Genomic DNA, 144,179 nt, shown 5'->3' with positions numbered 1-144,179 from the left:
AACCCAGATCTCTTATGTCTGCTCCATTGGCAAGTGGTTCTTCACCGCTGGTGCCACCTGGGAAGCCCCCACTAACTTACTACTTTAAAATAAATGCAATGCTAGAACTGTCTGTTCAAATTTCTAAACTTCTAGATTCACTGTTTTCTTTGCAAAATAAAAAAAGTGACTGTTTCAATGCTTAATTAAAATTAAAACAACTTGTCAAGATGGTCAAATTGGTCAATTCAGCAAAAGAAATTAACTTGGGTAAAGATAAAAGGCAGTCTTATTTCAAGGTAAAAGTGAAACTGAAAGTCGCTAAGTCATATTGACTTTGCGACCCCATACACAGTCTATGGAATTCTCCAAGCCAGAATACTGGAGTGGGAGCCTTTCCTTCTCCAAGGGATCTTCCCAACCCAGGGAAGGAACCCAGGTCTCCCACATTGCAGGCGGGTTCTTTACCAGCTAAGCCACAAGGAAAGCCAAAGAATACTCGAGTGGGTTAGCCTATCTCTTCTCCAGCAGATGTTCCCGACCCAAGAATCAAACCGGGGTCTCCTGCTTTGCAGGCGGATTCTTTACCAACTGAGCTATCACTTGAAACAAGGAGGAAGTCTTGGTACTGGCTGAGAATATAAAAGGTTCAAGTATATTCAAGGATGACAAATCTTAAAAGGTTAACTAGGAATCTAAGCTATATGAACAATAATTTTAATATCTGAGGTTGATGTGAAGATGTCCAACTAGAAATTTTCCCTCAGTATCACTATCCATAATAAAATCCTAGCTTTGGATAGTAGTTCTTACCCTATTTAAAAAAAAAATTCAGTTAAACTTATCTGGTAGAAATAGGTATAAAGGGACAAAATAAGTCAGTTGTTTGACTAAATGTTCCATCTCCTACCCACTGATGTAATAAGCATGGCCTTAGCTGACTGACATTATCATCTGCCTCAGTCTGGTTTCAACCCAAGGAGGAGGGTGAAAACATTTAAGAGATTTCATACGAAAATCAGCTTAGCGTGTCGAATATTTACTTGAATTTTTATCAGGAAGCCGGTCTATCTTCCATACCACAGCCCGGTAGGCACTCTCATATTTTGCGGACCCCACCGTGACCTGTATGACAGGTTCAGATTCAAGTTCATGTAAACTCCCCAGACAGGCCCGGCGGTTCATTTTGGCTTTCAGGGACTTCTGCCTCTGGAGGTTCATGGTCCAGAGGGCCTTGATCCACTGAGACGGGACAGGAAAGTGTATCATTATGTTGTCACAGGACCTCAAGGAACCGGCCTGGGATGGTCTCTGGACCAACGGGGCCATGTTGACGAAGGCCTGAAGCTCCACATACGCCCCCTGGACAACCACTACCGACTTCAGGGAAAAGGGAAGATCTTCCCCGCTGTGTGAAGTTTTGAAACGCATCAGCTCAAACCTGCAGGCATCCAGAGGTACAAACTTAATGATTCTTGATTGCTCAAATTCTTGTGCATTCACACACTTATGAAAATGACAGTCAAGAATATCAATCCCCTTCTTTTCTGGATCTTTCTCAAAATAGCGTTCATTTCGCTTCTGTAGCTCATGGTCATTCAAGGTTAAAAAGCATTCAGTGTTGCCATTCACAAAGCAGAGGCAAGAGATTTGAGTTATCACAGCACTTTCAACCAACTTTCCTTCTTCTTTAGTGATTTTACCCCAGAAGTTGTCCACAATTTCCAGGAAAATTTCTTGCTCCTCATAGTTCTTCTTTGGTTTTGAAACAGCTGGCAGCTTTATCAGCTCCTCCTCCACAGTGGTCAGAAAGTCGAGGAAGTCATGGTACTCTGTGGACCCCAACTTCAGCATTTGTTCTACGTCTGGTTCGTGAACTACTTCTGTCTTAGAATGGTATTTCCTTTTTTCTGTGTAAGACACATGTTCAATCTTCACAGTATGGATTTTTCCTGCCACACTAAAGTTCTCAACTTTGGGTTCAGAAAGCCTGCAGTATGGATCGAGCTGTAACTCTTTAAATGGTTTTTCTAACCCCTTCTCATAATACATTTGCAAAATTCCTCCAGGTAAGACTTTTAGAAACATTGGCCCCCACTGACGAGAAGACATCATGTTCTTCTTCTCCGGAATTCTCATCATGAAAGGCCATCCAGCTTTCGGCTGACTCCTGAAGAGCATGTGGGGGACAAAGGAAGAGGCAGCGTCTTCCGCATACAGACGCTGCACAGAGAGATTTGCAAATGAGTCTTGGTTCTCAGCTGACTGGAGATATTCAAGCTTCTCACAGATATAGCTGAGTGAACACTGATTTAAGCCTTTCTGATCCACAGGCACCTCTTTGTCTCTTGATGGGAAGATCTTTCTGCTTCCTGGAGGGTCAAAGGTGAGCTGGGAAGCACTGCCTTCATCTTTCCAAAACGGACTTGAAAAGGCACAGTCTTCCCGAAAATACTGAAATTGGGGAGTATCACTTTGGAACCCTTCAGCCTGGTGAGGGCTCATTTCATCTGCAAGACCCACTTTGGAGGCTGGATGTATACATGAGTGGTCGCTGGGTAAGGAAGCTTGGGAGAAACAGGTTGGCTTAGTAGCCAGTGAGGAAGAACCTGTCGCTGTTATAAATGGACTGCTTGAAGATGATTCTGGAATAGGATAAAGCACATGAGTCCCTGCTTTGGGGATGCCAGGAAAACCTGGGAAGTCTTTGGTAGGTGTAGAAAGAGGAGAGTTACTTGGAGGTCCTGGACTGAAGTAAAAGTCTACGATGGGAGAGGAGAGAGGGGTGCTGCTGGTAGAGGAAGATCCACTGGGAAACTCCTTAGGGCCAGAAAGGTTCAGTTTAAGTCCATTTGGCCGACAAATGCCTTGATTCTCCAGAGGGAAATTCTTTGACTTTTGAGAAGACTGAAAAGTGGGGTCATCATCAAATGTGACCCAGTTGCCTGGGTTCGTGGAACACATCTTTGGGCTCAGACTGTGGTCTTGCCAATGAATCAGATATGTTGTCTCTGTTAAAGGAGAAAGAGAAAATAATATAAAATGAGGGGGAAAAAATTCAAGTTACTAGAGGTCTTCATTCTGAGAAATACTTGGATTTTAAAATATCCAGATTTATAGATTAACTGAGTTTAAAGAAATGCCTGAAACAGTAACAGTTTGATGGCTGAATGGATTAAAAAGAAACAAGATCTAAATGTACATTGTTTATAAGAGACCCACTTTAGATTTAAAAAATACACAGGCTGAAAGTGAAAAGACAGAAAAAGATATTCTATGGAAATAGGAACCAAAAGAGAGCAGAGGTGGCCGTACTAATAGGACAGAATAGACTTTAGGTCAAAAACTGTCACAAAAGCCAAAAAAGGGCATTATATAATGAAAAAAAGGTCAGCTCACCAGGAAGATCTTACACGTACATATAAACCCAACATCAAAGCACCCAAATATATGAAGCAAACATTAAAAAACTGACAGGAGAAAAAGACAGCAACACAATAATAGTAACAGATTTCAATACTTCCATTTCAATAATGGACAGAACAACCAGACAGAAGATCAATAAAGAAATAGAGGACCTGAACAACACTGTAAACCAAATGTACCTGTCAGATACATACAAAATATTCCACATAATAGCATCAGAATACACATTCTTCTCAGGCACACACATAACATTCTTCAGAAGAGATCAGTTAGTGTACAAAAGAAGTCTCAACAAATTTAAAAAGATTGAAACCATATCAAGTATCTTTTCCAATCACAACAGAATGAAACTGGAAAAAAAAAACTGGAAAATTCACAAGCAAGTAGAAATTAAGCAATACACTTTGAACCATCAAGGAGTCAAAGAAGAAACTGAAAAGGAAATTAGAAAATATCATAAGACAAACAAAAATGAAAATACAACATACCAAAACTTATGGGATGCACCAAAACCAGTACTAAGAGGGGAGTTTACTCTGCTACCAGTGCAAGAGATGCAAGAGACCCAGCTTCAGCCCCTGGGTCAGGAAGACCTCCTGGAGTAGGAAGTGCGAGAGTGTTTAATGATAAACACTTACATTTAAAAAGAAAAGTGAAAGTAATAGTGGCTGAGTTTTGTCTGACTCTCTGTGACCCCATGAACTGTACTCCGCCAGGGTCCTCTGTTCACGGAATTCTCCAGGCAAGAATACTGGAGTGGGTAGCCATTCCCTTCTCCAAGGATTAAAAAGAAGAAAAATCTCAAATAAATAACATGTTCTATCTCAAGAAACTGGAAAAGAAAACAAACTAAGCCCAAAGTTAGCGGAAGAAAGGAAAGAATAAATGTTAGAGCAGAAATAAATGAAACCAGGAACGAAAGATTTTTAAAAATCAATGAACCAATTTTTTTGAAAAGATCAACACTGACAAACGTTTAATTAGACTGAGAAAAAAAGATAAAATAATCAAATTAGAAATCAAAGAGGAAAAAAAATAGATATATGTATAACTGAATTACTTTGCTGTACATCTGAAACTAACATTGTTAATCAACTATACTCCAAAAATAATTTTTTTTAAATAGTTAATCAATCAAAGAGGAGACATCACAGAAATAAAAACTTATTATAAGGGACTGTGTGTGTGTGTGCTCAGTCGTGTCCCACTCTGCAATCCCATGGACTGTAGCCCACCAGACTCCCCTGTCCACGTAATTCTCCAGGCAAGAATACTGGAGTGGGTTGCCATTTCCTTCTCCAGGAGTCTTCCTGACCCAGGGACTGAACCTGGGTCTCCTGCACTGGTAGGCAGTCTTTACCACTGAGCCACCTGGGAAGTCCCCATAAGGGGCTACTACTATGAACAACTACATGCCAACAAATTGGATAACCTAGAAGAAATGGTAAATTCCCAGAAACACTCATCTACTAAAACTGAATCATAAAGAAATAGAAAATATGAACAGCCTATAATTAGTACAGAATTGAAACAGCAGTCAAAACCTCCCCCTAAAAGTAAAGCTCAGACACAGATGGCTTCACTTAAGAATTCTACCATTTAAAGAATTAGCAGCAATCCTTCTCAAACTCTTCCAAAAACTGAAGATGAGGGAAGACTTCCAAAATCACTTTATGAGGCCAGCATTACTCTTATACCAAAGCCAAAGATACTACAAGAAAACTAGAAGCCAAAAAAATCCTCAACAAAATACTAGCAAACCAAATTAAATAGCAGGTTAAAAGGATCATACACCATTATCAAGTGGGATTTATCCCTGGGAAGCAAGAATAGTTCAACAAATGAAAATCAATCAATATGATATACCATATTAACAGGACAAAGAATGAATATCATATGATCATCTCAGTAGATGCAGAAAAAGCATTTTACAAAACTCAATATCTTTTCATAGTAAGAAATCACTTAATAAACTAGGAGTTGAAGGAAATTACCTCAGCATAATAAAGGCCACAAATGAAAAGCCCATGACTAATATATTCAATGGGAAAAAAACTAAGTTTTTCCTCTAATGTTAGAAACAAAGCAAGAATGTCCACTCTTAACACTTCTATTCAGCACAGTACTAGAACTCCTAACCAGAGCAATCAGGCAAGAAAAAGAAATAAAAGGCATCCAAATCAGAAAGCAAAGAGATACACTGTGTCTGTTTGTAGATGTTATGACCTTACATGTAGAAAACTCTAAACATTACATTCACACACATACACACACAAACTTAGAATAAATGAATTCAGCAAAGTTGCAGGATACAAAAGCAACATACAAAATCAGCTGCATTTCCATATACAATTAACAACCCAAAAATAAAACTGATAAAAAATAATTTCATTTACAACATCATAAAAAAACTTTAGGAATAAATTTAACTAAGAGGCAAAAGACTTGTACACTGAAATCTACAAAGCATTATTGCAGGAAGAAACTAAAGAGACTCAAATAAATAGAAACACACCCCATGTTCATAGAGTAGAAGGTTTAATATTGTTAAGATGCCCATACCGTCCAAGTGACCTACGGATTTAATGCAAAATCCCAATGACCTTTTTTGCAGAAATTTTTTTTAAAAAGCAGTCATAAAGTTTGTATGGACTCTCAAAGGCCTTTGAATAGCCAAAACAATCTTGAGAAAGAAAAACAAAGTTGAAGGCTCCATACCTCTTGACATCAAAACATATAAAAAGCTTTGGTAATCAAAACAGTATGGTACTGGTATAAAACCCAACAGACCAACAGAACAAAATATAAAGCTCCCAACTAAACTGATACATATATGGTCAAATGATCCTCTTTAAGGGTGCCAAGATAATACAATGGGAAAAGAATTGTCTCTTTAACAAATTGTGTGGAGAAAACTGGATATCCATAGGAAAGGAATTGATCCTTGTCCAAGCAAAAAGAAAGCTCCTTGTTGGATCCTTATCCTACACCATATAGGAAATCAACTAAAAACGAATGAAAGACCTAAACACAAGACCCTGAAACTATAAAACTCCTGGAAGAAAATATAGGGGAAAAGCTTCATGACATTGGTCTCGGTAATAATTTCTTGCGTGTGACACCAAAAAGACAGAAAATAAAAGTGAAAACAGACAAGTGAGACCACATCACACTAAAAAGCTTCTGTACAACAAAACAAACAATCACCAGAGTGAAAAGGTTAATATATGGAACGGGAGAAAATATTTGCAATCTTACATGTGATGAGGAGTTTTATATCCAAAACATGTAAGGAACTCCTCCAACTTGATAGCAAAAAACAAACTAGTAATCAAATTTAAAAACGGGCAACATACTTCAATAGATACTTCTTCAAACAAGATATATAAATGGACAACAGGTATATAAAAGGGACCCAACATCATTAAATAACCAGGGAGAGCCAAATCAAAGCCACAATAAGATCACTTTACACTTGTTAGGATGGCCATTACCAAAACAAAAAAAATAGCAGATGACAAAAACCCACACACAAAACACACGAAAAACAACAAATGTGGAGAAGTTAGAACCCCTGTGCATTGTTGGTGGATTGTAAAATACAAAACAGAAGTTCTCAAAATTAAAAAAAAAAACAAAAAACAAAACTACCATATGATCCAGCAATCTTACTTTGTGTATTTATTGAAAACAATTGAAAATGGGGCCTCAGGTCTATGCACTCCCACATCCATTACAGCATATTCACAATAGAGGTGATCACAACCTAAATGTCCATCATCTGATGAACGGATTTTAAAAGCGTGGCATATACTTACAATGGAATATTATTCAGCCTTAAGAAGAAAGGAAATTCAGACACATGCTATGACACGGATGAGCCTTAAGGACATAATGTTGAGTGAACCAGGCCAATCACAAAAATACAAACACCGTATGATTCCACTTATGTGAGGCATCTCAGTTAGTAATAGGAAGGAGAATGGTGGTTACCAGGGGCACCAGGGAGAGGAAAACAGGGTGTTTCTGCTCAATGGTTACAGAATTTTAGTCATTCAAGATGAACACGTTCTAGAGACCTGTTGTACAACAACGTGCAATAGTTAACAATACTGCACACTTCGATTTTTGATAAAAGATTTTAAATGTTAAGTTTTTAACTGTGATTTTAAAAACTGCAACACCTTTGAATTCAGAAAGTCTTTATCTGAATGACTCCTATGTAGTTAGACCTTGTCAGTGCTGTAGAAAATACAGGAGAATATAAAAACCCAATTTATAATGAACTATAACCCACTGACAGCTCCAAAGGTTTATAGTTTACAGCACTTTCAAATTCACAGTCTCATTTATCAAAACAACCTTTGGGAGATATATATCATTATTCCCATTTCATAGTTGAGATTACTTGGATTTAGAGTCATTGCCTGAAGTCACCCAACTGGTAAGAGACAGAAGTAGGATTTTTTTTTTTTAATAATAGACTTATTGACATATAATTCACACACATAAAATGACAATTCACTGATGTTTCATTCAGCGATATCCAGAATTGTGCAACTATCTAATTCCAGAGCATTCTTATCAATTCAAAAAAAACTATGAGCAATCACTCCCTTTTCTCCTCCTCCCCCAGGCCCTGGCATCTACTTTCTTTTCCTCTGAATTTGCCTAGTCTGGACATTTCATCTAAATAGAATCTACAGCATGTGGCCTTTTGTGTCTGGCTTCTTTCACTCCGCATAATGTTTTCATTCAAAGTTCATCCATGTCATGGCATGCATCAGAACTTCATTCCTTTTGGCAGCTGAATAACAAATATCCCACATTTTGTTTATCCACTTATCGGTTGAGGGACATTTGGTTTGCTTCTATTTTTTGGCTATTATAAATAATCCTGCTATGAACATTTGTGTAGAAGCTTTAGCGTGATCATTTCTCTCGAGTATATACCTAAACTTGGAAAGAATCAGAATTTGAACACGGGTCACCTCGTCCTGATCTAGTACAGCAAAAATTATTTAAAGTATTCTAATGGTATCAGAGGAGAGAGGCATCGAGGCCCCAGCATGGAACTAGGGACTGGGTACCCAAATGCTGGTCACTGCTCTGCCACTCACAAACTGTGTGTTAAGCCACTCCAGACATTCAGCGATTAGAGAAGAATAATCTATGCGGTCATTTCCAACTCTATAATTCTATGGTGGTTGACATCCAACTAAATTTTTTTTTAAGCAGAAGTTGTGTTACCACTGGGATTTTTGACCAAACTTCCAAACTGACGGAAAATAAAACTCCACAAGATCTACTGATATGAAAATTCAAAATCTGTTGGAATAAAGCCCATGAGAAAGGCACATTTTTCTCCTTCCAGTCTGCTTCCTCATCTCTCCTTGTGGATAATGAAGGCTCAACCAATGCAATCATTCAAGCTTGGAAAAGAGCCAACACAAAGAGAGGAAGGGCCTGGGGCTCCAGTGGGGACAGGCCCGCTCAGTGTTGTCATTTGCTAAACCTACACATTCTCGAGGACACAGAAACACCCAGTGAGCAGCAGCCCAGGCCAGCTGGCTCTCTCTGGAGAGCATTCACTGTCACTGGCCTTGGGCTAAAGTTGCCGTAAAGCACTTTTCCTCGGAAGCACTGGTGTTTCCATGGGATGCAGCCAGGAGGCTCAGACGGAGGAAATCGGCAACAATATTTCTCGATTCATCCCATCCCATGTTCTTCAGAAGGAATCCAGCCAAAATAATTCTTCATATAGAGTGAGAGATTGGGTAAATATTTGCTTTAGTTGGGTTTATTAGAAATAAAAAGAACACCAAGAGAAAAAATAGCTCAGCTTCAGACTGAATCCTATTTCTAACCTACACCAAACATTTCACTTCATCCATTTTCCATTGGGAGCTTCCACAAATTGAAAGTGATACTGGTTTCATCAAGTTTTTGCTTATTATGGTGGGTGGGTGGGGGTGGGGGTGGGAAGTGACTTCCATAAGCTAAATAAAGAAATCAGTCTCATTACTTTTTAAGTGACCCTTGAACTTCTTATAAGCATACCTTGCCAAAAAATCTACCTTGAAGGCAAAATCTACTCAAAGTGCTCTCTTTGCCCTATGTAGGATTCTTCCACAAGGAGGAACTCAGCAAATATAATGTAAGTTTAATTCAACCAAACAGAATCATGCCCAACAGGAACCCAAACTTTCGTCCCTGTTGAAAAGACAGCACTCAGATGGGCTCTGAGGTAACAGTCTGGCTCCCTGTGGTCCAGGACAGGTTCGCTTCCCACCTGCTCCTCTCTCCTCTTCAGTATGCCTCCACACCCTTCCTTATCAGTCCTTTCTACCTGAATCGATTTTGCCCATTTCCTCTCTATATGACCTCATCTTTCTATTTTAGTCTCAAAAGTTCTAGTTCTCCACCCAGGCAGTTTTTCTAAAGTCAACAACTAGCCCGAATTCCATCCAGCACTTACCTTCTCTCCTGACCCCTCCCCATTCCCAGAAGGGAAAGGGGGCCACATCTTGTCCACGGCGCTGTCCAAGGCCCAGGGAGGGATGAGAAAGCTCAGAGTCGAGAGATCTAGAACGTGTCTTCTTTTAATCATCTGCTACTTCTCCCCATCTACTTCAAGGCATTGGAATCCAAAAGTATTCAAGTAATAACACCTATTTAATCTCAGTATTTTTTTCCCTGACTTGCAAATGGAATAGGATCTAAATCCACGTCTCCAAGAGGGTCCAACTTGTACCACTCCAGAGCCCTTTTAAGGGCAACATCTCAGCACCTCAGTGAAGGAGAGAGAAGCCTGGTATGCTGCAGTCCGTGGGGTCGCAGAGTCGGACATGACTGAGCAACTGAACAACAAAAAGTAATCGCTTTACAAAGTTGTGTTAGTTCTGCTGTACAACAAAGTGTACGGCTACACGTAAATATGTGACTCAGCTATACATATGCTCCGTCCCTCCTGAATCCCCCTCCTATCCCTCCCCTCTGCCCTCTAGGTCATCACAGAGCACCATGCTGGGCTCCCTGTGCTATTAGCTTCCCACTAGCTATCCATTTCACACATGGTAGTGTATATATGTCAACCCTACTCTCCCGATTCATCCCACTCTCCCCCACTTCCCACCATGCCCACATATCTACTCTCTATTCCTGTCCTAGTAGAAAAATGATACAACATCTCATTTAAACTTTACAACAATCCCAAAATGACCAAAGCACTGGACAGCCTTCTCCAAAGTCAAGATCTGGTTAGTGGAGAGCTGGGAATCCCGGACTCTGTGAACCAAGTCCCAGCTGCCTTCCTCTGAAGCAAAGATTCCCCTGGTTTGACTGCCTGGCTTTCTCCTCAGCATTCCATCCCACCCCACATGCCCTAATCCTTTCAGAGATCTGTTTTTCAGTCAATCTGGATTATCCTGAAACTCCTAGAAGACAATTTCAACCAAACTTCAGCAAACAGGGTAAGACACCAAGACTCCATACGAGGCACAGATAGAAAAGGAAAATGTATCATGGTGAAAATTTCTAGAAGTCAGTCTCTGAGGTTTAAAGGTTTCCAGGGGAGCATGTTTGCTTCCTGCCTCTTAAGACTATTAGGGAACTATTAAGACTATTCTTTTCAGTTGCTTATTTTCAAAGCAGCATCAGAGTCCAGTGAACTTAAGAACAAATTAAAAGCCAATGCACATGCTTACTCACACTGGGAACAACAAGGCTGTAGGTAGGACAGTGGTTTTCAACCTCTTACCTCAACACATGGGGCAGCTGGCACTCAGAAGCCCAGCACATTCCCTTGGCTGTACCAAGCATTTAACCACTTCTCAAAATGTCTAGGGAGGCCCTAAAATTATTAATTATCAGCACCATTATAAGTGTTAGGTCAGCAAAGGAGGGCCTCAGGCCACAACAAACATGAAAAAAGCTGTATTTACATACAGTTCTTGTACCCAACCCCCTTCTTCCACTGAAGAAAGTACACCAGGAGAAAGACAAATGTTATATGCTATCACATACCTTAAAAAGTAATACAAATGAACTCATTTACAAAACAGAAACAGACTCACAGACACAGAAAACAAACTTAGAGTTACGAAAGGGTGAGGGAGGGATAAATTGGGAGTATGGGATTAACCGATGCACACCAACATATTAAAATATAATAAATAGTCAAAAAGAATATACTGTATAGCACAGGAACTATATTCAGTATCTTGTAAAAAAACTATAATAGAAAAGAATCAAAAATATATAGAAATATATACACATATATGTGTAACTGCATTAATTTGCTATATTCCTGAAGCTAACACAATATTGTAAATCAACAATACTTCAATTAAAAAAAATAAAAATAAAGAAATCATACTGGAATTCTTATAAAAGTATTATGGAGATCAATAAAGTAAATCTCTATACTGCCCTCCCCAGTTCAAAGACACACTGAATTTAGAGTTAGGCAGAAATGGGAGGTATTCTGTTCAATTAACCGCACCAAAAACACTTATCAAGTACCTAGTAAGCCTCCTTGGTCTCATGGTCTCCTAAGGACTGTATGTAAATAATCTCATTTAATCCTCGCAACACCATGAGGAGTTGATATAATAATATAATACAAATGTATATGGGCTTCCCTGGTGGCTCAGCAGTGAAGAATCTGCTTGCAGTGCAGGAGACACAGGTTCAATCCCTGAGTCAGGAAGATCCCCTGGAGAAGAAAATGGTAACCCACTGCAGTATTCTTGCCTGGAGAATTCCATGGACAGAGGAGCCTGGTGGGCCAGAGTCCAAGTGGTCACAAAGAGTCACGCATGACTTAGCGACTGCTGCTGCTGCTGCTGCTAAGTCGCTTCAGTCGTGTCCGACTCTGTGCGACCCCATAGACAGCAGCCCACCAGGCTCCCCCGTCCCTGGGATTCTCCAGGCAAGAACACTGGAGTGGGTTGCCATTTCCTTCTCCAATGCATGAAAGTGAAAAGTGAAAGTGAAGTTGCTCAGTCGTGTCCGGCTCTTAGCAACCCCATGGACTGCAGCCCACCAGGCTCCTCCGTCCATGGGATTTTCCAGGCAAGAGTACTGGAGTGGGGTGCCACTGCCTTCTCCAGAGTTAGCGACTAAACCACCACGAAATTACACATGTATATATATAATATTACCATTTTTTTAGAAAAGGAAAACAAGGCTCAGAGAGGTTAAGCTACTTGCCTGAAGTCACCCAGCCAGGAAAAGGCAGACCTGAACTGTGACCTGGGCTGTCTGATTCCAAAGTCCATGCCGGATAGCTTCTACCAGCCTAGAGATCAAGGGCTTGCCAGTGTCACCCTTCACGAAGGAGACAGTTCCAGGTCAGGAGCTACCACTTCCTGGAGCCTGGAACTCTCTGAACTGAAGGATGCTGTTCTTACCTGAGAAGAGCCTGTTTCTCCACAAAGTGCATCCCAAGCGACTGCCCGGGGACATCGGGCTGTGGGAAAGACAAACTCTGAGACAGCTGTTCTAAACAAAAACAGCTGAGGAGCAATTTGGGTCAAATCTGAGAGCAGCTTTCACAACTCACTCTGCTCTACTTCCGGTCCCTTTTTGACTGCCTCAATTGAATATCCCACTCTTGGTGATAAAAACTGTTCAGACTTGCTGCCCAACACATACACTGAGGTCCACCCTCTCCTCTGGTGACCATCATGGTACACTAAGTCCCCGCATTCATCCCTCCTCTCATGCCAGCCCCAACCCCTCTAGTCTCAAGGGTCTACTTCTATGTTCTTGCCTGTTTTCTGTTGCTTTTCTTCAGAAACTGCTGAAGTCAAGTGTAAACACAAACTTCTACCTTTCACCGCAGATGGTCAAACAAAAATCAGATTAGCGGCACTTGGTTACTGAATCAGCATTCCAGGGGGTATGCAGCTGTACCCTCTGTCGCCATGTCAGTGGGTCACCTGTGAAGACCACCACCCTCTAGGACTCTCTCTAGGGTCTGGCTTCTCTGTCTCTGCCAGGTGCTGAAGAGGTATCCAGCAGAGCTCAGGGAAGCGACGCTAGCACCTAGCAGCAGCCTCCTGCGCTCAACCCCCCCTAAGCTGTCCTAGTCAGGCTGACTCCTACTCAAGCCCCACGAACACATCAGGACCCTAAGCAATGCCCTCGCCTCTGCAGGGGGTTGAATCCAGTCCTCTATGCCAGTGACTTCTTTGCTCTACAGCAATGCTGCATAATCAAGAGAAAGAATGTCTTCATGTCAATTTCTGTGTGGTTTCATTGGCTGCCTCCCAAATAAGGAATTCTTCCATTTTCCACAATGCCTGACTCCCCAGCTGCAATAATGGAACCAGGCTGGAGCTGTGTTTGAAATAAAACAATCTCCCTCTTGTTTTGTGTGGCTGGAGGTCTGCAATCTAGTTACCCTCTTTGCACTGGGGATTTACATCCCAGAAACAAAGCCAAAATCAGGGACAACCCAGGGTGCAAAATGCATCTATGAAGAATCTCTTTAAAAGTGTTTAAGAAAGAATTTAACAGAATTAAATTCTGTCCTTAGAAGAATTTTCTATGAAAGTGTTTACACTCTCAGCTTAAGTCACAGGAAAGGTGTCCACTGCATGTACTGAATATATTACTAGTAAGTATGTTCTACAGCCCATAATATTTAATCATAAACACATGCAGCATTTAGTTCAGCTATTTGACAGGAAATACCATTTGTAAAATATTAAACTGCAGCAATATGTATCTGTGTCTTTCAATATTATCCATGCTGGTTCCCTTTCTACATGTGGATGGTGGTTGTACGGTTAAAACCTAAAAACCTGGGACCCACAACCCAAGACTCAGTCACTCTGTACAAGCAGTTCTCAACTAGAGGGATTTAGTTTTCCAAGGCACATGTGGCATTCTCTGAAGACATCTTTGGTCTTTACAACTAGGGAATGGGCAGGGGCTGCTGTCATTTAGTGAGGAGACACTAAGTAAAGAATTATCCAGTCCAACGTATCAATAGCACCAAGGATGAGAAATCCTGCCCTGTACTGAGGTCAGTGAGCTGAGTGTGGTGAGCAGGGTATCTACTCTCCCACATATGTCTACCTTATGGACAGTCAATCGGGGGCTTCAGTTCGAGGATCTGCCTGAGGAGGCACAACTAGAAAACAGTGCTGTCAGAATTGAACCCTGTATTGGGCTCTAAATCTCCTGCTCTTTTGCTACATCACACTGTCTACCAGAGCAGGAATCAGGATGAGAGAGAGGGATTTACAACAGCCAAGACACTGAAGCAACCTAAGTATCTACTGGCAGATAAATAGATAAAGATACGGTACATACACACGATGCAGTATTACTCAGCCTAAAAAAAGAAACGCCATGCCATTTGCAGCAACATGGATGGACCTGCTGCTGCTGCTGCTAAGTCACTTCAGTCGTGTCCGACTCTGTGCGACCCCAGAGACGGCAGCCCATTAGGCTCCCCCATGCCTGGGATTCTCCAGGCAAGAACACTGCAGCGGGTTGCCATTTCCTTCTCCAATGCTTGAAAGTGAAAAGTGAAAGTGAAGTCGCTCAGTCATGTCCGACTCTTAGTGACCCCATGGACTGCAGCCTACCAGGCTCCTCCGTCCATGGGATTTTCCAGGCAAGAGTACTGGAGTGGGGTGCCATTGCCTTCTCCGATCATATGACATCACTTATATGTATAATCTAAAAAATGACACAAATGAATTTATTTACAAAACAGAAATAGACTTACAGACATAGAAAACAAACTTACAGTTATCAAAGGGAGAATGGGGGAGAAAAGGACAAATTAGGAGTTTGAGAGTAGAAGATACAAACTACTATATATAAAATAAACAACAAGGCTCTACTTTATAGCACAGGGAACTATATTCAATATCTTTCAATAAACTATAACAACAAAGAAAAATAAATAACAGTGATATACACTCATTTCAAAAAATAAAACAATACAAAAATGCATAAAGAAAAGTTAACCCTTTTCCATTTATTTCCACTCCACTATTGTAATTCAGTGAAAAGCATAATACGTATTTTTCCACACTGTTTCCATGTTCATACAAATATAAACACACATATATATACACATATGGAAGTTTCATTTAAAAACCATACTATACATGCTTGCTTTTTAAAATATCTGCTTAGTAGCATATTGTGGGAAATTCCCTAGCAGTCGGTTAGGACTCTATGCTTTTACTGTCCAAGGCCCAGGTTTGATCCCTGGTTTGAGAACCAAGATCCCACAAGATGTGCAGTACAGTAAAAACAAAACAAAACATATTCCTCTAGTTCAATAAATATAGATCTAACTTAAAAAAAAGAAAACAGGAGAGAGGGCGATAAAGGGATATTTTCAAAGAAGTCTTGACAGGACTTGGACAGCAAATGTGACCTAGAGAACAGGGGAATGGGGAAGTCTGACACTGAGAAGTAGACACAGGAAAGGCCAGAAGAGGAGCCGAGCTGCACACATTGGTGAGGCCTGAGGCAGATCCAAAAGGAAACACCAAGCAAGGAGCTAGAAACCCGGACAGTTCCTGGAGAGAAAACAGGCGCCAGACGTGTAGAATTGAGGGTCTTTCTTGGATAGACGAGAGCTGAACGCAGGAGAGAAAAGGAGAGGCCACGGGGTGCCCGAGGCTGAGGACTGGGTCACCTTATTGGAAGAAGAAAATAAAAGGAAAAAGGAAGATACACCCAAAAGGCAAAAAAGCAGGAGGTGCAGGGACCCTGAAGGCAGAAAGTGTGTGCTCATGGGTCCCTTGAAAAGCTGCAGGAGGCAGGACAATAGAGACAGACAATCTCTGCGTTTGGTGACTAGATCAAGGGTGACGGGGTGGGCTGAGGCCAGGCTGCCAGTTCGGAAGCAAAGGGAGCATGAATGCTGGGGGCCATGGGCAGAGGCTGGGCTCTCTCTTGGCCACCTTCCCCATCTCAGTTCCTGGGTTTCTGCGAGCTGTGTTGTTTCCCTGGTGGACTGATTCCTGGCAGCCTGCCTCTTCATACCCTACCTACCTCCTGGGCTCAGGAGCACAAAAAGGCCCAGGGCCTCCCACTCTCGGAAAAATCCAGCCCACCCCTGGCCATGGGGAGGCGGCAGACAAGTGAGTCTTCGAGCCTCTGAGAGCCTGCAAACAAGGCCTGCTTTCAGGGCTGCCTTCTGGTATTTATATGGCCGTGGGTTCCCCAGTGGGGAGAGCCAGGCTTATGAGCAAGGGTATTATCTCCATAGGGGCCACCAGGGCACGGCTGGGTGTGGGACCCCATGGTTATTAGATGGCCCCTCCTGGGTTTGGATTCTGAGTTCTGAAAAAGACGTGGGCTAAAGTTAGCTGCAGGGGGCCTGGCTCAGATCACACATCTTAAACATGCAAATCTCCTCCTTCCCCTCTTCCCTGCAGGCTCAGTGGACCTCCTGAATATAAGCAGAAAGTCCTGGAAGTTTAAAGAGCTACAAAGAGGATCTCTCTCTGGAATTCAGTATTTAGTGGTGGAAAAACCAAAGTCAACCACTTTGCTATGACACTAGGTCAAGTAATTTATCTTAATTACCATGTAATTGCTTTTTTAGTGTTTTGAAAGGAGGCAGGAGCTAAATTGCCCAGAAAGGCTATTTAATAGTTTTAAATGTGATTCCTCCCCACACTCATCTCACTGCATTCAGACTGGAATCATCTTTATGAGAAGTAAAGAACCATCATCTACCAAAACCGATGCAGGACCTTGATCCTTGGATGCTGGGCTTTGAGGAGCATCTGCCAAATGTTCTGGTACAAATTCTCATCCCACACATCCCCTGCTCATTCATTCAGCTAAGAGGTTAATGCGCCTTCTGAGTGCTGGATCTTGGGAGAAGCACCCTGCATACCACAGGTTAAGACCTGAGTCCCTGGTCATCTGATTGGGAAAGAAAGATTTAGTAGTTAAGAGAGACTGTAAATCCCAGTCCTGCCACTGACTTCTGTGTGACCTTGAGCCTCAGTGACATTGATCATCAGCTCCCCTAGGTCTAAAATAGGGATAATAACAGTTAACTTTTAGGGTTTGTTAGGGGTTAAACTGTATTCACCCCAAATTCATTCCTAAACCCCAGGACCTCCAAATGTGACTGTATTTGGAGACAGGGCCTTTACAAAAGTGACTAAGTTAAAGTTAGGGTTAAACCCTGGGGCGATCTGAATAGTGTCCTTTAAAGGAAAAATTAGGACTTGGACTACCCAGGTGATCCAGTGGTTGGGAAACTGCCTGCTAATGCAGGGGACATGGTTCGATCACTGGTCCAGGAAGATTCCGCATGCCTTGGGGCAATTAAGCCTGTGAGCCACAGCTACTGAGCCCACATGGCCTAGTGCCCCTGTTCTGAAATCAAAGAGGCCACTGCAACAAGAAGCCCACGTACCGCAACTGCAGAGTAGCCCCTGATCCAGCACAGCTAAAAGTAAACAAGCAAAATTTTTTAAAGATTTTTTTGAAGGAAAGATTAGGATACATGACACCAGAAATTCAAACACACAAAGAAAAAGTCACGTGAGGACACAGAGAGACAGTAACCATCCACAAGCCAAGGAGAGGAGCCTCAGACGAAACCCAACCTGCAGAGCCCTTGACCTTTGACTTCCAACCTCTGGAACTATGGGAAATACCTTTCTGTTGTTGGTGCCACCCAATTGTATAGTATTCTGTTATGGCAGGTGGAACAAACCAAGACAGGGTTCTTGCACATGCTAAATAAAGTAACATCTCTAAAATGGTAGGTGCATGGGGGAAAAAATGTAAGTAGAGGCTGTTATTACTACAGATTCCTGCTTCTAATGTAACCTGTGGTGACTCCTCACAACAGACCACCCCGCCATGTTCTCTGTCTCTTGTCTGTACAAAGGCTATACTCTCCCAGGCCTCCCCAGAGTCACAAAAGACTGGTTCAAGATTAATGACTGAGAAAATGTGAATATGTACTGATGAATATAGCAGTTGGGCCAGGAGAACTGGTAACATTTTAAACAGTAAAGCAGTCACATGGCAGTCACAGAATCTCTAGTTCCTCCCTGAAGTACCTAGATAACTGTACCTGAGGCACACTTCCTGAGTTGTTTTACAGATGCTAAAACTCCTACCAAATGGAAGAAGTAACTACTTGATGACCATGAGTACATGGTCCCCAGAGAGCCCCTACTAGAGCCTGAGGATTGATAATGGGAACCCCTGTGAACTGTCCTAATACTTCACCCCACCCACCAAAGAGAGAACTGTACAAGAGCTGATCACACATCTTATGACTTCCTCCCCTCACCCTGCAATTTAAAAATGCTTCCCTGAAACCCACCAGGGCGTTCAGGCCTTTAGCGCATGAGCCACCCTGTTCTCGCTGTATGGCCCTTTCAATTAACCTTTCTCCACTCCAGATTCTAATGTTTCGGTTTATTTGGCTTCACCGTGCATTCGGCACATAAACTTGGGTTCAACAACACTAAGGCGCTTATAACCTGGAAGGAAAGACCAGAGAAAGCCACTTCAAGTAACAGGCAGCATCTGTTCATCCTCCTGCACTAACGTGGACCAGGAGGTTCGGAGAAGTCTTAGCTCAGGGGCAAGAGGCTTCCCTCGGAGGGGGCATCTGCTTAGGCAGAGATGTGGGGTGGCAGATCAGACAGCGGTGATCATACCCTCTGCCCACGTGTCTGTGTATTTGAGTCCCATGCCAGCTGACACCAGCAAAAGAGAATTTCTCCCGCCTGACTGCATTCACTCCACCAGGCAGACAGAAAATCCAGTTACACACACCCCTGATCATCACTATGGCAGGTCTCCTCTCTGGCCACCCAAACTGGGCCACAAGCCATTGAGATGACCTCAGAGGTGATCAGGGCTGTGTGTGTTCTCCAAATCAAACGCATTTTGGTTTATCCATGGCTAGTCTGCGGCTGTTACTGACCACGAAGCTCACCTGGCAAAGCCCACATCAGTGGGAATACAGAGGCAGGAAGAACTGACTGACAGAGGGCAAAGTATGATTGCTTCAACTCTCGCAACTGCTGGGAATTCCTTAAATGTACATGTGTATAAATATACAAAACTTAAGCAATTCTAAGAATAGGAGAAGATTTTTAAAAATCATTTAGTAAGGTCCTGTTTACAAACCAAACATAGAAGATCACCAATTACCTTGGCTCTTAGTCTCAAACGCAGATATCACACACAAAAATAGTATTTGTGTCTCTAAGTCCACAGGGAGTACATGCAAAATATTCGTGAATCTTAGCACATTATAAAGACCATTAAATGCTTAATGAAGAATTTTGCACCTTGAGCAAAGCATGATCAGAAATGTGTAAGTGGCTGTGAACAAATGGATTTACCAACTGACACTTTAAGCAATGGGAGTTGGCTTATATCTAAACCTAAGGATCTCTAACCTAAGGCAGTTGAGCTTCTAGCAGAAGCTTCATTCTGACTTTGAGTCTTCATTTAAATAAGTAACTTATTTAACTTATATGCAGAGTACATCATGTGAAATGCTGGACTGGATGAAGCACAAGCTGGAATCAAGATTGCTGGGAGAAATATCAATAACCTCAGATATGCAGATGATATCATCTTTATGGCAGAAACTGGAGAAGAACTAAAGAGCCTCTTGATGAAAGTGAAACAGGAGAGTGAAAAAGTTGGCTTAATACTCAACATTCAGAAATCTAAGATCACGGCATCTGGTCCCATTACTTTATGGCAAATAGATGGGAAAACAATGAAAACAGTGACAGACTTTATTTGGGTGGGGGCTCCAAAATCACTGCAGATAGTGACTGCAGCCATGAAATTAAAAGACACTTGCTCTTTGGAAGAAAAGTTATGACCAACCTAGATAGCATGTTAGAAAGCAGAGATATTACTTTGTCAACAATGGTCCATCTAGTCAAAGCTATGGTTTTTCCAGTAGTTATGTATGGATGTGAGAGTTGGACAATAAAGAAAGCTGAGTGCTGAAGAACTGATGCTTTTGAACTGTGGTGCTGAAGAACACCCTTGAGAGTCCCTTGGACAGCAAGGAGACCCAACCAGTCCATTCTAAAGGAAATTAGTCTTGAACATTCACTGGAAGCACTGATGCTGAAGCTGAAACTCCAATACTTTAGCCATCTGATGTGAAGAATTGACTCATTAGAAAAGACCCTGATGCTGGGAAAGATTAAAGGTGGGAAGAGAAGGAGACGACAGAGGATGAGATGGTTGGATGGCATCGCCAACTCAAAGGACATGAGTTTGTGTAAACTCCGGGAGTTGGTGATGGACAGGGAGGCCTGGCATGCTGCAGTCCATGGGGTTGCAAAGAGTTGAACATGACTAAGTGACTGAACTGAACTTCCAGCCTCCTCACAAAGTGTCCCAGGTGTCCCTGCATAGACCTGCCCGGTGAAGTCCACATGCTCCAGTCAGAACCAGCCAGCAAGGGGCTCACCCAGCCTCTATGATGCTGGTTCTCCAATGGATATCACCACCTCTGTTCTCCTGCTATACCCACCTCTCCACCAGACCTTTGTACTACTGCTCACAGTCCCCACAGCTGCTTGCCCAGCCTGGGAGCCAGGAGGCTACTGTTTGGGAGGCTCTGTTCAAGCTCTGCTCTTCTCTGCTCTGTAAGTTAAAACAAGTCACTGCTAGCAAGTGGTTTCCAAGGGCCCTTTAAACTCTTAACAATCTACAAAGATGAATTCTCCTAAAAAGAGGTCCGCAGAGAAGTATGTGCCTCTCTACCAAGTATGTGTCTTCCTACCAAATTGTCTTAGGACTCCTGAAACCACACTTCAGGCTGGAAGTTTTCCAAAAATGGCCACAACAATGTCTCCCATCTAATGTCCTTCTGAAAGGTCACTCTGTCCCTCCCCCACTGGAAGGAGGGTTCCCTCCCCTCTCCCTGAATCTGGGTGGGTCTTTCACTCCTCTAACCAATTCCTTGTGGCAGAAGTGACACTATGACAATTCTGGGCCTGAGCTGACCCAGAGGCTGCCATTTCCTGCTTGTTGGAGCCCTGAGGCACCACATAAGAATCCCAGGCTATGGAGGAGCCACACTGAGGCGCCATCTTAGACATCAGCCACTCGGGTTTTCAGTGATTCCAGTCCCAGTCACCATCTGGCCACAACAACACGACAGATTCTAACCAAACACCACCCAGCTGAGCCCAGTCAACCCACAAACCAGAAGAGAGAACACTAACCTGGGGTTTTAAGCCTTTATTTTTTTTTATGTGGTAAGATACATACAGACATAAAATTAGCCCTTTTAATCATTTTTAAGTGTATAGTTCTATGGCATTAACTATATCCTCATTGCTGAGCAACCACCATCCATCTACAGAATCTTTTCATCTTCACAAACTGAAACTCTGTACCCATTAAACACTAACTCCCCATCCCCCCACCCCAGCCCCTGGCAACCACCATACTTTCTGCTTCTATGATTCTGATAACTCTATGTACCTAATACAGTGGAATCATACAATATTTGTCCTTGTGTCACGAAAGGTTTATTTCACTTAGCCTTATGCCTTCAAGGTTAACTCATGTTGAAGCATGTGCCAGAATTTCCTTTCAAAGGCTGAAAAACATTCCATTGTATATGTATACCACATTCTGTTTATCCATTCATCCATCAATGAAAACCTCTATGCTTTAGAGTGGTTTTCTGCAACTATGGATAATTGGAGCAAGGATAGTACAGCCCTAGGACAGCAGAGCAAGGCTCCCAAGGAAGATGCAGAGGCCTGAAGAATGTGGCGGAAACACAGAGCACCAGGACACTAACCCTTAGAGTAGGTGATTAGCCAGGAATCCAGACTGGCATTTCCAACAGCACTTGTCACCGTGGGCTGGGCATCTCACGGGGTCTCGGTTTTAGGTGGGAGCAATCACAGGGTAAGGACTTGGCAGGATCTTATCTGGGGCTGGGTTCCTTGCCCTGACACAGGCTGATAGGCCAAATAAATGTTTCGTGAGTGAGTGAAGAATGTACCTGACGCTGAAGCCAGGTTCTGACTCATCCCAAAGTTTCTTATAGGTTCCTGTAGGGAAAGAACTGTGCCAAGGAAGCACAGTAGAACAGCTGCTTCTAGGTAGAAAGAGGGTGAGGAGATGGGCAGGTGGGAAGATAGGACAGAAGGACCTTCTGACAGGGGGAAATTCATAGCCAGGCCCCAGGCTTCCCAGGAAGCTGAGTCTCCATCGAAGCATCCACTCTGATCTAGGTAGCCTTAGCAGGGGCTTCACCATCTGGAATCAGCCTTGCTCAGTTTGTTGTGCCCAATTTCCAGGGCTCAAGGCACCTTTACAGGGGCAGGCACAGGACTTAGAGAAGCTCAGCTCATGCTCACAATATAGGCCACAGGGGTAGGGACGGGGACGTAAGCTGTGAGCTGAGTTGCATATTCTGGCCCTGGGAGCTTGGGAGTAGGGACCTTCCTTTACTGTAGGAGGACCCAGATTGGTGGCACAGTGACCCCAGCCCACTCACCCACAACCACTTTACCAAGGAAAGCAGCCTATTTTTCCTGTAGCATTTGGCCAATCAACTAGGGCGCCTGACACTAGGTCAGGATGAACTAGAACATGAATGCTAATTCCCAATCTAAGAAGATGACTTGTACCTGACTTGAACAGGGAGTGCCATCCCTATAAATGCCCACATAAAGAGTTTAATTTAAAGGGTTCAAATTGCATTTCAACTTTGCATTTAGGTTTTCCAGCCTCTCAAGATAAAATGAAACCTTGGTTAATAACCACAAAGGTGTTTTTCTCTATTTCTCTTCAAAGCATACTAGAATTTTGAACGTTAGGAACTGCTTACCATGTGCAAAGCAGGTCTAAGTACTGTACCAGTAACAGAACTCAGAAAACATGGATTTGGGACTTGGCTCAGTTTCTAAGCAACTGTAGTGCTAAGTTACTTCAGTCGTGTCCAACTCTGTACAACCCAATGGACTATAGCCCGCCAGGCTCCTCTGTCCATGGGGATTCTCCAGGCAAGAATACTGAAGTAAGTTGTCCTGCCCCCTTCCAGGGGACCTCCCCGACCCAGGGATCAAACCCATGTCTCTTCCATTGGCAGGTGGGTTCTTTACCACTAGTGCCACCTGGGAAGCTCCAAGTCACTGTAGGAATTTGAGCAAACCAATGACCCTCTTTAGACCTCAGTTTCGTAATTCATGAACAGAGAAAAAGACTATGTATCCCCATAGTTTGTTTATGTACATTAACAAGAATAAACATATGTGAGACATACAGAGATATATAGAAAAATATAGACACAAACACACACATATATGGGGTCTTCATAAGAAAAACCATAACTATGTAAGAGATTTACTTATGTTTAGTAGGTGCTTGCTGATACCTGCTGAAAAAATGGCAGAATAAAGCAAGGCTGCAACAAGACTCACATATGGTGTAAACAGACAGTCCTTCACACCTTGGAATTATCAGTTAGCGCACTGACCAGATCCTAGAAAGCGACCTCTTTCCCTATGTCTCAACAACTGACACCCTAGCCTGCATGCTTCCTCCCAGCAGGCCTTATATTCTCCCAATCCACTCGACGGACATGGCCTGATCTCCAGGACCAGAGCCTGCCCCTAGCCCCTTCCTCAGACCCCCGGGCCCAGATTTTACCTCCAAACATAGCATGAGGCTATTTCTTAAGCCAACTGAAAAACCCAGATCCCTAGGTTGCCACTATGGTCTCTACTGCCTTTGGTACCAGACAGAAACAAATCACACCCTTTCCCTGATTTTCCCGAAGCATAAACACGAGGACCATCTGTGGACCAGGAACGAGGGTGTGTGCTCAGGGCCCCCTCCCCACACCTCAGGCCTGGACTCCGCCTGTGACCTTTACCTGCAAAGTTAAGGCTCACAGGTGGGCTCCCACCTCAAGCGACTTGGAGAAGCATCACATACCTGAAAGTTTCTTTGAAAAAAATATGAAGCATTCCACAAGTTCTTTGGCTCTGGCCATGCTTAGCTTATTTCAGTGTGTTTGCAGACTATGAGCCTCTAGAGGCCTGAGATTAGTCCCTGGGTAAATTTCTTTTGGTACAGTGACCACACACACAGAGAGAAAAATATGAAGCTCTTTGTGACTCCAGTGCTATTAGCAAATGCAGTGTGATCTCCGGACAGCGGCTGGGGCTGGGACAGAAGTCAGGAAGCCTGGTTCCAGTAAATTAAGCGCATCACTTAACCTCTCTGGGCATTTTTCCTCATATGCACAATGGAGCTGACAAGCCATCCACATTCCTATTCACCAGGATACACCAGGAGGCCAAAGAATTTGAAAAGGAAAACTGCACAATTAGAAATGCCATAGTATACAGCAGGCATGTAGAGCTGAGAAAGAAGAGATGAGAGAGAAAGGGGAAAACAAACCCCAGAAAGAGAAAGCATCTAGGGCGAAATGTGAGGCTCTTGAGATGGATGGCAAGGATGGAGTCCCATGGAAGAGCCCAGTAAAGAAAAGTTTCCCCCAAGCCTAAGATGAGAAGGTTAACCACAGAGACATCTGAAATGCACCTCTGGGTGGAAGGAAATGAAGTCTGTGCATCGTTTGAGGTGGTACAGGATACACCAGAAGCCGAGGCTCGCTGCTGCTCACTCTTAAGCTCAACACAGAGCGAAAAGGTAGATGAGAAATTAAGAGGCCTCCTACCTTTTATAATTGTGGAGTGTCACCAGAGAGGTCCTGGCCAGGCCACATCCTGACAGAGGAGGTCCCATCCAGGGTGCTCATTTTAAGGAGAACATTCAAAACTGATCAGCCCAAAGGCTGGTCACGCACTAACAGGGATAGGGTGTGCTGAGAACAGGTCACAAAAAGAAGGGCTACGAAATCTGAAAGCGTCTCCCTAAATAAGACCTGGGGAAGACACAAAAAGCAAAGAGCTCTTAGACTCAGGGAAAAAAAAAAACTTTAAACATCTTCTAGTCCAATCTTCAGAAAAGAGAAATCTCTAGTACCACATCTCTGCTGAGGAATTATGCAGCTGCTGTGGAAACTTGCAGTAATGGAGACCTTATTACTTTAGGAGTTCATCATATTATCATTTGGACAGAATTAAACTCTTCTCTCTCCTATTAACTCTAAATTAACCTCCTCCTGGCTTCCATCAATGCTCTGAGAGGGACACAGACTAAGTTTAAATACTTCTTCACCTACTCTTTCTTCAAACAACTGAAGACAGCTAGTCTTGATGACCCATACTAGGTTGTCCCATTGCCTCTCCAGCCAGGGTCACATTTTTAGCACACCCCTGAAAGCATGTCATTCAGCCCGTCAGTACTTCTTTCCTGGTTATCTCCAGCCAGCTGTGATCTCAGACTGCCGTCGGACACTGACGGCTGCCCGTTTTGCTTAGGGCATCTCATCCCAGCCAGGAACACTAGCTCTGTGTTGACTTTACAACTAGGTCTTTTCCTTCTGCCACTGTTTGGGCAAACACTGGGCCACCTCGTGGTCTTAGCTCCCTACCCAGTACCTGGGGCTTGTCATGAACATGTTCCATGATAAGGCCAAAAAAATGTGAGTCCCAAATTCATGCCACTTAATGGAAAGCAACTGGTCATTTGATTTTAGGCCTTCTGATAAAGACTGACTCTAGAATGTTCATTCGGCATTAAGTATCTTTTCTAACAACTCATTTGACAGATGAGGAAATATAGGCCCAACAAGGCAAAGTGATACACTCATAGTCAAAAAGATGAACATGAACTCTCATCTTTGGTTTTCCAGGCCTACGTTCTTTCTACCGCAATTGAGAGGAAGTGAGGCCACAGTGCAGCTCAGAGCACATTTTGGAGCACATTTTCCATAATGTGTATCTGCATTCATTCTTTCTTTGATTCAACAGACATTTGCTGAGCACCTATGATGTACTCTGTAAATATCCCAGTAAGATCTGAAGTAAGCTTCCACAGGGCTTTACATCTCAGTGTGTGTATGTACACAATGTGTGTATGTGAATGAGTTAATTCTTTCATGCATGCACATATTCACTCGACAATATGATAACTAAGCACCCTTAACACTATGCTGTGCACTGGTGCAGGGGAAACAGTCACAGTACATTACCCAAGGGCAGTCTCCGTCCAGCAGGGACAATTCTCAAACGTCTTGTCAACGTGATAAAGCCCAGTACAGGGTGTTGCGGTATTTAATTAAGCCAGACGCTTCATTAAGACTGGTGCCAGAGATGGTGGCAGTGTCCATAACTGTGGTAGGAGGAATAAAGCTGCTGGTACTGGTAGTTTGAAAAGGCCTTAGAGAGTGGGGCTTCTGAACTGGGTCTTGAAAGAGGCTATGAATTGATCAGGCAGAACAAAACAGAGAGAGGTGAGGGTGTGTGCAAAGACGGAGAGGCAGGAGAGAACCTCATCCCATAGGTAGGTGGGCATGGCTGGTGTCAGGAGTTAATGTGGGAGATAGCGCAAACAGGCAGGTAGGTGAGTAAGGTACAAAAGCCCCACTGTATCCTACTAAGGAGCTTGATTCTATCCTAAAGGCAACAGGATTCAGTGAAAGAATTTAGAGAGAATAAACAGGATCAGGTAAGAATTTTAGAAAGAAAGTTCTGACAGTGGAGGATGAACTGGAAGGTGTTGGGGCCAGAGACAGGGAAACCAGACAGGAAGCTATTGGCAGGAATCCAGGTCAAACCTGAGGGTTCTTGCCTACACATACATAATTTTAAAGGCTGAAACATTAGAAGAGAGAAGAGACTGTTTTCATGTACATCTTTCCTGGCCACCAAAGCTTTGCAGAACCACAGCACCTTCATCATTCTCCATAATGACGTGTTGGCCCCAGAACAGTGATGTCAGCAACAGCATCACCACCAATCCCAGTGTGCAGGAGCCTCCAAGAGAAGTTATGGCTGCATGCATGAGCCACATCTACCAAGAGTGGGTGGGGACAGACCAGCCCTAAACAAAGTCAGGGTCCTAGAAGGAGGAGTAGGTCAGGTTAGAGGAATGCAACAAAGCAGAAACAAGACAAACAAAAGTTCCAAGAGGGAAGGGGTTAAAGGAACCAGTTCTCCATGGGAACCGGGAATGAAGAACACAGAGGAGGAAACCAATACAAAAGCCAGCAGCACCTGTCTCATCCGGTCTCCGTAGGCAGGATGCAGTTCGGGGAGCCCACTTAGCACCCTGTGGGAATCTGGGAAAGGTGTCCCCTCTTTTTAGACCAATAAGAAGGCCACAAGCAGCAGCGCCTGCAGCCCTGTTCCCACCCTCAGCTGGTGAGAGCCTGCATGTGCACAGATGGGCATGGTGAACAGATAAGCAGGAACATCTGGGTGGAGAAGGGATCGTGTGGGGACGAGGCAGATCTCGACAAGCCGGGAGCTGTTTGAGTAGCTAAACTCCATCACGTGCAGTATAGAGCCATCCTCACTGGGAGTTTAGACTCAAAGATGAACGAGAAGAGGAAGGTAAAAAACCTAAATAATTTCCTTCCTTATGAGGGAAAAAAATGCTCATCTAGGCAAGTCTGAGCCTTCTTGGAGTTGGAAGATTCTGAGATGATCACCAAGTTCCTGTGCTAAGTCACTTCAGTTGTATCTGACTTTGTGCGACCCCATGGACTACGTGTAGCCTACCAGGCCCCCCTGTCCATGGAATTCTCCAGGCAAAGATACTGGAGTGGGTTGCCATTTCCTTCTCCAGAGGATCTTTCCGACCCGGGGATAGAACTTGCGTCTCTTATAGCTCCTGCACTGGCAGGCTGGTTCTTTACCACTAGCGCCACCTGGGAAGTCCCAGGAACACAGTTCCTAGAAAAGTCCAATTGCTATTCCCCATGGCCCCGGAAAATTTTTCTGGAAATCGGAACACCGGACCATTCCTGTGCTGCTTAGAAAGACCCCAACTAGTCACCTTCCAGTGAAGCCACGACGAGCAGCAGCACCGGGGATTTTCTCAAAATTGATGGGGTTCTGCTTTAAGCCACAGACTAGCAACACGCCTGGAGCTGCACTAGTAGGGGTTCCAGTTGTGAAGATTTGTGATTAAAGCATTTCTCTATGTTTGCATTAATGCTAAACTGAGGCCAACAAAAACAACGTTTGTCACATCAATTACCATCTTCCACAGCCTCCAAGTTGGCCCTGAATATGAGTTACCATGAGCTAGTGGGAAAAAGCCTTCAGAGGGGTAAACAGAGGCCAATATGTCAGCCCCAACGCTGAATTTCTGGGCCACGGCTGTTTTAAATTAGATTCTCAGTGCCGCTTTCACCAGAGTTTTGGCTTAGCTCTGCAATGGAAAAGTTATTTTTGTGCTCTGAGCCACAGATATTTATATGGAAGCATATTCATAATTCCAATTATGTTGTTTTCATGATGCTCTTTTCTTCTACTTAAAAACAATCATAGCTATCATGATTATTATTTCTGATAAGACACATAAAAAAGCTCTGGGCCAAATACAGATTCCACAGAACCCAGATAAATGATTGTTGCAAACAGGCAACAATCATTTATAAGGTTTTATATCTTATAAAATCCTTAAGAAATAATTTTGGTTCATCTATACACTATGATTGGAGAAGGCAACGGCACCCCACTCCAGTACTCTTGCCTGGAAAATCCCATGGACGGAGGAGCCTGGTAGGCTGCAGTCCATGGGGTCGCTAAGAGTTAAGAGACGACTGAGCGACTTCACTTTCACTTTTTACTTTCAAGCACTGGAGAAGGAAATGGCAACCCACTCCAGTGCTCTTGCCTGGAGAATCCCAGGGACAGGGAAGCCTGATGGGCGGCCGTCTATGGGGTCGCACAGAGTCAGACACGACTGAAGCGACTTAGCAGCAGCAGCAGCATACACTATGATGGCCTTCTTTGTCAGTTCCCTATGCCTACCTACTCCTCACTCACTCAGGGCCTTCATGATCTCTCTTGGGAAAACCTAGTCCCAGAAGGAGTTCTGATATTTGTTCCTTAGGTATGCTCTCTGTAGTCTTTGCATTTAAAATGTTATATTCAAAAATGAAATGAAAGGTTTTTAACTCTTTAAAGAACAGGAACACCAACAAGTAAAGGAAAGAGATATTTCTGGTTAAGAGGGGCATAGGTCTTAGGTAGTAACATAGCTATTCTATAAAACGTTCATCTAGGAGTTCCCTGGAGGTCCAGTGGCTTAGACTCTGTGTTCTCGAGGCAGGGTTTGATGCCTGGTTAGGGAACCAGATCCCACGTGCAGCACAACTAAAGATCCTTCATGCCACAATAAGATCCAACGCAGGGAAATAAACGAATAAATAATTCTTTAAAAAACCCAATCCCGTTCCCTGCTACCCTACATAAATGTATATATGTTCTTAAGTTGGTCTATAGGTTGGGCTATGAAGACGTGATACAGATGCAGAATAAAAATGGTGGAAATTCATCCAAGAGAAATCTAAACTGATTACCAAGAAAACACAATATATTAAGAGATGTACCCATGGCCTCTCCCTGGAGGTCTCTCTGATCAGAACTACTGAAGCACAATCCTGGTTCAGTAGAACCAGTTCAGAAGGGAGATCATGGGAGGAGACTAACATGTGTGAGCATTAACATATCCCAAGCACTTGGCCCATATTATTTCTTGTTTATCTCACTTAATCTTCAGAACCACATTTTCAGGTAGGGTTTATTATCACTGTTTTATGGGAAAGGAAACTTAGTCTCAGAGAAGTTAATTTGCCCAAAGCAAGTTACTTTAGATAAGTTACTTAACATCTATGGTCTGAATGTTTGGGTGTCTGAATGTTTGTAATACCAGAGCACCTGATCTGCCTCTTGAGAAATCTGTATGCAGGTCAGGAAGCAACAGTTAGAACTGGACATGGAACAACAGACTGGTTCCAAATAGGAAAAGGAGTACGTCAAGACTGTATATTGTCACCCTGCTTATTTAACTTCTATGCAGAGTAGATCATGAAAAACGCTGGGCTGGAAGAAACAAAAGCTGGAATCAAGATTGCCGGGAGAAATATCAATAACCTCCGATATGCAGATGACACCACCCTTATGGCACAAAGTGAAGAGGAACTCAAAAGTTTCTTGATGAAAGCGAAAGTGGAGTGAAAAAGTTGGCTTAAAGCTCAACATTCAGAAAACGAAGATCATGGCATCTGGTCCCATCACTTCATGGCAAATAGATGGGGAAACAGTGGAAACAGTGTCAGACTTTATGTTTTTGGGCTCCAAAATCAGTGCAGATGGTGACTGCAGCCATGAAATTAAAAGACGCTTACTCCTTGGAAGGAAAGTTATGACCAACCTAGATAGCATATTCAAAAGCAGAGACATTACTTTGTCAACAAAGGCCCTTCTAGTCAAGGCTATGGTTTTCCCAGTGGTCGTGTATGGATATGACAGTTGGACTGTGAAGAAAGCTGAGCGCCAAAGAATTGATGCTTTTGAACTGTGGTGTTGGAGAAGACTCTTGAGAGTCCCTTGGACTGCAAGGAGATCCAACCAGTCCATTCTGAAGGAGATCAGCCCTGGGATTTCCTTGGAGGGAATGATGCTGAAGCTGAAACTCCAGTACTTTAGCCACCTCATGCAAAGAGTTGACTCATTGGAAAAGACTCTGATGCTGGGAGGGATTGGGGCAGGAGGAAAAGGGGATGACAGAGGATGAGATGGCTGGATGGCATCACTGACTCGATGGATGTGAGTCTGAGTGAACTCCAGGAGTTGGTTTTGGACAGGGAGGCCTGGCGTGCTGCGATTCATGGGGTCGCAAAGAGTCAGACACGACTGAGTGACTGAAATGAACTGAACTGAACATTCATGTCAAAACCCTAACCTCCAAGATGATGGTATTAGGAGGTGGGGCCTTTGGGAGGTGTTTAGGTCACCAAAGTGGAGTCCTCATGATGAGGATTCTTATAAAAGAAGTCCTAGAGAGCAAGCTCACCCTTTCTACCATGTGATCACATAGGCAGAGGTTGGCTGTCTGCAAATTAACAATATTGAGAGTTTCAGGTGTACAGCAGAGCTACTCAGCCATACATACATATCTATCCGTTTTCCCCCACCTCCCCTCCCATCTTTGTTGGTTATTCATTTTAAATATAGCAGTATTTAATCTATTTTTTTAATGTAGTAATATTTGTTGTTACAGTTTTGTTCAGTGCTTTGAAGTGTTTGGATTGAAGGGGTAATTCAGGGAATTCTGCTCAATGTTATGTGGCAGCCTGGATGGAAGGGGATGTGGGAGAAAATATATATGTATGGATGAGTAGCTCTGCTATGCACCTGAAACTATCACAACATTGTTAATTTACTATACTCCAATATAAAATAAAAAGTTTAAAAAAAGAGATAAAACAGAAATCTCCAGATAACAGAAATAAAGAGGGAAGTCAAAGTGGATCAAATAGTAGGAGCTGAAGCCAAGGGGCTTATGGAACAATCCAGACCAGTTAGAAGCCTGAATGGCTAGGGGCTGAGAGTTTAATGACATGCATGCAGTGAAGGGAGTCTTGTAATGGCCACCTGATGCCAGGAGCTGTCACTGACGCACTTACATAAAGCTGAAAGTCAAAAACGCCTGCTTCATAAGTGAAACAGTTCTAGAAGACCATTACTTGTCAATCTGAGGAAACCACAAGAAAGCTTGTCATGTGCTTGAGCAAAGAGTAGAAAATGAATGACCTTAAAAAAATCTGAAATCCACACTTGCACCACAATACAAGGACAAGTTTAAATGCATACTTTTAGGCTGTACAGGGCCTATATGCTAACATTAACAAAAAGGTAAATTTGGGAATGGGCAAACCCCAGATTAGACCAGCAGAAGCAAATGTCAAACTGCTTTATAAGGATATGCTAGCAATCCTGAGGTAGGTAGGATTTCTATGAAAAACAACCCTTGATGAAGATATAACACACAAGAGAAAATAAATCATTTTAAAAAATTCAAAAGCAGAAATAACAAATAATCTAAAAATTTGCTTAAAATATTGAAAAATAGAAAAAGGGCTAAAAATTAAAAAATTAAAAGGCAAAGAGATAATATTTTTAAAAACCAGTAGATATTAAGTTCCAAATAGAAATTCCAGAAATAAAGACATATAGACATTAAATTTCAAGAAAGAAACAATGGGTGGATTGAACAATAGACCAAACACAGTTAAAAAAATTAATAAACTAGAAAATGGAACTGAAAAAAATCACTCAGAATATAGTTAAGATAAAGAGATACAGTTAATTCTTGGGCAATATGGGTTTGAACTGTGAAGGTCCACTTATATGCAGATTTGTTTTCAATAGTAAACACTACATTGTCCTGAGTTGGTTGAATCCAGGGGATGTGAAATCATGGATTTAGAGGAACTGCAGATATAAAAGAACTGCATCTACGAAGGGCCAACTATAAATTATACACAGATTTTCAATTGCACAGAGGGTCATACTTCTAATGCAAATTGTTCAAGGGTCAACTATACTTAAGAAAGGAAAACTTCAGATGAGGAAAACATAGAAGGTAAAATCAGAAGGTTCAACACTCACCTAACGGGTATTTCAGGGAAGACTGGAGTGTATAAGGGACTCAAAATCAGAGTAGGGGCTTTTGTCTCGTATGTTCATTTCTATGTCTCTAGAACTTGGAAGCATTCCTGATACATGATAAGTGCTCACTGATTATTTTAAAATAAATTTGTAGAGGAAATAACTGAGAAACCTTTAGATATAAAAATAGAGGTGTGACTTCAGATTAATGAGCATACAGAATTCCAGGTAGAAAACCCAGAAACAGATTATATCTGGATACATAATGAAAGGGCACAACATGAAAAACAAAAAAGATAAGACTGAAAGGCTCCAAGGGATAAAACAGATTACCTGCAAAAGGATGGCCAAAAAGCGATTTTTCATAAGGAACAATTGAGACAAGAAGACAGTGGAGTCATGTTACAAAATGCTGAGGGGCAAATATCTACTAAGAATTCTATACCTTGAAAAATTATCTTTCAAGAGGGACATGAATAAAGACATTTTCAAAACAATACCAAAGCTACCCACAAGACTGGAATATTACAACTCTAGACCTTCAGTGAAAAAATTATCAGTATGAAGAAAATGAACACAGGAGTAATGAACGGTATGCAAGAGGCAATGCTGAGATAAGAAACCGGTAAAGTCAGGGGGGAGGGGGAGGGAGATTGAAGGGGGAGGGTATACGTGTATAATTATGGTTAGTTCTCCTTGTTGTATGGTAGAAGCCAACACAACATCGTAAAGCATCATCCTCCAATTTAAAACAATAAAATAAAATCATACCAGCAAAAAAAAGAAATTGGTAAAGTTAAATAAATTTTCACTATAAAAAAAGGAAAAAAAAGTAGAAATAACAATGATGACCAATTTCAGGAATGGGGAGAGGACCATAAATGATGTAGGACTAAACCAGTAGACCACAATAACTGGAAGATGGGAAGAGAGGCCGGTCAGATAGTCTGCCTGCAGTGCGGGAGACCCGGGGTCGATCCCTGGGTCGGGAAGATCCTCTAGAGAAGGAAATGGCAACCCATTCCAGTACTCTTGCCTGGGAAATCCCACAGACACAGGAGCCTGGTGGCCTACAGTCCACGGGGTCACAGAGTTGGACACGACTGGGCAACTTCACTTCATTTAAGCCCACTGTACTGATGAGAGGAAATACAGAAATCAACTTTAGACTTTCTTAAATGGACACAGTGTTAAAAATGTAAGAATAACCGCTAAAAACACAAGTAGAATTTTGTTTTTCAAAATAGTTGACAGAAGTAGAAACATACAAAACTTGACCAATCCAAAGAAAACTGTGAAAAGAAGTGTAAAAGAAGCAACCAAAAAATGCTAAATGGGAAAAACAAAAACTTAAGATGGCAGAAAGAGGTCAAGTGTATGTTGATTCCAAAGAATGTAAAAGTTTACATTCAATTATTAAAAAGATTTCCAGGCTATCATAAAAAAAAAAATGAAGCAACACATAAAAACTATTTCTAAGATTAACAGTTAAGGCAAAATTATAGACAGAAGTTAATATAAAAGGACATACAAGACATAAAAAAAATAATAACCAAGAGAAGTAGGTACAGCAACATTAATATCAGACAAAATAGAATTTCTGCCAAAAGCATCAATAAACATAACAAAGAACTGTACATAACCTAATAAATTCACCCTGGAAAAATAACAATCATCAATCTGTATAAACATTAATGGATTACAAGGAGAAACTGACAAATCCACCCAGCAGAAGATTTTAACATTCCTTTCTCTGAGACTGAAGAGAACTCAGAAAACAGGCAAAAGAAAATCAGGAAGAACATGAGAAGTTTGAAAAATACACTTAATAAAGACACTTGATGCAGAATGCTGCATCCACCAAGCAGGGAATATATTTTTCTTTTAAACCATACATGATATATTTGGAAAAACTGTTCATGTAACTGGACACAAAGGATGGCTACTATACAAACCATGCTGTCTTTTCATGATGCAACTAGATTAGAAGTCAACAATAATTTAAACAAAGTTTAAAAAAAAGGTTTTTTTAAGTTGAAAATGGAAAATTAAATCCATACGTTCAAAAGAAAATTTAAAATGTACAAAACATTTAGAGCCAAGTGGTATTGAATGTACACATACTAAAACCTGTATGACGTGGCTAAAGCAATATGTAGAGCTAACTTTATAGCTCTAAAATACATTTTTTTTTTTTTGCCATGCCAGTGGCTTGCGGGATCTCAGTTCTCTGCCCAGGGATTGAATTTGGCAGTCCAAGTTCAAGTCCTAACCACTTGAAAGCACCACTAGCCTACCAGCGAATTCCATAAAATGCATGTATTGAAAAACAAAAAACAAAAGGGCTAGGAGTCAACCGAAGTAGCTAGAAATGGAAAGAAGAAAGAATACAAATAAGAGGAAATAAAAAGACATGAAAAATGAAAAGTATAGATAAGGAAGAAGCTGGTTATATCAAAAGATTAATTAAACTTATATATTAACTTTTGAGATGGCACAAATAAACAGTATTAAGAACTAAGAAGGGAATATATCTTAAAACAGTCAACATTTAAAAAAAAAATAAAAATAAAAAACAATAAAAGAAAATTATGAACAAATTTATGCTAGTAAATTTGAGAACACATGAAATGGATCATCTAAACAAATTATCAAAACTGAATCAAAAAATAGATCAAACTTATCAAAATCATTTATGAATCTGAATTGTCAAAAACTTGACACACATACCCTGGCTAAGCAGTTATTTTACAATGAATTTTACCAAACTTTTAAGAAACAGGGTATTTACTTCTCACAAACTGTTTAAGAAAAATATATATGAAAAAGTTTCCCAACTTATTTCATGGAGCTAATATAAACTTGATATCAAACAATGTAAAAACAATGTTTTTTAAAAAAGAAAATTATAGACAATTGTTTCACTAAATAAACAGTTGCAAAAATCTAAATAAGATACTAGCAAATGATATTCCATAGAATAAAAGAATATATCTGTATATGTATGTGTGTGTGTGTGTGTGTGTATATATATATATATATATATCTCAAAGTCATGGCATCATCGACTCAAAGGACATGAGTTTGAGCAGACTCCAGGAGCTAGAAAAGGACAGAGAAACCTAGTGTGCTGCAGTTCATGGGGGTCACAAAGAGTCAGATATAACCGAGCAAATGAACAAAAAATCTCAAAGTAATTAAATATATTCATACTATCACATTATAATATGAAGAAAGAAAATTATATTACCTCATGTAATTTACACAAAACATTAAGGCATTACATAAAATCAACACTCAGTCATGATAAAGTGCGTAAGTTGTTAAAAAGTATTAATAGTGAAAAAGTCCTTACTTCAATAAAAAATATCTACTGAAACCTTGAGCAAACTTCACGATTAATGGAGAAACATTAAGAGCACTCATTAAGGACAGTAAGAAGACAAGGGTGCTCACCATCACTGTTACTATTAAATACTATCCTGGAGGGTCTACCCAATCCAGCAAGACAATAAAAAGATATGGTCATAAGGAGTCAAAAGAAAAAAAACATTATTATTATGTGATTGTCTACCTAGAAAATTCAAGAATACCTGCATAAGAAACAATTAGAGACTTCAACTGGGATGATCAGTACAAGATCAAAATTCAAAAATCAGGAATGTTTCTATGGGCCAGCAAATAACCAATTTTCAAGTATAATTCAAAAAAGATATCATTTATAATATACACAAAACCTATCAGAAATAGGAAATAGATAAAACAAAATCTGCGTAAAAACATTTACACATTTACAGGGGAAGTCACCTGAATAAAAGGAGAAGATGAATAGTGTAAAGGTATCAGTTCTCTTGAATAAAAATTAAATGAAATCAATAAAAATCCCAACACAACTTTCTGTGTTCAATGAGACAAACTAATATTTATATGAACTAGTAAAGTCCAAGAAAGCCAAGAAACACTGAAAAAATACAAAAGTAACTGTAACAGCTAACAATTATTGTGTGCTTCCTTACATGGCAGGCACGATTCTAACATTCTGCATACATTATCCTTAAAAAATGGATACTATTATCTATTTTATAGACAAGGGAGACTGAGAGAAATTAGGAAACATGCCCAAGGTTACTTGGTATTCTTAGGAGTAGCAATAGACAAAAGAAGATAATGATGTCATATATTCTGAATTCTGAAAGAAAATAATTGTGAGTCCAGAATTCCACGCTCAGTCATTTGTAAGAGCAAAATAAAGATACTTTCAGGAATACAAATATTTTTAAGTTTATTAAAGACTTTCCATGAAAGAACATCTTAATTTCCATTGACATGAACTCAGAAGGAAGGAGTGGGTTACCAGAAGTAGCAGCCTCCAAAATGCATTGGATAAACAAAACAAAACAATATAAAGTAGATGAGAAAAGTGGAACTAAGTATCCATAGGTAACAGAAGGTATACAATAATGTTATTAGTTATTCAAAGTGCAGGCCATGAAGTCTGATGCCTATGCTACAAGGAAGGCCACTAAGTGGGCTCTGTGCTTCTTTGTGGACAAATCAATGAAAGGATTCACAGCATCCACAAGACAAAACAGACAAGTTGTTCACAAGAACTATTCCTAGCACTGAGACCACAAAGACATTTCTCCAATGCTCAAATGGATACAAGATCTGGGACTTGTCCATCTTGGTCCAAGTATGATAATTTGGGAAAGAGGTCCTTGACTCTTACAATATTATTTCAACAAGAAAGTGATATAGAAGCATCAGCCTGTCAGAAATCTCTTCCTGGAAGAATAAAGGAGAGAACGCCTCCTACATAGGGTGTGCTCTTTGAAAGACTAGGTGTTTTAGAAAAGCCCATCTTCAGGTACATTCCAGGAAGAGGATAGGAAGGTGACCTCTGGGAGCCTGGCTGCCTGTGAGGGACCATGATGATCCAGGATGTGGGCTTCTTTCCCAGAGCTATCCCCAGAATATTTCCATCTCCACTAAACCGGTTCATCTGCCAGTGCACGGGAGCATTCCCAGGCTTCCAAAAAATAGTTCTTTATTGTGTTTTCACAGTAATAAACATCAAGAAGCAATCCCAACATTCCATGTAACACATAGATAAATGGAAATCTGACATCTTTCTCCGGGCCTTCCTACCCATCTCGCTCCCCTGACAATGCCAAGAAAAATGAATGCCAATCATTAATTTGTCAATTTTTAAAAGTCCTGCCTTCTACCAGGCAGCATAGACATAATTTGCTGATTTTTAAAAATCCTGCCTTCTATCAGGACTGCTCTAGAATTCCATGGGGTTCCTGGATTCCCAGGCTGTCCAGGAAGCCTCAGAGGAATTCTGGATTATTTATCATAGATACAGCTGGCTTCCACCGGAAAATGAGCGACCCCGGGCTAAGTCAGGAGCAACTCCCAAGGACTTCCAAAGACAAGCAATAGTGGGAAGTGGATGAGATGGGAGACAGGGGCATTTTCCAATTAATCAAAATATCAGTTCTTACTAAATCACAAATTACTTTGCCTTCCTTTTCTATTTTTTTCTTATAATTAAGATAATAATAATACAACAGTGACAGAGATTAAGACTTTGGTCACTGACCTGACTTCAAGATTTGATTCCAGCACATAGTGGCTATGCAGCCTTGACTAGTTTCCTCTCAGATTCTAGTTTCTGAATCATATATCATGAGAATAACGGTACTTACCTCTAAAGCATTAATATGAAATACCATATGTATGCGCTTCATACTCAATAAACGTTAGCTATTACTATTGCAAAACAGTTGAGAAACACAGGCAAGCACAAAGAAAATCAAAAGTACCTGTAATCCCACCATCCATTTCCATGCATATCATTCCAGTATTTGGGGGCTGTATTTTCAGAGTGAGATACAAAGCTTTCATAACTTGAAATAAAAATTCTTTCAAAATTTAACAAAATACCCTGAGCATGTTAATATAATTTGGTATCCCTGTGCACATGATTTTAAAAGGTCACATCGTATTCCTTTAGGTTATTTTTCTTAAAGTAAAAAAGAAGTAAAAATAACCCCTTCCCTTCTTCCTCCTCTGCAGTTTCCACACTCCATCTATCTCCAACTCATCTGGCCAGTCAGATGACAAGTGGCTGCTTTCTGTAGGCTAACTGGGGATGTAGCCTTCATCTTGCCATCCAGACCACCTGCTCCTTCAGTCTGGGACTCGTTGCCAGCCTTCATTATATCCTCAATCATTCAGAGCAGCCTATCTGGGGCTGCACAACAAACACTCATCAACAGTGGCAAACCACTCAGTTCAACAAGATTTCGTGAGTTGTACAAAAGTTGAAGAAGGCAGAAAGGTGATTTCTCTCCAAACAGTATTAGGTTGATTTCTGGGGCATTAAATACACTATTAAAAATTCTCAGGAAGAGGAAGAGACTGAAGATTATTATCTAAGTGCATTGTTTTTAAGTACCAGGGTCAAACAAGTTCAAAACTTTCAAGGGTTTTCTTTTTGAATGGAAGTCACAATGCTTCCTTACCAATGACATTTTGAAACCACAGTAAAACGTTACTAATTCATAGTAATGGGGAACTACCACACTCAATCAGCACAGAAAAATGAATTACACCCGTTTCAAAACCATTTTGTTCCTAACGAAATTCATTTTTTAAATCTTTCTGAATAGCTCAATACCTAACCTGTTTTGATGGGTTGTTCTGAATCTGATCTAATATATTTGTTACAATCACATTTATTATCTGTATAGAAACAGGAATGGCTGAAGTTCTTGAGAAGTGCCTTCTCTCTAAAAACAATAAAAGTTCAACACTTCCTACAGTCCTATTTGTAGAGTTCACTCCTTAGCAAAGCTTTTTCTCCCTTGGTCTTGTGGTAGCAAACTCCGGCTCAGGCTGATTCCCTCAGCCCCGGGGCTCCAGTTCCAAGTGGGCAGAAGTTAGTAATATCAACCCAGATCAATCCCTTAAAATCTGCAAACCTCCAAATTCCAGGCTTGACCAGACCCATCTTAGAATTAACAAGTTCCCTTTAAAGCACCCAGAGAACTGAGCCTGTCATGGAAACACTGATTCAACTCTAATGAGAACAGACATAAAAACCACACAAATGAACTAAACATTCCTCTACCCGATCAGAGTCAAGTTGAAGCCAACAGCCTGAGGATTAAAAGAAGCGAGGTTGTTTTTCCTCTTTGAGGTCCTGCTCATTTTCACCTCTTCCATTGCCCTGTTTCCACAACTCCTGTTTATGAGAAGTTGGGAGAGGGAGGCAGAGGAGGGAAGAAAAATGCAGGGTGAGTAGCCAGGCTGGGGAATGCCAACAAACAGTGTGGTTTTTGTCAGGCAAATTAAAACTTCTAGCCTGGGGGAGGCTGTGAGAGTCTGTTTGGGGTTGTCCGAAAATAAGCGCCAGTGAACTCTCATCTCCCACTAAACATTGTAAGTACAGAATAAAGTCTTTACTTTCCAAAGACTAGGTTCTGCACAATATTTTTAGCAAGCACTCTTTTTCTCTATTTTCTTGTTTTATTATTATTTCCCCCGTTTCTTTCAGAAGTAGAAAGGTTAATTAAATGAAGTTATTATTGGGAGGAAGGAACAGAGAGGTTTAAAAAAAACAAAGGTGCCCAACAGAAACAGTAAAATTCCAAGAAGGAATATATTTTAATTTCCCTTTGGACATGCAACGCACAGTGTGCGGGGCCAGGGAACCCAAAATCAAACTCCAGTTAGTTATTCCTGCAGGAACTCTTTGAGCAAGAGTGAAGACCCCTGTGGCTGTGACTCCCTGGCCTGGGTAATCGCCTTCTGGGACTGGAGGGGCCACTAGGCTGGCGCTACCAGCCTGTGGGCCAGGAGCTTCCCAGGGAAAGGTTAAGGGGCGGGAGACGGCGGGGGAGAAAGTAGCTGCACCAGTAACAGGAGCCAGGAAAAAGAAAAGTGAGAGTCCTGGGGTTGGGGGGACGCTGAGCCCCCGGAGGGATGGAGGACGGGGGCTGGTGACCGTGCGCTTGAGAGGCTGCGACCGCACGGGTTTGTTTGGATGAACACCCGTCCCTCCCTCCTCCCCCCACCCCCCACCCCCCCCCAGAAAGGAGTCGAGATTCTTTTCTTCGCTGCTGGAGTTTTCCTTCTCTTGAGAGCCGGACCTAGGTGTCGGCAGCCGCCTCCGAGCTGAGGTGCGGAGGGGAAGCCGGGTGGGGCCCAGTCAGTGCGGGCCCTGCGCTCTGGGGACAGCGAGAGCCGCGGCGGGGAGGAGAGGCGCCCAGGCGGGCGCCGGACCAGCGCGGGAGATGCCCGCGTCCCGCGGCGCCGGCCGCGCCCCCACTGCCCCCTCCCCGGCCTCAAACTTTCCGGGTAAACCGGGGCCAACCCGCCCGGGAGAGGGGCTCCCCGTGCCTCCCTGTCGGTCCCCACGGGGAGGTCACTCACCCGCAGCGCGGCTGGGGTTCCGACTCTGGCAGCCGCCGTCCACCTCGGAGGGAGGAGGTGGAGGGGGAGACAGAGGAGAAGGGCGGAGGGGGCGGAGGGGGCGGGGACGGAGGGCCCCGAGCGGCCGCAGCGGAGGGGCGGGGGCGTGGCCACTCCGCCGACGCTCTCCCGCCCCGCCCCGCCCCGCCCTCTGCCCCGCCCCGCTTCCCTCCTCACTCCTTTCCCGCCCTGGATCCCCCCAAGTTTTTCTCTATTCTCTTCCCCCCACCCGCCCCCATATCTTTCTTCCAAGTTTCCAGCTCCCCACAAGTCGAGGAGAAGATGCTCCCTCCAGCAAACGTGGGGCGGGGTGCGAGGAGGTGTGTGAGTTACCTTTAGAAGTCCCTGGAAGCAGAAGCATGGAGCCTTTGGCTGTCTGAAACTATCCCTTGCCCTCTAGGATCTTGTCCTACATCTAGGATCTAGGATCTTGACCTTTGGGGTGGTGGGATGATTGGGGGTGGGGAGGGCGGCGGTGGGGTAGACAGGTGAGGTGACTTGGCGTCATGCTTTCCACGTTGCTTCATTGCGCGTTGGGGTTTTGTTTTCTCTTGTGATTAGAACTGAAGATTTTTTTGCCTTCTTAAAAATTTTAAGTATAACTGATTTACGATGTTATTTTAGTTTCAGGTATATGGCATAGTGATTCAGTATTTTTATAGATTATATCTCATTAAAAGTTATTAGAAAATAATTTCTGTAATTTGCTGTGGAATACAGTATAACTTTGTTGCTCATCTATTTTTTACATAGTAGTTTGCCTCTTAATCCCACACCTTTAATTTACCCCTCTTCCCCTCTCCTCTCTGGTAATCACTGATTTGTTTTCATGAGTCTGTTTCTGATTTGCTATCTATGTTCCTTTGCATTATTCTGTAGATTCAACATGTAAGTGATATCGTACAGTATTTGTCATTTTCTGACATTTCACTGCATAAAATATTCACTGGGTCCATCCATATTGCTGCAAATGGCAGGTTTCATTCTTATGTGTATATACATGTTGGTGTTGCTTTTCAGTCGCTAAGTTGTGTCCGACTCTGCAGCCCCATGAACTGCAGCATGCCAGGCTTCCCTGACCTTCACTATCTGCCGGAGTTTGCTCAAATTCATGACCAATAATTCAGTGATGCCATACAACCATCTCATCCCCTGTTGCCCCCTTCTCCTGACTTCAATCTTTCCCATCATCAGGGGCTTTTCCAGTGAGTCAGTTCTTTGCATCAGGTGGCCAAAGTATGGCCTTCCGATGAATATTCAGTGTTGATTTCCTTTAGGATTGACTGGTTTGTTCTCCCTGCAGTCCAAGGGATTGTCAAGAGTTTTCTCCAGCACTACAGTTCAAAAGCATCAGTTCTTCGGCATTCAGCCTTCTTTATGATCCAACTCTCACATCTGTACATGACTACTGGAAAAACCATAACTTTGACTATACGGACCTTTGTCGGCAAAGTAATGTCTCTGCTTTTCAGTACACTGTCTAGGTTTGTCATAGTTTTCTTTCAGGGAGCAAGCATCTTTTAATTTTGTGGATGTGGTCACTGTCCACAGTGATTTTGGAACCTAAGAAAATCAAATATGCCACTGTTTCCATTTTTTCCCCATCTATCTGGCATGAAGTGAGGGGATGATGCCATGATCTGTTTTTTGAATGTTAAGTTTGAAGCCAGCTTTTTCATTCTCCTTTCACCCTCATCAAGAGACTCTTTAGTTCCTCTTCACTTTCTGCCATTAAGAGTAGTATGTATCATCTGCATATCTGAGGTTGTTGATACTTCTCCCTGCAATCTTGATTTCAGCTTGAGATTCATCCAGCCCGGCATTTCACATGATGTACTCTGCATAGAAGTTAAATAAGCAGGGTGACAAGATACAACCTTGATGTACTCCTTTCTCAATTTGGAACCAGTCCATTGTTCCATGTCCAGTTCTAACTGTTGCTTCTTGTCCTGCATATAGGTTTCTGCATACAAGAGGCACGTAAAAGTGGTCTGGTATTCCCATGTAAGAATTTTTCAGTTTGTTGTGATCTTCACAGGACTTCCCTGGTGGCTCAGATGGTAAAGTGTCTGTCTACAATGCGGGAGACCCGGGTTCAATCCCTGGGTTGGGAAGATCCCCTGGAGAAGGAAATGGCAATCTACTCCAGTAATACTGCCTGGAAAATCCCATGGACAGAGGAGCCTGGTAGGCTACAGTCCATGGGGTCGCAAAGAGTCGGACATGACTGAGTGACTTCACAGTCAAAGGCTTTAGTCTATATATTTATATCTCATCATATCTTCTTTATCCATTTGTCTATTAATGGACACTGGGTTGCATCCATATCTTGACTAAGAATTATTTTTTAAGCTTCTGTTGAATGCCTCCTTCTTTTCCCCTAAGGTGAGACCAACCCTATTCAGAGGCTAAGATGGAACCCCACCTTCCAGGGCCCATCAATAGGCCCATTAAGAGAAAGCAGAGGACAGAGATGCCTAGTATAGGGCCATGCTGTGTGGATGCACCAGGAGGCCCCTTGCAGAATGTAGAAGAGAGTTGTCCTCCGAGGAAAGGTTAGAGGCTGCCATTTAGTCCCTGATCCATCACTTGCAAGCAGGTGACTCTGGGCAAGTCACTTGACATCTGAATCTCTTCCACAAATGTAGCTACCTCACTAGAAAAAGAAGATTCACTGAAGAGACACTGAAGTCCAGGATGGGAGACTTGGGTGGACTTTGAACAGACTCAGAAGGCGAGAAAAGAGGGCATTCCAGGCCCTGGGACATGGAGCTTTGGAGGCTGGCAAGGCTGGAAAATCTTAGGAAAGGTGAGATGTTTGGATAAGAAGATGAAACTATATACAAAGAAGGAAATGGGAAATTTGTGAAAGTTCTTAAGCAAAGGAATATTTTGATATGTATATATATACATATATATATATATGTATATATATATAAAATTCACTTTTGTATCCCTAGAGCCTGGCACACAGTAGGCACCCAGTAAATCTTTGTGGGCTCAAAATGGTGACTGATGAATATTGATTTAATGGTCTGTAAAATGAACTACCTGGGAAGAGAGGGCTTGGGTCCAAGGAGAGGAGTTAGGAGACCCTAGTGTGTGCAACCAGCAAGGATGAATCAGGTTGCAGGGGTCCCCTGGGCTTGCTTCAAGACATTTGGGTCATCTCCCTTCTGGCGGCCCTGCTGCAGGCCTTGTGCACGATGACTGGCTTTGCGTTCTCCTCCCCACTGTGGTCTTTGGAAGCCAGGGTGACTCATTGATATCACATAGTCCCTTTTAGGGGGCCAAATTGCTGAAGCCAGGTTACTGGCTGTTGGTTCCGCTCATCTGTCTTCCTTGGCATCTGCCTCCAGATCCCAGTTGTTGAACACCCTAAATGCTGATTCCACCCCTGGGAAGTGGGCATGGGGAGCCCTGTCTCCAGCTTCTGTAATGTTCTAATGTCTGGGATGATCTGGAAAGTGAAATGGGACTTTGCAGATTATTGACCAAGGGATTTTTGCAGGAACTAACGTCTGTGGCCAGTGATTTGTTACGTAAGTGCATACTGAAACGTCTCTAGTCGATAATGTTCGGGTAACAAAAGACGCATTCATCCACCTGCAGTCAGTAAGTTGTTAAGAATGGCCTGCCCATCCACTGACCCCAGGTTCATGTTCATGTACACGCAAAGGCATTCCCTGAGGCATTCCAGGAACCCTACAAATCACAGCCCCAAGAGTGAGGTATTGCTGGCCATCTTCCTCTCGATGGTCCCACCTGGGGTCTGTGTTGTAAACAGCCTGAATTCCAGGCTGGTATGGGCTTCCCTGGTTGCTCAGACAGTAAAGAATCCGCCTGCAGTGTAGGAGACCTGGGTTCAATTCCTGGGTCGGGAAGATTTCCCTGGAGAAGGAAATGGCAACCCACTCCAGTATACTTGCCTGGGAAATCCCAAGGACAGAGGAGCCTGGCAGGCTATAGTCCATGGGATCACAAAGAGTCGGACACAATTAAGCGACTAACACACACACACACCAGTGAGTATCTTGACTTGAAATGCAGTGCTTGGATGACAGAGAGGAAATGAGGGAATTCTGATTGAACACTTCCTTATGTTTGCACAGCAGTGTGATTTTCTTTTTAATGCTGTTTAAAGTGTAGTCTTGTGTTTGACCTTGGAATTCCTTGGTGAAATGGAAAAGATAATCAGTATCCTATTCAACCAGCAGCCAGTGGCTAGAACCTGAGGGCTTTGAGGAAGGAAGGAAATATTCAGAGAGGACACTGGAGTGCCTCATGTCACATAGCTGGGATCTGTTTAGGAGACATTTAGTTTCAGATCAAATTTCTAATTGTGCTTAAGCTTAAGACACCCTAGGCAAACAAAAAGACATCAGGTCCTCCTCATAGTCCCTGTCCTCCAGCTACCATCCCTGTGATGATCAAGGGTTGAGGGAGAAAAAGGAATCTAAAACATAGGAAGTCAAATGACTGGTAACTTTTCAGAGACTCTTCTGTGGAATTAGACAGGTACTGGGCCCAAGCCAGCTCCAGTACCCAGACAGGTACTGGGCCCAAGCCTTCTGGTAAGGAGCTGAGCGAAGTGCAGAACAAGGACAAAGAAGAGGGAGGCAGAAGAAAAGAAAAGAGATGTTAACAGACCTGGGAAAAGTTACATGATGGCAACACAAAACAGAAAAAAACATGATAAAATATCATCATCCCTTTTGAATGCAAGAAAACTGAGGGGAATAGTGGGGATATGAAACAAGATTAAGTAATGAAGCTAAGTGATGATTATTTCATGATCTGAGAAAAGACAGTCTTAAGTATAATCAAGAGATGTCTTGACTCCAGGCATTCTGGCTGAAATCCCAAACTGAAATTCCTGTGTCTAGCCATTGGGCCATCCAAGAGGCCAGCCCATCACAGAAAATGCCACCTGTAACTACAGAAAGGAAACAACACATTGGACAAACCAGTAATTACTATTGGCTTAAACAGAGTCCTGAGTTCACCTTTTAAATTCCATCTTCTTTTTAATTCCAAGCATTATGATCTTGATTAGTAGGTAGCCCACCCAATGAAAGAAATCTCTTTTGGAAACTTTGACACTTTTGCAAAGCAAATAGGCCCATAATCTTCTAAAGGGCAAATGCAGTTGACTGAAAACCATTTATCTTTTGCAAGGGACAGGCCCTCCTCTTCTGTGTGACTCAGCATGGCCCAAAAGGTTGCCATTTTCACAAATGCAGATTTATTTCTTCTAACACTTCCACCTATTTTCAAAGGACCCTTTCTGGCAGTGTCCGTTTGTATCAAAATCTGGTGGTAAACAGCTCAGTCTGGCCTAACTAGCCAGGCACCCACAGCTGTTCATAGCCAGCTGTGACCTCATTTTCCTCCAGTTCCTGTCCTTTTCTTTGCTCTTCAGTAAAGAGACCCTCAGGCTATATCATTCTTTTCATTAGCAGGTTTCCCTTTCCTGGCAGCCTTTTATAGAACCCATTTAGAATTTCCACACTGTTTAGCAACAGTCCCCAAGCTGTCTATAAATATGATCTAGAAGATTAACTTGGAATTCCTCAAATCTCGAATTAGCTGAAGCTGTCAAGATCTATATAAATTCAAACCAGCTTTTGGAAATGCCCGATGTGAAGGGGGACTTTATTGGAAAGTGAGGACTTCAGATCTAGGACAATCTTAGCCCAAAATGCCTGATAAGAACATCCCTCTCTAAAAACTTTACAAGAGTCAGTCTGTTTATATTACAACATTCATTCAAGATAAAGTAAAGCCCTGTGGAAGACGGTATTAAAAAAAAAAAAATTAACCAGTGATGGCTTCAACAGCAGTGAAAAAGAAACAGGAAAAAAATAAAAACACACACCATTTTAGGTACATGATACATTCTGGACTGATGTTTTTAAACAACTTTATCCATGAGGAAACGAAAATACTCTTTCAAAAGCAATTTCCAGAGATAAATAAAAAGCGTACATCCTCACTGAGAATGCCAAATGAAATCAATAATACATAGAGGAATGATCACTTAATCAACTCAGAATGGCCTGAGACTGGCTATCCTTTGTTTTGGAGATAGGACATCCCTAGGTGTGGCTTGAGCTACAGTTGTATATAGTACCTTGGCCTGCTTCCTAATATGTATCCAATTAGCATTAACTGAACACCTACTGTGTACAAGACATTCTGCTAAGCACTGTCAGGGAGTAAGTATAAGGCATGGTTCCTGCTTCACGGCACCTGTGGTTGTCGAGGGAGATGGCGTATGTGAAAATGACAACATGAGACGTGTCAACAACACAGCAGAAGAGGTACCCTAAGGAAATAGAGGAAAGCTGAAAAATTCAGAAATGTTTTTTCAATAAGTTCTGAAAATTCCATCTCTTCCAGGTCCAGGAAGCAATGAATGATTAAAGTCCTTTTTTTTTTTTTTTTGCTCCTATGTGAACTTCAGCCAACTGATTCCCTACTCTGCCTGGACTCTCTCATTTTTCACTTTCCATGTTTTAAGGGAAAATATTCTTCAGCCGCTAAGTGAGATAGTAGGCAATGTGTGTTTCTTTGTTGTTGTTGTTAACTGAACCATGCTTTTTCTATTCTTGGAACTATGAGGTGTCACCACCCAGCTATCCCACTGGTGTTTGGGGAGCAGTGGGCCACTGAAGGAGCAGAGATCATTTCAAATAATAACAAAGGATTTAAGTGGGGGAGGTGCCTTCTGAGGGGCCTAAGCCTACAAGCCAGACAATAATAGCCTCCAGCATGTTTCCACCCAGGAGTCAATTCTTCTGATCCTCTCTTTACAAAAACAGTTATTCTAATCCTGCTCTATGACCTTTTCTTTCAAAGATTTGGAAGAAATGTAATGGGTTTTCCTGCTCTAATGCTCTGATTGCCAGTTAGTTTCCTATTTTGGAGCTAATTACCAAACTGCTTAAAAATGTATAGCACAGGCAAAACTTACTGACAAGTTTTCCATTTATCACCACAGTGTCTGAGAACATGGCCCTTAGCAGAGAACAGAAGCTTCTCTTCTGTCCCCAGACAGACTATTCCTTGTCAGTGTGGCCCTGCCAGATGGTTTCTTAGCCTTCATCAACCAAGTTGCTATCTCCAGCCTTTTAAGAGCTAGGAACAACTTCCAGGGTCAGTGCTGCATAGAACAAAACTATAAACTGCTCATTCTTCTGTATGAGGGTTTTATGATGAAGAAAGCTTGAATTCATGATCATTTGGAGAGAGCCTTTTGCTCCAACAGTGTTGGTGGCTTTCTCAGCTAATTGGTTCCTCATTTTGTTTTTTTCTCTCACATTTTTGTTTGGAAATAGTGCAGATGAATTTTTGTTTTGCTTTAGTGGCTAATGAACTTGGAAAATGGTTGTGTTGCTAAAGAAGTATCTGTTAGCATAAGTGATGGAGTTAAGTCTCTTCCCAAAAGCAGTGGAGAATCCAGTTTTATTTATCAGTTTTGAAAAGTGAACAGTATTGCTTATAACAAGCATAATGGGAGATGGTGTGTAAAATGACGTAACAAAATACATGCTGTTTATCACAGTTGCTCAGGCTGAACCTGGAGCGTCTTCTCCCTTCACCCAGGCCTGCTATAGAACAGAACATGAACACTGTCCCCTGGAGTTGTGCAGCCAGCAAACCTACACCCCCTTCCCCGTTATTTCATATTAAAGAGCCTCTTTTTCTCCTTTGGAATTTCTTATAATCCCAATTTTTACTGAAAACATGTATCATATATATGCATGAAAAAAGAACAGGAATAAACAAAATTATTAATAGCTGAATCTCCAAAAAGATGTGTATTCAACACTTTTCCCCATTTTCCAAATTTTTCACAATAAGCATATAGTATCTAATAAAGAAAAAGTCAGAAATGTTGTTTCAGTAAGTTCTGAAAATTCCATCACCTCCAGGAAGCAATGAATGATTAAAGTCCTTTTTATTTACTTGTATGTGAACTTCAGTCAACTGAGTCACTATCTGTGCCTGGACTGAGAATTATCTCTCATTTTTCACTCACTTTCCATGTTTTAAGAGGCCTAGACAGAACAGATGATTCTTTCAGAGGGCACAGCAATGGCAAGTAGAGTCAAAAGACACTCACTGGAAAGAGTTATTTTAAAAGGAGACACAATACCCAGGATGATGAGGAAGGGAGATCCCAAGACAGCAGCAGTACCGCTGGCCTAGAGATCAACCAGGATAGCCTGGCACAGATAAAGCACTCTCGGAGCGATTTCCTCCTTTCCTTCCTTTTTCTGGCTACACCATATGACTTGTGGGAATCTTAGTTCTCAGAACAGGGATCAAACCCAGAACCCTGACATTGAGAGCACTGAGTTCTAACCCTTGGATGGCCAGGGAACTCCCTAGGAGAGACTTCTTGAAGAAGATAAATTTTGCTAAACACCCAGCTGAATCTGATCACACTGAGATGAGAATTATACACATTGGGCACCTGGGAGAGAATTTAGGAATAAATTAGTGATAAGCACCATGGAAGACAGATAGATACAGTTATTAACTCCAGGGGAAACCAAAAAAGTTGTACAAGAAAGGAAAAGGCATCGTAGTACATTACATGACTCAGTTACCAACAGCATTTAAATGATCACACCAAAATATACATGGACTATCGATCTAATCAAAATGTTGATATAACTAGTCTGAAAGAGACAACAGGAAAACAGAAAGCGTGCTTATGTATGTGAGTAGTAGGGAAAGGGAGGCAGAGGAAACAGAGACAAATCCTCATCTTCTAACTGGGAAATCAACTGACAATGCCTAACAGGAAAAGTGAAAGTAGCATGTCATTTGGAAATAGGGAGATAGATCAACACAGTGAGTGAAAGTGCTTTTCTCTGGGGAGCATGAAATGAGGGTGAAAATCAGGAGACTTTGTCTCTTTTGCCTTGTTTTCTCTTTGTAATAAGTACTATTTTTAAATAGTTATTTGGCTGTGCCAGGTCTTACTTTCAGCAAGCAGGATCTTTAGCTGTGGCATTCAGACTCTTGGCTGCAGCATGTGGGATCTAGTTCCTGACCAGGGATCACACTGGGGTCCCTGCACTGGGAGCAGAGAGTCTTGGACCACCAGGGACATTCTTGTAATAAGTATTTCAGAACAGCTTGACTCAAATCGAGTTTATAATTTTGGTAAAAATACAGACATCTAATCAAGGAAGCAGCAGCCTCTGTGTTTTCTCTCTCACTTGCCGCCTTGTCTGAGACAAGCCCAGGGCAAGACAGGACACATGGCAGTTTGTAATTGTGCATTTACAGATCACTGTTGCTTCACTAGCAGACTGTGAGCTCTCAAGGGCAGCCGGTGGACTGCTTTGCTTATCACAGTCTCATCTACACGGAGCACTCAGCAGGCACTGGGTGAGGCAGATTAAGAAGTTAGCGCTCTCATCTTTACAAAAGGTATGCATGACTCAAGTGTTCACAGGGGAAACGGTCCAATGTCTGGGACCTGCCTTAAAATACTCCTGGAAAAGAAGCCATGTGGAAAAAAAGATGAAACAAGATTAACAAAATGTTTGTAAGAAGTGATGGAGACAAAAAAGGGTTCATATTAATCTCCAGTTTTGTGGTTACAAAATTCCTTTTAAAAAAAACAACAAAGTTTGTACAGAAAGTGGATTACATGGAAGGGGTAGACTCATGGCATAAATTTATTAAATTCAGAATTTGGTAGCTGGGAAGGTTTATGTAACGAGGAATATGTAAATAAAAATAGGGTCAGAGAAGAAAAAAAATCATATCAAAGGCCAACCTTGTACCCAGGCCATTAGCTCAAGAAGCTAAATAAATGCTGAAAGAAGGGGTAAGAATACTTACTGAAGACATGGAAAGGGAAAGTTGCATGAAGTATAGGAGTTACTGAGAAATTTAATATTTTATCCTCCAAATATATAGGACTTGTAGGAAGAGAACTGAATGTCCTCAATTCAAAAGGCTCATACTACAGTAGTGAAAAAGCCAGGCTCTGGAAATCAGACAAGCCTGGATCTGAATCCCAGCCCCACATGGACTAGCTGTGTGACTACGGACAAACTGCTTACCCTCTCTAAGCCTTAGTTTTCTAACTGTAAAACAGGGACAGTAATAGCACCAATGAGATACAGTTATTGGAAGTTTAAATGAAATAAGTCAAGTCTTTACCATGCCTGACTTAAATAAATGGTTAACCAGTGGTGGTCATTATATGCTTTGGCAAGAGACTCTGCCTAAAGAACAAAGATCTTAGCAATTAAGTTAAAAAGGGACAATTTTACTAGGAAACCAACTGCACGCTCTAGAGTCCTGCCCTGTTCCTCAGACCGAGGAAACCTCCCAGAGGCACTGACCCCTAGACAAAGGTCAAGCACACCACAAGGACTGCCAGCACATCTGTGGGACCAGGCACCATGCTGGGCGATAGGGGCCGCTGGTCTGGGAGCTCTGGCAGCTCTCAGGTGGGGAGAGATACAAGTCTCGGCCACCAAAGCAAAGAAGGACACAACCCAAGATTCACATTTTCTCTAAGAGAAAAGCAGGCCCATCTCTCAGGAGAAGTGACACTCTTCCTGACCCAGAAGTCTGAGGATTTTCATAAAGGTAGACAGAGACTTGGAAAAGGAAATGGCAACCCACTCCAGTACTCTTGCCTGGAAAATCCCATGGACGGAGGAGACTGGTAGACTACAGTCCATGGGGTCGCCAAGAGTCTGACACGACTGAGCGACTTCACTTTCACTGCTGCTGCTAAGTTGCTTCAGTCGTGTCCGACTCTGTGTGACCCCATAGACGGCAGCCCACCAGGCTCTGCCCTCCCTGGGATTCTCCAGGCAAGAACACTGGAGTGGGTTGCCATTTCCTTCTCCAATGCATGAAAGTGGAAAGTGAAGTGAAGTCGCTCAGTCGTGTCTGACTCTTAGCGATCCCATGGACTGCAGCCCATCAGGCTCCTCTGTCCATGGGATTTTCCAGGCAAGAGTACTGGAGTGGGGTGCCATTGCCCTCTCCGGATTTTCAGCCTAGCAACCCATGATTCCATTAAAGCATAAGCCAGATGACATCACTCCTTAGTCCCAAACTCTCCAAAAGAGGAACAGAAATGGATGAGAAATTCAGCACGCAGGGTCACAGAACACTGAGGGTCTAGCAGGGGTTGGAAACTCTAGGTTTAAGGTGGAGCTAAGCAACATGGTGCTTGGGGGCTTAGGCGCAGCCACAGTGAACACCGCTGGGTTCAGCTGACAGAGAATGAAAATGAGTAGATCACACAAAACAGAAAGGGCCAAGGGGCTAGGGAGGATGGGACCGAGCTGGACTCACCCAGAGATCCCTGAGGCAGGATTCAAATACTTCCATTACTGTGAAGACTGGGCACAACAGCCAGTCTGTCTCTATAGCAGGCAGCCAAGAACAGGGGGTGGAGGCGAAGGAATTGGCCTTCGTGCTGAGCACAGAGGGAAGCTGGTGCTGAGCACTCAGGTGAAACAGAGTAAAGCATTCTGGAGGGTGACTAGCAACTGCCCAGTGAAGAGGCTCAAAAGAGATGAAGCTGCAGGCAGGGAGGTGGGGAAGGAGGGGCTTTAGTCTGGGGATGTAGACATGGAGTGAAATGGGCATGTGCAGGAGACTCCGAGGGAAGGAAAACTAAAGACTTGGGGAGGGAGGTGCTGGGAGAGACACCTCTGAAATGTACACTGAAATGACACAATGTTTATGAAATAAACCAATATGAGCCTGAAAGGGCTTAGCAACCTTGCCTGAAGTATAGTTACAAGTACCTTGAGAGGTACTCAAAGCCTTAATAAAGGATTAACTGTACAATTATTCCAATTTGAAGGATTAGGAAGATTATATCTAAATCAACTGGGATTTGGTAATTCTGTGAAGCCTACTTTAAAACGTTTCAGTTTCCTTCATCAGATTCTCAGAAGACTGAAAGTTTGATATAAGTATGAATTTATTGACATCAATTTCCTTAAGCTATTATTCCAACACAGAGAAGGTACTGAAGAGCTGAAGACAATGATAATAAACCAAAAGATCTGGAGTTTTCAAGGCCCAATCCCTCCAGAACAGAGAAAGAGAGACAGAATGAATAAGTCTTCAAAAGGAACTGGAGACTGTTTTCAATTATAGTGAGAAGTAATGACAGTTTGACAATGTAAGCATTTTATCCAGAAACATATATCTATTCCATAGATACCAAATTGATTACCATATCATCGAGTTTGAAAATATACAAAATATTTGTTGTTCTTACATACTGAAATTAAAACCTAATTTTAAAAAGTGCACAGTAAAAACAGCATAAGGAAACCTACAATATCCAAGGTATGTGTATTGTTTTCCATTTTACTGTCAACATCAAATTCTGTATTTGCCTTACCGGTTACAAATATATTTTAAATATTTCAAGGCCATTTACAACACTGACTACTTTACTAGGTCCAACAACACTCCAGCTTCCTGAAGGCAGCCAGCACTGGACGTGGAGGGTCGGCCCCACAGCTCCGCTCAGCAGTAGCAGCTCTGGAAAGAAGTCGCCAACCCGCTATCTGTACTATCGACTCTTGTTCTTTTTAGAATTTCCCTGTGCAAAGAAAAATATCAACAATAAGAATACCAACTTCTAGAAAAATCATCCATACAACTTAGAGATCAAGCTGTCTGGAAGCCATAGTTCACTGTGGAAAACCAGCTTCCAAGAAGAAGAGCTGATCACCTTCCATTGCTAACTTTTATTTAGGAATCGCAGAGCAGTTTGTTACTTTTCACTCTCTCCACTTTCCTCCATCTACCTTATTTTCCTGGTGTCTGAGCACAGGTAATAAAGAAAAGAAAGCATACCTTGGATTTATCAAACCTCATATATTCATTTTGTTTCAAAGACAAGGTACTTTATGATTTCATAAAGCTGAATAAAATATTTTAGCCTAAAATTGTTCCTTTGCTGTTGAAATGAACACCTTTTAAAAGGTCTTAATAGGAACATATTTTTAATATGTGCCAGCTAATATCTCAGTGGCAATGATAATCTCAGGATAAAAGGAAGCTCAGATAACAGCAGAGAGCAACTTGGAAGATGTCTTAACTTAATTCCCAATTCCCTCATATACAGAGATTTGGACTTTCCAGTTTTATGTAACTTTTCTTTTTTCTGGAGTTCAGAACAAGATAATAGCAAACAAATGGCTTCAGGATGTTTACTTGGTATCCAATGGAGACCATGTCAACTCAGCTATCTGATGCTATAGCAATTTAAATGACTAATAAATGGGGAGTGGGATGGTGGGGACAAAATATAGGGACCACAGAAGATCAAAGAAAGGTTAACAACGGAAACTAGAAAGTAAAGAAGGATCACTAACTCTACGCTTTATTAATCACAGATATTCTAAGGACTAGATTAAAAATTTCCAAGAAGGCTTAAAAATTTCCTTACTTACAAAGTGACTGCAATACAATTAATTACCTTTGGGACAATGAGCTTTGCTATAGCTCACCAGGCTCTTCGGTCACTGGAATTCTCCAGGCAAGAATACTGGAGTGGGTTGCCATTCACTTCTCCAGGGGATCTTCCAGACCCAGGGATCAAACCCAGGTCTCCCGATTGCCACCAGGGAAGCCCCTATACCCAGCATTAACCCTCCTCAATTCAGAACCAAATGCCCTCTGCAGCTCTGAGGTCTGAAAACTTTTCCTGTAATGACTGTCACTTTTCTTCAAATGTTAGGTGCTAAAAGCAGGCTTTCTCCTGCTATTCCCGCTAACACGTGTGCTTTCTACATGAGTCAGCTACTGCCCTGATGGAGTACCAAGAGGCCAAAAGGGTTAAGGAGGCATTCTTCAGAAGGACCAATACCCTACCCACTACCTACAAGCTCAAGTTTCCCCAAGCACCAGTAACCGGAGAACCCTAATCAGCACCACACAGGCTGGTCACAACCATCACACGATGTCCCCGAAAAGCATCACAAACATTCTCTGAAGCAGCCAGAGGCCAATCAATACCACCAAATTACACTGAGAAACAAAATTCTGTAAGGCAGATTCTAGTGCATTAACATGATACACTTCCAAGGAGACACCAACTGAGCGGGATGCACCTCTGCACCACCACTGGCAGATGGGAAAATGAAGCTATGGTCTGTTCATCTCTATGTCCTTCCCAGGGCCAGCACGCAACAGGAACTCAGCACATGCCTGCAGGATCAGTGAGGGGCAGTGTGGACTGCAAAGAGCACAGGCTGGAGACAGCAGATCCAAGCTGCTGGTGGCAGGGTGTTGTCTGAGTTATCAAAATATGCCAAGCATCTGAGATCACGCATGAAACCAGCTCTCTGGCCTCTTGAAGCCTACCTCTCATGCTAAGAGTGTGTGTGTGTGTGTGTGTATAATGATACAACAAAGATACATGATACATGGATATGCCCTTCAACACAAAAACACTACCCATATCTACTGACCCCAGCCTGGACAAGCAGAGGTTTTATGGGAAATGAAATTTAAGAAGTCTTTGGAATTAAAAGGACAAAATAGTCCTTTTATATGGTTATATGGATATGTTATGAGAATAAATTTGCTAAGAAGGTTACTTTTCAATGAGACCATTTTAGATTCATATAAATAAAGAGTAATCCCCATCATAAACCCTCTTAAGAGTGCTCCTAACTAACAGAACAGTAGCAGAATTGCCCCAAAACCAAAAAGCAAGCAACACAGCGTTAGGGCCTGGAGGTCAGACCTTCTCTCAACTTGTAACTCAATCAAACAATCTTCATTTTACTTTCAGATAAGAGGACAAGTGAAATGATTTATAAACACTTCAAATCTCTTAATCCTTTGCTCCGGAAACACACAGCAATGAAGTACCTTATATGAAATACATTAAACATTAACTATTCCTCCTCAGAGAGACCCTTCCTTCCCCTACCTTACTGGACATCTTTAGTGTGTCAATCTCTTCTCTCTGTTTAGACAGCGTCTCGTTCATGCTGCACAGGTGGTCACTCATCATGCTTAACTGGTCCTCATAACTCCTCTTGGTAGTTGCCAGCTCATCCTGAATGGCCAGGGAAAAGAGAAAAGAGAAAGCAAAGCTCCACCAGTTATACAACTTGAAAGTTTCTTTAAGAAAAAAGAAAAGAAAAAAAAAATGTTGGAAAAGCAACCTATCAAGATGGCCTATCTGATCAATTAAGAAGCAGGTTAAGCTACAGGTCTAACAAGAGAACAAGCAAAAATGGGGAAGAAGTTTTTCTCAACCTTTAAAATGGGTTCTGAATTTCTTTGCAGAAATGAGTTTCCTTCTATGCCAGGTATAAAAGTATCACACACACACACACAAAAAAAAACAAGAGGGCTTCATGCTCTTTCCCTCAGGTTTTCCTGAGCCTTTGGTGAGGCGGGGAAGGTGGTCTCTGGCACATTCCCACTACCCCACACTCGATGGGGATCCCACAGCCCTCTGGGCAGGACTCTCCCTGGAAAAAGCACCTTCTTCTCCCCTCTCATCTCTCAGGCTCTCTTTGGCCTTTTAACATCTAATCTTGTGATTCTAGAAAATCTATAAATGAATCTGAAACCAGAAGGAAGTATGTATTGCTGTTAATGAGTTATTTCTTTGCTTGTAGCATGTGTATATTTAATAAAGGCTTCTAGAAACAAGGCTTGAAAACAAAGCAGTGAGTAAGAAGGAATATTTTGTAACCCTGTCTTTCAGTTTATGTCAGTTTTATGAATCAGTAAAGAGAAGGAATTGAGTCATATGAACAAAATAAACTTCTGGCCAGCCATGACAGGGATTATCAACTGGGAGGAAGAGAAAAAGGAAGGACTATGGATAAATAAGTATTATTTAAAGCAACGCTGACTACAAAACTATTTATAATTAAAATTAAACTAGAGAAACAAATGATACAACCACTTCTTGCCTGCCATAAATGAGCTGTAACTTGAAAATAAGCTAGAAATAAAATAGTAAGAAAAATATTATATCTAGAGGTCAAATGTCACCATTTTAGAAAGGAAATGCTGATTTTCAGCCTAAGAACTTTCAATGAAAAAACATACTACGTAGGTAACATGAAACTCACCTGAAGTCGGCTAATGTTCTGACTGGCTACTTTCATCTCTTCTGTCAGTACCTCTTTAGACTTTTCAGCCAAGGCCAGTCTTTTAGAGAGTGCTCGGCACTGTGAAATCAGAAAACATACCATAATCTCAGGAAGCATTTCCCCAAATCGAACTTACTTCAAGGAAGGTTACTAAAAAACAATCCCCAAGACCACACTTCCTTCCTTCATTCCACAAACATCTGCCAAATACCCACAGGCCCTGTACCATACCCTGGAGCACACATGAGAAATGTGAGTGGTCCTCACTCACAGCAGTTTAATGAGGGAAAAAACATCTACTCATCCAAGTTCATCGGTATTTCTTTCCAAACTCTAGCCTAATGACCACAGGTTACAAAAAGCGTAAGAAGTTTCTTTTCTACATTTACCCAAGATTCATGTACACTGGATGAGAAAGGAAGTGGTTATTTCAAAAGTGATCAATGGCATCAAGCAGTATGAATTCTAAGATACTTTTCTTCTTGTGTTTTAAGTCCTTTATTGGAGACCATAATATCACAGGAACAATAAAATCTTCACAGCCTCACTCTGTCGATGGGGGGAAAAAAACGTGAGAGCAGTTTAAGACCCCAGTTGGCTTTTTTTTTGGGGGGGGGGGGTCTACTAAACTGAGGCTATCTGGAGACAGTACATGAAGAAGAAAAAAGAAAAATTCTATTTCATGCTATTGTTCAAAGGAGTGCCATTAAAAGGATCACTAAATTTTCTGATAAACCATGACGCTGACATGGAGAATCTGTTGAGACACATTTGAATGCTGTGTCAACATCAAATGCTCAGACTGACCATTCCAGTAAAGTAATACTGAGTGAGGGTCACCACTTCCTGTTTACAGACAAGGAAAAACCAGAACAATTTTAAAATTCCTCTATCACAATTGTGCTAAAAGAACTTACTAAGATAAGCAAATCTCTTGGAAATCCTCAGAAATTCCCCAGTTACTAATTTCATTCCTCATAAGATAAATTCAGGCAAGTTCTCCAACCAACCAAATCAACCACTCTCTATTAATCACACATCTATGGGATCAGCCATTGAACCAGAGAAAGAGGGAGAGAGCTCTGCAAAACACAGGTCCTTGTGAGGATGACAATCAAGGCTGGGAGAGTAACTCAGAAGGTAGTTAGGGATCCGAAGCAGGACAAGATGATGTTCTTTGCCACATGGTTCAAACAGCAAGGCATTGCAGCATCCAACTTGCTGTCCTCATTTTTCTACAATCCAACAGCTATCACTACTGATCATCTTATCAAACAGGTGTGCAACACTAAGCTATGCATATCATTTATTTCAGCAAGAAGAGAGAAGCAAAGCCTCTCTTCACTCCTAGCACCTGGCTTCCTATCAACCTCTCTGTTTCTGCAGAACCGGAGAAAATCACAAAGTCACATTCTAATAAAGGGTGTGATCTTTCCTTTGTCAATTTCCTTAACAGTTTAAAAAATTATACATCTCTGACATCTACAACTAACGTTTTAAGAAAAAGTTTCTAATCAGAGACCTAACAAGTATCCTTATATGTTGAGCGATATCCATTCTATCTTATAAATTGTTTCTCACTTCTTGGTATCTGTAATTCCTTCTTTCATTTTCTCTTCTTCATCAAGGAATTTGTATAATTTTATTATCTTGCATAACCTTTTTCCAATCCTCTTAAGAAAATGCATTATATGGTGATGGAAGAAAATGTAACAAAAGGCAACATTTTATATTTTTTAAAGGTTGAAAGAGGTTACCTTTTGCATTTTATCATTTATAAAAACTCACTACCATAAGTTGTCATTCAGTAACTAAAGAGAATACTAAAGAGAAACAAAGGCATACTTTACTTTGAATTTCCCTAAAAGAAAATTCCTTCACCTATGAATGTTACCAGCTTATAACTCTCTAAAACAAGTAATCTATAATAATAATGTTCCAAAACATGTTATATAACCCTAAGAATGTCTATCGATAAAGATTTTTCGTTGGTATGTGGACCAATCTACATGAACTCTAACCAAATCCACATTGCAGACACACTGACTCTGATCTCTCTTTTGTGGTGAACAGCAGGAGGCCAAGACAGTGAGCTAATTGCTGAGGAGGTTAGGAAAATCCACCTGATCCATTGACTCTCCACTCACCTCAGCATAAAAGTGCACTGACTTGCTGTCAGCCAGCTGCAGCTGAGACGTCAGTCCCACTATCCTTGTCATGTAGTGGTTTCTGATTAAGTCTTCCCGAGATTCCACATCTGGAGCCTAAAGAGAGCACACATAACTGAGTAAATAAATGCCAGTGGGATGAAGCAGTTTTAAGAGAAAAAAAAAAAAGATTACTATCACTTTAGCCAAATAAAAAGAAGACAGTTCCTAGATTTTCATTTGAATTTTGATGGGAAATCATAGTTTCCCCACTTTTCGGAAAACTTTAAACAAGACAGATGCTTTTATTCAGCTCCCTGCCCATCTCACAGTGAAGGTGTGGCTTCAAGAGCAGAAAGCAGAAGTGACGTCTTGGGAGGCCTAACTTTCAAAATCTCTATCTGCCTGCCTCCTATGTCTTCCACTAACTAGAGAACAGGGAGAAGGGGAGCATTTATTGGCATTCCTAAAAATATGAACATTCTTTTCCCCCACATTATCTTAAGATAGCTCTAATGCTTCTAAACATACTAACAAATTAAACTATTTCTATAACGAACAATTTATGGCCCTTGTTCCAGACTAGTTTTCTAATTACTCTAGCAATGGCACCTACTCAGTTGAGTTTAGAAGTATATGCATAAGTTCAAGATTACCTAAAGTATAAGGCCAAGTAAGGAAACCAAAGAATTTACCAACCTACTTGAACTATGTTTGCCAGTTCACCATTCTGTTAGGCTGAATGACTTCAGTGTTCTTTTAATGATTATTTGTAAGTTTACACTTGGAATATTTCAAAATGAAAAGGTGCAAACCTATTTCACAGGCCAAATTTGACCTGGATTCAGTCACTTGAGGGCTGGAAAGAACTACAAGCCCATTGATGGTCAGGGCCCTGAAAAGCCCTGCTCTGTCAGCCAGCCCACTGGGAAGGTAATGGCTCGCAGCCTCCAGCCACGTACCAGCAAGCTGATGGCCGAGCTCATGCCACACCCTGTCAAACTGCCAAGTCAAGTCATTCAATAAGACAATTACAGAAACAGGCTGTGATTTGTTGGTGACAGTTAACAGTGACCCAAGAGAAAAGCAACATGGATCCACAATGACTAGACTTGTCAGAAATATAATTAGATGAAGCTGACTTTTGCTGGACTTTGTCAACAAACATGTCGCCAGATATTTACTAACAAACAACATGATGTTAAGCACACATTACCTCACTGTCAGATGTCCTGGTTAAAATTCCAATCTAGAACACAAGGGAGAAAAAGCTTTAGAACAGACTGTTTATACTTTAAACACAACAGCTTAAATTAAACCCTTGTAATATTTTTTCTCTTCTGGGTTCACATTGTTTCAAAGCACACTAATGAGAATTCCTTGGTAGGCCAGTGGTTAGGACTTGGTGTTTTCACTGCTGTGGGCCCGGTTTCAATCGCTGGTTGGGGAACTAACATCTCATAAGCTGTGTGGTGTTGCCAAAAAATAAAATGAAACAAGCAACATTGAAAAAAATAAATAAAAGCACACTAGCAGTGGAGTTCTGGAAGATCACCCTCAAATCAATCACCTTTCGATATAAATCATCTTTCAACACAAGCTGGCCCTTCAGATATGTAACCATATTCATGATTTCTCTCATATGGCAGTAATGGACATGACCATCACTATTTCCTCTATCCAAATGCTGTTAGCCATTTTTACTGAAACCCAACAAATGGTCTGAGAAGAAAAAGAGGAAGAACAGATTTTAACTCTGAGTCATTTCTACGCTTAGTTCCAAAGCAGGCAAGACCTAAAGATAGTTTCATGGTGACCCTAATAATTAAACATTTTCTCACTGCTGTGGGCATTTTCTCATATGCTGCTGATACAGAGTATAAACTAATACAGTCCTTTAGAAAATAATTTAGCAATAAAGATCATGAAAACATTCAGTCTGATCTGATCAATGAGACAGACTCTGAAGGGAAGTTCACAGATGAGTGCTGGCAATGTTGCACTTCCCCAAATGGCACCTAAACTGATGCCAGCATTCGGTCCTGTTGGTTAAATGTCCTTCCAGGCAGTCATCTTCCCTTGTCGGGGGAGAGAGCAACACCTGCGACTAGGATTCAACCTCGCCATCAGGCTTACATAGGATCCTCCAGTGAGCATACTCACCATTCAGATCACTGCTCTGGGAAGTCTGGTGTGTTTTTCACTTTTCTAAGAATTTTAATTCTTTTTTCCTGTCCTATATTTACTATGAAAATATGTAAACACAGAGTAAATTTGGGCAAAAAAGGATAATAAACACCTGTGCACCCACAATGTATTAACACATTTATACATTTATCGATGTATTATCAATACAATTATCAATACATTAATACATTTGATAAAGAACAATTTGTTACATTTACTGTATTTATCTGTGTGTGTACATTTCCTGAAGTATCTGAAAGTAAGCTGCAAATATTATATCTTACTCTAAGTACTTTGGCATTTACCTCCAAAAAAGAAAGATATTCTCCTAAATAATCAAATATCATTATCACATCTAAGAAAACTAACAATAATTCCAGGTTTCTGACACTGTTAAGGTACAGTGAGGTCTGTATACATCTTGAAAATAAAAGTTAATTTGTATATATTACTATTAAGTATGCTCTGAATCAGACACAGGTAGACGTGAAAGGGACCATGGCTTGCTCTTCAATAGCATCAGCGAGCTATAAGGGGAATCACACACCTTAGCACAGGGCCATCAGCAAGCACCACGGCTGTCCTCAAGTTTCTCAAAAAAATGCTAACAAAAATACATTTAATGAGATCCTTCTAATTTGAGGGTCTTTTTTCCCTTCCTTTCCTGATTTCTCATTTTTCTAGATTTTTAGTTATTTTTTTACAGTGGGCAAAATACTATAATCAGAAAATTTTTCTCTGTGTAACTCTGAATTCTGTAATTCCAATAGAGATGTTTCCTTACCTTCTAAATCACTGCAATTAAATATAAGGCAAGAAATACAAAGCTGCGAAATAACATCACTATATTGCCTTAGGAAGTCTAACTGTATTATATGTAAATCATAAAGCTTTATATTACCTAGGAATATACCATATAATTGGTTTTAAAACGTATTTATGGTCATTTCTGTGAAAAGTTAGTCATTTAGTCTTTTGTCAGAAACATAAGCCCCATATCACAAACATTTCAATGGAAAAACAGAATCATCATAATTTGACTTGGTGTTTCTTCACCAGAAACACAGCCCTTACCGTAGGGAACTCTTGCATGTAAAATCAAAGAGAATGGAATAAAGTTGTGTTTTGAAGGGGGCATCCTGCTCACCAACCTGAGTTTTCCAGAGCACATGGATTATTCCTATTATAAATTCCTGTAATTTACGTGGTAAACTCTGAACACTCAGGTGGATCCCCACTAGTTACCATTATAAAAAAAGACACTTACCTCACTGGTGCTGTGAATGGGATCTGGCACAGCCTTGGCAGACGCTTCTTCCTGGCCTGTAGTAGTCACCGCAGCAGCCTTCTCCTGGGCCACCCCTACCACCTGCCCACTACTTGTACTCTTCAGTTTATCTGCAATTCGCTGGTTTTCTTTCTCCAGCTTGATTTTAGCTAACTGTGCTTCCAACATCCAATGTTCTTTTTCCTGCTCCAGTTTAGAAATCTTCTCCAAACTCTGCTGAACCTTGAAAGCAACAGAGAATTCTGAACCTTATAGGGTAATGTGGACAAAACTTAGTGGCCAAAAAAACACTTTATGGAATGCAAACCAAAACTACTTCAAAGGTGTGAAAGCAAAACCACTTGATACTGGAAAATTTTTATTTTCCAGTTTTATAAGATGCAAAAGGCATAACCATAAATTGAGAAATTCAACAAGAATAGAATTTTTTAAAAATTTTATTCATCACAAGGTATAAATAAAAAGAAGCATGTATCCAAAAGAGGACTAATATCCAGAATATATAAAGAACTTCTGTAAATCAATGACAAAAAGACAGACAACCCAACAGAGAAATAGCAGAAAAAAAGACTTGAATATGCACTTGAATATTACTATAAACATAAAAAAGAAGGTATTCAATGTCACTGTTTATCAAAGAAAAGCAATTTGAGACCACCCAAATGACTAAAATGAAAGACAGAAAATACAAAGACGGACATATTTATAGAGCAATTGGAACTATCACATAGTGCCGAGAGGAGTGGAATTCGGGACAAACACTTTGAAAACTGTTTGGCAGGATTTTTGAAAACTGAACTTATATCCTGTGCATCACGCTAAGTTGCCTCAGCTGTGTCCGACTCTTTTCAACGCTATGGACTGTAGCCCACCAGGCTCCTCCATCCATGGGATTCTCCAGGCAAGAATACTGGAGTGGGTTGACATGCCCTCCTCTAGAGGATCTTCCTGACCCAGGGATTGAACCGGAGTCTCTTCTGTCTCCTGCATTGGCAGGCAGGTTCTTTACCAGTAGCACCATGTGGACTCAGCAATTCCACTTCTAAATATATGCCCAACAGAAAAATATGCATGTTTATCAAAAGACAGGTATAAGATGCCCATAGCAGCCCTATGATAATTAAACACTTGAAAATACTCCAGTAATAAGCTATTGTTGTTCAGTCACTCAGTTGTGCTGCGACCCCAGGGACTGCAGCATGCAAGGCTTGTCTGTCCATCACCATGTCCCAGAGCTTGCTCAAACTCATCTCCATTGAGTCAGTGATGCCATCCAACCATCTCACCCTCTGTTGTCCCCTTTTCCTCCTGCCTTCAATCTTTCCCAGCATCAGGGACTTTTCTAATGAGTCAGCTCTTTGCATCGAGTGGCCAAAGTATTGGAGCCTCAGTTTCAATCAGTCCCTCCAATGAATATTCAGGACTGATTTCCTTTAGGATGGACTGATTGGAGCTCGTTACAGTCCAAGGGACTCTCAAGAGTCTCCTCCAATACCACAGTTCAAAAGCATCAATTCTTCAGCACTCAGCTTTATGGTCCAACTTTCACATCCATACATAACTACTGGAAAAACCAAAGCTTTGACGAGATGGACCTTTGTTGACAGAGAAATGTCTCTGCTTTTTAACACGCTGTCTAGGTTGGTCATAGCTTTTCTTTCAAGGAGCAAGTGTCTTTTCATTTCACAGCTGCAGTCACCACCTGCAGTGATTTTGGAGCCCAAAAAAATAAAGTCTGACACTGTTTCCCCATCTATTTCCCATGAAGTGATGGGACCAGATGCCATGATCTTCGTTTTCTAAATGAGTTTTAAACCAACTTTTTCACTCTCCTCTTTCACTTTCATCAAGAGGCTCTTTAGTTCTTCTTCACTTTCTGCTGTAGGGTGGTGTCATCTGCATATCTGAGGTTATTGATACTTCTCCTGGCCATCTTGATTCCAGCTTGTGCTTCATCCAGTCCAGCATTTCTCATGATGTACTCTGCATATAAGTTAAATACGCAGGGTGACAATATACAATGTTGACATACTCCTTTCCCAATTTGGTACTAGTCTGTTGTTCCACGTTCTAACTGCTGCTTCTTGTCCTACATACAGGTTTCTCAGGAGGCAGGTAAGGTGGCCTCATATTCCCAACTCTTTAAATATTTTCCACAGTTTGTTGTGATCCACACTCAAAGGCTTTGGCGTAGTCAATGAAGCAGAAGTAGATGCTTTTCTGGAATTCTCTTTCTTTTTCTATGACTTAATGTATGTTGGCAGTTTGATCTCTGGTTCCCCTGCCTTTTATAAAACCAGCTTGAACATCTGGAAGTTCTCGGTTCACGTACCGTTGAAGCCTGGCTTGGAGAATTTTGAGCATTACTTTGCTAGCGTGTGAAATGAATTCAATTGTACGGTAGTTTGAACATTCTCTGGCATTGCCTTTCTTTGGGATTGGAATGAAAATGGACCTTTTCCATAAGCTATAAGAATGGATAAATTATGTAATTCACATAATAGAATACTCAATAGGAATGAAAATGGACCAAACACAACTACATGTAACATGGATGGAATATCACATATATAATGTTGAACAAAAGAAGCCAGATCTGAAAGAGATGCAGCGTAATTCTCTTTTAATATAAAGTTCAGTACCATGAAAACAAAGAATGCAGGATTATGGTTATCTTTGGAAAAGAGGAGAGCAGCAACTGGAGAGGGGCATGAGGGAGGCTTCTGGGGTCCCAGCAAGTATTTTTTAAAATACATTTCTTCATGTAAGAATATATATTTTCCAAAAATTTCATCTAGCTACTGGTTAAAGTGTTTACTTGTGAAAATTCACTGGAATATATTAATAATTTATATACTTTTCTTTATGTTGTACTTAAATAAGGAGTTTTTAAAAAGCTAATTCTCAAGGCAAATGAAAGCCTGAGAATTAAATAAAAATAAAAGCAACCTCTGAGTGAATTCCAAATGCTTTACCAAATGATTGAGCAATTACCAGGTACCAGACACTGTTCATGCATTTTCCTGCCAGTATCCCACTGAAGCCTCCTAACAGTCCTACAATTCTCACTTCTCAAAGAGGAGACCTGAAGTTCCAGGAGCTGGAATCCTTGCTAAGCTAATGGCAGAGCCAGGACTGGGGACCTCATGTGTTTGGTTCATTAGTCTGACTCTTTTCTCCATGTTACACTGCCTCCTACTGGCTCAATTAATCCTTAGGAGACCCTGCAAGGTAGATATTTACACTGCAGTTCTTATCAGACTAGCCTGCAGCTGGTCTGTGCCAGAGTAGGAAAAGCAATAGCTTTGATGTCAGACCATTCTGCCACTTATTAGCAATTAATACTTGGGATAAAAACTTCTTAATTGCTTTGAGCCTTAACCTTCCTCACATTAATTAAGACAGAAATCCAAAATAAATTAAGATACTCCACATTTCACTGTTTGTCTCAGGAATTTTGTTTTTTAGGAATTATTATGTGGATTACATTTTCAGTTTCAACATCCTCTCGGATTAATGTTGAAAAGATAAGTGATACATATCCAAAAATGAAAACAAAGTCAGCTTAGGCAAAACACTCTCAGATAAATCTGTGCCCTCTTTAAAAGAAATATTTCCAAAACTAAAAGCAAGCCAGGAAGCATCCTGAGTTTAGAATTCTTTCCCTGATGTTGACCATAAGGACCCAGTCTGCGATGAGTACATTTTGAGCCCTTGATTATGTTCCCATCAAGTCCTGAACTCTGCCAGCTAAAATGTGAACAAGTGCACAAATAGCTTTTAAACACTTTTTTTTTAGTGATGAGAAAAATATTAGTTAAAATATGCACTTACAACCCAGTATATAATTGGAAGATGTTCGGATATATTCATTAAAGAAATAACTGTTGAAAAAATAAATAAATAAATAAAAGCAAGCCAGGTATTAACATAAATAAACTGCTGGCAAATGCTAAATTGGTGTCAGTTTGTACCAACTTCTGAAAAAACCAGTACTGCCTACCTCCACCTGCCTCTAAATTCAACTGACCAATTGAGTACTGGAAATTTTTCATCCCTGCTCCTTTAAGAAATAAAAATAACTCACTGACTCTCTAGCCTTCTCCCTTTTTTGCCTTATTATTTCAGACATTTAAATCTAGCCTAAATTATTAATCAGCATAGCGAAAGTATGCTGATATCTCTTTATTGGCAATTGTAACACCAACTGAATCAGGATGACTTATTTAGAGTCAACAAGTGTTTTTCAATGAATTATGCTTATGGTACATGTGTTAATTTTAGATGATTACAAAGCCTTTTAAATCACTCGATGTATGTTAAAAACCTTCCACAGGGGATTTAACATTCATTATCTTTAGCAAGCATCATGATTTTCCCAATGCCATACCTGTTGTGCAAGGCCTTCTCGACTTTCAGTAGAGCTGAGAAGGACCCGGCGGTTTGCCAGAGCTTCTTCATAAGGCACAGATTCCAAGAGGGGCTATGGAGAAAGCATCATAGGAATTAAAGAAAAAAACTGCGTGATTTCCCTGATCTTACAAATAAAAGTGCTAAATGAAGTTTAATAATAAAATTCAGGTGTGTGTCTATATAGATTGCTGCTGCTGCTACTGCTACTGCTAAGTCGCTTCAGTCGTGTCCAACTCTGTGTGACCCCATAGACGGTAGCCCACCAGGCTCCCCCGTCCCTGGGATTCTCCAGGCCAGAACACTGGAGTGGGTTGCCATTTCCTTCTCCAATGCATGAAAGTGACAAGTGAAAGTGAAGTCGCTCAGTCGTGTCCGACTCTTAGCGACCCCATGGACTGCAGCCTACCAGGTTCCTCCATCCATGGGATTTTCCAGCCAAGAGTACTGGAGTGGGGTGCCATGCCTTCCCTGACTTTCCAAGACTGCCCTGAGAATCATCACCATAAAGAAAAAGAACGGCTTGATGATAAAAAAAAAAAAATGGAAACTTCTAAACATTGAAAAATTACTGCAGCAAACTGAGGGGAAATAGTTCCAATATAAACAAAGGACTAGAATCCTTAACACAAAGAGAGCTCCTTTCAAGCCTAATTAGGAACATTTATTTAAAAATAGGTGAACAATTTAAACAGGGAATTGATAGAATAATATAAACAGTAATTTATGAAAGGACGTTCCATTTCAATAATAAGCAAAGAAATGCAAATTAAAACAATAACAAGAAACCTCTTGTCTCTGAGATTGACAAATGAAATTTATGGGTTAGATTTATACCCCTATTGCTGGTAAATTACAAACAGGTAACCTTCTCGAAGTACAGTCAGGAAAAAAACATTATCAAAATGTGAAACATTTACACACTCTGAACAAGCAATTCCATCTTTAGGAATTAATAATTAAAACATTTAGGTCACCTTATACATTGTTAGTAGTATACAACCACCCTTAAGGGTAATCTGGCAGTAAACATTAAAATTTAAAATAGGCAAATCACATCATCAGAATGTTCCACCTCTCAGTATTCCACACATATGCCCAAGGAGGCATTTACAAAGTTATCCATTGAAGTATAATTCTAACAGTGAAAAACTGGAATCAATCTAAATGCCCTCCAAAAGGAGGATACCTAAATGAACCATGGAACATTTACATTATAGAATTCCATGCTGTGTTTAAAATGAATATAGTAGCCATCATATGTATTCATATAGATCTCTAAAACTTACTTTAAATGAAAAAAGCTACACAATGAAACCTGCATACAAATTTTTTTTAAAAAACAAATTTAGAAAAGTATATTATATATAGTTCAAAATTTATACAGATGAGTATAAATATTCCAAAGTTACACATAAAACTGATAACTACAACTACCACTGAAAAGGAACTGGAATTAGGGATTGTAATTTACCTATAATGTTCTCATGTAATTTTATGCATTATATATAACTAAAAGTTTAAAAGAAATGAGAAGAAGGTAAAAACAAATACACAAGTTCCATGTGCAAGAATATGCCATGTAGTGCTGCATATAACAGTGAAAAATAGGAAGCAACCTAAAACTGCATGAGCAATGATGGCTTGGCTTAATTAAATTATTACACGTTTATAGAGTGAAACACTATATATAAAATACTAGATGCATTAAAATGATAGCAATTTATAAGTATAGATATGTATTTTTTGATATATAAAGATACCCACAATGCATTAAAAGGAAAAAAACAATTCTAAAACAGTGTTATGTATCCAGATACACTGCTTCTATAGTGTGTGGGCACATGCATGCATGTATATACTTTAAAATTTTAGGGAGCTAGAGATATACTCTAACCAAGTTAACAGTAGCTACCTTTAGGTGGTGAAATTTGATGTAACCATAGCTTTCTTCTTGTACAGAAATATTTCTTCTGATTTCTTTTTGTAACAATCATGTATTTGCATTATACTGAGAAAAAATTATAAACGTATTTCAATTTTTTTTTTGTTTCTACAAGCTTAAGATTTCCTGAAGTTTGACGCTTATTGGCTGCCTGGCTATCTCACCCTAAACACTCTATCAGGCTCTGAAAACGGAGATCTAACATGGCCTAAGAAGTGAGGTTTGGGTCTCCGTCATATCCTACTTTCCAAAGTCCTCCCACCCTTGTAACACCCACCAAGCACCTGCTCCCCAAAATTGTATAAAGCATAAATATAAACTGTGGGGAAACTATTTCCATTCTCTGAAATTATTTCAGATTTTCCCTCTGGTTTAAATGTTAACAGGAGCTCACAAACCTTTCTCAAAACCTTCATATAGGCAGCAGCTTTTTTCTTATACTGCAGCATGCATTCGGCTGAAAGAGGACTGATGAATCCATCCCCTGTCTTGGGCCCATAGCTCAGGGAAGCAATGAAGTAGTCCACGTTGTTGCTGAAGAAAGATGCAATCTAAACCAAGTGTGACAAGAAGATCGATTTTGTTTTCCAATAATATATTTAAAATACATATCTAACAGTTTTCAGAGCAAAGTTAAGGATACTGAGAATGGAAATGAAAGTTCAACACATGCTCAAAAGCCCACGATTTACTTATTTGAAGAGAATACTTAGGGCAATGATTTATAATAAACACAACATCAGTTTAAATTTTCAGTCCAGACTGGTGACATGTCTTAATCTAGAAAAATTCTACTATTCCTGAAAACCAAGGCTGATTCTGATTTATTCTGTAGACAATGTTTATGAGCTGTTTACCTCACCAAACCTGCGCCTGTGCTCAAAATATGTATGTGTGGGTTTACACATTCCATTTGCAATTTAACTTTGACTGTTTCATACTCCAACACAAGAAATGACACAAGCATCTTGAATATATAATTTCTACTTAAATTTCACTCTGTAAATCTCAATCTGTGCATTACAAATAAAATAGGAAAGAAAATGACTGAAAATTCAGTAGACTCTTGTCATTTACAGATTTAACATTTGCTTTCAACAACAAAGATCCACAACTGTATTTTTTCTGAGCCATGATTTTGAATCTAAAGTCTATATGAAATGGTGATATACATTAAAATGTCTAAGAAAGTTATTAGTCAGAAAAATTAAAGTCTTGGATACATTCAAGAATATTCAATTTCAATAAATAAGAAAAAGTGACTTGTGAATCAAGAGTATTTTACCTTGGCAAACACTGCTCAAAAAGTAAGCACTCACTAATGGTCTAAAAGGTTACCTTTTTCATTAATATTTTACTGTATCAAATGAAATTCTATGTTAGGTAGTATTTAGAAAAATCAAAACTCTAAAAATCTTGTATGACACAGACAAGACATATCGAGAATTTGCATTTAGGTCATGGTAGTATACGGTAAAATTTACTTTCTTTCCTCTCTAATATTTCTGTATTCCCCATGTATTCTTTAATATGTATATGTTATACCTTCGTAGTGGGTTTTTTAAAAATTACAAATGATAAAATTTAGTTTAATCTAATCACATTAGCTAAGTATTCAGCTGCCACCAACTAATACTTAATTCAGATAATTATTTTAGTTAAAAACCATTTTAAGAAAAATTTCTGAGTGAAGATCAAAACCTTTCCTTGAGACAACTGTTAAGGTTTCAGGCAAAGTAAACCTAAAATAAACTATGAAGTACACAGGAATTTAATATTCCAGAGTTCTCATTAAAAAGTGACAAATACAAAGACTCCTGTAAAATGTCAATATTCTCTTTTTCTCAGAATTTTCCTTAATGGAATCAAAGTTAAAATCATCATCAGAAAGTTTCCAGAATGCTTGTAGATGAAAGCATTACAGAGGAGGCAGTGAGGATAATCTGGCTAAGGAGTCCTGTAGGCACTGATCTGAGTTGACAGAATCTCATAGCACCCTTTAACTACAGCCCTAAACAAGAGCCAACTGTCATGAAGACCAGTCTGACTTTGGGAAAGATAACACTGAATATCTAACATAATCTATGACCATTTCTGATGAGCTAAACCACTTGAAAAAAGTATGCTCCCTCCTACTAAGGTCAACATGTCAGAAAAATAAAGGTATATAATACAGAGAGAGATTAGCATTTTCTTGAGAAATTATGTTGGATCTGTTGAAATAAATGGGCTAAGATAGTCCTGAATAGTTCTCAGAGAAATCTTAGTCACTAAAGGCTTTGATGACAGCCACAGGAACATGTCTTCCCTGATAGCTCAGTTGGTAAAGAACCCGCCTGCAATGCAGGAGACCCCAGTACGATCCCTGGGTCAGGAAGATCCACTGGAGAAGGGATAGGCTACCCACTCCAGTATTCTTGGGCTTCCCTTATGGCTCGCTCACCTGGTAAAGAATTCACCTGCAACCTTCTTACACTGTTGGTGGGAATGCAAACTAGTACAGCCACTACAGAGAACAGTGTGGAGATTCCTTAAAAACTGGAAATAGAACTGCCATACGACCCAGCAATCCCACTGCTGGGCATACACACCAAGGAAACCAGAATTGAAAGAGACACTTGTTACCCCAATGTTCACTGCAGCACTGTTTATAATAGCCAGGACATGGAAGCAACCTAGATGTCCATCAGCAGATGAATGGATAAGGAAGTTGTGGTGGTACATATACACAATGGAGTATTACTCAGCCATTAAAGAGAATACATTTGAATCAGTTCTAATGAGGTGGATGAAACTGGAGCCTATTATACAGAGTGAAGTAAGCCAGAAAGAAAAACAACAATACAGTATACTAACATATATATATATGGAATTTAGAAAGATGGTAATGATAACCCTGTATGTGAGACAGCAAAAGAGACACAGATGTATAGCACAGTCTTTTGGACTCTGTGGGAGAGGGCAAGGGTGGGATGATATGGGAGGATGGCATTGAAACATGTAAATTATCACATGTGAAATGAATCGCCAGTCCAGGTTCAAAGCATGATACAGGGTTCTCAGGGCTGGTGCACTGGGATGACCCAGAGGGATGGGATGGGGAGGGAGGTGGCGGGGGGGTTCAGGATGGGGAACACATGTACACCCATGGCAGATTCATGTCAATGTATGGCAAAACCAACATATTTAAGTAAAAAATAAATTAATTTAAAAAAAAAAGAATCAACACCAAAAAAAAAAAAAGAATCCGCCTGCAATGTGGGAGACCTGGGTTCGATCCCTGGGTTGGGAAGATCCCCTGGAGAAGGGAAAGGCTACCCCACTCTAGTATTCTGCCCTGGAGAATTCCATGGACTATATAGTTCATGGGGTCGCAAAGAGTCAGATACAACTAAGCAACTTTCACTTACATTAACATGCAATTAGAATATGACATCTACTGAAAGCAGTTAGCCCACATAGAACAATTTTTAAAGAAACTGCACTCGTCAGTTTATGACAGTAATTAAGTACTTAATGATCCAAATGATCATTACCTAATATTAAGAATTCAATGAGAAGACATGTGTTTAAGTCACTTTAAAAGTATAAATTAAAGTACAAAACCACAAAGGTACAAACAAAAATCTTGGTGGAGAAAAAACAAAATATTAATAAAAGTCTTATAAATCTTTTTCGATACCCCAATTTCTGTAGAGCAGACCTTGAATACACACCAGGATCTATATAGTGAAACCACCTGGTATCTTTGAGTCAGCAAATATCTCATTAAAACATCAACAGTGAGTGGACCCAGTACTCATCAGAAACATTTAACAGCATTCCGTATTGTGTCACATATTAGGTAGGAAGGAGGAAAAGGGAGACAACTTTATTTTATGAAAAAGGCTGATAATCTAAAATCCTTTTACAGATTAATTTTTCTACTATGTCAATCAAGAAAAAAAAAAGTACATTTAAGAATTTAACATCAATATAAACCAGAGAAAAATTACCTTTCCTGCTCCATTTGTCAATGCCACTACTGATGACAGGATGCAGTCATTAGTTGTTATGAGCTTCTGTGTTGTTGTTGGAAGTTCAAGCTCTATTGTAGCCTTTTGACTATAATGTTTGGAAATATCTATGAACCCAATCAAATGAAAACTCATCAGTATCTATATACAAGTTGGACACAGTTAACCAACCCATTGACCTCTCATATCTACGTTTACAAATTTACAAAATAAGTTGACAAAAAACAGTCCTAAATATCATAATTGGGCTGAATCTCAATTAGGTCTCAAGTCAACTTGCAAAGAATAGAGAGAGTAGTGAGAGGGTCTCTTAACAGCATCCTGGGGTCACTATTATAGCCTAGAGCATGTGGGTCTCGGTCTCCTTCATTTGAGAGTCAGTCCTTATTCTAGTGCTGGCCTAGAATGACTCTAACCAGTATTTACTAGTTAAAAACTTTGTTTTGACAGTCTAGTAGGCACAAATGAGAATTTTTATTGTGCTTATATAAACAAACCATGAGGCTGGAAAAGAACAGCCAACATAGGCATGGTGACCCACAATCCTTATTGGATCTTAACCAGTTTGCCAGAACATACTTTAACAATAAGAAAGGTTTGCACAGCCAAATAAGGATTGAACACTGCAGTGTCTGGCTTCACATTCTACTGCTTCCAGTCCAAGAAAATGACAACAAAGGCCTGTGGTTCTAAAAGCATAGAAGAGAGGCTTAGACAGAAACATGTTGAGAGACACAGCAGTAGGTAAACTCGCCAAACAGCTAAACTTGGGGTTTTCTGGGTCTCTGAGAAATAAAATAATTTCATCCTGGAAATAAGGGGGCAACAGAATTAGCAAGACAACACTGATTTGTGAGGAAGGACAACTATATTTGTAAATAATAAAGAGCTTACAATACAGCCTCCTCTGAATTTTTAGAATACTTCAGTTACAACAGCATTATCACTAACAACGAAGCGAAAAATAGATCACAACACATGGAAATTAATTGTTACAGCCGGCATGTATATGAAGACCTTCATTTATTCAGAATCAAGAAATTTAGTTGATTTTAGACTATAGATAAATAAGAGGAAATAAGACTATTTAGAAATAAGAGATTTAACGTGGTATAAACATGATATTTCAGGACAACTTAAATTTATTCATTAAAGACTAAAAAGAAAGAGATTTTACGCAGTATGATCATAATTTTTTAGCATAAAATCACTGTTTTATGAAGATTTCTTTTACTAAAATTTAAAGTCAAGAAATTGTGTTATTTATATACATTGTATGTATATATACAAATATATGTAAACTTTTACATACAAAACCTTTTAGGATAGTCTTAGATTTATAAAAAAATTAACAGAGTTTCCAGATATCCTTAGCCAGTTTTCACTATGGTTAACATCCTATGTTAATATGGTACAGCTGTCACAGTGAAGAAACCAACTAACTGGTACATTACTATTATGTCTAATATATTTTTTAAAATAAATGATTATCTTCTATAAATTCATAAGACAGCCAAGCAAATAAAAATTCAGTTGGAACGCTGGACATTTTTGGTATACTGAACTTGCTAGCTCCCAAAGCAGACATCATCTTTCTACACACCACAGAAAGTTTTACTCAATATTTTACTGTCTGTATACAATGCTGTAATACAACTGAGTTGGCAGGCAATCATGGCTGACTGTATAGGTAATTAAAATACTTATAACAGATGTATAATACTAAGTACCCTCCCATGGCTTCTAGAGGATCAAAGCTACTGTAGTCTGCCTATAATAATTCTCCCCATCCAACTGTTTACTCTTTATTTATTGAATCTAAATGTTTTAATTATTTAGGGTGTTCCTTGATGTTAAATTTTAACTTCAAAAAGAACAAGGAAATCATGTGACCTAGACCAGAGATTTATTTTTGTCTGATGTTTCCTATCGGTCTACCTTAGCTTTAGACTTGAGACTAAAGATCAAACAATTCTCACTTATTAAAAGATTAATTCATTCCCATTTTAATTCCTTGTAGGACACACATTTTTATAAATCTCCCTCTCTCACTTTTTATATTAAAACCAGCCTGCCTGCTTGCTTGCCTTCCTTCCTTCCTTTTTCCCAACTTGGACCAAGCAATTATGCAAGGCAAAGGATCAAGGGAAAAGATTTGAAATAAGAGCTCTCTTAAAAACAAAGTTTATTCTGTTAATGCCAGTTAATGCTGACTCTGAGTTTTCATGACAGATACACTACACTGTTCCAACTAGGTAAGAAGACAGATTTGAACAGTAAACCTATCAACAAGAGCCCATAATCTGCTTGCCAACCATTCTTCATGTTTCTCAATATTTTTAATTTATATTATGTATACTTTCAAGAACAGAAATAAGCAGAGGCACAAAGAGGGCTTAGGGGGCCTCTGATCCTCCCATAATCTCCACCAGCTCTTGACAAATAGTTAACAGTAGCATCCTTTGATTTGGACCACTTGGCATCTAATGCCACATATGAACAAAAGCATCTTCAGAAAACTTAGAAACACATTATTATTATTTATACAAATATAAATAAAATCAAGATTTTTCAATGTAAATAAAGCTTTAAGATCCTTCTCAATGGATAGCCCCCCTCCATGGCTCTAGACCCTCCTTTATTAAAATTCTAGAGAAAATACTAGTAGGAACAAATCGTAATATTAGCACAGGAAAACTTAGGAAACAAAACCAAAAAATCTGTAGCTACAGAGCAATTTGTGGTTTCAGTGGCCTAGTTCTGGAATAGAAGACTATGGTTAAGTCTGAGCTCCCCAAATCAAAAGCTGCACAGGAAAAAAGTACTAGTCCCTAGGGTTTTCTATGGATCAGACTAGGTTCTGCAGAGTTGGGACTGATTATTGTTACCTGCCACCAAATCTGTCTATGCAAGCTGTGATTTCTGCAATCAGAGCTAGCTCCAGAAGTACAGCGACTTCTACAGTTCCTTATAATTGAAGACAATCCTCAAAAATGACCATTCTCAAGACTAAGGTGCTATTGGGTAATACTACTGAGACTAAGATAGATTCAGTTATGTGTCAGTTTATAGAAAGGCCCCCAATATACACATTTTATACATGCAATCTGACAAAATCTTAAGTCTTTAAGATATATTTTCTGTGAAACCATTAATTGGTCACTAACCATACATTAAACACCACAATGAAAAATCTAGGTACCTGGGCTACTTCCAAAGGTGGTGGTTTAGTCACTAAGTCATGTCCGTCTCTTGTGACCCCGTGGACTGTACCCTGCCAGGCTCCTCCATCCATGGCATTCTCCAGGCAAGAATACTGGAGTGGGTTGCCATTTCCTTCTCCAGGGGATCTCCCCAAACCAGGACTCGAACCCAGGTGTCTTGCATTGCAAGCGGAATTTTTACCTACTGAGCTACAAGGGAAGCCCTACTTCAAGTAGTCCTTAATAACTGCTCTGCCCTCTCTTTCTGCTCCTACTCCAATAGCCACCAAAAGGAAGACAGAGGGGAAAGAAACCAAAAGCCATGCAGAGATATAGATCAAAAAGTCAGGACTCAGAATCATATGCTAAGAAGCAAATGAAATGCCTTTCGACAAGCATATTCTTAGGAGCACACGGCAAGCAAAAACTGACGAAAGTTTAAAAACAGACCTTCAGTCTGTAAGTTTCTCCTGAACAAAACAGGATTTATGAGTACTCTGAACAAAAAAATGCACAGGAGGGTGGAAAACCAGTACATTATTTCTAGGAGCTTTACACCTTTGTTTCCTCAGTCCCTTCATGCTTGGGCTCTAACAAGTGCAGTACTTTGCTAAATGCCTCTGAATAGCATGTCTGACTTGATAAAATTCATACACCTGCCTTAAATCAGTATAATGTATTTTTGGCTAAAGTTCTGCACACAAGGGTTTCTCATCAGTACTTTGTTTACCTTCAGGAAAGAAGCAGATGGGAAAAGCAGAAGGCAATAAGCTGTGTACTTTAACGTAAGCCAAATGCTACTAAGCCTTTACCTAGGGTCTATTAGCCTTGGCAGTATTTGTTTAAATCTCATTCAGGCAGATCTCAGAAAAGGGATGAAGCTTATTTACGTTCTTTTTCAAGTCTCACCTCTCATGACATCATGGAATCCATGCAGAGCAGCACCAACATTTGTTAACACAGAACTGTAGTTTGTCCGAAGGAGTCCATCTGGCTCTGTACCTAGGAAACCAAGATCACAGACCTAAGCATCGTCCCAGAAGACTTCACCCAAAAAACTGAGCCCACCATCTCCTCTCCACCTTTGGGAAGAGAATCAGTATCACTTGTGACATGCTGAACATAATGGCTCTCAAAATTCCTACAGACACATGCAGACCGAATAGTGATGATTATAGACGCCTAAATTGATCTGAAGCAACAGCGGCGCAGCACTGGGGCGACTGTGAGGAGATACTTCACGTCCAAGGGCAGAGATATAATGGTCATCGGAGGTAAATCCATCCATTCCAGTCCATTTTATTTCGCTGATTCCTAAAATGTCGACATTCACTCTTGCCACCTCCTACTTGACCACTTCCAATCTGCCTTGATTCATGGACCTAACAAAGAAGATTTCTATGCAATATTGCTCTTTACAGCATTGGACTGCGTCTACCACCAGTCACATCCACAACTGGGTGTTGCTGTGGCTCTGTCTCTTCATTCTTTCTAGAGTTATTTTTCCACTGATCTCCAGTAGCATATTGGGCACCTACCGACATGGGGAGTTCATCTATCAGTGTCCTATCTTTTTGCCTTTTCATACTATTTATGGGGTTCTCTAGGAAAGAATACTGAAGTGGTTTGTGATTCCCTTCTCCAGTGACCCATATTTTGTCAGAATTCTCCACCATGACCCGTACATGGTATAGTATCATAGTTTCATTGATTTAGACAAGACTGTGGTCCATGTGATCAGATTGGTTAGTTTTCTGGGATTGTGGTTTTCAGTCTGTCTGCCCTCTGACAGAGAAGGATAAGAGGCTTATGGAAGCTTCCTGATGGGAGAGACTGACTGAGGGGGAAAGTGGGTCTTGTTCTGATGGGCAGGGCCATGATCAGTAAATCTTGAATCCAATTTTCTGTTGATGAGTGGGGTTGTGTTCCCTCCCTGTTATTTACCTGGGGGCAAACTATGGTAGAGGTAATGAAGATAATGGTGACCTCCTTCAAAAGGTCCCTGGCAGGAACTGCTACACTCAGTGCCCCTAACCATACAGCAGGCACTGCCAACCACTGCCGACCCATGCCTCCACCGGAGACTCATGGATTCTCCCAGGCAAGGCTGGGTTAGTCTCTTGTGGGGTCACTGCTCCTTTCTCCTCGGTCCTGGTGCACACAAGGTTCTGTTTGTGCCCTCCAAGAGTCTGTTTCCCAGTCCTGTTTAAGTTCTGGCAGCTCTATGGTGGGGTTAATGGTGACCTCCTCCAAGAGGGCTTATGCCATACCCAAGTCTGCTGCACCCAGATCTCTTGCCCCTGCGGCAGTCCAGTGCTGACCCCGTACCTCCTCAGGTGACACTCAAACACAGTTCTGCCTCACTCTGTGTGTGGTCTCTGGGTCCTGGTGCACACAAGGCTTGTTTGAGAACTCTGAGCATCTCTGGCAGGAATGGGGTTTGATTGTAAATGTGAACTCACCCCTCCTACCGTCTTGCCGGGGCTTCCCCTTTGCCCTTGTACATGAGGTATCTTCTCACAGCTGCTCCAGTGCTGCGTAGCTGCCGCTCCAGCACCTACTGTCTTGCTGAGGCTTCTCTGACCTTGGACGTGGAGTATCTCATAAGTGAGAGTGAAAAAGTTGGCTTAAGCTCAACATTCAGAAAACTAAGATCATGACATCTGGTCCCATCATTTCATGGCCAGTGGATGGGGAAACAGTGTAAACAGTGACAGAAATTTATTTTTTGGGCTCCCAAATCAATGCAGATGGTGATTGCAGCCATGAAATTAAAAGATGCTTACTCCTTGGAAGAAAAGTTATGAGCAACCTAGATAGCATATTAAAAAGCAGGGACATTACTTTGCTAACAGAAGTCCAACTAGTCAAAGCTATGGTTTTTCCAGTAATCACGTATGGATGTGAGAGTTGGACTATAAAGAAAACTGAGCTCCAAAGAATTGATGCTTTTGAACTGTGGTGTTGGAGAAGACTCTTGAGAATCCCTTAGACTGCAAGGAGATCCAACCAGTCCATCCTAAAGGAGATTGGTCCTGGGTGTTTATTGGAAGGACTGATGCTGAAGCTGAAACTCCAATACTCTGGCCACCTGATGCAAAGAACTGACTCATTGGAAAAGACCCTGATGCTGGGAAAGATTGAAGGCAGGAGGAGAAGGGGACGACAGAGGAAGAGATGGTTGGATGGCATCACCGACTCAAGGGACATGAATTTAAGTAAACTCCGGGAGCTGGTGATAGACACGGAGGCCTGGCATGCTGTGGTCCATGGGGTCACAAAGAGTCGGACACGACCGAGTGACTGAACTAAAGGGCAGAGAAGCCCCAGCAAGATGGTAGGAGGGGCGAAATCGTGTTTAGAATCAAACCCAATACCTGCCAGAGATGCTCAGAGGGCTCAAATAAGCCTTGTGCGTACCAGGACCCAGAGACCACACAGAGACTGAGACAGAACTGTGTTTGAGTGTCCCCGGAAGAGGTACGGGGTCAGCACTAGGCTGCTGCAGGGGCAGAGGTTCTGGGTGCAGCAGACTTGGGTATGGCATAAGCCCTCTTGGAGGAGGTCGCCATTAACCCCACCATAGAGCTACCAGAACTTACACAGGACTGGGAAACAGACTCTTGGAGGGCACAGACAGAACCTTGTGTGCACCAGGACCGAGGAGAAAGGAGCAGTGACCCCACAAGAGAGTGACCCAGACTTCCCCGGTGGTGTCCAGGAGTCTCCAGAGCAGGTGTGGGTCGGTGGTGGCCTGCTCTATGGTTAGGGGCACTGAGTATGGCAGTGTGTGCACAGGACCTTTTGAAGGAGGTCACCATCATCTTCATTACCTCCACCATAGTTTAGCCTCAGGCTAAACAACAGGGGGGGAACACAGCCCCACTCATCAACAGAAAATTGGATTCAAGATTTACTGAGCATGGCCCTGCCCATCAGAACGAGACCCACTTTCCCCCTCAGTCAGTCTCTCCCATCAGGAAGCTTCCATAAGCTTCCTCTTACTCTTCCCTATCAGAGGGCAGACGGACTGAAAACCACAATCACAGAAAACTAACCAATCTGATCACATGGATCACAGTCTTGTCTAAATCAATGAAACTATAAGCCATGCTGTTTAGGGCCACCCAAGACGGGTGGGTCATGGTGGAGAGTTCTGACAAAATGTGGGCCACTGGAGAAGGGAATCACAAACCACTTCAGTATCCTTTCCTAGAGAACCCCATAAAAAGTATGAAAAGGCAAAAAGATAAGACACTGAAAGATGAACTCCCCAGGTCGCTTGGTGCCCAATATGCTACTGGAGATCAGTGGAGAAATAATTCCAGAAAGAATGAAGAGAGGGAGCCAAAGCAAAAACACCACCCAGTTGTGGATGTGATGGTGGTAGAAGCAAAGTCCAATGCTGTAAAGAGCAATACTGCGTAGGAATCTAGAATGTTAGGTCCATAGTGTTAGTGTTAGTTGCTCAGTCGTATCCAACTCTTTGCAACCCCACAGACTGTAACCCACCAGTCTCCTCTCTCCATGGGATTTTCCAGGCAAGAATACTGGAGTGGATTGCCATTCCCTTCTCCAGAGGATCTTCCTGACCCAGGAATTGAACCGTGGTCTCCTGCATTGCAGGAGAACTCTTAACCCTTTGAGCCTACAGGGAAGATCAGTTAGGTCCATGAATCAAGGCAAATTGGAAGTGGTCAAATAGGAGATGGCAAGAGTGAATGTTGACATTTTAGGAATCAGCAAACTAAAATGGACTGGAACGGATGAATTTAATTCAGATGACCATTATATCTACTACTGTGGGCAAGAATCCCTTAGAATAAATGGAGTAGCCATCATAGTCAACAAAAGAGTCCAAAATGCAGTTCTTGGATGCAATCTCAAAAAAGACAGAATGATCTCTGTTCATTTCCAACGCAAACCATTCAATATCACAGTAATCCAAGTTTATGCCCCAACCAGTAATGCGGAAGAAGCTGAACAGTTCTATGAACACCAAAAAACCTTCTAGAACTAACATCCAAAAAAGATGTCCTTTTATTATAGGGGACTGGAATTCAAAAGTAAGAGTGAAGAAATACCTGGAGTAACAGGCAAATGTGGCCTTGGAGTACAGAATGAAGCAGGGCAAAGGCTAACAGAGTTTTGTCAAGAGAATGCACTGGTCATAGCAAATACTCTCTTCCAACAGCACAAGAGAAGACTCTACACATGGACATCACCAGATGGTCAACACCGAATTCAGATTGATTATATTCTTTGCAGCCAAAGATGGAAAAGCTCTATATAGTCAGCAAAAACAAGACCGGGAGCTGACTGTGGCTCACATCATGAGCTCCTTATTGCCAAATTCAGACTTAAATTGAAGAAAGTAGGGAAAACCACTAGACCATTCAGGTATAACCTAAATCAAATCCCTTACGATTATACAGTGGAAGTGACAAATAGATTCAAGGGATCAGATCTGATAGGCAGAGTGCCTGAAGAACTATGGATGGAGGTTCATGACATTGTGCAGGAGGCAGTGATGAAGACCATCCCCAAGAAAAAGAAATGCAAAAAGGCAAAATGGTTGTCTGAGGACAACCAAATAGCTATGAAAAGAAGAGAAGCCAAAGGCAAAGGAGAAAAGGAAAGATACACCCATTTGAATGCACAGTTCCAAAGAACAGCAAGGAGAGACAAGAAAGTCTTCCTCAGGATCAATGCAAAGAAATAGAGGAAAACAATAGAATGGGAAAGACTAGAAATCTCTTCAAGAAAATTAGATACCAAGGGAACATTTCATGCAAAGATGGGCACAATAAAGGACAGAAATGGTCTGGACCTAACAGAAGCAGAAGATATTAAGAAGAGGTGGCAAGAATACACAGAAGAACTGTACAAAAAAGATCTTCATGACCCAGATAATCATGATGGTGTGACCACTCACCTAGAGCCAGACATCTTGGAATGTGAAGTCAAGTGGGCAAAGCTAGTGGGGGGTGATGGAATTCTAATTGAGCTATTTCAAATCCTAAAAGATGATGCTGTAAAAGTGCTGCAGTCAATATGTCAGCAAATTTGAAAAACTCAGTAGTGGCCACAGGACTGGAAAAGGTCAGTTTTCATTCTAATCCCAAAGAAAGGCAATGCCAAAGAATGCTCAAACTACTGCACAACTGCACTCATCTCACACGCAAGCAAAGTAATGCTCAAAATCCTCCAAGCCAGGCTTCAATAGTACTTGAACCATGAACTTCCAGGGATTTAGAAAAGGCAGAGGAACCAGAGATCAAATTGCCAACATCCGTTGGATGATCAAAAAAGCAAGAGAAAAAAATCTACTTGTGCTTTATTGACTATGCCAAAGCCTTTGACTGTGTGGATCCCAACAAACTGTGGAAAATTCTTAAAGAGATGGGAATACCAGATCACCTGACCTGCCTCCTGAGAAATCTGTATGCAGGTCAAGAAGCAATGGTTAGAACTGGACATAGAACAACAGACTACTTCCAAATTGGGAAAGGAGTACGTCAAGGCTGCATACTGTCACCCTGCTTATTTAACTTCTATGCAGAGTACAGTATGAGAAATAGTGGACTGGATAAAGCACAAGCTGGAATCAAGATTGCTGAGAGAAATATCAATAACCTCAGATATGCAGATGACACCACCCTTATGGCAGAAAGCGAAGAAGAACTAAAGAGCCTCTTGAGGAAAGTGAAAGAGGAGAGTGAAGTTGGCTTAAAACTCAACATTCAGAAAACTAAGATCATGGCATCCAATCCCATCACTTCATGGCAGATAGACGGGGAAACAGTGGAAACAGTGACAGACTTTATTTTGGGGGCTCGAAAATCACTGCAGATCCTGACTGCAGCCATGAAATTAAAAGATGCTTGCTCCTTGGAAGAAAAGTTATGACCAACCTAGATAGCATATTCAAAAGCAGAGACATTAATTTGTCAACAAAGGTCTGTCTCGTCAAAGCTTTGGTTTTTCCAGTAGTCGTGTATGGATGTGAGAGTTGGACTATAAAGAAAGCTAAATATCATAGAATTGATGCTTCTGAACTGTGGTGTTGGAGAAGACTCGAGAGTCCCCTGGACAGCAAGGAGATCTAACCAGTCCATCCTAAAGGAAATCCGTCCTGAATATTCACTGGAAGGACTGATGCTGAAGCTGAAACTCCAATACTCTGGCCACCTGATATGAAGAACTGACTCATTTGAAAAGACCCTAAAGCTGGGAAAGATTGTAGGCAGGAGAAGGAGATGACAGAGGGCGATTGGTTGGATGGCATCACCAACTCAATGGACATAAGTTTGAGTAAGCTCCAGGAATTGGTGATGGACAGGAAGGCCTGGCGTGCTGTAGTCTACGGGGTCACAAAGCATCCAACACAAATGAGTGACTGAACTAAACTGAAACGATTTGCATCCCCCATGCCCACAGTTAGTAATGGTTAGGAATCAAAATTAAATTGCTAGGCAGGATTATGTCTTTCATGATTCTCTATGAAATGAAAAGTCTTTGTGAATTTCACCTGTTACTACAGAACACATTTCTCATTTTGTTCTTTTCCCTACATATTACTGTTTGCTGAACACCACTAAAAGCACTATTATTCAAACATCATAATTCTAGTTCCAGCATGACAGCATAAGCAAGCTCCTCATATCCACTCTCCAGCCCAACTGATGAAAATTATTTAAAAACAACCACTGAAAATGCTGGAAATTATCTTAAGGGCATCAAGCTAATGAAGAAAAAGTTACTCAAGAAAATCTGTATCAATTCACTGACAACAGCAACAATCTGTGGTATCTGAACAAGAACCCAATCCCTACCCCTGCCCGCCCAATCAGTGAGCTGGAAACCCCAGTCCAGAGAGTGCAGCAAAGAACATCAGACTCCCTCACCCCTAATTCAGTAGAGAGCCGCATTCCTAATCCTGCTCTCAGCTCCCTGTTGCTGAGGCTAAATTCCAGTTAAGTATGACTCAGGGGTGGGAGTTCTCTTCTTTCACCCAGCCCTGACCTGTGGGATGCTGAGAATCTGTGGCCATGAACACCCTGGCCCCAGCTCAGTAACAGGAGTTCCTTGCTGAAAGAGGCAAGTAGAGGCGACGGGGGGCTGCTACCCTCTCCATGGAGTATTCTGCTATACCTACAGGGATGTCACTCTAAGAGAAGTATATCATTGTCCTCACCCCCAGCACAGAACTATGGCTCAGAGATTTAACCCAAGGGAGAAACAGTTATTTAAACAGAAAACTCTGAATCTCTTCCCAAAGGAATTGACTTTATTCACAACAGACTATGGAGAAGTTCAAGCCCAGGGGTACCCTCAAAAATAATGGCACCTGTGCTGAAGGTTAATTAGGAGGAAATTGGCAGGTTCATTGGAGATATAGGGTAAACAGACAACGATGATCAATCAATTCTTAACACGGGTGCCAAGACCATTCACTATGGAAGAAACAGTCTTCAATAAATGGTACTGAGGCAAGTGGACACTGACAAGCAGAAGATGAAGCTGGACCTTTACCTCACACTATACACAAAACTTAACTCCAAATGGATCAAAGACCTAAATGTAAGAGCTAAAAGTATAAAACAAAAGAAAACCTAAGGGTGGGCAAGAATCCCTTAGAAGAAATGGAGTAGCCCCCATAGTCAACAAAAGAGTCCAAAACGCAGTACTTGCATGCAATCTCAAAAAATGACAGAATGATCTCAGTTCGTTTTCAAGACAAACCATTCAACATCCCAGTAATCCCTGTCTATGCCCCAACCACTAATGCCAAAGAAGCTGAATGGTTCTATGAAGACCTGCAAGACCTTCTAGAACTAGCACCAAAAAAAGATGTTCGTTTCTTCATAGAGGACTGGAATGCAAAAGTAGGAAGTCAAGAGACATCTGGAGTAACAAGCAAGTTTGGCCTTGGAGTACAAAATGATACCTGGAGTAAGAGGCAAATTTGGCCTTGGAATACAAAATGAAGCAGGGCAAAGGCTAATAGAGTTTTGCCAAGAGAATGCACTGGTCATAGCAAACACCCTCTTCCAACAATGCAAGAGAGGACTCTACACATGGACATCATCAGACAGTCAATACTGAAATCAGATTATATTCTTTGCAGCCAAAGATGGAGAAGATCTATACAGTCAGCAAAAACAAGACCTAGAGCTGACTATCATCAGCTCCTTATAGTAAAATTCAGGCTCAAACTGAAGAAAGCAGGAAAAACCACTATGCCATTCAGGTATGACCTAAATCAAATCCCTTATGGATTACACAGTAGAGATGATGAACAGATTCAAGGGATTAGATCTGGTCAACAGAGTGCCTGAGGAACTATGGAAGGAAGTTTGTAACATTGTACATGAGGCGGTGACCAAAACCATCCCCAGGAAAAAGAACACAAGCAGGAAAAATGGTTGTCTGAGGAGGCCTCACAAATAGCTGAGAAAAGAAGAGGAGCAAAAAACAAAGTAGAAAGGGAAAGATATAACCAACTGAATGCAGAGTTCCAAAGCATAGCAAGGAGAGGTAAGAGAGCTTTCTAAGCAGTGACGAACGTATACAGCATATTAAAAACCACAGCTATTATTTTGCCAACAAAGGTCTGTCTAGTCAAAGCTATGGTTTTTCCAGTAGTCATGTACAGATATGAGAGCTGAATCATAAAGAAGGTTGAACACCAAATCATTGATGCTTTTGAACCATAGTGCTGGAGAAGACTCTTGAGAGTTCTCTGGACAGCCAGGAGATCAAACCAGTCAGTACTAAAGGAAATCAACACTGAATATTCGCTGGAAGGACTGATGCTGAAGCTGAACCTCCAATACTTTGGCCACCTGATGTGAAGAGCTGACCCCCTGGAAAAGACCCTGATGCTGGGCAAGATTGAAGGCAAGAGGAGAAGGGGGAGACCGAGGATGAGAGGATGGCATCATTGACTCAATGGACATGAGTTTGGGCAACCTCTGGGAGATAGGACAGGGAAGCCTGGCATGCTACAGTCCATAGGGTCACAACATGACTGAGTGACTGAACAACAAGTCTTAGTCACTAGACCACCAGGGAAGTCCCTGTACATTCTTAATTTAACTCATTTACCTTCATTTTATAAGTGGGAAAACAGAAGCAGAAAAGTAAAGTGATTTGTCCAAGGCCATAAGTGTATTAAAGGGCTGCAGGATATGAATCCAAGTTTTTCTGGTCCCAGATCCTAGGCTCTTCTCAAACATGCCAAACCACCTCCCTTCTCCAACTTCTTGTACTCTAAGTTCTTCACATTGAACCATGAGTAACAAAGACACTTACTTGGCAAGGCAAGAAGAGCAATGTAAGTCTGCAGCTTCTCAAACACAGCTGTCATCTTTTTCATGTCCTGGGACAGCTCTAGATTCCTGGCTCGTAATGCAGATGTGCAAAGGGAAGCTTCACATTCTTCTTCTAGGCTAGGCATGGGCAGAGTTTATAAAAGTGAGCATCCCAAATGATTTTCAATCAGCTATAAGAAACTACCTAAATTCTCAAACATCTATATCCAAAGAGAAAATGTACCCAAAAAAGAAACTTGAGCTCATTGACAAGGTTCCATTTTGTTATATCATCATGTACACACTGGCTTCCTCCAATGCCAATGAAGCAAAAGACAACTAAATGGAAAAAAAAGTGCCCACTGTCTTCCATCCTGAGAGCAGCACCAAAATGCTTCCTTTAAAATATTTTCAGGAGAAAAATACTTCATAGGCTGAATTTCTAAAGAGAATTAAACAGGAACTGGGAGAGAGAATCAATAAGAAACCTTTTTCAGTGAGTTGTTGTTTAGTCACTAACTCATGTCCAACTCTTTGTGACCCCATAAACTGTAGCCCGCCAGGTTCCTCTGTCGTGGGATTTCCCAGGCAAGAATACTGTTGTGGGTTATCATTTCCTTCTCCAGGGGATCTTCCTGACCCACAGATTGAACCCGTCTCCTGTATTAGCAGGCGGATGGATTCTTTATCACTGAGCCACCAGGGAAGTGTATGTAATTTCAAAAGTCAGACAGATTGGAAAAACCAATCTATAAGCGCAATATAAAAGTAAATGTTTAACATTCATAAAATATAATAATTTTCCATTTTAAATGGTGCTTGGGAAAACTTAATTATAAGGTTAAAAACTATGTAGACTCTTAAGAGTACTTATTAAAATGTGCAATAATCAAGGAAAATGCTTTTTACACAAAGCTAGAAAAGTTATTAGCACAAGAATAATATGTTTGTGATGTGCTATCAAGAAACACATCCATTCCCCTAACCTTGACACTTCTGCTCTATTTATTTATAGCAGACAGCTTCATTCAATATTAAATCCGTTTACTACTAATGAACATGTCATCTTGCCAACTAGAGTGGTATTTAAACCAATGGCAAAAAAAATTGTCTAAAATACATGAAAATCTGATAAGGTAGGGCTGAAAGCATATGGGACAGAACATTCCCAAGAATAGGAATCTTAGATCAAGAAAGGACTTACCCAGTGTTTCTAAAAATGTAACAGTGAAAAAATAAATTAAGATAAAATAAAAATGCATTAACTGTTTCAAGCAGTAAATACCACTTTTACAATGATTCTTACAATCTTTTAAACATAAGCTGAATCAATAAAGTGTATTCAATTCAGTGTTAAACTTTCAGAGTCAATTTTCAGAAAACCTTCAATTATACTGAACTAAAACATTTAAGGATCTGAAAGCAACTATAATTCACAATTATGAGGTCATAATTCCCTGAGTCCTAAAATTCTGTCACGTGCACAAATCATAGAATTCAGTTACTAAAATACCTTGTTAGGTTACAATTAGGAAATAAGATGGTTCTTAACATATATAAATTTTTTAATAACAAAATTTCATATTTTTGAAAAGCTAAAACCTAAGATTTTAGTTTATAAGGACTAAAAAAACAATTATTTGTATATTTTCAGTATCTGTAAGCTTTTCATCTGTATTTTTCCTAAACCTTATTTTGCAATCTACTATAATATCTATGGGCTTCTCAGGTAGCTCAGCAGTAAAGAATCTGCCTGGCAACGCAGGGGACAGGTTCAATCCCTGGGTCAGGAAGATGCCCTAGAGAAGGAAACGGTAACATACTCCAGTATTCTTGCCTAGAGAATCCCCAAGGACAGAGGAGCCTGTCGGGCTACAGTCCATGGGGTTGCAAAAAGTCAGCCATGACTTAGGGAATAAACAACAACAATAATAATACATATCAGTGATAGTACATATATGTTCTTATTCCTCTTATTTCCAGTTGCATTATTCTTTGCCTTTTTTAAAGACTAAATCTTAGGATGAAAAGATTTAGATGAATTAGGAGTCTTTGTAGTTTTAGATCAAAAGTATCAAAATGTACAATCAGTAGTCTCAAATTTACAGTTATATAAATTATTTTCTCTTGCCTTTTCAGGAATGTTTAAGATGGAACATTTAAGGTTACTAAATGACTCATCCTAAGGGCTGGAGGATGTATACAGTTTTTATTTTATAACTTAAATCACCAATAATAAAAACAGCATACTATTTAAAAGAAACCTAAGGATTACAGATTCAAATATAGAGGTTAACTATTATTACCCCCATCTAGATGTTTTCAGTAAAAGGATAACAAATACCCAAAACTAAAATATTTCCTTTAATAAATGTGTCATTCTCAGTCACTAAAAATACTGGTTCATGTTACATTACATGGTTATGGCACTAATCACAGTTCAAAACTATTGAAGAAACTCCAGCTGAGAAACTAAAATTCAGTTTTCTTAAATATAAGTTTGTGCTGCTCAAGCCATGATTTTCCTTTTTCACAAACGTCCAAATTGGTTGCGGTGCAAAAAGGTCAGGCAGAGCTCAAGAGGCACACATTGTTACTTTATTAACTCCAGCACAGCTCAGATGACACCTTACAATTCCCCAAGCTCCCTAGCCCAGAGTAGTACCTTTTTAATTGATAAGGAAGAATCTTCCTAAGAAAACATATGTAAGAGGTTAAATGCTCTGAAAAAGTTTTCAATTTCACAGTTGTCTCCTGGAAAAGAAAAACAATTTCAAGATTAATAATTTTGTTTGAAAAAGAAGCACTCCCACTTCCAGAAGTAAAACAGAAGAAAATTACCAGGACGGTCACAGTATCCTCAGTAATACTTTCAAATAAATGAAGCATTCCTTCCTCAAGAGGGCGGACGTAAGATGCATTTTCATGAAGATATTGTGAGAACTAAATAGAAGGGGAAGAATTCTGAGTTAAATCACTGGAAAATAAAGGATATCAAAACATCTGTAAGTGGACCCATTGAGTTATAAACCTTAATTCTTTTGCAAACTCTTTTTTGGGAAATTTGACTTTTACACAAAGTTCCCCTCTAACAATCCCAGATACTAAACCCAAGAGCCTATTCCATGGCAAAGTGACAAACCAGCAGACGGATGACATAATTAACAACTAGGCATGAGGCAAGTGGGGAGGGGATACTATTAACAACACACCACCAATATGCCTTCTTTCCAAAACAACCACTTCTTCATAGGGGTACCAGTTAAGATAAAGATTTGATATTTGAGTCAAAACTATAGGACAGATTTTTTTTGTTTACATAAATCTCTGTAGATGGTGATTGCAGCCATGAAATTAAAAGATGCTTACTCCTTGGAAGGAAAGTTATGACCAACCTAGATAGCATATTCAAAAGCAGAGACATTACTTTGCCAACAAAGGTCCGTCTAGTCAAGGCTATGGTTTTTCCAGTGGTCATGTATAGATGTGCGAGTTGGACTGTGAAGAAAGCTGAGCGCCGAAGAATTGATGCTTTTGAACTGTGGTGTTGGAGAAGACTCCTGAGAGTCCCTTGGACTGCAAGGAGATCCAACCAGTCCATTCTAAAGGAGCTCAGCCCTGGGTGTTCTTTGGAAGGACTGATGCCGAAGCTGAAATTCCAATACTTTGGCCACCTCATGCGAAGAGTTGACTCATTGGAAAAGACTCTGATGCTGGGAGGGATTGGGGACAGGAGGAGAAGGGGACGACAGAGGATGAGATGGCCAGATGGCCTCACCGACTAGATGGACGTGAGTTTGGGTGAACTCCGGGAGTTGGTGATGGACAGGGAGGCCTAGCGTGCTGCAATTCATGGGGTCACAAAAAGTCGGACACTACTGAGCGACTGAACTGAACTGAACTCATTTTTTAAAAACAAGACTTTTGAGTACAGCTTATATGCACTGCATACAATGTTCAAGGTTAACACATTCTAGGAATGTAACTATCATCTAAATGAGAATATAAAAACTGTCATGGATACAGTAATACTTATGAAGAACTAATTCAGTATGAAGAACAGATGCAGAAAAAGATCCCCTGAGCTTTGAGACAATTGAGAAACAAGAAGTTAATTTTTCACATGTGAAATACCTCAGCTTTTTAAATATTGTATAATGGCTCAAATTTTGATTTTTCCATATACAAATATAAAATCTCATTTTGCAGAAATGTGATTCAACTAGTCCAGCTGCAAACTACACAGATATATGGCCCTGGGAAACTCAGTCTCTCTGGGCTGTAAAATAAGTTGAACTCCAAGAAAGAAAGAAAGAAAGTTGCTCAGTCGTGTCCGACTCTTTGCGACCCCATGGACTGTAGCCTACCAGGCTCTTCGGTCCATGAGATTTTCCAGGCAAGAATACTGGAGTGGGTTGCCATTTCCTTCCCCAGGGGATCTTCCCGACCCAGGAATTGAACCCGGGTCTCCCGCACTGTAGGCAGATGCTTTACCATCTGAGCCACCAGGGAACTCTAAGCTCAGGTATAAAAGTCTACTTTATGATTTTATGAACAAGTCTAAATGCTTCAGTCATCTTTTAACAAATGGTTACTGAATCTTCAATAATAGAGACTTAACAGGAAAGTCACAAAGGGTCTCTCAGAGATAAAAGTATCAAAGGTAAAATACTAAGAAAAGTATGAATTCTTCAGAGTAATGAAATCCATTATGATTAACATATTTGATTCTTACCATGTGAGCATAACATGGTAACAAGCTAAGTAAAATAATGGTAGGAATTCCCTGGCAGTCCAGTGGTTAAAACACAGTGCTTTCACTGCTGGGGCCCAGGTTCAATCCCTAGTTGGGAAACTAAGATCCCACAAGCTGCATGGTATGGCCAAAAAAGGCCCCCAAAACAAACAAACAAACAAAAATAATAATGGACAAAGAACCAGTGGGGGAAAAAAAGCTTTTACATTATAGGAAGTGTAAAAGAAAATATAACTGCCTTAAAATGCTACAGTTCCATTTTCCTTACCCAGGTCATCTGAAAGCTTTTTCCACGGTGATATTAAAGAGTATTTCAAAGATTCAAACTTTAATTTTTATGACCTTCAAAACGTTTGTGGTGAAGTTTTGTAGGGAAAAAACACCCAGCCCACTTCTCTCCTCCTATGCAAACCATGCTCATTTCTCAAAGCCCAGTCAAATCACCAAAGAGTCTCCCAGACCCTACCACCAACAGCAGTCTCCCCTCCTTGATGACATCATATTCACTTACTGCCCTGACCACTTATTCACACTTAGGTCTTCTAACATATCCCTCACTATTTCATTTCATAAGAATCTCCATGTTTACCCTATTTCTTGACGGTAAAGACTACGACTCAGAGTTTCTCCCCATGTCCTCTACAGTACTTGGCTGAAGCACAGAACTAGTCTAATAAATAGCAAGTCTCCAGATTTATTCAGGGCAGACAAAAGGTATCCTGAGTTAAACGTACCTTCTGATTCAATGGAGATATTGTGTCAATGGCAGAATCAATAGGAAAAATCTGAATCCTCTGTTCTGTATAGGTGTGAAAGTTCAGAAGAGCCTTGACAAGATCTTGAACAAAAGCCAGGGCCTGCCCAGCAATATCCCGCATCTTCAGCTTTAAAATGAAAAAGATCCAGTTAAAGTCAACTATCAGGTTATTACGCCCAAACAACTTTAGTAAGTCTGCTTTTGGAGAAAACATTCGAACTCTAAAATAATTATTCCTTAATTTAAATTCATTTGCTCCCACTTATATTCTAACACTACTATTTAAGTAAACTAGAAAGCTGCCCATATTAGCTAATATACTTCTTCTACTTAACCTAAAGTGCAAAGCCCACCAACCTAAAAGAAAGGTATGACAAAAATCAGTGCATCCCACAATTCAGTTTTAATGTTATAAGACAAGAAACAGCAAAAATCTGTATTATTTACAAATTCAAAAATAGCGTGTTCCACAATTTTTTTTAATGTATGAGAAAAGAAAGTAAAAGTAACATGCAATGGTTTGATGCACTAAACAGAGGCCCAAAGAACTAACTAGTGTTTTCTGAAAAGTTTGGCATGCACGTTACTGAAAGTAAAAACTTCATCTTTACCTGATGTCTCCTATTGTGGACTGGAACATTCAGAGCATTATACTGGCTATATTCTACAAAACAAAAATGGATGTACATTAAGTCATTTTTACATTTATAGAAAAAGAGCTTAACTAAGAAATAATAAATGCTCACCCCATTTGCCAGCTCGTCTCCACTCAGCCCCTTCCCTTCCTGATCACTGGGGTGCACTCTGCACAGGCCTCCTTGTACTCTATAACCCTCATTCCCACCATTCCCAACAGAGGGGCTCATCCATCCCAACTGGGTCAACATCAGCTTCTCTCCCCAGCTCTAGACTTTTATTTACAAATGTGCACACCAGCAGGTAAAGAGATGTACACCAATCTGTTAGACTGTTAAGCCACATCCAGGTTAACCTCCTCACCTCTCCCATAAACCTGCTCCTCATCTGCCTCTCTGATCTCTGTCAACTGCACCACGTCTTTTCCCCACCCTGCCTGCTCTCTCTGCCTTGCCTCCATGCATCTCCTGACATCTCAGGCTCCAGCCCCCACCCAGCACACCAGGACTATCACCACAACAGCATCAGTCTCCTTCTCCCATTCCAGTGTAGTCTACACTCTGTTGCCTGATTAACCAAGTGAGTGCACAAATCTCATCAAGACATTTCCAGGGCTTCCCTGGTGGCTCAGTGGTAAAGAATCCGCCTGCCAATGCAGGAGACACAGGTTCGATCCCTAATCCAGAAGAATCCCACGTGCCTCGGAGCTACTGAGCCTGTGCTCTAGGGCCTGGGAGAAGCAACTAAGCCCATGTGCCGCAGCTACTGCCGCCATGCACCCTAGAGCCTGTGCTCTGCAACAAGAGAAGCCACTGCAATAAGCCCTTATACCGCAACTGGAGAGTAGCCCCCCACTAGCCACAACTAGAGAAAAGCACACACAGCAATGAAGACCAAGCACAGCCAAATATAAATAAATAATTTTGTTTAAAAAGGGACATTTCTAAAATCCTCTCCAACAACCTACTGCCTTGTGAATGAAATCCCAAGTCCTCTGCCCAGAACTTGAGGGTCCAGTCCCACCCACCCTTTCAAAACGTACCTATCACTGGCTTCCACATCCCATCCACACTAGCTTCCAGTCATACTTAACTAATTACTACTGTCAGGCCCTGACAGCACCTTTACCCTACATACCACACTCAATGCAATTCCCTGGCTGGTTCTCCCTCACCTCTCTGACCAATGAAACCTACTTTCACACCCTGGCCCAGCCCAAAGCACAATTCTTCCAGAAGGCTTCCCTAAACAACCCCACCAGCAGTAATCACCCTTCCTCTGAAACCCCAGGAAGTTCTTCATGGAATAACTTAGCTTATATTTCAGATATTTCTCCATCTTATTTTCCCCCTACTGGACTATAAATTCCTTGAGGGTAGAGATTTTTGTCTTATACATTTTTGCATATCTTATGCAAAATTTAGACCTTCAGCAAATAATCTCTAAATATTTCAGAACTAAAAGTAGTAACTCTACTTGTGACATGATAAGGACCTAAAATAGGGTGACAACTAGTATTGGAAAAGAAAGGATAAACCCAAAGAGCTTCAGACGGAACTGATTAGAACCTGATGACTAAGGATTAGGTGGCAAATGAAATGCCAAGGATTCAAGTCTAGCGGATCAAAGTATGCGGATGCTATTTACATTAATGTAGAAAGCAGTAACAGGTGTTGTTTTCAGAGGAATTTAGGTTTTTGATATGATAATGACATATGCTGATTTCAGTTTTAGAGCAAACTGCTATTTTTCTTTTTCTTTGTCTTTTCTTCCCTCTTTTTTTAGGTCTTTCCTAAGAAAAATTGAGAAGTCAAAAATTAATTTCAATCATATAATTGTAAAAAAGAAAATGTATACCACATTGAATTTAAGTTTCAAACAACTGTTTTCTTTGTCTTTAAGATTTTGACTTAATACTTGGTCTTCCCTGGTAGCTCAGAAAGTAAAGAATCTGCTTGCAGTGCAGGAGACCTGGGTTCGATCCCTGGGTCAGGAAGATTCCCCAGAAGAATACTACCCATTCCAGTATTCTTGCCTGGTGAGTTCATTGGACAGAGGAGCCTGGTGGGCTACAGTCCATGGGGTTGCAAAGAGTTGAACACGACAAAGTAACACTTTCAAACACATACACGAAAGTCAATTTTTTTTTTAAAGTTCTCTTTGGTGCTCTTGGTTATGTAAATTACCAGATCCTTCCCAGGATGAGGGGGAAGCAGGAATATACAAGTCAGCTCCGGAACTAGCACTGCGCATTGTCCAAAAGGCAGGAGATATCTGACAGAGAAGATTCACCTCCCACCCATCCCCTTACTCCTCCTCTTCCACCTTGTCATCCATTGTGATCAGCATTTTTTGTACAAGTATTCAGGTACTTTATGTGTACAGGCTGGTTTTCACGTTGGGATATGTTAAATACATGCAATTGAAAAATGTAGCTTTGGGCTTTTTCCAAGAAGACTAGCTTCAGAATAGTTACGTGACAACATAAAATCTCCCTATGAGACATGAGGGCCAAAGCTGATCAAAAGGACAAAAAGAAAGCAACCCTCCTTTGGGCGAGTAAGGTTTTCAGCCAAGTACATTACAAACTATTTTAATAAGATGGCTATCCTAAAGAAGTTCAGAGTTGCAAATAATGGAAAACTGTACATAATACCTACTTGTATCATTAAAAGGTACTTTCTCATTGATGATTGATAAGGATTCCTCTAATCTACTTGACAAATCTTCATGAAGATTCTTTAACTGTAACTGACTGAAAGAAAAAATACAAAACCATATGGATCAACATTTGCATGTTACCTCAATAGCTGGTATCAGGCTTTCAGACTGACAGGCTTATCTGACATCTGTATACCCTTGGTAGTAGAGAGTTGTTTAAAAAATAAAAAAGAAGATAAAAAAAATACTAAGTCTTGATTTTAAAGCCCTTGAGACTCCCGCTGAATAACTAGAAGTGGCAAAGAATTTATCACAGTCCTACTATCTTATATAATTTTAAGTTTATTTCCCCAAGCTCAAAATCATCTTAGAGCCATTTCAAACTCATAGATTTTTCTCTTTATAACACAAGTATTTGTTCAAGTATAACAGTAAAATTTTTTAAAGTATTATAGTAGATTTTTCCCTTGAGCTCAAAATCTGATCATTTTTGGTTTTGATTCAATTAAGAGTATAGGTACATCATGCATTTTCAGTACAGCTAAATTGAAGAAATTCACTTGATTGAGCCTATCAAAAACTAAAATATGTCATTTATCAAATGAATGTTGGCACATGCTCTTACCATCCAGAGATAAGTAATATTTTAACAGGTAAATATCTCCACATTACATTACACAACCTCATTTTATTTAAAAGGTACCATTTTATTAAAATGTTGGGCTTCCCTGGTGGCTCAGAAGTAAACAATCTGCCTACATGCAGGAGACACAGGAGATGTGAGTTCAATCCCTGAGTCAGGAAGATCCCCTGGAGAAGGAAATGGCAACCCACTCCAGTATTCTCGCCTGGGCAATTCCATGGATGGAGGAGCCTGGCGGGCTACAGTCCTTGGGTCTCAAAGAGTCAGACACGACTTAGCAACTAAACATTAAAAGGTTGACACCACGATCAACAGTCAGTTTTCCTGCCTGGGACTATGAGACGATCCATCTCTTTAGAGTAGTCTGCCACAGAAAGCACCCAGTCCTCAGTACGGGAGCCCCAGAATGGCATCTGCCATAGGCCAGAACATCTGCAGGCTGAGGACTGCTGCACAAGCCACTCTACCAAGAATTTTTAAGGTCCCAGAGATAAAATAACTGAAAAGGCCCCTAGAAATGACCTACATCTGTCTCAATGCAAATGTAAGAAAATTGAGACAGAGAAGCTACTAAACCAAAATTCAGGTCTTCTGATTCTCACTTCAGGGCCCCTTGGAATTCACATTTCCACATACCATTCTTCTGTCCGAAGTCGACATTCCTTGGCCTCCTTTTCTAGAGTCTGAGATTTTACCTAAATTTTAGAAGGAAAAGAAAAGCATAGCACAGGGAACTCTACTCAATAGTCTGTAATAACTTATACGGGGAAAAAAATCTGAAAAAGAATGAATATATGTTTATGCATAACTGAATCACTTTGCTGAACACTTGAAACTAACACAACATTGTGTATCAACTAGACTCCAATAAAAAATTTTTTAAATAAAAAATAAACTATGCCAAACTATATTGCTTGGCTTTCCATTTTGAAATCCTGAAAGTGGTGAAAAATTTTTTCTACTCTTTTTTCTATTTGGCTTTCCCCTATAAATTTTATATAGCTATTTATTTGAAACTGTGTTCTGTTTGCTAGAAATGTGGTATGACAACCACTATTAACCAAAATTATATGCATATCTGTCTGTGAGAAAAAAAGAAAAGCAGATGAATCAGGCCACAGATGACAACAAGCTGAGTAGACACTGTAGGCTGCAGTCCCGCCTTGAGTGGCTAACTTCTGTTCTCCAAAGCAGGCAGACGGTTTACAAAAGCCCAGACTATTTCTGAACAAGCTCTCAACAACAGCGGGGCTTACCTCTAGTTTAGCCTTGTCGTTCTGCAGTTTCTCGATGGTCTCCATGTACTTCCGCGTCAGGCCATCGACCACGGCTTGGTGCTGAGCTGCCTCCATTTCCAGAGTGGACAGCCGACTCCTAAGCTCTGCTTCCACGTGCTTGTGCTGCTCATCAGCTTCAAAAAACTGAAAAGAAAAGATCACGCCTTCGTCTCACAACCTCCTCATATACACAACGAAGGGAAAACAATGGCAATGACCAATCACTGAGCGACTTCCGTTAGGTTCCATATGCTCAGTGTGCAAAACTGCACAGGCAAGAGCTCAGTGGATCCTCACGGAAGGTCAGAGGCAGTGTTACCTGCAGACCCTCCTTTACAGATGGGGAACCTGAAGCTTCAAGGGGCTACCTAACTGTCAACTGTTTCACAGGCACAAACAGACTTCAAAGCCTACATTTCCTTCCCCAACCTATCTCAAGGACTTCTATTGCAAACTACCTCTGGCACACGGAGAACTAACTCAACTAACCAGTTGAGTACAACTCTTGCTATACTGTTATGCGAACTTCTACAATTAAATAATCAAAACTCAAACAGATGTTACTCCTGTATCAGGTAAAGCTCCTTTCCTTAATGAGAACCCTAGCCCATCCCTTCTCCAACAGATCTTCCTGACCCAGGAATTGAACCGGGCTCTCCTGCATTGCAGGTGGATTCTTCACCAACCGAGCTATCAGGGAAGCCCAATGAGAATTCAACACTAATTAAGAATTATGACTATTTCACACAAAAGTCATGAGGTCAAAAGTTCACTTTGAAAACATTTTCAAACACTAAGAATGAAAATTTATTTTCCACTGTTTGATTATGCTCACCATTTCACACAAGAAAAATCAGGAGGCACAGTTGAATACGCTATACTATGACTCTTAAAATATGCTGACTGGTTTGGAGCAGACATCGATTACTCAACATTCCATAAATATCTGAAGGCATGCCATGAGTAAGGCCCTGTTCTGAGGCTGGGCAGAAAAAAATGACATGGTCTGTATCCTAGTGAGACCTTACAGACTCAAAGGGAAACAGACAAAAACCAACTGTCACAAATTACAATGATAAGCCCCATCTATATAACCCATCTAAACATGTCCTATAGAAAAGGAGGAGTCCCCATTATACTTCTGTATCATTAACTTATAAAGCTATTCAGCTGTCCTCTGAACAAGTGCATATTCACAGCACACATCCGTATTAAAACGTGAGATCTTAGAAACGAATGAACAACAGTGACATATGTACCCACCAACCACAGGAAACGTTAAAACACCTACCCTCATACAAAATACTCTATCGGGAGTTGTTTTTCCACATTCCAGATCATACAACCCATTTTTTAATTCATACAGAAAAATAGAAGATTTTCTCACTTGTATATGCAACCGTTCATTCTCTTCTATCTTCTTTTGCAGGTCTTCATCAAAGACACTCTTCTGCTCTTGACTCAACTGAGAAGATTCTCCACTTTTCTGATGGAAAAAATAAGTGATGTCCACATAACTGTCATCCTTTAGAGGAACATTCTAAGGTACACAGATTCTCTATCACCTTAGCAGCTTGTCTCTTCTACATGTTCACAACTGTCAAGCAATCCTGTACAAGTCCATCATTTAACTTTTCCTATGTGACATAAGTTGGAAATGCAAATACTGCAATGAACGTAAAAGCTTAAAAGAGAGAGGACAAAAAGAACAGATAAGGCTCACTATTCTTTGCAGATGAATTTGGGAGTAGTTCTGCTGGAAGACACAGTAGATCCAGAAAGTTAGCAACATAAATATGTTAATAAATATCATTTCAACAATTGATCTCCTGGTTTAAAAAATGACAGTTTTAGCAGTTCCACGAGTCTGAGTTGTTAAACTCCTTTAAGAAATTAACAGCATTCACAAAACTACATTCATACAAAAGTTCACATACAGTTCTAATTTTTAAAAATACAAGATAAAGCTATTACAAATAAATAGAAGAAAAAAAGCACAAAACTATGAAAAATACTTTCCTTTTTGCCTTTATACCAATATTAACTTTTTCTACATAGAAGAATAGCACTATTTAAGAGCCAATAATGAACATTTGTTTTCATGGAATACACACAGAAATGACACTATTCAAGGGACAGCCTAACAATGAAACTGTTCAGACATCAGTCACCACCCTCCTCTGCCTTTCTTGTACTTCACTCCTCACTTAAAATGAAGTCACTTACTGATCCAACGTGAACCCACGATTAGAGAGCCCTCTGAAAATGGAGCAGCTATGTAATAAACAAATACATAAACACCAAATGTGAACACAAGACGTACATTCACACAAGGAACACTGCTGAATGACATATTCTGGTTGTTCAGTAATTCCAAATTTGGAAAGTTTTTATTAAAACTAATTCAGAAGTAATTACACCTAAATCTACTAAAACAGCCCTGAGAGAGGATCTCACTAACCTGGCAATGAAATACAGATGGCTATTTCCCCTCCCCAGGGGTCTTCCAGAATTTCCACAGCATGTGTATTTTGAAAAAGTTTTCCAAGCGATTTCGATACGTATCTGTTTTGCACTCTCTGTTCCAATTTCAAGGTAAAAAGGAAGTGGTCAAACAGGAGATGGCAAGAGTGAACATCGACATTTTAGTAGTCAGTGAACTAAAATGGACTGGAATTGGTGAATTTAACTCAGATGACCATTATATCTACTACTGTGGGCAAGAATCCCTTAAAAGAAATGGAGTAGCCATCATAGTTAACAAGAGTCCAAAATGCAGTCCTTGGGTGCAATCTCAAAAACAACAGAATCATCTCTGTTCGTTTCCAAGGCAAACCATTCAGTATCACGGTAATCCAAGTCTATGCCCCAACCACTAATGCTGAAGAAGCTGAAGTTGAATGGTTCTATGAAAACCTTCAAGACCTTCTAGAACTAACACCCAAAAAAGATGTCCTTTTCATTATAGGGGACTGGAATGCAAAAGTAGGAAGTTAAGAGATACCTAGAGTAAGAGGCAAATTTGGTCTTGGAGTACAGAATGAAGCAGAGCAAAGGCTAACAGAGTTTTGCCAAGAGAATTCACTGGTCATAGCAAACACCCTCTTCCAATGACACAAGAGAAGACTCTACACATGGACATCACCAGATGGTCAACACCAAAATCAGACTGATTATATTCTTTGCAGTCAAGGATGGAGAAACTCTATATAGTCAGCAAAAACAAGACTGGGAGATGACTGTGGCTCAGGTCATAAACGCCTTATTGCCAAATTCAGACTTAAATTGAAGAAAGTAGGGAAAACCACTAGACCATTCAGTTCAGCTCAGTTCAGTCGCTCAGTCATGTCCGACTCTTTGCGACCCCATGAATCGCAGCACGCCAGGCCTCCCTGTCTATCACCAACTCCCGGAGTCCACCCAAACTCACGTCCATCGAGTCAGTGATGCCATCCAGCCATCTCATCCTCTGTTGTCCCCTTCTTTTGCCCCAAATCCCTCCCAGCATCAGAGTCTTTTCCATTCGCATGAGATGGCCAAAGTACTGGAGTTTCAGCTTTAGCATCACTCCTTCCAATGAACACCCAGGACTGATCTCCTTTAGAACAAACTGGTTGGATCTCCTTGCAGTCCAAGGGACTCTCAAGAGTCTTCTTCAACACCACAGTTCAAAAGCATCAATTCTTCGGCGCTCAGCTTTCTTCACAGTCCAACTCTCACATCCATACATGACCAGTGGAAAAACCATAGCTTTGACCAGGCGGACCTTTGTTGGCCAAGTAATGTCTCTGCTTTTGAATATGCTGTCTAGGTTGGTCATAACTTTTCTTCCAAGGAGCAAGCATCTTTTAATTTTATGGCTGCAGTCACCATCTGCAGTGATTTTGGAGCCCAGAAAAATAAAGTCTGACACTGTTTCCACTGTTTCCCCATCTATTTCCCATGAAGTGATGGGACCAGATGCCATGATCTTAGTTTTCTGAATGTTGAGCTTTATAACCTAAATCAAATCCCTTATGATTATACAGTGGGCGTGACAAATAGATTCAAGGAATTAGATCTGATAGACAGAGTGCCTGAAGAACTATGGATGGGTGTTTGTGACACTGTACAGAGGCAATGATCAAGATAATCCCCAAGAAAAAGAAACACAAAAAGGCAAAACAGTTGTCTGAGGAGGCCTTACAAATAGCTGAGAACAGAAGAGAACCTAAATGCAAAGGAAGGAGGAAAGATATACCCATTTGAATGCAGATTTCCAAAGAACAGCAAGGAGAGATAAGAAAGCCTTCCTCACTGATCAATGCAAAGAAATAGAGGAAAACAATAGAATGGGAAAGACTAGAGATCTCTCAGAGAAGGCAATGGCACCCCACTCCAGTACTCTTGCCTGGAAAATCCCATGGATGGAAGAGCGTGGTAGGCTGCAGTCAATGGGGTTGCTAAGAGTCAGACACGACTGAGCGACTTCACTTTCACTTTTCACTTTCATGCATTGGAGAAGGAAATGGCAACCCACTCCAGTGTTCTTGCCTGGAGAATCCCAGGGACAGGGGAGCCTAGTAGGCTGCCGTCTGTGGGGTCGCACAGAGTCAGACACGACTGAAGCGACTTAGCAGCAGCAGCAGCAGAAGAGATCTCTAGAGACACCAAGGGCACATTTCATGCAAAGATGGGCACAATAAAGGATAGAAATGGTATGGACCTAACAGAAGCAGAAGATATTAAGAAGAGGTGGCAAGAATATACAGAAGAACTATACAAAAAAGATCTTCACAACCCAGATAACAACAATAGTGTGACCACTTACCTAAAGCGAGACATCCTGGAATGTGAACTCAAGTGGGCCTTAGGAAGCATCCCCAAACAAAGCTAGTGGAAGTGATGGAATTCCAGTTGAGCTATTTCAAATCCTAAAAGATGATGCTGTTAAAGTGCTGCACTCAATATGCCAGCAAATTTATAAAACACTTGACAAATTTAGCAACATGTCAGTGGCCACAGGACTGGAAAAGGTCAGTTTTCATTCCAATCCCAAAGAAAGGCAATGCCAAAGAATGCTCAAACTACCACACAATTGCACTCATCTCACACACTAGCAAAGTAATGCTCAAAATCCTCCAAGTTAGGCTTCAACAGTACATGAACTGTGAACTTCCAGATGTTCAAGTTGGATTTAGAAAAGGCAGAAGAACCAGAGATCAATTTGCCAACATCCATTAGATCATAAAAAAGCAAGAGAGTTCCAGAAAAACATCTACTTCTGCTCTATGGACTTTACCAAAGCCTTTGTGTGGATCACAACCAACTGTGGTAAATTCTCAAAGAGACAGCAGGACCAGACCACCTGACCTGCCTCCTGAGAAATCTGCATGCAGGTCAAGAAGCAATGGTTAGAACTGGACATGGAACAACAGATTAGTTCCAAATCGGGAAAGGAGTACGTCAAGGCTGCATGTTGTCACCCTGCTTATTTAACTTCTATGCAGAGTACATCATGAGAAACGCTGGACTGGATAAAGCACAAGCTGGAATCAAGATTTCTGGGAGAAATATCAATAACTTCAGATATGCAGATGACACTACCCTTATGGCAGAAAGCAAACAGCTAAAGAGCCTCTTGAGGAAAGTGAAAGAGGAGAGTGAAGTTGGCTTAAAACTCAACATTCAGAAAATTAAGATCATGGCATCCAGTCTCATCACTTCATGGCAAATAGATGGGGAAACAACAGAAACAGTGAGAGACTTTATTTTCTTGGGCTCCAAAATCACTGCAGATGATGACTACAGCCATAAAATTAAAAGGTGCTTAATCCTTGGAAGAAAAGCTATGATCAACCTAGACAGCATATTAAAAAGCAGAGACATTACTTTGCCAGCAAAGGTACATCTAGTCGAAGCTATGGTTTTTCCAGTAGTCATGTATGAATGTGAGAGTTGGACTATCAAGAAAGCTGAATGCTGAAGAATTGATGCTTTTCAACTGTGGTGTTGGAGAAGATTCTCAAGTCTCTTGCACTGCAAGGCGATCCAACCAGTCCATCCTGAAGGAAATCCATCCTGAATAATCATTGGAAGGACTGATGTTGAAGCTGAAATTCCAATACTTTGGCCACCTGATATGAAAAACTGACTCACTGGAAGAGACCCTGATGCTGGGAAAGATTGAAAGCAGGCAGAGAAGGGTATGACAGAGGATGAGATGGTTGGATGGCATCACCAACTCAATGGATATGCATTTGAGTAAGCTTCGGGAGTTGGTGATAGACAGGGAAGCCTGGCGTGCAGTAGTTCATGGGGTCACAAAGAGTCAGACACGACTGAGTGATTGAACTGAACTGTTCCCCACTTACTTGAAAAATTACCACTCTGGAGAATTCCTCCATGGAGGGGAAATGAGACATAATTAAGTCAACATGTCCATCATAGGCACATATAGTCCTAGGTACTTTATATGATCTCATTTAATCCTGACAACAAACATGAAAGTCTTTCCCACAACTGAGGCTGCAAGGCTAAAAAAACTTGCCTAAGGTCATAGACCTATAAATGGAAGACAAAGAATTCAAATCTGGGCTCAGCTCCAAAGCCTGCACTCTTTCCTCCTCACGCACCGCTTCAGAGTTACTGTGAACCTTCCCTCCAACCATTTTGTCATCATTGCCTCAGTCCACACATTTTTGGGGTGCTGTCCAACAAACACACAGGACTTTTAAAGACTCAATCACTAGCTTCTGTCCTTGAGAAAAGCAGTAACTTCTTAACCACAGAATGATCAAAAGTATCAGATCATCCATCTTAGATCAATCAGAATCTCACCTCACTACACAAAACCAGAAGGGAAAGAAATTTATATTTACACCTTGGGACTTTTTTTTTTTTTAAGAGAAAGATGGTGTTTAAAGGTAAAGCTTAGCACACTCCAGTACCGGGCATGACCTGAAGTCGAAGCAGGAGGCGTGGGTAGGTGACCTCCATGGAGCTTCATGTAGTGAAGAGGATGAGTAAGACGAGCATCAGACAGAAGAGGAGAAGCCAGGAGGCTGAGAAAACAGAGCACCAGGGCGCCGCTCATTCCTCCTGCTCTGATCCACTCCTCAACCAGGGGTCCCGTCATGCCTCTGTCTGCCTCCTTCCTGAGTAGGCCAGAGATCTCAACTGAACAGCCTTCCCACAGCAGCATCCCACTCCAGGTGGCCAGGCAGGAGTACCAGACCAGTGCTTTCTCCTGGGATACTGACACAGCAGCCAGGTTTACTGGTGTTGGGGCTGCCACAGTTGGTGTGGCTAGCTCAGGGGCTGGCACTGGAGCACTGCCTGTCAGCTTGATCATTGGCTATGCCAGGAACCCGTCTCTGAAGCAGCAGCTCTTCTCCTAGACTATTTTGGGCTTTGCCTTGTGTGAGGAACTCTTCTGTTTAATGGTTGCCTTTCTCATCATCTTTGCCATGTGAACCTCCATGGAGGTCACCTACCCATCCCTGTTGCTTAGACTCCAGGCCATGCCTGGTGCTGGAGTGTGCTAAGCTTTACCGTTAAATACAATGTTTCTCTAAAACAACAAATGAACAAGCAAACAAAACACACACAAAATGAACTCCTAAGAATAAAACTAAGAAAATACATCTGTAGCAAACTTACAAGCCTCATGTAAGAGCACTTCAACTGCCACTTCCCTAGACAGTGGTTCATATGGATAGTGCTTCTCATTCTATCTGCCCTACCTTGAGTTAAATGGCAACTTACTATAAATGTAACAGTTTAATTTTGACCAATATGAGATACACCATTCATTTTTCTTAGCCACTAAATCAACTATGTGCATGCTGGTTTCTCATAAACTCTTAAAAACTCACTTCCATGTGAAAATGGCTCTAATAAATACTTAGCATACATTAATAATAAATGTTTGCTTTCTGGACCCAATAACCAGGTGTAATAAATAGACCTTTAGAGTATTTGGGGGTGAGGTATTCTGCTAAAACCAGGATGGCCTGGAGATGCCTGCACCTAATGGCAAGGTCACCCTACCTTGTTCTGACTTGACCTACCTTGTTTTTCTTGCCTCGGGGTTCACTTAGAGCCAGTTCATCTTGAAGTAGCTCGACCCTTTTGGCAAGCTGCAGATTTCGGAATGTCAGACTGTCCATTTCCTGCTGCATTTTCCTCAGTGACTGATCCTTCATTTTCAGTTGTTCCTACATCAAAGTGAAAACAGACCATTCCTTATAATTTAGTCTTAACATTTAAAAAATAATAAAGAAAAATGTTTTTGTTTCACCAAAATATAATCAAAACCTCTTTATTTAAGGAATTAAACTTATATGTTTATAATTCCAGTTCCTATGTTTTTTTAGCTCTGTTTGGTGACAAAATCATTTTCTGGTCCAACCAAGCAAATTAAAAATAAAGCTAAAGAGTATACTACTGAAGTAACATTGATCAACTTAAATATCCACAACAACATGTTTTTATATAATGTTGTTATTCATGTGTTTGGTGGTAAGGAGTCACAACGTCTGAGGCTATAATTTTATAAATTTGAAATTTTAAAGAGAACCTCAGACTCACTGATGATGCCCTTCAGGTAAGCAAGAATGGAAGAAATATATTTGTATTCACTTTTTCCTATAAATCCTCCTTGAATTTAAGTCAGTCAAAATGAAGTCTTTTCAATACTCTTCACTTTAAATTATTCTGATCTGTCAAAGATAAAAACCAATATTACCCTAACAAAGAATATTTTCCAGATATCCTAACAAATATTCTCAGTTCACTTTAAAGTGAAAATAGGAACAAAATCTAAAATGTAAACAACACGTCTTCTACTGACCATGCCGTACTGTTTATACCACAACAGGGTAAGAAAATGGGAAACGAGAAATATTTAGTTTCACTCTATTTTAAAAAATAATATTATTCTTATTCTAACTATATTTTCCTTACGATATTCTGGTAACTTTGTGTTCACTGGTAATCAAACACAAATGGCCGTACACTACCATAAACTGAAAGATCTGTACGTTTACTTTACCTTCACTGAAAAACCACTATAAAGCTAAGAAGAGGTCAAGTTTTAATGAACAGGGTTTTTTTTAATTGGAGGATAATTGGTTTACAATGTTGTGGTGGTCTCTGCTGTCCATCAACTGAATCAGTCATAACTGCACATATATCCCATCCCTCTCAAGCCTCCCTCTCCCACTCCATTCCACCCATCTCGGTTGTCACAGAGCACCAGGCTGGGCTCCCTGTGTTTTATAGCAGCTTCCTGCTAGTTACCTGTTCTACACGATAGTGTGTACATATATATGTGTCAATGCTACTTTCCCAATTTTGAATAGTGGATTTTGAAACAGCAACCTAAAAACCAGAGGCTGGTTCTGCAATCTGCTGACATTATTTGCATGTTGAGGGCATGACTAGAGGGACAGAATATGTTTCCATTGAAGAGAAAAAAAATTTCCTTTTCTGTTGCTTGTTTAGTAAGTCCTTAATGTTTACTTGAAGTTCAATGGTAAACTTAGGCCCAGCCCATGTCCAAATTATTATATATTTCAATTTAAGGAAATTCAAATCAATAAATGCTCATTGTATCTAACAACTCATTGAAGAGACAAACCTACTATAATCAAAATGCCGACTGCAATGAACGGTTCAGTTAAAAGTAATCTTTTTACATCCTTATAATTAATTGCTCCCCCATCCCTGGGATTCTCCAGGCAAGAATAATGGAGTGGGTTGCCATTTCCTTCTCCAAATTAATCACTAGGTGACTAATATTCCAATCCCATTAACCAATCACTGATTTCAGAAGACATCCATCCCAGTCTCTCTATAAATCCTAGTTCCTGCGATGACAATGATGACGGTGGCATGTGCCCTTGCAGGGCTGTTGTGAAAACTGAGAAAATGGGTGTAAGGTGTTGAGTGCAATGCCTGCCTGACACACAGCGATCACTCAATGAAGAGGGCCTGCTGACACCGCCACCATAGTCACCACCACAGCCACTATCAGTGTTAATCACACAATCAGCCACGGGAGGGTATGAAACACCAGGGTGGACACTAACATGAGTTCGGAAATACTTTCCCCAGGGATAGGTTTTAAACATCACAAGGAGATAGATAATGATCAATTTCTTCAGTGATTTACACAAAGCAGGAACTTAGCTAACAAATCCTGACTATAAAGCTTAATTTTAATCATCTCAGCTTAAGTGCAGACAGCTTAGGGTAGGTACTCTGAACCATCTCAGCCCCGAGTCTATGGAACAGCACCCAAGGAGGGAGCACCACTCAAGAGACAGATTTCTCTGGAGAAGGGTCCAACACTAGCCAAGTGAAAGGACGCATCTCACGATCTTGGTGGCTGTTCTTGTGTCACTGGTTACGGCCTACTCCAGAAAGACAGAAAAGTAAAGGGACTCCTAAGCCCTTTTCTCTGAAGAGGGAGCAAGGGAGGCAGTGAAAGAATGAGGGAGGCAGTGTATTTTACTGAAACTTGGCCAAGAAGGAATCCATATCCTAGAATCAATTTATCCAATTAAGAGTATCACTAAGCAGTATCTGTGCTTCCCTGGTGGCTCAGATGGTAAAGAATTTGCCTGTAATGTGGGAGACCTAGGTTCTGCCCCTGGGTCAGAAAGATTCCCCTGGAGAAGGGAATTGCAACCCACTCCCGTATTCTTGCCTGGAGAATCCCATGGACAGAGGAGCCTGGCAGGCTATATAGTCCCTGGGGTCACAAAGAGTTGGCCTGAGTTGACTGAACAACTAACACTTTCAAGCAGTATTTATTACATGCCTGCTACAATGAGGTAGAAACAAATTCTTCTTCTCCCATCATATTTCTCCTCTCAGTTAAAGGTGCTGATGGATCACTCAAACAGTCATCATTAACACAGGTTATTACTATTAAACAGCTCAACCCAAAGCAAGATTAAGGCACTAAATGATTCACACTTTCAGATCCATTTATGAGGGGACAATCTGCTGAATGCTTGGGATATAAACATGAATATGACCCAGTCCCTACAGAGTGCTATCAGATCAAGCCAGATAAGAAGTCCCATTAATCCTGATGAATTTAGCTATGAAAGAAGCTGGGTATGAGAGAAATGCACTAGATACAGTCCAATAAGACATTTCTGTAATCTCCAGCTAAGAAGTTAGAGCACATCACATTCATACCTAAATAAGTAAGAAAGTTAAACACACAAAAAATTCCATTACCCTCCCCTATCCCTAGTGAATCAGTGTCAGAGTTGGGAATTTAACCCACAAAATGGGCTGAATTCCCTGCTGTAAGCTTCACCAAACACTAACCTAACTCTCACAACACAAACACTCAGTAGCCTACCTTCAAGGCAGCAGAATTCGCTTGTTCATCCACGACACCTTTCTTCAAGACCTGATTCTGAGCCCGAAGCTGAAAACAGAGGAAGTAATAATTAATTTTTAATATAAAGCAACCACTTATAGCAAGGAAATCACTTACCATTACTTTATAGGAATCTGTACACTGAGTATAACTATTAGCTCACATACAAACGAGCCCTCAAGAGGAAAGCAGAAATCACCAGTGTGCCACTCAACAAATAAAGACATAGAGGCTGAGCTGCCCGATGACATAAAACTAAGCAATGCAAAATTAAGACTAAAATCCAGGTCTCTTGACTTCCCATATTCATGGTTCTTTCCATGAAACCAATCACCTCCCTAAATAAAAACTATACAGTATACAATAGAGTATTAAGTATGCCATTTTCCTTGTAACTCTGACATACCATTCACCTGTAAAATACATACAGTTGGACTAAGTATGGAATAAGAATTCTACAGAGAACCAAAGTATAGGGCATCAACACACCCAGCAGGATACTGTGCCTAATATTAGCCATGCAACTATCACTCACTTCAGCCTCAGGAATGGAGGACTTACAATCAGCCATCAGCGGAAGCAGTGTACAAAAGCAACTGAGAAGCAAATTTAATTCAGAAATTAATAACAATAGCAGCTAGCATTTGAATCCTCATTACATACCAGGCACTGTCCTAAGTACTTTACATATACTACCTCAACAATCCTCACAACCTGATGAAATAGCTGCTATAATTACCACCACTTCGTACATGAGCAAACTAAGGTACAGAGAAGTTAAGTGGCAATGCTGAGAATCAGACTCCAGTAGTTTTGACTCCAGGCGTAATGCCATTCAGACAATACTGGCTATTGTTTTATAAAGTTAAATATAAATGAGAACAGTAGTAGGCTGGTGAGATGGAAGAAGTTTTGGGGGAGGCAGGACTTGGGTTTCTTTTGTAGTTAACTTTTTTAAGTTGGGGTCGACTTTTATCTTAAAATATACAAAGCAAAATTATACAGCTTGATGAATTTTTATTCATGGTTACATCTGTATCACCATCACCAGCAGGGTTTTGAAGGATAAATCTTCTGTAGTAATCCCCTTCTGTAATTATCAACAAGCACAACACAGAGCACGTATATACAAATACACCAGCACAGAGTAGCTGACACCAAAGAGTTACACACAAACAGTCTCAGGACTCAGTACAAAGACCATGAAAGACCAGGTTCTTCTCTGAGAAACTAAATGAATGGGATGATTTTATCTACGAGCTTAAAAAAAAAATCTATTTCTAATTCCATGCAACTCACATCTGTGTCTTGAAAACAGAAATGACCCTGTTCTGTGCCAAAAGAATAGGAATATTTGAATGCTAAACTTTAAACTGAGCATTTGACACTCAAGAGAAAACTGAGCTAAGATTCTAAGAAAAACAGGAACACTGCAGGATATTCAGTTTGAGCAAGACAGACGAAAAGGATGGGCTGCTTCTGTTTTTAGAAAGTTAGAGGTCAGAGTTCACTACCCCAAAAGAAGATCCAAATTTTACTCTGCCACTTCCTAGACAATAAAAATTAGAGATACTCACTTAATCTTTTGTTATATGGTCTACAAAGTGGGGCAATACACCTGCCCTATCTTCATTCTTCTGAGGTGGTTGTGAGAATCAGATAAGAAATCTATGTCAAAGCACTTTTTCAATGATATCATGCTCCACAAACAGTAGCAGAGCTCGTATTAAGAGAGTAGAATCAAAGGGACAACAGATACACTTCTAGTCTGCCATACAACCAGGAGCCAACTGTGGTTCAGATCATCAGGTCCTGAAAGAAGATGCTGTAAAAGTGCTCACTCAATATGCCAGTGCATTTGGAAAACTCAGCAGTGGCCACGGGACTGGAAAAGGTCTGTTTTCATTCCAATCCCAAAGAAAGGCAATGCCAAAGAATGCTCAAACTACTGCACAATTGTACTCACTTCACATGCTAGCCAGGTAATGCTCAAAATCCTTCAAACTCATATAGCCAAAGGACAGCAGTACTACTTGAGGGCTTAGGTTTCATTTCATACCCCCATTCTAACTTTGATCTATGATCATCTTCTTTGTGCAGTCTTTAGAACCTCTTACTGACTGCCTCAAAGACTAGGGATGAAGCCTGAAATTTGCTCAACTGATAATTCTCTGTAGGGCCAGAATTGCATCCATTTTTAAAACAAGTGAGCAAACAGGAAAACCTCACCTGTAATTTCTAAGGCACACTTAGAAGCTATTTAAAGCAAACCGAACAGCCTACTTTGTCAAAAAAAGCAAAATTAAATTTTTCAAATTACTGCTGTTTGGAAGTTAATCTGATCATAAAGAAAAATGATTTTGATTTTCCTTTGGAAAATACTCTTGGCTGAATTGATAACAATTCAAATACAGTGTTTCAATGGTACCACTCAACAGAAAAATGCAGCTTTTAGAAATATTTATCTAAAATCCCCTTCTATTATTTGGTAGGTAGAAAAGGATGAGCTCGGCCGACTCCACTGCTTGTTAATTACACTTGTCATTTGGCATCTTCCTGCACTTCAGCCACTGCCACATCTCTGCATTACTGACCAGCAACCTGTCAAATGCAGATTCTGCTGTGACCAGTCTGGTCTTTCAGAATCTCATCTTTCTCCTCATCAGCATTCACCACAGTGGGAAGGCAAATGCAGTGCTTGTCTAAGAAACAGTTACAGACGGTCACTAATGCCTCTAGGAGACGAGTGTGGAGACTCCAGTGGACATGGATGTAACTGAGAAACAACTGCCCTGAAGTCTCCATTAGAACAGGGAAATTCTCCAGGAGATGATAAAGCCTATTTCCAGCAGCTGTGCCATGCACTACTGTTCCATTCAGTAGAAAAATGGTCCTCTGAATCCCAACTCAGAAACCCTCTTGGTCTTTTCAAACTCATTTTTCATGGTCTTGTGATCTTCTGACTAGCTTTCAGTTCAGTTCAGTTCAGTCGCTCAGTCGTGTCCAACTCTCTGCGACCCCATGAATCACAGCACGCCAGGCCTCCCTGTCCATCACCATATCCCGGAGTTCACTCAGACTCACGTCCATCGAGTCGGTGATGCCATCCAGCCATCTCATCCTCTGTCGTCCCCTTCTCCTCCTGCCCCCAATCCCTCCCAGCATCAGTCTTTTCCAATGAGTCAACTCTTCACATGAGGTGGCCAAAGTACTGGAGTTTCAGCTTCAGCATCATTCCCTCCAAAGAAATCCCAGGGCTGATCTCCTTCAGAATGGACTGGTTGGATCTCCTTGCAGTCCAAGGGACTCTCAAGAGTCTTCTCCGACACCCCAGTTCAAAAGCATCAATTCTTCAGTGCTCAGCTTTCCCTTGACTCAAAAACACAGCCTTTTCACATGTTGACCAACCAAACCCCAACTGTTCTTCTAGAGACTACTTCCTACTCTGATCCTAGTTCCATAAATTTTTCCCAGCCATTCTCTATAGTGCCCCTATGGTCCACAGAGACCATGCCCTCAGTTTCCTGGGCACTTACTAGTAACAAGACATCACTTATAAAAGTATTCAGTCTTTATAGTATATTTTACATTCACTAATTTATGTATGATTTCTACACTCAAGTCCCATCTATCAATTAAACCGTCCTTCACAGTAGAGACTACCGTATAATCCCTTATATCTCCTGCCTACAATGAAAGATCAATGCTGTGGAACAGAAAGCATTCGATAAATGTTTAATTATCAAATTAAATGCTGTAAATCAGGGGTCCCCAACCCCCAGGCCACCTTCCACTACTGATAAGTGGCCTGTTAGGAACCAGGCCACACAGCAGGGAGTGAGCTGCATGAGAGGGAGTGAAGTTGTGGCTATATTTACAGCTGTTGCCCATCGCCCTCCAACACCCCCAGATGGGACTGTCTAGTTGTAGGAAAACAAGTTCCGGGCTCCCACTGATTGTGCATTATGGTGAGCTATATAATTACTTCGTTATATATCACAATGTAATAACAATAGAAACAAAGTGCACAATAAATGTAATATGCTTGAATCATCCTGAGACCACCCCTCCCCTCTGCCAGTCTATAGAAAACCTGTCTTCCACAAAATCGATCCCTGGTACCAAAAAGGCTGAGGACCGCTGATGTACCTAAAAGGTGTCTAAATGTAATCCTTCATAGGGCCTTTCCTGGTGGCTCAGTGGTCAAGAATCTACCCACTAGTGCAGGAGACACAGGTTCAAACCCTGGTCGAGGAACTAAGATTCCACATGCCGCGGGGGCACTACGCTTTGGGCGCTGCAACTAGACAGAAGCCCTCATGCAGCAAGAAGGGCCTGCATGCTGCAACTAAGACCCAACACAGCCAAAAATAAACAATAAATTCTGCAAGAGACCACCATTACTTCAACAGTCCCTCTTTAAAGCCCTTCTGCAAATGATCTGAACCTCATGGCCCTACTGGACACCAAGCACCTTCAAAAGTCCTGAGCCTAACTCGCTGACAACCAGTGCCCGGACCGCTCTGTGTGACTCTGCTTCTGGAACAGCCCGGCTTCAGTCAGACTCACCACAAAGCTGTTTCTCCGGGGACAGAGAGTGGGGTGAGCCACCTACGACCTCTCTCATGCCGCTCTGCCAATGTGTGGTAGAATAACTGGCCCAAGATTAGAGATTTACTACATTCTATCACAAACTACTAGAAGAGTTTGTGCGGAAAGAGGTGAAGAGCCTATATGCTGTTTCTCATCTAATCCTCAACAAGACTGTGTTCACTCTTACATAACTGCTTCCATACAATGGGCCTTCTGACATTTATACATGTTTTCGTGCGTGCCCAGTCCAACTCTTTGTGACCCCATGGACTATAGCCTGCCAGGCCTCTGTCCGTGGAATTTTTCAGGCAAGAATACCGGAGTGGGTTGCCATTTCCTCCTCCAGGGGATCTTCCTGACCCAGGGATCAAACCTGCATCTCCTGCACTGGCAGGCAGCTTCTTTATCACAGTGCCATCTGTGAGGCCCTTATACATGTCTTACAACCCTATAAAACAATCTTTAGACATCTAGCTTTTCTCTATTACAAAATAATGGATGCAGCAGACAACCTGAAGCCCATTCCTACGCCTCACCAAAAACCCTGATTTCAGAATACTTAAGTCACCAGCAGGCCACAGTTTCAGTATCTCTAGCCTGGATGAGCCTTTTAAAAACTCCTAGTTGTAACATTTTAGGTATTCTACAGCTGTGGGAATACCACTCAGTCTTTCTCTCTGCCTACTAACTTGTTCCTTGCCCTGGAAAAGCATAAAGTAGCTGTAGGCTACATACTGTGTACTAAAGGCTGAGATCCTTTTGTCACTGAGTTGGGAAAAAAACCTTCTTTCAGACCTGCCTTCAAACAAAACTCTTTGTCTTGTCCCTGCTCCCATGTAGGGAAATTCAGTACGATAAAACCCCCACTCCAACTCTGCAGTCTGCCTCATCAGTGATTGCTTGGCAATTCAGCTGAATTAAAAGAGTAGGACACCCCTTGACTTTCTAAGGCCTTGCTATTCAAAGTGTGGTCTAGGGACAGCTGTAGCAGGATCATCTGGGAGCAGAATCTAGGCCCCACCCCAGACCTACTGAACCAGAATCTGCAATTTAACAAGGTACTTCCCTGATGGCTCAGATGGTAAAGAATCCACCTGCAATGCAAGAGACCCAGGTTCAATCCCTGGGTCAGAAAGATCCCGTAGAGAAGGGCATGGCAACCCACACCAGTATTCTTACCTGAAGAATTTCATGGACAGAGGAGCCTAGGGAGGTACAGTCCACGGGGTCGCAAAGAATCAGACATGACTGAGTGACTACCACTTTCACCTCTCAGGTGAGTCACATGGATATTTACGTTTGCGATGCACTGATCTAGGGGCTAACCTAGCACAGTTCAGCAGGGTGGTCAACAGCCACATGTTCCTATTAAAACTTAAATTACTGGGACTTCCCTGGTGATCCAGTGGATGGAAAGCCACCTTCCAGTGCAAGGGACAAGGGTTCAACCCCTGGCTGGGGAACTGGGATCCCCCATGCCACAATGAGAGAAAAGCCTCTGAGGTGCAAAGAGGAGCCTGCATGCTGCAACTAAGATCCAATGCAATCAAAAATAAAATAAAAAATAAATTTAAATGACTTAAATAAAATCCAAATTTCAGTTCCTCAGCTGAGCTAGCCATGTCTCAAGTACTCAACAGCCCCACGTGCTAGTGGATGCCCTACTGGACAGCAAACATGCAGAACATTTGCATTCTCCTGGAAAGCTCCAGTCCACAGCACTGAACACAGACTGTTTTTCAATCCACCTTTAGTCGTGAACCCAATACATTAGGGTAGAAAAAAGCTGATACTCCGTTTTACTTTAGTCCAGCTCCTGAGTCTTACTTCTGTTACAAGAGGAAGCTATCAGGTTCAGCCAAGCCCTGCTCTCCGGTAGGCAAAACTGATCCTTTCCTAAAACGAGCAGATCTAAGAGTATCAATCTAAAAAGTTTCCAAAGGCAATCTCCTTCATAACTACAAGAAGCATCAACTACAAGGTAAACCATTAGGGAAATAGGATCCAGCTTTCCCACTGGTTTTCACAGCTTTGAAAAGAGCTTTAAAAAGATTATCTTTATCTGAGCAAAAGCTACTATACTGACACCATTTCTTGGTGGTTCTCAAACTCTGGTGTGCATGCAAATCACTGGAGAGGTTTGTTACAACACAGACTACCAGGCCTGACCACCAGTTTCAGAGTCAGTAAATCCAGGGTAGACACAACCCATTCCCAACACTGATGATGCTGATCCCGGGGCTACACTTTGAAGCACTGACCCAGGGTAACACAAACAATGGAAAGATGGTTAGACTTGACACTTGTTTCCACAGGAACATTGTGCCAGGCAAGAGTGCAGAAGCCTGTGCAGAGAAAGCAGACTGAAATCAAATGAGTCAGGACTGTGTGCCCTCAGCCTCTTTTCCAGAAAGATACACACCAAGTAAGAAATGGTCTCTGATTCTTAAGTCAACAGTGTAGTCAAAATGAGGCCCTGATTAACTCTCCCTCACATCTCAAAGAGGCAGCCTCCATCTATTACCTACTAATTTCATAAATCTCTGAAAACCAGCTTCTAACCCCTTCCCCGCCCCCGAACTGTTAAACCAGAAATTTTAAAAGCCTACAATGATTGCCTAATTGCCCAAACCACTAATGTCTTAATCTCCACTTTAACTGGCCTTTCCATAACAATTTATGTTTTAGCAACCTGTCTGCCTCAGAAACTTTCATCTGCTTCGGCCTCCATGGTTCATCTTTTATCTAACGAAACTCTCAGTCTCTTTAATGGAAGCTCCTCAGACTGATTTTGCTCTTTCTCAGGGAGAAAAAAGATTATGACAGAAGTTATAAAGGGAGAAACGGGCCCCTTCCTGGCACACAGACTGAGATCTGCATTAAATAAGAACGAGAAGATTCTGTAAGTGTCATTGGTTGAGGGATCATCCTTGCTGCTCTCTTGATATTTAGGCCTCCTTCTATAGCTTAAAAAGACATCATTTTTCTTTGTATCCTAAATAAGGAAAAAGGGAGACATAACTGAAATTCAACATCAGCCCACTAAGTCCATACCAGGGAAGCTAACAAAAAGGTAAAATACCCGCCTTCCATAGGCACAGGGCTGAAGGAAGCATGTATACTGCACGCTCAGTCACTCACTTGAGTCTGACTCTTGCAACCCCACTGACTGCAGCTCACCAGGCTCCTCTGTCCATGGGAGTCTCCAGGAAAGAATACTGGAGTGGGTAGCCATTCCCTTCTCCAGGGGAATCTTCCTGATGCAAGGATCAAACTGGGTCTCCTGCATTGCAGGTGGATTCTTTACTGCTAAGTTAGTAGGCTTAGTTGGTAGCACAAATCTTATCTAGAAATTGCTTGGCCCTAGAATCGACAGGGAACAAAAAGCACATGAAATCTTTTGACCAATCCCTATTCTCACATTCTGAAATTTCCATCACGTTGCAGTTAAAAGGATGAAAAATGGTCTGGCCCAACAGGGAGACAACTTCAAGTTTGGGAGACCCCCTACAGTACCCTTAGCATCTCCTATTGTCACAGCCTTCCCACAGGTGTTCCCCCAAAAAATCTGCCTAAAGTGATTAACTCTCAAAGTTCAACTATCATCTTTAGGGGAATTATTTTAAAAGTTCTGGCCTTTGTCCTGACTTTTAGCCAGTCTGTCTCCACTAGAAATTTTCGACAATGACCCTAACATTACTTCAACCTACTATGTGAACCAGATGGCCTCAGCGTGCCTTTCAACCATAGTACTATGATTACATCTAACCTTCACGGCAAACTGGCGCACCTTCTGACCCACCCTCCTCTGCCGGCTGGCAGTGGTGTTCTGTCAGAGCAGTCCGTGGGTTAATTTCAGGGTCAACTCTCAGTCTTCCCTCACTCAACACGTCCCACAGAATGAATGAGACACAAGGATGAGTGCCCTGACACTTCCATAGGCTTCATAAGTTTGCAGCTACGTGCAAAGCAGGCACTCAAAAAACAGATAAGCTAAACCATATTTGTCAACCATAATTCCTAAATTTAAGCCCTTTCCATCTTAACAGTCACCAATTTTATTTAATCCTATATCTCTCCCTGATACTATTCAGAGAGCCTGCTGTCTGGTCTCCTTTTCACAAGGCTTTCCCAATTTGTCCATCTTCCTCATAGCTACCAGTTATCTTGCTAAAGCAATGTCACTCTCCCATTTGAAAACCTTTAGTGTCTATTCCATTTATTCAAAGTTCAAACTTCTTACTTGACATCCACAACTCTTCACAATCGGGTCCAAATTATCCCTCCAATCATACCTTCACCACTCTCTGTCATTTATCTGACCATGTCTTCATGTCAGCAGAGACTGTCTCCTTTGCCTGGAATACTACCATCCATCCTTTCCTCCTATCCACTACTCCCCAATCTGAGTAACTTCTACTCTTACCTGCCATTTCTTCTGTGCACCCACTGATCTAACACTTGTCGTCTTGTATTAATTTTATGTACAACATTTGAATATTCTATTAAAGGGTTCTCCTTAAGGTGGAACTCTGCCTCACTCAGTGGGGCCTGGCAGACTGTTTACAGGTGGCATATAACTGTCTGCTGAACAAAAGAGCTTACAAAGCCAAAAGAATAAAATCTTTTCAAAGTTTCCACTACTTCTGGGAGGCTGTTACTTCAGCAGTGCGGTCACTGCTCAAAATATTTCTGGAACTCTCTTCTGCCATTTGGAATTGCCTTCTGAGCTTGTTTACTCTCTGGAAAAGAAAATCAATCCCCTTACTTTATACTCATGAAACATTTTCACCCCAAAATAGGAGAGCCAAGTGTCCGGACTGCCATCCTCTACCCACCACACTTCATCACATGGATTTGTTCCAAATAATTTCTGGACCTTTCAAACAAACAAAAAATGCTTTCAAAGGATAAAAACTTGCCATCACTAACATCTTGCCAGAGGCTCTTAGAGACAAATTCAAATGGAAATGCAGAAGCTTTGCCAGTGGTCGTGCTTAGACCTCAGTCGGTCCTCAGTCTGTCCGACTCTTTGTGACTCCTTGGACTGTAGCCCACCAGGCTCCTCTGTCCATAGGGATTCTCCAGGGAAGAATACTGGAATGGGTTGCCATGCCCTCCTCCAGGAGATCTTCCCAATTCAGGCCTCCCACATTGCAGGTGGATTCTTTACCTTCTGAGCTACTGGGGAAGTCCTTGCCAATAGTAGCACCACTGGAATAACAGTATCTCAAAAGGCTTCCATGTGATTCTGAAGACTTAAGTGTGTATGTTTAGGCACAGGTTTTATTTTTCACAAAACAATGCATTTCACCTTGCTGCATATCCATTATATGAAATTTTTTAAAGTGTGTCTCAGTTTCTCCAAAGTAAAAAGGAGTCTAAGCTTCCCCATGCTCCCTAGAATGCCAAGATCACTGAAAACCAAGTTTAATGACTACTGAATCTATTTCCAAAGATGCAAGATTCTGCTTTTAGAACTTCAGTAGAATATTCTTGAGGCAGAACCACACTACACAGAAAAGCAGCACCGCCCTTTTCCAAGAAAAGGGTCCCACCAGTTAAAAGACTGATGTCATAAATATGACAAAGGGAAAGGTCACTATTTTGCTTAATTCAACATGTCCTGAGCATCTTCTGGGTGCTCTGCCCCACTCCAGGTGACCCAAGAAAAAGAGAGAAAAGGACATAGCCCTAGCACTCCAGCTTTCAAAATCATTTTCAGACAACGTCTTTCCAAAGCACTGAATCCATTCGTAACCACCTATTTCTGGTGAAGTAGTTTACACGCATGACTCTATTCACACTTTAATTTAATTGCAGGGGGATGGGGGGGAGGCAGATAAATCTCTTTATCCTCACATCATCCCTGTGGGAAAGGAGAAAGCTTGATCCTTCCCATCGCCGGGCTGGGAAAATTGAGGAAGCAGCAGGAAAGCGATGGTCCTCACCTTTCCCTGCCCCTCCCGACCAGCACCAGAGGCGGAAGCCAGGATTTCCGACATCCCTGTCCAAGCCCGCTAGTTCAATGAGAAGGAAGAATCAAACTCCTGCTCTTTCCCGCAGAAACGCACACCGACCAGACACCGCCCGGCCCCATCTCCTGGGAACTGCAGGTGGAAGCGCGGTAATGGTGGATACAGAAGGCGGAGACAGGAGGGGCGCGCTCGCGTGCCCCCTCCGCCTTCTCCCTCTGTCCCGACAAGTCGCTGCCAAGGCAACCCGGGGCCGCGGGACCGGGGACCCCCTACTCCCCGCATACGACGGGTACCTTAGAGTACTCCTGAGCCAGCTTCTGGTACTTCCCCTGCAACTCTGCCGAGGCCATGGCCTCCCCCGCCCTGTCCAGGCCAGACTGCCCAGGCCACTCAGCCCCACCCCCCGCCCCCAGCCCCAGACACGCTGCCGGGTATGGCTCCACCAGCTCCTGCCCGCTCTGCCACCGCCGCCGCGCCTCCTCCTCCACTTCCGGGTTCGCCGGGGGAGAGGAAGGAGGAGTGGGGCCTGGGGTGGAGCGACCACCGGGGGCGGGGCGACGTCTGACATCACCGCCCCACCCTCCCGCGCCCGAGCACGTACGCGCGCAGAATCACTGGCGCTCCTGGGCTCTGCCTCTGGCTGGAGCAGGGGGCGCCATCTTGACGCATGGCCCAAGATGGCGACCCAGAACAGGGAAGGAGAGCATTAAAAGGGGAAGAAAATGATAAGAGTCCCAGAATGGGCGGGGGACGACGGAGCGGGGCGGTGGTGCGAAGAATCGAGGACCGGAAGAAGAAACATTCTAAGCGCATCAAGAATTCTGGTCGAACACACCGTCCTCCCCCACTGGTTCCCATGGCAACCGTGTGTCTTTTGATGGTTACATCTTTCAGAAGGTGCTCGGAGAGAAAGACCTCTGTATTCCGCTACCTGCTATCCGGATATGGTAGCACCGGACATGGCCTGCATTGTAAACTTTCCCCCAGTTTTATAACGCGCGCTGCTGTCACCCTGTTCTGCCCCAGACAAACCTCTTTGTCTTATATTTTGACGTTGGGATGTCTTTGTGTCCATTCTCTACCCATTCCACCCGCCCAGCCCTGCCCCCATACTGGCACTGCATCAGAGCGTTTTCTCAGAGAATTGGGTAAAAAGCTTTTAGGAAATTTCAGGGAATGATCCCTGCCACGCATGCAGATAGGGTGGACGTTAACGACATGTAACTGGACAATTGAAGCAAATAGTAGTCTGCCTGAAATACTTTATGCCGCTTTGCTCATTAAATATGTTTTGAGGATGTATTATATGTTAGATAGTCTAAGCATTGCATTTATTGCAACATTGAAATGTTCACGGAGGAATAAATAATTTAGGATACTTGCTTGCCGTAAATTAAAGCATTGCAGTTTAACAAAACTAATAACCTATATCTGTATATATCTGCATGAATCTGTGTCTATCAACATGACAAAACACTGTTAAATGTAAAAAGCAAATTGCATTATACTAGAGCATGAAAAGATACATTTGAAGAATATAAAGCAACATTTGTGCTGCTCATGGACACATGAACATGTACTAAAAATAGAGAAACAAGAACTGGAAGGATAGACATCTAATTCTGGCTTGTGATTGCCTCTAGTGAGAAAACGAAGAAAGGGGAATGAAAAAGAACAAAGAAGCATACATTTTATTTTTAGTTAATTTTTTTAGTGACTGTGATTGGAAGTTAACATTATCCAGGTAATAGGGAAAGGGATGTTAGTTATATTGTTATTTGAAAACGTTTGATATTTTCCATGATTAAAAAAACACCTCCTATTTTCCTTTTTGACATTTGACTATGAGTATGCCTGGAATTTTAAAGTGAAAGCATGAGCTAGTATATGCACTTTTCAGCCACTGTAATGTAAGGAAAGGATTACAAACTTTTAAAAATGTTGTTTATACTTTTCAGTTGACTAACAGCCAAGCCCTACTATCCAGCAAACTTGCAGAACTTTTAAAATTATTATTATTAGTTTTCCATGGCACCACCAAGCGGCAGAATTAAATATTGTTAAGTGTATTTCTGTAGTTTGTAATGTAATGGAATTTTCAATTATTTAAAAATAAAATGTTATTTCAGAACTAACATTCCAAAGAAAGAATGTGCAAGTTTGGTTAGAGAGCCTATGTACTGACCTGAGAAATTTATATTTCCACTGCTTAATCTAGTTGTTGTCAGTTGCAAAAAATTGTTTCCAAATCCCGACTGCTAAATCGAACACATTTCAGAATCTCTTCCTCAAAAGACACCATTAAGTGAGTGAAAAGGCATTTGCAATATATATGTATCCAACAAAGGTGTCCCTTATCCAGATATATAAAGAGCTCTTACAAATCAATACGAAAAAAGACCAGCAACCAGATAGAAAAATGAGCAAGGGACTTCCAAAGGCACTTCACAAAGGAAAATACACAAACGGGCCATTAAACGTGCAAAGGGGTGTTAAGTTTCATTAGCAACCAGGAGGAAGTGAAATTAAAACCACAGTGCAATGCCATACATACCCACACAAACGGCTAATATTTAAAAGATTGACAAGAGTGCATGAGAATATAAAAGGAGAAACTGTCATAACATATTGATGAGAGCCTTCCCTAGTGGTGCAATGGGTAGGAATCCACCTGCCAATGCAGGGGACATGGGTTAGATCCCTGGTCTGGGAAGATCCCACATGCCATGAAGCAACTAATCCCATGTGCCAACTACTGAAGCCCATGCTCTAGGGCCTGTAAGGTGCAGCTGCTGAAGCCTGCATGCCTTGAGCCTGTGCTGTACAATATGAGAAGCCACCACCACGACAAGATTACCCACCACAACTAGAGAGTAGCCCCCACGCTCCACAACTAGGGAGAGCCCAAGTGCAGCAGTGAAGACCCAGCACAGCCAAAAATAAAATTTTAAAGTGTTGCTAGGAATATAACCTGGAAGAGCCACTTAGGAAAGAGCTTGGTATTATCCACTCACCTGAAAAGATACATATTCAGGATCCAACAATTCTTCTCATCTATACACTCAAAAAAATGTGTGCATGTATTCACCAAGAATATTCATAGCAGTATTATTCATAATAGCCAAAAAAGCTTATCAATAAATAGTTATTAGAAATAAGTGTATGTTCGTGTCATGGAATACTAAACAGCAATGAAAAAAGCTGAACTACAACTACAATTAACTACTGGATGAATCTCAAAAAATAATACAGAACAAAAGAAACCAAATTCCCCCCAAAATATACTATATAACTTCATTTATATATATCATTCAAAAAATGGCAGAATTCAACTATAAGATTCAGGATGCATGCCTAAGTATTAAAACTAGAAAGAAAATTAAGAAAGTGGTAGCCATGAAAGTCAGGAGCTTTATTGTTTTCGGGTGGAAGAGGATAACTACTGGAAGAGGCCATGAGATGGGCTTTGAGTAGTATTGGCAATGTTCTATTTATGTGTGATAGTTACAAAGGTGTTAACTTTGTGTTAATTCCTCATGAGGTACATTTTTCTGTGTGCACCTTTTTCGTATGGATGTTACATTTCACAATAACAACATTTTTAAATTTTTCTGTTAACTCATATGCTTGCCAGTGATGGTTCTCAACTTGTAACCATGATTTACTTGTAGGGAGTGGCATAAATGAAAGTCACTTGGAATTATAAATATGCAAACACTGTGATGATCATTAAAACATTTAACAGCATACTGTTTTAGAAATTTTTTTCAGTTGCAGGTGTCAGGAACTGACTCAAACTATCTTGGCTCCAAAGGAGTACTTTCCTAGAAGTATGTGTGGGTAGCTCAGAGAACAGCAGGAAGAAAACAGGAGCTGCAGAGCTCAAGTTCAGAGTTGCTGGCCATTAGTTCAGTGTTAGTGAATCAACTATATATATTAAGTAAGGTGCTTTTAAATAGAAACACACCGGAAACTAGGTTATATGTTGTTTGGTTGACAAAAGTGAGACCAGAGGCTGTCATGATCCTAACCCTGTGTTTTCCCTAGGAGCAATGCTATTCACTAATTCAGTGTATGTGATGATTTTATAGAATACAACTCTGCAAATAAAGGGAGTCGATTGTGTATACAGTGAGAACAGTGTGGAACTTCCTTTGGTCACATGGACAATGACCAGACTTGACGTTGGGTTACTTAGATGATATTGTCGTCTCTGAGTAAACATCATTTCATGGTACAGTAGAGTCATGCGCTCTCTGTCCTTGCATACATCTGAAAATCAAGAACTTCCTTCAAGCTTCAAAGCTCCACCCATTCTACTTCATAACCTGCTATGCGCAGCAGCTCTTCGAATGACATTGGGAGCTCAGCTACCCCCACTAGCACCTCCCCATACAGTCATTCCAAAAGCTAAGTAAAGATTTTCTCTGGCCTGGTTTCACACTCCTGTGCCCAGTCACTACACATGACTATTGAGGTAACGGACAACAAAGAGTGTTTATATGAGTGGACATAAGGAAGGGATTAAAGAAAGCAACTTATGAATCTTTTATGATAACATATTGTCTTTGTTATTATTTATTATGTTAATCCAGTCAGAAAATATATATTATGCTACAGTGACATTTTTTAAAGTGGGGAGGGAATAAAAGAAAGAAAAGAACTTTCCTTCTCATGAGTTTTCCTGAGCAGTTAGCACCAAAGTTTATATTTTGTAAAGAGTAATCAGTGAGGTGAAATCTGAAGATTTGTAACTTTGAGAAGCTCTACTAAAAATCAGAATTCTGGGCTTGAAATTTTGTAACTTTTTCATTTGACCAAAATCTTATGCTTTGCCTATTTCCACCACAGCAAGAAAGAATGACAGAATAAGCCCAGAGCCCTGATGTAGCTTGTCCAAAGTCACGTGAAGGACACTGACAGAAGCAAAACTAGAACCAAGTCCTCCAGCCTTCACTGCAGACTGTATTTTTGTCCCTTAGGTTAAGTGCCCACATGTAGGAAACCCTTAATATTTAGTTCAAATAAAGTGAATGAGTCCTAGATTAGGTGTGAGGATGCCAAAGGGTACGTCATGTTCCTTGGTATTTATCTAGACTTGTACCTTCACAAAATAGATACCTTTCCAGCTGTTTGGGTGGGGCTAGTCTACCCAGGGCTCTCTCACTCAACCCAAGGGCAAGGTCCAGGAGGTAGGGGATGTGTAGGTGGGAAGTAGTAACAACTTACTGCTCAGACCTCATGTCTCACCCCTGTTCCACTCTGCGCTTTTGCTTCATAATTGTTATTTCCCTTCTGGTTTTCTCTGTCACCAATCTTACTGGAAGAAATGGTCACATACAAGATCCAGATTTATATACATTAACCTATTCAGTTCAGTCACTCAGTCATGTCCGACTCTTTGCGACCCCATGAATTGCAGGCACGCCAGGCCTCCCTGTCCATCACCAGCTTGCAGAGTTCACTCAAACCCATGTCCATCGAGTCAGTGATGCCATCCAGCCATCTCATCCTCTGTCATCCCCTTCTCCTCCTGCCCTCAATCCCTCCCAGCATCAGAGTCTTTTCCAATGAGTCAACTCTTCACATGAGGTAGTCAAAGTATTGGACTTTCAGCTCTAGCATCATTCCTTCCAAAGAAATTCCAGGACTGACTTCCTTTAGGATGGACTGGTTGGATCTCCTTGCAGTCCAAGGGACTCTCAAGAGTCTTCTCCAACACCACACTTCAAAAGCATCAATTCTTCAGCGCTCAGCTTTCTTCACAGTCCAACTCTCACATGCATACATGACCACTGGAAAAACCATAGCCTTGACTAGACGGACCTTTGTTGGCAAAGCAATGTCTCTGCTTTTGAATATGCTATCTAGGTTGGTCATAACTTTCCTTCCAAGGAGTAAGCGTCTTTTAATTTCATGGCTGCAATCACCATCTTCAGTGATTTTGGAGCCCCCCCAAAATAAAGTCTGACACCGTTTCCACTGTTTCCCCATCTATCTCCCATGAAGTGATGGGACTGGATGCCATGATCTTAGTTTTCTGAATATTGAGCTTTAAGCCAACTTTTTCATTCTCCTCTTTCACTTTCATCAAGAGGCTCTTTAGTTCCTCTTCACTTTCTGCCATAAGGGTGGTGTCATCTGCATATCTGAGTTTATTGATATTTCTCCCAGCAATCTTGATGCCAGCTTGTGCTTCCTTCAGCCCAGTGTTTCTCATGATGTACTCTGCATATAAGTTAAATAAGCAGGGTGACAATATACAGCCTTGACGTACTCCTTCTCCTATTTGGAACCAGTCTGTTGTTCCATGTCCAGTTCTGTTGCTTCCTGACCTATATATTAACCTATTAGGTTTTCTAAAGTTTACAACTTTATTCTATATGTACTTATGTAGCCTTGCATTTTTAGAAAGAAGACTGTTATTCACTATTTTCTTCCCAAGCCAATCCATTGTCCACTGTTTCTCACCTCCATTGCTACCATCTCTTGTCTAGATGGCTCAAAAAGCCTTCTAACTGGTAAGCCTTCTTCCATCCTTGCCCAGCTGCAATCTTTCCTCCACAGAGTACCCAGAGTGATATTCTGAAGCATAGCATTCTTGTTAAAGCCTTCAAGAACCCACAGAGCACTGGGAACAAAGTCCGTATTCCTTACCATGCTCCTAAGTCTTTACATACTCTAGTTGCTAGGACCTCCCCACTTCATGTTCCAAAAGGGCAAACAGCCAAGTCTTGAGCCTTCCTAAGGTCTAGGCTCTAGAATTTGTACCTCACTTTTGCCACATCCTATTAATCAAGCAAATCACACGGCCAGATCATCAGTCTGGCTGACTAGATTGGAGGGACTGGAGAAATACACACTGCCTCTTGATAGAAGGAGGAGGAAGGTCAATTGTAAAGAGTATGAACAAAGAGAAGCCTGATTCACTGAAGGTCTTATATTAGAACAATCTATGAGGGAATGACGCTAAAGCTGAAACTCTAGTGTTTTGGCCACCTCATGCGAAGAGTTGACTCATTGGAAAAGACTGATGCTAGGAGGGATTGGGGGCAGGAGGAGAAGGGGACGACAGAGGATGAGATGGCTGGATGGCATCACTGACTCGATGGACATGAGTCTGAGTGAACTCCAGGAGTTGGTGATGGACAGGGAGGCCTGGTGTGCTGCGATTCATGGGGTCGCAAAGAGTCGGACACGGCTGAGCGACTGAACCGCCTGACTGACCACCCCTCACCTCCTATACTTTCTGTTCCTCAGTCTTCAAAAACTTTGTACCTGTTTTTTTTCCAGTGGCACTCCAGAATTTCTCTGTAGGGAGAATTTAGAAGGCTAGATCTAGTTGGAATAGGAGACACGTAGAAATGAGTTTGGATAGTGAACCCACTGTACTTATTTAGGATGGTTCAAGGGAGCTCAAGGGGGGAGATAAACGGAGCTAAACCCTAGATACCGCCAGCCCTTCCTTGGTGCTGCTGCTCATTATATTTAGCCTGGCCTTTCCCAGAACTGAGTACAGTTGCATCCTTCTTAACACTCAGGTGCTAGCCCACACACTGCCAATTCAGAGAGACATTTCTTGAGCATCTACTTAGATGTTTCCCTTTCCCATCTCTCTCTGCTGTTTCATTGTCACCATAAAACTTATTGCCATTTGAAATTACCTGAGGCAAATCAGCAGCTTTCATGAAATCCTCCATGTATCTCACCTTTTAGGACTCTAAGCAACTTCTCCAGAAGGGTTTGGGGGCCCTGTCTGTGCAGAACTAGCTGCAGACATAACATTCTAGGTTAGACAGAAAAAATGGCCTCTCAAAGATATCCATGTTCTAGTTTCTCACATTTATATTGTATGTATACCTTCAGTTACATAAATTAAGGTTACACATGAAATTAAGTTTGCTAATCAGCTTTCCAAAGAGAGAACCAAAGAGACGGGAGCATGAAAAGGAATCAGCCCAACGTTGCTGGCTTTGAGGATGGAGAAGGAGTCCACAAAGCCAAGGAATGCAGATGGTCTCTAGAAGCTGGTGAAAGGAAGAAAAAGGATGCTCCCCTAGAGATCACAGCCTCCAAAAGGACCACAGCCCTGCCAAGAGATTGATTTTAGCTCAGTGAGACCCCTTTCTGACTAATAACCTCCAAAACTGTGAGATGACAAATATGTGTTATTTTCAACCACTAAGTTTGGAGAAATTTAATACACCATTAACAGGAAACTAAATAACCTGCATAATTGAGGTAACTCATAGTGCCACACCCAGCTCCTTCCTTCTACTGTGACCCAAGGTCATTGATCATCCATGGGTCAGAGTCATCCCACCCACTTTGCTTCCAGTTCCCAGCCACATGTTGTATATGACCATGGCTACACTGCAGTCTTGTGACAGGTAAATCAGTGGTGCATGGGAGCAGGCTCCTACTAGCTTGAAAGAACCATTTGTTAACTTTTCAGGAGTTGTGCAAATTAGTTATTGAACACAGCCATCACTGAAGATTAAACTATATGAGTGTTAAATAAGTTATATTACAAACATAAATACTCTAAATTCATCACTTTCTTATTTCACTATATTTGCTATATATAACTATTATCTAAGCTCTTGAAATTATTTACTTTTACTGTATCTATGTAATACTATACAGTGATGTGCTATGTCTATCTTTGCAACTCTGCATTCAGTGACATCATGTTGGTAGCTTGAAACTGGCCATGATGGAGGATTTACACTGTGGAAATAGGCAGATGCTACAAACGTGGGGTCCCTCCACTCCACAGTTGGTTACAAGCGTGCCACCTGTGTATAGGACAGAAGATACCTAACTTTGGAGTGTTCCCTACAGCTTCAGGGTGCTCTTTTTATTTTTCACAACAAAGACTGTAAACATCTGTGTGAGGCAAGACCCAGGAACTCCTGACTGTGCGAGGCAAGACCCAGGAACTACTGAAGGAAAACTCACCTGTTAGGCCGCTGAGGTCTCACAGGGTCTGGATCTAATTCATCTTTATTTTCCTAATGCAGTGAGCACTCAAGAAATGACTCCTGGGGACTTCCCTGGTGGTCCAGTAGTTAAGAATCTGCCTTGCAGTGCAGGGGATGTGGGTTCAGTCCCTGATCAGGAAACTAAGATCCTATATGCCACAGAGCGACAAATCCCGCATGCTACAACAATTGAAGGCCATGCTCAGAATAACTAGCACTCTTATTTTTTCTATAACTAATAGATTATCATTGTTAGACAATTAACTTAACTCAATAGGAAATGTTTCATAAACATTTCTTGAGCATCATTACAATGTTAGTAGCTACCCGGGACAGGGGAGCCTGGTGGGCTGCCATCTATGGGGTTGCACAGAGTCGGACACGACTGAAGCAACTTAGCAGCAGCAGCAGCAGCAGCTACTATTATTAAGCAAGAGACTTCCCTGGTGGCTCAGATGGTAAAGCGTCTCCCTATAATCCAGGAGACCCTGGTTCAATCCCTGGGTCTGAAAGAGCTCCTGGAGAAGGAAATGGCAACCCACTCCAGTATTCTTGCCTGGAAAATCCAATGGACGGTGTTACTTTTAGCTCACAATCTATCCAAGTCCATTGATATATCAATGTTCTTCTATATTAGGGACATTTTTTCTTAAAGCCAGGTGAGCAAATTCTTATATTTGCATTTTGAATAGTACTTAATTATAAAAGCTTTTCTTACCTTAGCCTTTAAAAAATTTTCTAACAATTGGAGCTGAGAAAGCTGAACAGCTACATGTAAAATGAAATTAGAACATTCCCTCATACCATACATAAAAATAAGTTTAAATGGTTTAAAGGTCTAAATGTAGGACATGACACCATGAAACTCCTAGAAGAGAACATAACTGAAACAGTCTAACATAAATCATGGCAATATTTTCTTAGATCAGTATATATAAAACTATAACTCATCCATAAAAACAGAATGAAATCCTACCTTTTGCAGTAATGTAGATAGACCTAAATAATATTCTGCTTAGTGAGATATGTCAGCGAAAGACAAATATAAGCAATATCACTCATATGTGAAATCTAAAAACTAATACAAATGAATATATATACAAAATAAAAACAGAGTAACAGGTATAGAAAACAAATTTATGGTTACCAATAAGGAGAGGGAAAGATAGAGGGAGAAATTAGGGGTATGGAATTAACAGATACAAACTACTACACATAAAATAGATAAGCAATAAAACTTTACTATATAGCACTATATTCTCTGCACAGAGAATCTAACATCATGGCATCCGATCCCATCACTTCAGGGCAAATAGATGGGGAAACAATGGAAACAGTGAAAGACTTTATTTGGGGGGTCTCCAAAATCACTACAGATGGTGACTGCAGCCATGAAATTAAAAGACGCATGCTCCTTGGAAGAAAAGCTACGACCGACCTAGACAGCATAGTAAAAAGCAAAGACATTACTTTGCCAACAAAGGTCCATCTAGTCAAAGCTTTCGTTTTTCCAGCAGTCATGTATGGATGTGAGAGTTGGACTATAAAGAAAGCTGAGCACTGAAGAATTAATGCTTTTGAACTGTGGTGTTGGAGAAGACTCTTGAGAGTCTCTTGGACTGCAAGGAAATCCAACCAGTCAGTCCTAAAGGAAATCAGTCCTAAATATTCATTGGAAGGACTGATGTTGAAGCTGAAACTCCAATACTTTGGGCACCTGATGCAAAGAACTGACTCATTTGAAAAGACCCTGATGCTGGGAAAGATTGAAGGCGGGAGAAGAAGGGGAAAACAGAGGGTGAGATAGTTGGATGGGATCACCGACTCGATGGACATGAGTTTGAGTAATCTCTGGGAGTTGATGATGGACAGGGAAGCCTGGCGTGCGGCAGTCCATGGGGTCGCAAAGAGTCGGACACGACTGAGCGACTGAGCGACTGAACGACTGAGCTGAACTGAACTGAACTGACGCCCAATTAATTATTCCAGCAGAGGTTTCTGCCTGGTATAATCTCGTGTTGCCAGCAGGGGGCGCACCCTCACCGAATTTGTTTAGAAAAGGTAAAAATCAGACGACAGTGGCTGGTTCTGAGTCTTTCCGCACGAACTATGGCCAGTGTTGGTAGTTGTTTAGGCACGTCTCTAGTGACCTCATCCCACTATACCTGATTCTTTTTGAGGAAACAAGTAGCCTGTTTGAACAGAACAGGCAAGGCAAATTAGTAACTGGAAAATTACTAAGTCATTCTGCAGAATGCGTTGGGACATCCGGTATTCCCTTGAGGCTTAGAGTTAGGGTGTGGACCCTTCCTCCTCACCTGATGGCTGGGAAAGGAGACAAGTCACCCCTCTCCACAGGGCGCAGCCCCTCCTTTGTTCTGGGTAGGCTGGCCTTCGTGGACAGGGCTTCTGTGGGAAGACGGGGGGCCTCTCTGGCAGCCTCCTGAGCCAAGAGATGTAGCCTTAGGAAGCCTCTGTGCTGGAGAAGAGCCTGAAGAGGTGGTGCCACGTGTTCTACAAACCCCGGAAGCAGGTTCTCCAGCACGTCCTAGGCCCTCTTGTTCCTTCCAGCCACGTTCCAAGAGACCAATGGATTCAAGGCCACGTTTCTGCCCCTTGTGCAAGGCCCCAGAGGACAACGGGCTTGAGGGAGAGGATGAGAAAAGGAGGGCCGACTCTCTCTCAGCTGCAGGCCTTCCCAGCACAGCCATCAGTAGAGGAGTGTGCCTGATGAGAAGAGGAATGCGTTCTGGGATTACATTCCAGAACGGAATTACATTCCAGAATGTAGAATGTAATCACACTGGAATTACATTCTGGTCACCATTCACTTATACCTTCATGGGTTCATTGAGGGGGTTCCCCAAGTGGCAGGCGTGGCAAAGAATCTGCCTGCCAATGCAGGAAACGCAAGAGATACAGGTTCAATCCTTGGGTCAGGAAGAGCCCCTGGAACAGGCAACCCACTCTAGTTCACTGATATTAGTGGGAGTGGTGTGTGCCAGGCACTGGGATAGGTGTTGGAAGTACCTCAAAGAGCCCACCAACAGCCATCTGCTGGGGGAGGCAGATCATAAAATCATAGGGATACAGCTTAAGCTCTTCAGTTCAGTTGTTCAGTTGTGTCTGACTCTTTGTGACCCCATGGACTGCAGCACGCCAGGCCTCCCTGTCCATCACCAACTCCCGGAGTTTACTCAAACTCATGCCCGTTGAGTCGGTGATGCCATCCAACCATCTCATCCTCTGTCTCCCCCTTCTCCTCCCGCCTTCAATCTTTCCCAGCATCAGGGTCTTTTCAAATGAGTCAGTTCTTCACATCAGGTGGCCAAAGTATTGGAGTTTCAGCTCCAGCATCAGTCCTTTCAATGAATATTTAGGACTGATTTCCTTTAAGATTGACTGGTTGGATTTCCTTGCAGTCCAAGAGACTCTCAAGAGTCTTCTCCAACACCACAGTTCAAAAGCATTAATTCTTCAGTGCTCAGCTTTCTTTATAGTCCAACTCTCACATCCATACATGACCACTGGAAAAACCATAGCTTTGACTAGATGGACCTTTGTTGTCTCTGCTTTTTACTAAGCTGTCTAGGTAGGTCATAACTTTTCTTCCAAGAAGTAAGCGTCTTTTAATTTCATAGTTGCAGTCACCATCTGTAGTGATTTTGGAGCCCTCAAAATAAAGTCTGTCACTGTTTCCACTCTTTCCCCATCTATTTGCCATGAAGTGATAGGACCAGATGCCATGATCTTAGTTTTCTGAATGTTGAGTTTTAAGCCACATGTAATATACAATGTATTATACAATGAACTAACACAGAGGAAAAGAATCTGGACCTTTGTGAACGGAGATGAGGAAAGTACTGAGATTAGGAAAGGTTTACAGAGAAGGTGGGCATTTGGAGATTCAGTCAGCCGGTCAGCCAGTAAATGCTTACTGAAGGTCTCGTGTGTCGGACACTGTTTTGGGTACTGGGACTCATGAGGAAGAAAATAGTCCCAAACCCATGCTCTTGTAGAGGTGGCATTGGGGTGAGAGATGCAGAGCATGTGTAAATATTAGTAAACATAATCAGTACCTCCAGGTTAGAATGGAAGGAACACAGGGCAGCTGGGTGGAGTTTGGTGAGGGAGTCAGGTGAGCTTCACTGAGAAAGTGAGATATGAGCAAGGAAGAGCAGGAATAAGCTCCCCTTCCCCCGGGTCTCCCTTCTTATTCCAGAAAAGCAGGAATAAGCTCCCCTTCCCCCGGGTCTCTGCGGGGAGTGTTCCAAGCACGGGGAGCAGGCAGGGCCAATCCCTGGAAGTGAGAATGTCTTGGAAGGCGAGGAGGCCCATGCGCCTGGAGCAAAGAGGAGGAACTTCGAGAAGGAATCAGTTTCCAGGGGGACTTGCAGGTAATTGTGACAAGTTTGGCTTTTGCTCTGAGAGAAACGGGTCACCGTTGGAGCAATGGCGTGCTGGTAAATTGAGTCTCAAAAAAAGAAACGCTTTTTTTTTTTTTAAGCATCTGCCAATTTCTGTGGTATAAATACTCCCACCATGGCTTATTCTGAGCTACCAATGTGACGCCACTGAACACCGCAGAGAAGGTGTGTGAGGGTGGCTTCTCACCAGCCGGGACCAGCTCCTCCAGCCCGCCATTGCTTTGGAGGGTTTTGAGAAAAGTGTGACACGATCTGACTTGTGTCTTAAGAAGGTCACTCTGGCTGCTGTATTGAGAGCACCCATGGGTGGGTGGGAGGGCAAAGGCTAAAGCAGGGGCCACGTTGGAAGCTAGTGCCAAGATCAAGCTGAGAGAGGACAGCAGAGACCGTGAGTCCTGGACAGATTGTGGGTGTATTCTGAAGGAGGTATATTGAAATCCACGTGGTTTCTTGGTGGACTGGTTGTGGGGTGTGAGAGAAAGAAAGCAAAACAGGATGGCGCTGAGGTTTAGTGGAAGGTTTGGGGGTGATGAGAGGAAAAGCATTCCAGGCACAGGGAACAGACTGTAAGAGTCATGTTGTAAGCACATGTTGCATTTAGGGAAATAAAAAATAAGGAAGGGGTGTGGTTAGTGAGCCAGTTATATGCGCAGAGGCTGTGGTCAGGGCTGGACAGAAGAGTGCCCCCCACCAGAGAGAGCCAGGATTCAGGCTGTAGCCAGGGCAGAGCCCCTAATGGGATTTTAATAGAGAAGCATGTGCCTAGGTTCATAATAAGATGAAATAACTAAAGAATCCAGAAGTAGCGAGATCAGTTAGGAAGGTGTAGCGTTGATCAGCACAGCAGAGAGCTGGCATCTCACCTGCATAGTGGTGGTGAGGCTGGAGGGAGGAGGAGGAAAGAGGAGGGAAGGCCTGGCACCAGTTCCAAAGCCATCCTTGCACATCGACCACGGAGCACCATGGGCATGTCGTACCTGTTTGTTCAATAAGTTAACTGATCAGCTGATTGACGTGAGTCTTACCTTTACAAATCTCCTCCCATTCCCCCACTTATCTCCCAACCAAAGATATCTTTTCCAGAGGACAAATGAATTTATTATATTAGAAATGTAGCTTAAACGCACATGCCTCTCTGAGGGGGCTGGGAAATTCTCAGTGTCAATCCAAGGGGTGACTGCGTGGGTAATCCTTAGTCCGTACAAGGCAGGTTGCACACTCAACTGGGTATGAGTACATACTTATTGGTTGGTCATGATTCACTCTACCCATAATTGACAGGACACAGAGCCCTTCCTTAGACCAAGCCCTTGTTTCCAGAAGGGACAAGAGGCCAAGAGTATTGGGTGAGGACAGAATGTGCAGAACACAAGAGACTATAACTTTACCCACTTGTTTGCTGTTGAAAATTCACGTGGCCAGGGTTATCTGTAACATCCACATCTTTCACCTGACGTCACACCTTAGATAAGGTGTGTGTGATGGGAGGAGAAAGAACAGGTCAGGACTCGGTGGCTGACTCAACAACACAAGACAAACTGGCCTGAAAGTTCTGAAAACTGCGCCTTAACAAGGCTGTATAGGATCATCCTAAGGCGTCATTTTTTTATAGCACAGCCTCGTCATCAGCGATCTGGTCCATCTATCTGGGAGGAAGCCGACTTTTTCATCCTTCAAATCTCTTCCCACCCCACAGATAGCTTCTCCTCCATGCACAGGGCACACGTGTACCCCTTCCACACCACGTGCAGCTACAGACCTGTAGACTGTCCTGGACAGATCAGCAACCCAAAGCCTGCCTACTCCACAAAACCAGTGATTACTTCCTCAATGACAGTCGGGGGTTGTTTTTTAGTAAGCTTCGTTTTAGTAGTTAGCCTGCAAGTGTGAGTTCAGGACTAGACTCCCAGAGGCTCTCAGGGTATTTACTCTTCTCAGACAATGACCTGCACCCCAGAAAGGAAAGAGTGGATGCCACCTTTCACACTCAGACTGTGAGGAGTGTATCCATTTGTCTCTACTAGAGTTGGGTTCTCTGAAGAGGACCAGAAGAGTGCGCATGTGTGTAAGTTTCTGTATGCACACGTGCCTGAACATAGGTGTGTATCTATTTTTGAGAGAATAAACATATTTTTGTTTTTGTTGTCATTTAGTCGCTAAGTTATGTCTGACTCTTCGTGACTCCGTGGACTGTAGCCTGCCAGGCTCCTCTGTCTATGGGATTTCCCAGGCAAGGCTGAAGTGGGTTGCCATTTCCTACTCCAGCGGATCTTCCCAACCCAGGGATCGAACCTGTGTCCCCTGTTTGGCAGGTGGATTCTGCACCACTGAGCCACCTGGGAAGCCCATAAATATGTTAATAACTATATTGTTAATTATTATCAACTATGTTATTAACTATTAATAAGTATGTTACTCTATGTTATATTCCCATTGGGCACCAATAACTTAATACTCTCATTGAATCTTCACAATCCAGTGAGGAAAATGTTATTATAGAACCTCTGATGAATAAATCTGTTACAAACTAGTCTTGGGAATGACATAAGACTTTCTGATACATTTTCTCTTTGGAGATGTTTGAAGATTTTTACAGCAAGGTCAATTTTTTTTCCCACTTAACCACTTTTATAGGACTACACTGCCTTTAATTCAGGTTAAGTTATGCATGATAACCAAGTTTAATTAGAAAAAAATAATGTATTTCAGGATTTCAACATTTTTAATGAGTGGTAGTATTATTCGTGAACAGTTCTAAGTCAAGTGATTTTATTAAATGAAAATGCTCACTTAAGTAACTGTTAGATCATGAAGAATAAATCTTGAGCCAAAAGCAAAATAATAATAATATTCACAACAAATGGGTATTCAGTGTGCTTTGATAACTTGCTCTAAACATTTCCTTAAGGACACAAGTTGTTAAGTGCCTCAGTTGCTATACTGATACTCCAAAAAGTAAAGAGACTTGCTCAAGGTCACACAGGCTCAGTCTCTGGGTGCCCTTTGTCTGCCTCTGGCTGGACAGAGAAAGTCATGAGTGAAATACAGGTGTCTCTGCTCTCCATATGGGCACAAGCTGGGGGCTGGGATCCTTTCCATTCAGGTTGGAAATCCCCAGGAAACAGTCATCATAAACCAATTGTAGGCCAAAAGCAAAAAAGGATACATCTTTCAAAAGAAGGTGTTATTCCAGAGCTCACACTGGTGACATTACTGACTGATCCTCGCTTCCTTTCTGGACCTGAGAGCATTTCAAAACGAAGGGTTTTCCAAGAATGAAGATTCCAAAATGTACCTGGAAAAGGGCCCCGGACAGTCCTGGGGTGGTCATCAGGCAAACATTACTCATCCCATCCTCAGAAACGATGACACCTTTGCCTGCATTTGGGTTCTGTTGTCCTGGCAATGTCATCTCTAAACAGGTCCTCTTCCAGACACCCCCGAAAGAAGTTGGCCAAAGGGTGGAGTCAGGAGTTTTGATCAAGATATAGCCTAGCCTGAAGTGCAAAGTGGTTAGGATGTATCTGGGGAAAAGGTAAAGATTTTCACTGCCCTGAAAAAAATGCTTAAATTTGTTGGTTTTATATCCATTTTTACTCCTATAAGGTTCGAAGAAGCAGGCATAGCCTTACCCACAGAGGAGGCAATCAAGCCACAGCTGTGATTAGATGGAATAAAGTGACATGACTTTAAGGATGGCATAACATTTTTTTCCTCAATTGTTTTTACAGGCAAGGAAACAGACCCAGAAAGGTTAAGTTACTTGCCCAAAGCAGCTTAACCCCCTAGCCCAGTCCCGGAGCTTCTGAGCACCAGCTACTGCAGGAAGAGTCCACTGACCTGCAGTATACACAGGGGTCTCCCCACCTCGCCTTGCCCGGCACAGACTGCATAGGAGACACCGCCGCTCTGTGTCTCCCTCCTTGGCACGAGATGAAATCAGGTGGTCCCTTTCTTCCTGTTCCACTCCGCCAAGTTAATCTGAACACATTTCCTCTCCACAAAGCCAACTCGCCAATTATCTGCTCCAGTTAAGGCGTGTGAGATGTGGTTAATTCAGTCACGCCAGTAGGGTGACCAGGGCGAACAGGGGGCTGGCCATGCTGGCTGCGAGTCCCCCGGTGACCCTGGCCGTGCTGCTTCCCCTGGCGTTCTTCCTACCCCCAGATGGCCTCTGTGGTTTCTTCCCCTCCCCACTCCTTCCTTTCTGAGTCCCTGGAGTTCCAGAACTGTGCCTTGCCCTGGCTTCTCCCCTATCAATGGACAGTTCTGTCCTAATTTTGTGTCCTCTGATAAACTAACATGTATAGAGTTGTCAGTGGTAAATGGCATGGTAATACTTAAAGTATTACCATAAAAAACAGTAATACTTAAAGTCTCTCACAAATAAGTAACTCTCAAATGACATTGCGCATGAGGCATCTTCTGTATTTATGCCCAAAGCCAGCCTTGTGACCAATGAATGTAAAAATCATGCCTGTTTTGCTTTGACATACAAACCGCAAACACTCAGCTCTCTAAGGCCAGTCCTTTCTGCCTCTTAGCATGAAAACAAAGAAGGTAGACAAAGGCTGAATGTGTACTAGTCTGATCAGTTAGGACAATGGACACAAGGTCAAGTTCAATGCCTTCCTCCCTTTTATGAAATAAATACTATGACCCTGAGATGAAATGTATAAGATAATATAACCTACGTATACACATGCAGTGCTGGGCTCAGTCACTCAGTTGTGTCCAACTCTTTGCAACCCCATGGACTGTAGCCCACCAGGCTCCTCTGTCCATAGTATTTTCTCTGCAAGAATACTGGAGTGGGTTACCATTTCCTCCTCCAGGGAATCTCCTCCAGGGTTCTTCTGGAGATCGAACCCTCATCTCCTGCTTTGGCAGGCGGATTCTGCACCACTGAACTCCCTGGGAAGCTCCTATCTACATAAGTCCCTACCTTCTCGAAAATAAAATCAATATATTGCCTGGACTGGAAAGATTCAAAGGAGAAATAAGACAGAGATAATTTCTAATAAAGTAATACATATTTCAATATGGAAACGCTTGGGCCCACCTATCTTAGAAGATAAGATGAAGGAGTCAAATGTAATTATTCATACATTCACCATGAATGGGACAACTATAAATGTAGATCAATCCAATTGTATCATGTTGTATACAGTTAGTGCTGTAAACAAATCCTAGTAAACTTTCAAAAACCAAAGTACCAGATTACTTTGCTTCATATGGCAGCTGCATTCTTGGAAAATTAAGTGTCTCTGAAACCATGCAAATATACATTTTATTTATGTGTAAAATGTAGTTAAGTTTGAGGCACAGGTAATTATAAACATTGTCGTTGTTGTCATTTTAAAGCTACATAAGCATCTGAGACAGGACATCCCTTGGCTCTTATCTACTATTTTATTGTATTTACAAGTAGTGTCATTTATTGTGACAACAACAAAAAAATACAACCACCCCCCAAAAAATTCCCAAATGCTCCTGGGGTAGTACTGTGCCCTTCACTCAATAGCAAGTCATTCCATTATCAATTATAATTAGCCTCTACTAACAGAGTCAAGAGACAATATTTAAACATAATACAGATTTGTTTTTCTCTCAGGTAAAACAAATCTGGAAGCAGGCAATCTTGGGCTGATTTTTTCCAAGTCTCCTATCTTTTCTTTTCCAGCATTCCTAGTACTGATTTCCATCCTTAAGTTCATGGTCACAGAATGGCTGCTGGAGCCCCAGCTACTGTATCCATGATTTAGTTAAGATGAAGAAAGAAGGGAGAAAGTCAGGAAGAGCAAAGCCATGTAGTAAATGAATAAGGCTCCTATAGAAATGTTTCTAGAAGTCTCTCCCAACAACTACTTTTATATCTCATTAGCTACCCCTGTCCTCAAAGAGGCCTACAAATGTAATTAGGCACTTTGCTGTCTCTAATAATACTGAGTTCCATAGTGAAGAAGCAGGAGTGAACGGACACTGGCTAGGCAGCCAGTCATCTCTACCATATTACTTCACCCACTGATAACGTCCAGAGATCCTGCCAAAACCCCAAATGCAGATGTAAGACACAGGTGCTGAGGAGGGCATGCAGTCTTTTGGGTTGCTTAGCTCCGGACCTCAGGCTCACGTGGGCTTCAATATTTGTGTGCTATTCCCTGACGCTTCATGACAGTGATCTATCCTGACTAGATCCTGGCACTGAACAAATCTGGGTTAGCAGACAGATCTGAGAAGGGGTTCAAAACTCAAAATCTGCCTGAGTGTCTACTGTGAGAATTCAAGATGACAGTGGTTGAGTTTTTCATATCTGGCATTAGCCACTCAAACACACGGGTACGTTTCCAGACTTTGGGCCAGCCCCTCTAAATTTTCCTAGGGGAGTTCTGTTCCGGCTCACAAACATGCACTGCATCTACTCGTTTTTCCTGCTGTGTGATAGGGATGCAAGATGAAACCAACAAAGGTGCTTCCCTGAAAAGCTTATACTCTAGGTGTGGAGGGAGAAGGCAGGGAAGGAAGGCTAGGGGGAGCAGAGAGTGTTGAAGTGGTCCGTGCTGTGGAAGGGCGTGTCCTGGGTATTGTGTGTCTGCAGCAGCCAGCACCGTGCCATTCCTAGTGGGTGCTCAATAAATAGTTGTGGGTACTTCCCAGGTGGTCCAGTGGCTAAGACTCCACGCTCCCAATGCAGGGTGCCCTGGTTTGATCCCTGGTCAGGGAACTAGATCCCACTTGCTACAGTTAAAAAGATCCTGCTCCAGGGCATGCAAATAAATAATAAAAGAAAATAAATAGTTGTATTTTTTATTTAAAATTCTTCTCCGTGATACTTGGAGAGGAATCTGTTCTCTTCTGAGACTTCCTGGGCTGAGGAGTTATTCATCACAGCTGAATTGCTTTGTTTTCTCTTCCACTTCATTCAGTCAGCTATGTCCTAGAAAAAGTTCCCAAAATATAGCTTTAATTTTTCAAACTTGCAGAAAGCCTTCTTGGTTGAAGCCATGCCAAAGCTTTTCGAACTGGGAAATATCAGTGATATGCAAAGATAATAAAAATAATCTCTGTGCTTGGAAATTTCTAATTCTTCCATAGCCTCAGAATCCCTCCAGAGGGCAATTTGGCAGCAATTTTCAAAGTTTTAGTAAAACATTCATATCTTTTGACTCAGCAATTCTAAGAACTTAAACCAAGAAAGTAATGAAGGATATAGAGGAAGATCCAAAAATAAGGATGTTTATTAGAGTTTGGTCTATTGTGAAAGATGATAGATGTGGTTGTTTCCAACGTTTTCTAACCAATAATAGGAGGTCAATGAATAAATATAGTGCATTTCGTACAATACATTATAGCCACTTGAAATGATTCAGTTAACAATTGTGTATTGATTACCTGTTGTGCGCCAGTCACTCTTGTAGATAGAAGAACATAAGTGAATAAAACAGACAATGTGGATCTCAACATTCTGGTAATGTGCCATGATTGTGTTTATTAACATGAAAATATACTGCTAAATTTAAAAGGCAGTACAGCACATGGAACTCTACTCAATATTATGTGCCAGCCTGGATGCAAGGGGAGTTTGGGGGAGAATGGATACATGTTTGTATATGGCTGAGTCCCTTCACTGTTCATTGAAACTATCACAACATTGTTAACCAGCTATGCCCCAGTACAAAATAAAAAGTTTAAGGTTTGGAAAAAAAAATATTTTTAAGCAAGTTAGAATGTTAAGTATTCTTATTATTAAGAAAAATAATATTTAACAATTATATAGTTTTTATTATGTGCCAAAATTATGCTGCTGCTGCTGCTAAATCGCCTCAGTGGTGTCGGACACTGTGCGACCCCAGAGACGGCAGCCCACCAGGCTCCCGCATCCCTGGGATTCTCCAGGCAAGAACACTGGGGTGGGTTGCCATTTCCTTCTCCAGTGCAGGAAAGTGAAAAGTGAAAGTGAAGTCACTCAGTCGTGTCAGACTGTTAGTGACCCCATGGACTGCAACCTATCAGCCTCCTCCATCCATGGGATTTTCCAGGCAAGAGTACTGGAGTGGGGTGCCACTGCTTTCTCCAAATATATATATATATATATAATGCACATATCTAAAGGTTTAATTTCAAAATGCTATCAGTTCTCTTCGGGTCACAGAATTATTTTTCTCTGTTTATCTGTACTTTATCTATACTTCGAATATTAGAAGAAAATGACATTTTAAAAGTTTTTATTAAAGTATAGTTGATTGACAATGCGGCGGACTGACATGCCCCAGACGTGGCTGCTGCCGGTGGGCAGCCAGCTGGGGCAACGAGCCGCTGCGGCCAGTGAGGAGCCCAGCGTCGGGGGCATCGCAGGCCTTTCTCATCCCCCTCACTTGCCCACCCGGCCCGAGAGACCGAGAGGAAACGTGGCAACCCCATTGCACCGATGGTCCTGATCCCTGGAGCGACGGCGGCTGCTGCCTAACCTGGAAAATGGTGGAGTAGAAGGACGTGCTTAAAATTCTCCAAGTCAGGCTTCAACAGTCCGTGAATCATGAACTTCCAGATATTCAAGCTGGATTTAGAAAAGGCAGTGGAAGCAGAGATCAAATTGCCATCATCCGTTGGATCATCTAAAAAGCAAGAGGAAAAAAATCTACTGCTTTATTGACTAAGGCAAAGCCTTTGACTGTGTGGATCACAACAAAACTGTGGAAAATTCTTAAAGAGATGGGAATACCAGACCACATGACCTGCCTCCTGAGAAATCTGCATGCAGGTCAAGAAGCAACAGTTAGAACTGGACATGGAAAAATAGATTGGTTCTGAATCGAGAAAGGAGTATGTCAAGGCTGTATATTGTCACCCAGCTTATATACGTAGAGTACATCATGCAAAATGCCGGGCTGGATGAAGCTCAAGCTGGAATCAAGATTTCTGGGAGAAATATCCAGAACCTCAGATATCCAGATGGCACCAACATTATAGCAGAAAGTGAAGAACTAAAGAGCCTCTTGATGAAAGTGAAAGAGGAGAGTGAAAAAGTTGGCTTAAAGCTCAACATTCAGAAAACGAAGATCATGGGATCTGGTCCCATCACTTCATGGCAAATAGATGGGGAAACAGTGGAAACAGTGAAAAACTTTATTTTGGGGGGCTCCCACTGCAGATGGTAACTACAACCATGAAATTAAAAGACACTTACTCCTTGGAAAAAAAGCTATGACCAACCTAGACAGCATATAAAAAGCAGAGACATTACTTTGCCAACAAAGGTCCGTCTAGTCAAAGCTTTGGTTTTTCCAGTAGTCATGTATGGGTTGTGAGAGTTGGACTATAAAGAAAGCTGAGCACTGAAGAATTGATGCTTTTGAACTGTGGTGTTGGAGAAGACTCTTGAGAGTCCCTTGGACTACAAGGAGATCCAACCAGTTCATTCTAAAGGAAATCAGTCCTTAATATTTATTGGAAGGACTGGTGCTGAAGGTGAAACTCCAATAGTTTCGCCCCTGATTCAAAGAACTGACTCGTTGGAAAAGATCCTGAAGCTGGGAAAGATTGAAGGTGGGAGGAGAAGGGGACGACGGAGCATGATGGTTGAATGGCATCATCAACTCGATGGACAGGAGTTTGAGTAAGCCTGGGAGCTGGTGATGGACAGGGAAGCCTGGCGTGCTGTAGTCCATGGGGTCACAAAGAGTTGGACACAACTGAGCAACTGAACTGAACTGAACTGATTTACAATGTGTTAATTTCTTCAGACATGAAGCAAAATGACTCAGTTATATTTTTTCATATTATTTTTCATATTCTTTTCCATTATGGTTGTCACAGGATATTGAATAGGTTCCCTGTGCTATAGAGCAGGATCTAATTGTGTAGCCATTCTCTATATAATAGTTCACCTCTGCTAATTCCAGACCTCCATTCCTTCCCTCCTCAGCCCCCTCTTTTCCTTGGCAACCACAAGTCTGTTCTCTACATCTGTGAGTTTGCATCCCATCAGTTTTTGTATTTTGGATTTCATTTTATGCATTTATTTTTCTATTTTTCTTACAAATTTCACTTTTAAGAGTGTTTAGTTGACCAGACTCAAATTAATGAAACTGGAACATATTCTATATTTGATCCACCCAATAATACCCTTTAGACAGTGTTCCACACTCCCTTGGGATTGGTTTGCACAAGTGCTACTTTAGATATCCAGTTGCTGCTTTAAATTGCTCTCAGGGCTTCAAAGGCCCTTGTGTTCACTGGTTCACATGGCTATAGTCTGCTACTCTTTAATACTAAAATACAGGCAAATCTCCCATGGAATAAGAGCTTAAAAAATTTTCAAGCACTTTTAAATTTATATTCTTTTATTTTACCCTTTTATTCTTTCAACAATAGAGCACCTGCACACGTGATATTCACTTCAGCTGTATCCGACTCTGTGTGATCCTATGGACTGTAGCCTACCAGACTCTTGTGTCCATGGGGATTCTTGAGGCAAGAATACTGAAGTGGGTTGCCATGCCCTCCTCCAGGGGATCTTCCCAACCCAGGAATCAAACCTACATCTCTTACATCTCCTGCATTGGCAGGCAGATTCTTTTCCACTGGTGCCAGCTGGGAAGCCCTCTAGAGCACCTGTCATAAGCCAGATATTGCACCAATCCCTAGAGACACAGAACTCTGGAGACAGTTTTGGTATTTGTGGCCTTGATGAGCCTGCTTACTTCTGAATTGGACCTGAGTTTATTTTCTTAACCTCAGTATAGTCTTTAAATATATGAGCACCAACATATTGAGGACAGATTTAACAATACTACATAAGGCATAGAACAAGTCAGTAGAAAATGAACTTTGCCTTCTGCATGATTACAATCTAAATTAGTCTCCACACTGACCTAGTTATAAGGAAACCTGGTCACTTTTAATTAGATGTATGAATTGGTTAGCTATTTGAGTCTCAATTTCCTGAATTAAAAAATGAGTATTATACTAGTTAAC

The 144,179-nt window shown here is 41.4% G+C and overlaps 2 protein-coding genes, 1 long non-coding RNA gene and 1 pseudogene across 3 annotated transcripts in view; 2 read left to right on the top strand and 2 right to left on the bottom strand.

The window, feature by feature from the left end:
* Positions 1–41,479, bottom strand: part of STON1 (stonin 1) — a 59,078-nt gene extending 17,599 nt beyond the window's left edge. Inside the window, exons 1-2 of the mRNA XM_040224767.1 lie at positions 41,415–41,479; positions 1,023–2,990 (exon numbers count right to left, since the gene is read on the bottom strand). Of these exons, the coding sequence (XP_040080701.1) occupies positions 1,023–2,943 (1,921 nt within the window). The 5' untranslated portion in view covers positions 2,944–2,990; positions 41,415–41,479. The remainder of the gene's footprint in view (positions 1–1,022; positions 2,991–41,414) is intronic.
* A 4,277-nt stretch (positions 41,480–45,756) lies between these two features.
* On the top strand, positions 45,757–50,014 carry LOC120851759. Its single transcript, XR_005718408.1, has 2 exons — positions 45,757–47,855; positions 49,391–50,014. It is a non-coding gene; the product is annotated as an uncharacterized LOC120851759 (long non-coding RNA).
* A 3,404-nt stretch (positions 50,015–53,418) lies between these two features.
* Positions 53,419–120,271, bottom strand: PPP1R21 (protein phosphatase 1 regulatory subunit 21). The gene is made up of 22 exons (XM_040224766.1): positions 120,085–120,271; positions 109,200–109,268; positions 105,889–106,035; positions 99,225–99,323; positions 97,817–97,981; positions 97,197–97,255; positions 95,917–96,011; positions 93,232–93,284; positions 92,598–92,747; positions 89,949–90,050; positions 89,773–89,861; positions 87,109–87,245; positions 77,701–77,793; positions 73,568–73,695; positions 69,971–70,123; positions 67,608–67,700; positions 63,197–63,439; positions 60,959–60,991; positions 59,743–59,859; positions 57,575–57,673; positions 56,413–56,541; positions 53,419–54,069 (listed from the first exon to the last, which is right to left on the bottom strand). The coding sequence occupies exons 1-22, from the start codon at positions 120,139–120,141 to the stop codon at positions 54,040–54,042; spliced, it is 2,340 nt and encodes a 779-aa protein (XP_040080700.1). The 5' UTR covers positions 120,142–120,271; the 3' UTR covers positions 53,419–54,039.
* Positions 104,730–105,291, top strand: LOC120851783 (annotated as a pseudogene).
* Positions 120,272–144,179: the final 23,908 nt, after the last annotated feature.

Source organism: Oryx dammah, unplaced genomic scaffold (genome assembly GCF_014754425.2).
Source record: "Oryx dammah isolate SB20612 unplaced genomic scaffold, SCBI_Odam_1.1 HiC_scaffold_25, whole genome shotgun sequence".
NCBI classification, from domain to species: domain Eukaryota; kingdom Metazoa; phylum Chordata; class Mammalia; order Artiodactyla; family Bovidae; genus Oryx; species Oryx dammah.
Note: the sequence above shows the minus strand (reverse complement) of the source record. Positions and strands in the feature narration are given on the sequence as shown.

Coding starts and splice junctions, on each gene's coding strand:
- PPP1R21 (XM_040224766.1), bottom strand. CDS start 120,141: ATGGCCTCGGCAGAGTTGCAGGGGAAGTACCAGAAGCTGGCTCAGGAG. Junction 70,124..73,567: donor TGACAAATGGAGCAGGAAAG/GTAATTTTTCTC, acceptor CACTTGGTTTAG/ATTGCATCTTTCTTCAGCAA. Junction 59,860..60,958: donor CCAGGACATCTGACAGTGAG/GTAATGTGTGCT, acceptor TGCTCTCTTTAG/GCTCCAGATGTGGAATCTCG.